Source organism: Acomys russatus, chromosome 23 (assembly GCF_903995435.1).
Source record: "Acomys russatus chromosome 23, mAcoRus1.1, whole genome shotgun sequence".
Classification (NCBI taxonomy): Eukaryota; Metazoa; Chordata; class Mammalia; order Rodentia; family Muridae; genus Acomys; species Acomys russatus.
In genome coordinates this window covers 41,057,308-41,201,486 of record NC_067159.1, presented here as the reverse complement: position 1 = coordinate 41,201,486, position 144,179 = coordinate 41,057,308, and positions in this window count along the sequence as shown.

Below are 144,179 nucleotides of genomic sequence, written 5' to 3'. Positions count from 1 at the left end.
AGGCTGGTCTAAAAAGAGAGTCTGGGCCAGCCAAGGCCACACAGAGAAACTCTGTCTAAAAAAAAAAAAAAAATGGTGATAAAAATGTTGTAAAAATAAATAAATAAATAAATGAGAACTGTGAAGTGTCCCAGTGGGTAAAGATGCTGGTTGTGCAAACTTGGCTACCCGAATTTAATCACAAAACCACATAAAGTTAGAGATAAAAGAATTTGTCTTCTCATCACCATACTTACAAGATGGCACCAACAATCACGCATATACCTCTCCCTCTGTCTCTCCCTCTGTCTCTCTGTCTCTGTCTCTCTCTGTCTCTGTCTCTGTCTCTGTCTCTCCCTCTCTCTCTCTCTGTCTCTCTCTCTCTCTCTCTCTCTCTCTCTCTCTCTCTCTCTCTCTCTCTCTCTCACACACACACACACACACACACACACACAGAGAGATACACACACACACAAGAAAAAGAGACAGAAGCTTACAGGTGCACACTGCGTGCGCGCGTACACACACACACACACACATACAGAGTTGATAGATAAAGATACAGATTCATTGATTCATAATAGATAAGTTGATTGATACTAGACATATAGATAACTGAAAATGGATAGGGATATCTTGGAACCAAAGTGTTGGCACTGGAAAATATCCAGAAGACAAAATCAGAGGTTTACTTTTTGTTTATGCTGAAAATAAACTGGAGCCAATTTTGAATCTAGGACAATCTATACAACTGAAGGATTATGATAATCCTTTCTCCATTCCAGTTTGAACTGGTGGAGAGTGGCATCTGCTCAAAGCCTTCTGCAGCTTGGTTCATGGTCATGACAAAGCCATTGTGGATATTAAAATCACATCATTTAGATATAATTTGATTTTAGTAGTGAGTAAAGCTGGTGGAATCTGCCTAATTTATATTTAAGCCAACTTTGAGCCTGCGTGATTTGGATTCCTTAAAGTCACTTTCCAGTGTAACTTCTGCAGCCATGGCCCTTTCAGTATCTCAAGAGCTTTCCCAGAATAAAGCACTATCTCTCCACGCTTAGAAAACATGTGCAATGCTTTTGTGACATATGGATCTGTCTACAGTAATTAATTCCTAGTTTGTCTGACCTAATTGTTCCATGTTGGCAACTCTTGTTATTTTATTAAAGGCAACTTTGTTAAATATGAGCAGAATATTACCAAAATGGTGATTTCCCCCTAAGGTACACAGTTTATCACTGCTTTTTTTTTTTTATCAAATATTAATTTCTCTGTGTACACTAAGTGTTTTCTAGAATGCGATTGTAAATGTTATTGTATAATCCCACTTAATTTATCTTCTTAATTATATTGATGGTTAGTTATGTTCCAAATTTATTGTGGAGCCAGATACTAAATTCAGTCTACTTCCTTATGCTACAATGTGCTTCGACTTGGTCCTGCTAGTAGCTAAGTAGAAATCGCGGTATTTTCTCTCTGTGTTAGGTAGGCCAGTGTTCTTGGCTCAGCCAAAATGAGGAGATTTTGAAATGCTTGAAATTAAAGCACTTTGGGTTGATAGTTGAATCTGAGGTCTTCCTGGGCTTTTATCCCACCAAGCTGCACCTCTAGTTAATCTAAACCCCAGAGTCCTGGCTCATGATAAATTTGGTTTGAGATACAGGCAACAATTAAGAAAATTACAAAACTTGGTAGTTGTCACACTGTCATAGCATAAGGTTTTCATGACAAATCTTTGAGAAGATGAATTTAATTTGTTAGTTTCTAGATTTGTAAGCCACTTTAAAAGCAATCTCCTAAATCATATGCACATACTTATAGAGCCTTAATCCTAACACTGTTTATTCTGTATATAAATCTACTGAGAATATGTAAATAACGAAATAAATATTTTATGGATTCATGCTTATGTTAGAATTGTAATGTATTATTTTTGTTTAGAATTTTGTACATGTATGTAATGTATTTTGATCAAATCTATTCCCTTTCCTTTATATCCAGTTCCTCCCTTATGTCACCCATACTACTTTCCCCTCAGAGTATTATGTGCTTTTTTTAAAAAAAACCCTTATGGTCTATGGTCTACTTAGTGCTACCTGCCTGTGCAGGGATGTAAGAACATCTATTGAAGCATGAAGAGTATCTAAAAGACCAAAACCCTAAAGGAAACTGACTCTCCTACCTCTAGGATCCATCAGCTGCCAATAGCTCATTGCCTAGAGATGAGACATCACTAGTTTCTCCACTCCCCACGCTGGGGTTTTGGCAGGCTTATCTAGGTCTTTATGTCGTTACAGCCACTGTGAGTTCCTGAAGGTTGCAGTCCTACAAAGTTTTACAAATATTCGTTTTACTCCAGATGTCTACTATCTTTGGCATCAACAGTCCTTCCATTTCAATTTACTCAATAATCCCCAAGCCTTGAGGGCATTGATGTGATGCAGATGTGATGCAGATGCTTTATTTATAAATGACATTTGCTTGCTCTCTTATGAACTGAATATTGGCCAGTTGCGGATCTACTGGGGAAAGAGAGACTTCTCTGAGAGTGAAGGGGATGGCACTAGTCTGTGGATATAAAGAAGAAAAATTAAGGATCGTCCAGTACTGTGACTTATTCAGAACTGTAATCGTGTTAGTCCAGTACTGTGACTATTCAGAACTGTAATCGTGTTAGGTTCTTCTCAGTGCCAATCACCTGGCTGGCCATCAGGGTTAGGTGCAGGTAATAGTTCCAAAAAGGATTGATTTCTCCTTTAACATTTATGCCACTATTGTGCCATTAGGCACAATTTGCCAGACTAGGCATTATTTTATTATTAATATTATTTTGTGCATACATGGTGTTTTATTAAATTAGACTAAGTTATATTTTGCTCCATATGCTGAAAAATGCAGGACTGGAAGGAAATATGTAGTGAAGGCACACAAAGGAAACAATATTTTCATTGGAAAGCTAAGTAAATCTTTGATCCAATAATAGATGCATCTCGTGCATGTAAAGGAAATGAAAATAGAATCTGAATTATTGTAAAATTTAAATTTAAAATGACTTAATTGGAGCAAAGTGTAAATTCAACCTACCTCACTAATTAAATGTCTTTGCAGATAATTCTTTTACTTATTATCATTACTATGGTGCTACATTGCCCAAACTCAGTGTTACTTTTATATGTGGACTATATGCAATAGTTCACTTGATTATAGCTAAAATTCTATAAAGAGGATAGTAAGATGTAAATAATGATATTCAATAAGTTATAACATTGATATCCATAAGAAACCATCATATATTGTTTTGCAATTTTAAACAAGATTTTTAAATACATTATAACCTGATTATTGTTTTCTCTTCCCAAACTCCTCCTAAATCCTTCCTACATTCCCATTTACCCAAATCCATACAATTTCTTTTCCTTCCTCATTAGAATACAAAAGGATATCAAAAAATAATAAAACAAGATAGAATAAAAACAAGTGAACCAGAATAGGACAAAAGAAACAAACAAATAGAAGAAAAGTTGTCAAAGAAAGGGGTAAAGACACAGACACACACACACATTTGCACACATAGAATTCCATAAAAACAGAAAACTAGAAATCATAACATATATGCAACGAATCTGTAAGAAAAACAAAAATACCTTGACAGAACATTATGAGAAAAAGAACCCCTAAAATACCATTGAGTTTATTTTGTGTTTACCATCCACTGCTGGGCATGAGACCTGCCCATAAGTGTTATCCAGTGAGACTCTGCTGGAAAAATCTAGCATTTCCTTTGCAAGAAGTTTTCAAACAGAGATGCTTTCTGGGTTAGGGATGCAAGTTTCTTTTCAATTCTCCTCTTAGAGCTTGGACTATATCAACCTTAGATCAGTTAAGACTCTGTGCATGTTGCCACAGTCTCTGTGGGTTCATACGGGCATAGGTTCTGCTGTGCTTAGAAGGCCTTGTTTCCTGGTTTCCTTCATCCCCTCTGGCTCTTATATTATTTTCTGTCTCATCTACTGAATTAGTACCCTGAGCATCCTCCTCCCTGATTCATGGGTGAATCAATGGACACATTACAGTTAGGACTGCATGTCCCAAAGTTTCACATTTTCTTCATGCTGTCCAGCTGTGGGTATCTGTATTTGTTCCCTCCTCTGGTAGAGGAGGAAGCTTCTCTGATGATGACTAGGAAAGGCACTGATTTATGAGTATAGCAGAATGTGGTTGAATCATTTTATTACTACATTCCTATAGTAGAACAGAAATATCAGGCTGGCCATAGGTCCCTAGGATATCTAGTCTTGGGTTCTTGGATACCTGAGCAGTGTTGGAGATAGGTTCCATCTCATGGAGTGGGGCTTAAATCCTGTCAATTATTGGTTGGTTACTACTACAAGCTTTGTGCCATTCCTGTGCTAGCACATTTTGCAGGCAGATCATCAATGTTGATGAAAGGTTGTAGTTGAGTGGGTGTTTACCTTTCTCCTTTAATAACATGTAGAGTGCAGAGTATCTTCCAGTGACATGAACATTAATCAGTAGGAATGAAGGTTCCTGGAAGGCATCAACTTTACTTCTCCACATACAATAAGCTGTGTAGGTGTTATTTTCATCAGTTGAGACCTACCATCAGTTTGTGGAGAGAAATCAATACCCTTGACAATAGCCTGAGCTATTTGTCCACATGGGTCCTCTTTGGTAACAATTACCAGAAGTGGAGGCTTCATTTGAAGAAATAGATATTCAGTTGGGATTCTGTCTCTTCATTATTTGGCACTTTCATTCAGAACACAATCATGTATGTACATACTTTAGGAAGCTTATACTGCATGAGATGTCCACCCTTGTGATTTATGAAGAATGTTTTTTTAAATAATTTTGAAAAGTAATTTCATTCCTTGCATGTAATGCTGTTTGCTCAAAGCACATTACATGCTCTTTCAAAGCACAAAATATGGCTATAGCTTACTAAAGTAAACTCTGTTGCTCAGTGCTGAAAAGGAACACCATTTAGTATAATTTCACTGTCCAAAGAAAGATGTTAACCAGTATTTTAATGTATTATTGATGAAAAATCAATAATGTAAATTTTTGAATGTTAGCAGTTACAGTTCAGACTACTGTAATTTCACATGCTCTTCTTTAGTATCTAATGGCCAGACTGCCTTTGTCATGAAAACCACAAGAGCCTGGGTGGACAACTATCCAGATGATGGACTGACTAGTCATCTCTGTCATTTTAATTGATATATATATTCATCTAGGTTGTAACTTATCCTTCTCATGTCTCTGAGCACAATGATGGCTAAGCTAATAGTAGCTAGAAAGTTGGACAATTAGATCCACTGTTGGTTCATTAGTCAATTCATTAGCTAGTTAAAACTACTAAGTACTAGGTTTCTTATCTTATTTAAAAAGGCAAACAGGCTTGCCTTGCTCACAGGCTTCATGTGAAAAGGTAAACATATTTCAGTGTAACTTTTTACTAATCTTTCATTTGGATTACTGCTCCCAATAACCAGCTGCCTGTGTCTCCTGGTGAATAACTTGGTAGAGAAACGAGTATAAAGTATATTTAAGGGCTGAGGATACAGAAGTTGAAGTTATAAGGATCTAAAATAGTTGAGGGCCTAAGAAAGTCTTTAAAAGCTGTTAAGTGTAAGTTATGAAAGTTGGAGAAACTTTAAGGTACATATATGCAAGTTGTAGAGCTATAAAAGTAATTTAAAATATATAAAAATGAGATCAATAGAGTTCTGATAATCTGGTGGAGCATTGACTGCTTATTAATCTGCACAAGCTCAAGATTTTAAATTCTCTTTGACTGTATTCTGAGTATATACTTAAGGGTGACTCTTGTTATGCTAAAAACAAGTCTGTCCAATCTATATATTCAGCCTTCTGGACTGAGAAAAGGAAGACAGAAGTTTAAATTAATCCCAAATGGTCAAGTTATTTGGAAGGGCTCATTAACCTTGCTGAAACACTATAAAGATGATGTTTTTGATAACTGGTATGGACTGTGGTCTTAGTTTAGATGAAGAAAATATAGAATTAAAGTAAGAGATGAAGTTGCTTGTTATGAAGAAAATGAAGTTCCAGCTAAGACTTCTTGGGAGCCAGGATTGTAAATGTACATTAAAAACGATAAATGAAAAAAATGTTCATACTTTTACTGGGTCTCATAGAGCCTACTCCTGCTGTCTTATAGACACAATTTTAACCTCTGTCCCTAGTCTATATTTGTCTAAGAAGATTATTACATGGCTAGCAGACTCCATCCAGGGATCACCTGTAGATTACAAGCTGATGAGATCTGGACCTACTGGAATCTGATATAAACCAGACCCACAGATATTTCTGCTCCCTTTCTCTTCAACTAGGTCTGCTAAACAGATGCTTCTGATAAGTGCTCCATTATCTAGCCTTTGGCTAACATTTCAGCCATTCTAGGCCCCAATAACAATGCTCTTATCATCAGCAGGAATAAGAGACTAACTTTGCCTGTTGTTCCACTTTCTAGGCTGGAATGCTAAGGACGATTTTCTAGCATGAGGGACAAATGAATACTTATTGGCATCTAAGAAAATAGGCCTTTAGTTCTGTTTCTTCCAGGTCATGTTTTGTGTTCTTTACATGATAGGTTTTATTTCATGTTTGTCCAACACCACATTAATACTGTCAAACTTATGGTTTTGAGGACACAAAAAGTCATAAAATCAAAGATGAGCTTTAGGTACATGAGCAGGGGGGAATGTGACTCCTGAGTAACCCCATTTCTGAAAAGGAAACTCCATTTTTAAGGTAAAGTGGCAGAAAGCCCAGAAGAATGGGTTTCAATCAACTCACGTCTGATAATGTTTCACCATCACCCTTAGCAATGGACAGCCAATCGGGGGCAGCCAGGACACCTGGCCTGATAAAGACAGGGTTGCTTAACTACAAGCACAGAGAGCCCCTAGCCCTGGAGCAGCACCCTAACCAATCCCAGATGTACTCACACTCTTGCCCCTGATCTGTGCCAATAGAAGTAAAGATTACTTAACCCACCTTGGAACTCCCATTTCTGGCCATTAAAAGAGGCCTGCACATTCCCCTGAGGTCATTGCAATTTTGTTTGAATGGTCAACCCTAGCATGCTGAAATCTTGGTGTTTTGGGGGGTCCTTGTGATGTGGGCATATCAGTAGACAACTATAGAAAACTTTGGCACTAATGAATTTTAACTTAGTTTAATAAGACTTGACTTCGTTTCCCTACAAATATAAGAGCCCATTCTGAGGTGCCTCTGCAGAACCCATACATTGTCAGATCATTATTAGACAGTGCATGAAACCCTGTATTTTGTTATATGTCATCAAGCAAGGGGCGTGAAAGCAGGATCTCTGTCTCTGTCTCTCTCCCTTCCGCCTCCTGCCCCTCCCCCCTCTCTCTCAAATAGTTTTCTTCTCTTATTTTCTTTTTTTTAAGAGAGTATATCACACTGTAACCCAAATTGGCTTCAAACTCAATTTGTTGGACTGGCTATTGTCAAGCTCATGTGATCCACTTACCTCACCTTCTGAAAACTGGGTGTACAGCCACAAAATACTACAGATACAACTGAATCTTATTTTAGAAAAGAAAATAGTGAGCCCAACAGTTGAGTCAATCAAACAAGTCAAAAATTTGATTTTTTTCCTGAAGCTATTTGTCCAGTATTTTATAAGCACAAGGTCTTTGTTGTATGACACATCTTATTTCTATAATTTCACCATTTTTGCCACTAAAAGCTACTTTTCTATCAAAAGCATAGTTAGAACCAGTTTTTATGATTTTTGGTATTAATATTGTCTTACACTCTGCTTGTATTTGAAGTCACTCCTTTGACTTTCATCTGTGATTTTATATTTTGCCTTCTCTTTTTCAGATCATTTTTCCAGTTCTTTTTTGTATTGGTTACTTTTGTGTTAAGGTGACAAAAAGCCTGATTGTTAGATTATAGCTACTTAATATCACACTTGGATATGCATTCAAAGAAGGAAGGATTTGTTTTAGTCTAAAGCTTCAAAAGATTCAATCCATTGTGTCTTGGCCTCTTATACTTGGACCTACCATCTTACCAGGTAGAGAATATGATAGAGAAAAACATATTACTTCACAGCCAACAAGAAAAGAGAGAGAGTAAAAGGAAACAGCTAGCAATCAGATATTCCCAAGAATGCAAACTTCCTCCCTTAATGGCCTACATCTAGCTAGAACTCAACTCCCTAAGTTTCCAAAGTCTGTTTAAAATTGTGTCACCAGCTGGGGACAAACATTAAAACTTGAGCTTTGGCCTATTCAGATCCAAACTATAACACTGGTTCTTCTTAGCTGTTTCTTTCACATGAGCCATATGTCAGTAGCCAATTTTTGCATTAGTTAGCCTAAATTCACTATAATGAATGCTGAAGGAACCAATATTCCAACACAGTGGTTTATTTTGGCCCACAGTTTTAGAGAGTAGTTTTTTGTTTTTCTTGTTTGGTTGGTTGGTTGTTGGTTGGTTTGGTTTGGTTGTCTGATTCGAATTGATCTATTATGTTGAGAATGTGGCAGAGAAAAACTGTTCATCTCCTCACTAGAAAAGAAAGGATGAAGATAAAGAGGCTTAGAGTCCCACTGTCTCCTTTGACAGGGTTTCACCAGTACCTATTACTTCCTATATAGACTTCAATGTAAAGTTCTAGCGTCTACATGAGCGCGGGGAGCATGTCCACCTTAGGAGGACACTAGAGGTCTCAACCACAGCACTTTAAATTCTTTAATGACTTCTGACATATAGTTATTTTCTTGGTTGCTGTTCTAGGGCTTACTCTATACATCTTTTCTTTTTCCTTTGAGTTTCTCAAGACAGTGTTTTTCTGTGTAGCCTTGGTTGTCCTGGACTCAGACCAGGCTGACCTTGAACTCATAGAGATCCACCTGGCTCTGCCTCCCCAAGTGCTGGAAGTATAGGCATGCAACATAGCTCCCAGCTAGTCTATACATTTATTACCACGACTACGACGACGACGACTACTACTACCACTATTACTACTTTAAGATTTTTTTCTTTCTTCCTTTATTTATTTCCTTTTTTCTTTTTTGTTAAATATTTTACATATACATTTATATTATTACACACATATATGGTAAACTACCTACAGCAAGAACCACGACACAATAAGGAATTATATCAATGTTACATTCTTAATGTTTTGACTATTTGTATTTGGCGGCCTTGAAGAAAACATCTTTCCTATCTTGGTGCATCTAAGAATTGAACGTAGATCAATATTGATCATATTATCAACTTAAAACATCTATCTAGGCCTAAAAACATCTTAATACCTAAACAACTAAGCGTAATTGTAAAAGTAAACTATCTGGTCTTCAACCCCACGCAAGACTTGAGAAAGAATACAATTAATTACCTGAGTAGACAGGAAGTGCAGATTAGCAGCTTCCCAAATGAGAAGATGACAGAGACAGTTTGCTGCCTGAATAGTCACCCAAAACTCTGTAATGTTGGAGCATCATTTTCATCCTTCTTGCCAAATATATCTGACAGATCTATTTGTGAGGCAGGAACTATTGAGGACTTGCTTATGCTGTCTTGGCAGAGTTTGGGTGTCGACTCTGCCTGCATCCAAGCTTGCCCTTTTTTAGGTAGAAATTTCTGTGATAGAAATTATGACACTTTTCCCAGTAGCTTGGTTGCCACATTTGAGGACATATCCATAAGAAAGTTCTTTGATGCTCATCATCCTCTCTGAGGTAGGCTGGGAATAGCCAGGAGTTAACCTGTCTCATTGTCAGTGGTTCTATAAAATAATAAAAACATTTTAAAATGCCATATTCTGTATGTCTCTGAGATTTTTGAAGACCTTATCTATTTTACCCCATCTTTCTATAGAATAATAGATATCTCTGACATCTAAGATGTATATTCTTGTGATAAAAATAGGCTAGTTGATATGACCGTGATTTGATGAACTAACAATTAACTTGTATAAATTACTTATCCTAAACAGCCTTCAATAGCACTTTCAAAGTATTGGAAGTAAACCTTATATTATAATTGAGTTATATGGGTACAATATTTATTTATATTTATAGTATTTATAGTATAATTTCTACTCTACATATATAATATATATAAAATGTATGTGGAGAATAGTCTTACATTTGAATTTATATCACTGTATCTAAAATTAAACTTATTTTGCATCTATATACAAAATTCTATACCAGTGAGTTAAAAATAACCTTGTGAGTAACAATTAAGACATTAAGTTGAGGGGTAGTTTCACTAATCTACTTTTTGTTCATTCTTTCCTATATATTTCTATATTTCCCCCTTCTTTCCTTTCAACCATGTCCAAACCTAAGAACTGAAAATAAAGGAAAAGAGTGACATCCCTGCGTCCAACCTGTTCTCGCTTTAAATAAGACCAATAATAACTTACAACCAACTTCCATTTTAAATAACTCTCTATAGGCCCAGAAAGCAACCAAAAACCTACATGAACCCCCTTAAAGGAAATGGGCCATCATTCTCTTAAGGTTTCCTCTGGCTGATTTGGGACTCCTAATATCTTTGTAGGGGCCCAAATAAAATTGAGGAAATGGTTAAATAAGCTAGGAATAGCATTTGTGGTCCAGTTTCTAAATATTGAGAAATTCCTGGCTGAATTAGAGTCCTGTGTGGGACAGTCTGAAATGCTGGACCAATTGCGAGTGGAAGTCTTCTTCAAAGGTGTCCTGGGAGCTGTCTTGTTCTGATGAGGCACAGCAACTGAAGCGTTTTGTGCTGGACTATGAGGGAATGCATGATGTCAGTCTCCAGCAAGCAGAGAGGAATGAATCCTGTCAGGTCTGATCCGACGTCAATGTCTGGCTCTTTTGTGCTGAAAACATAATTTCTCACAAGAATTATACTGCCCTAAAATTATAACTGTATAAGGTGTGCATGATTCACAGAACAGTTAAGGCTGGTTTTCTGCTCTTTGTATGAGCAGAGAAAAAAAAAAGATATCTGTAAATCTTCATTCATGCCATAAGAATGGCAACTATAATAATTCATAGGGATTCTATAGCCAACAAGCAGCATTGCCTATGTTTAGACATTCATGTCTCAGCTAGTCTCAGAGCTATTTCCATACAGTGGGATTAGCAATATAAGTTACCTGCTTGTTCTGTGGTTTAAATTCTTTACATTTGTATCCACCTCCCTCATCCCCTCCTTGTCCTCCCTAACTCCCTTATCCCCCTCCCTCCCTCCCCTATTCCTCACTGAAGGGATCCCTCCTCCCCTATTATCTGACCTCAACCTATTAAGTCTCATCTGTGCTAGATGTAACCTCTTCCTCTGTAGCCTGGCAAAGCTGCCCTGACAGGGGAAAGTGATCAAATTTCGGTGGCCAGAGTGCATGTGCAAAGTAGTCCCTACTCTCCATATTGTGGGACCAACAAGGAGACTGAGCTACTACTTCTGAGCAGAGGGTCTAGGTCCACATCATACATGAGCCTTGGTTGATGTGTGTATTTCTCTTTACATGCTGATCATAGGCTTTCAGTCCTCTCCTGGTCCCACCCATCCTCCCTCTTCCTCCATCCCTGTTCCCCTATTCCTCAGATAACAGGAACCCTGCACCCACCCACCAACCTACACCAGCACATCAAGTACCATCAGGAATGAGTTTATCTTCTGCCTCTGTGACCTAAGGCGGCAGCCCCAGTTTTTGATTACTCTATACATCTTAACTAACCAGAATCTACCTCAGATTTGTGCCTTCTTTGATACTACAAATTTTTCCTCTTTTGGTTTTTCTTTCTTTCTTATTTATTTATTTATTTATTTAATTTATTCTTGTTACATCTCAATGGTTATCCCATCCCTTGTATCCTCCCATTCCTTCCTCCCTCCCATTTTCCCCTTACTCCCCTCCCCTATGACTGTGACTGAGGGGGACCTCCTCCCCCTGTATATGCTCATAGGGTATCAAGTCTCTTCTTGGTAGCCTGCTGTCCTTCCTCTGAGTGCCACCAGGTCTCCCCCTCCAGGGGATGTGGTCAAATATGAGGAACCAAAGTATGTGTGAAAGTCAGACCCCACTCTCCACTCAACTGTGGAGAATGTCCTGTCCATTGGCTAGATCTGGGTAGGGGTTTGAAGTTTATGGCCTGTATTGTCCTTGGCTGGTGCCATAGCTTGAGCGGGACCCCTGGGCTCAAATCTGCTTGTCATAATCTTCTTGTAGGTTTCTAGGACCCTGTGGATCCTTTTACTTTGTTATTCATTGCAATTTTCTTTTTTTTCTTTTTCTTTTCTTTTTTTTTACAGTATTCTGATCATTTTGTTTGTTTTCTTACAAAGTTTGTCTGCTAGGAACATATTCCCTCTATCAGTTTTGTTTGTTTGTTTGGGGTGTGTGTGTGTGTCTGTGTCTGTGTCTGTGTGTGTATTTCCTTTCCTGTTTGTGAAGATGGGTTTCTTGCATATAAGATGGTAGGCTAATAATTACTTAACCTATTGAGCTTTGGAAATATGTTATTCTTCACCTTCTCAACTCCACTGCTTCTGATAAGCTGACTGGAAGAGTGTGGGGCGGTTCAGGCACGTCTTACAGAGCAGCTTTGCGCTTGTGGCTTTTATGAGACCCCGACGTCTTCACTGTCACACATCTTTCCACTTTCTACAGTACGCTTAGCTGTGCCTCCCTATCGCCTGCTCTACTGGATGCTTAAGTCAGTGTCTCTCTCAGCAACACTTGGAGTCTCCAGACAGGTTCTTCATATAAGTTCACGCTCATTTCTTGTGCCTATTCTCCTGGGATTTAAATTACATGCTTGGTGCATTAAACGCTGCCTTGTAACTATGTGAGGAGCTATCCATTTTCCTTCCTTCTGCACTATTTGAATTTTACAGTTTCCATCAATCCATGTTCAAATTCACCTATGACTCCTTCTACCAGGTTAAATCAGCTGTTGAGCCATCTAATGCATTTGTTATCTTAGGTATCAAATTTTTCAGATACAGAATTTCCAGTTGGTTCTTTTAACAATGTCTGTACTGCTTCATGAGGCTGCATTTTTCACACGTTCCTTATCCCATTACATATGGATTTCTGTAGCTCCTTAAACTTACCTTTACATGTGTGTTGGATTCAGTACTCGCAGGCAGTTTTTGTTGCAAGCTTTTATCTTCTGTGTATGCCAAACTATGCATGCCTCATGATTTCTTTTTTAAACTTGAGACATTTGCACAATATACCCTGAAGCAGTTCCCTTTTCTTCACGGGGATTGATTTTGTGGTTGTTTGCAATTATATGCATTCTCTGACTTAACTAGCCTGCTTTGGCAAACTGTTCTCTTCACAGTGTGAAGCCTTTGGTGTCTGTTTTCAGGATGAAGCTGTGGGCATGTGGACACTCACTGTAGGATGACAATGATTTTTCTTAACGGTTTTTAGTCCCTTCTGTTTTTCTTTCTGCTAAGTCTTTTGCTTCCTTAGTGTTACACCCTACCCCAGGAGACTCCTCTGATACTAGCTGGTTCCTCTAATCTTTTCTCCAGTATGTGGAAGCATAAATTGTTCATTGTGATTCAATAATGGATGACATTATCTGAGGCCCACTCTTTGAGGGCTTTCATGCTCCCAGTGAACTCTTTGTTTGTTTACCCTTTTTTGTTTTGTTTTATTTTTATTAGTTTGTTTATTTGTAATTTATTTACATGCCTATTGTAGCCCCCTCCATGGTCTGCTCCCTGTCCCACCCTCCCTCCCATTTCCACCCCTACCCCGCCCCCATCCTAATCTTCGAAAAAGAGGAGGTAGCATTCTTCCCTACCATCAGTCTCAGCCTATCAGTCTCACCAGGACTGCCTGCATCCTCTTCCTCTGTGGCCATATGTGGCTGTCTCATCAGAGGGGAGGTATCAGTGAGTGAACAACAGGGTCCATGTCAGAGGGAGCCCCTGCTCCCCATATTATGGGTCTCACATAGAGACTGTGCTGCCTGTTGACTACATATGAGCAAGGGTCTACGTCCTCATCATGCATGGGCCTTGGTTGGTACATCAGTCTCTGCAAGGCCCCCTGGGCCAAGATTTGTTTTCTCTGTCTCTGTTGTTATCCGTGTGGAGCTCCTATCCTCTCCAGGTCCTTCTGTCCCCTGCAACTCTTCTATGTGTCTCCCAGTGCTGTCCCTGATTTCTGTAGTAAATGGGATGGCCCAGGGTTTAATTGCTGTTCTCCCTAAGAGGTCTATTTACAGAAAGCTCCCTTCAGCTTGAACCTCCCACACTCTCAAATACTGACAGTTCTTCCTCCTCTTTGAACTCACCTTGATATTAAACTGTGAGTTTCTTACTGAGAGGTTCTGGACCCTGGGCAGGGAGAAGTTCTGCTCCTCTTGGTTGAGATTCCTAACAGCTTCTGCTCTGTCAGGACACTAGGGTAAGTACACACCAGGCAGCAGCGTATAGTCCAAGGGCAGAGACTTTATCTATGAAGAGGGTATAAAGGATCCTCTGCCTTGACCCGCCCCTCGTTAGGAAGCTAACCTCTTCAGCATTTTGAACAGATAAGGAACATTGACAGGCCTTGGCTATTGATCCACACAGCTCCTCCTGTAAGAGTTTCTTTGAACTCATTTAATTTTCCATTTTTGTTTATTTGCTTGTTTGTCTGTATGCATGTTTTTAAACATTATTTCAGATTTTAGTTCAGGATATTTTTGTACTCCCAATCTTTTTCTTTCTTTCTTTCTTTCTTTCTTTCTTTCTTTCTTTCTTTCTTTCTTTTAAAATAGATTTCCCCCTCATCTAATATAACCTGACTATGGTTCCCCTCCCTCTGCTATTTGCAGTTTTCCACACACATCTTCCCTCCCAACTGGATCCACATCCTTTTCTGTATATTATTAGAAAATAATGATATAAACAAAATATCATAAGATAAAACAAAAAATAACACATTCAATTAGGGCAATACAAGCAAATAGAAGGAAAAGAGCCTTAGGCACAAGAAACCTATAAAGACAGAGACCCACTGTTCACACACTCTGGAATCCCCTAAAAACATTGCACTAGATTTCCAATCTTCCTGCTTCAGCTTCTAGAGTAATGAGATTAGAGACCTGTGCTGCCGTGAGTATCTAGGTTGCTTTTTTATGTTCTATTTTCAGTTATGTCGATGAATGTTGAAGTGAAATATGATGTAGTCAAATACGTTTAAGTTGCCATATGAATCTGATTCCTGTTGTTATTGGAGCTGTTAGGGGCAGAGTTTGGGCCCTGGAAACACTCAGTAGACCAGGTGCAGATAACTGACCTTGAAAGGCAGAAATGTATTCAATGCAGCCATGTTGGAAAGGAGGACAAAAGTAGAGATTCAGTGACCACCAAACCCACATACTGGATACTAACATGAAGTTAAGGTTTAAATAGAGGGAAAGAGCAATGCATAAGTAACCTGTCCTGGTAAACTTGTGGTCATAATAATCATTGACCCACCAATTTCTCTATTCCTCTTTCTTCTGCAAGGTATATATTCATAACTATGTGAAATCTCTTTCTGGAAGCAAGATCCTCCCTTAGGAGACACCAAGCTCTAGCTTTTTTTTCTCTAATCAGCATAAGAGTATTAAAACATTCGAGTTTTTGAAGAACTATCCCTTCAATTATCTGCTAACCAAAAGAAAAAGTACTAATGCCAGAGTTTAAAATAGTTCCCTCCTGCCAGGAAGGTTATGCTGTCATCTTCCTTAAAGACTATCTCTCAGGTCTCTTAGGTGTGAGCAAAATTTTTTTTCAGTCATATCACTAGCATTTAACACAACCATGTCCAGAAACTCCATAGGTAAATAGGTAAAGCTCAAATCAAAGCTTCTATACTTAATAGTCAGTGAGTATCACTATATAATACTCTCTCCCTCTCTGTCTCTCTCTCCCTCTCTTGAATTTCTTCACCTGTAAATAAAGGAAAGATTTGATAAAATACAATCAGAGTTAATCTCAAACTAGTACTCAAATCATTACTCTTGGAGAATCATGTTACCTCATTTTCCTAATAGAAAATAAGGAAAAGATTATATCCACCAAGCCTTCAACTACCATTTAATATAAAAACTTACCTACATGTCAAGTAATTATTGTTATGCTAAAATTATTCAAAAAGAATGAATTTCTCTTTGGACTTAGGCTTTGACTTAAGATCTGTATAGTACTTTGAATTTCTGTTGAAGAGGCTTCACAGATTTGAAGCGTGGACAGAATTGTCTTTTCATAAGGACACTTGCATACTTTCAATGTCTCTTTTGCATCAGTTTAGAAAAATATATAAGACAGAAATAGGAGTTTTAAAATGCAAGTACTGAAGAATCTGGGTTCTGAAATCAAGACTGTTTAAGCTTAGAATGACTGATTGAAGGAACTGGAGCACTTGATGGGATGTGAGGCTTTGTAAAGGCAGCATTTTCCATATTGTGGATAAGTGCAATTCTATTACATTAGCATTTTACTCATTCTTATCACATGTATTTGAAATGTTCAAAACTTCACACACAGCTTAAATGAAAATGTGCTGAGCTATATTGTTTTACAATGAAATCCCTGGATATCCATTCAACTACCTCACCTGGGCCTGTGACCCACAGCTTCAGAAAAGATGCTTAAGAGTAAACACTGCCTGCTAAAGTGTCCTGGACCATTTCACAAACTCTATTTCATTCTATTGCTATGACTTTGGCCTGGGTTTCTATGCACCTGAGTTAGACCTTAGAAGGCTGGTATTTGGTGTGTTTATTCCACTCTGGAGCTATCTGTCAGTCCCTCTTGAATGGAACTGAAATAGCACATAGTCTGGTAGAATATCACAAATTTTCTGCAATTCTCTGTGGCTTTCTCTCATATTCTAAAAAACATCAAGTTTAATATTTAATAAATCCTGGCCATTCAAAGCATAATGATAGAAGAAGGAGAAACGTCTTATTTTATTCAGGCTGAATAACACAACTCTTATTGAACACATGTTGCTTTCTTTTTTCTGGAGTTAAAAAGTTAGCTGTCTCTGGAGTCGTTACTAAGGTGCTAGATCTAAACATGAAGAACATGCTCTGTGGCACACTATCCTCTGGGGCAACTCCACCTCCTTGCAACATTGTTTTAGGTTCAGTATTAACTCTACCTCCTCTTAATGTTCTCTTAATGTTCAGTATTATAACGTCTGAATCTTATGGATGTCCAGTATTTAGGCCAAAGTGGATCTCTATACTATGTTTTCAATAAGAAATTTAAAAACAAACCTCCTTAGAAGTGGTCCAGTAAAGTTTGCATATGTCTCATTCTTCAGTAGGCTGCAGGCTGGCAAGGTGAAGAATTAGTGTCTCCAAACTCTACAGTGAAAACATAAAAGAGGAAGACAGGTGAGGATGGATACACTGTTGAGAACCAGATGGTATTTCCACTCTCGATTTAAAAATGTGTGCCGCTTTCTTTGTCAGGTGCTATCTGTTAAAACCCATAAAAAGGAAGTTAAATAAGTATTAGCATGCCAGACTCCCAAATAAAATCGTGAAACTAAATCCTGGCTTTTTCTCACACTTTGTGAGAATTTTCCTCAGTCATTGCCATTGCACCAAGAATTAAAAATTTCATCTTAAAAACCGCTGACACAACAGCAAGAGAATTCTCTGAAGATAAAAGTGGAATTGAATTTAAGAATTTATATACACTCTTACTGAGAAAAGAAAAGCAGCATTCATTGAACCTGGTGGTTTTATTTTTCCTCTGGGGTTAAAATAAGTTTTCTCTCCGTCTTTGGAAAATGTCAGCAGACAACTCAAATGTGATCTGAACTAAGGAATGCAGGGGCTCTAATTTGCATCAAAGCCAAACCAACAGGACTTCTGTCATCTCCTCTTCAAAGCACTATCCTAGGGGACATGCTGTTTCATTGCAAACCAAGGGATCCATGCTCAAACATGTAGCTGCTAGCTCAAATTTTAACCTAAAATGTCTTATATTAGAAAAAAAAAAATAGGTGAGAAGAGAGTCCCACCAATTCCCCAGATCTCTCTGCGGAGTTCAGGCAGCGTTCATCAGCAACCCAGATACTGTATTAATAAGCAAAAGGAAGATGAACAATGTCCTAGTGAACCACAGTAAGACACACTACAAATAGAGTGATTATAACCATACACAGAGCTCGGGTTGTCACACTGACTGAGTGTCAATCAAGACAAAGAACCCAAGCTTCTCATCTCTGTAACTCACATTTTAGTCACTGTCTTTCCAGGTTACGTTCAGGATTCAGGCACTTGGCTTGGGGACTATAAAGAAAATTGCAAAGGAAATACAGAGAGTGTAGAGAGCAGCAGGATAGAATGGGGATTGCAAGCTCACATTAAAAATTATAATGAAAGGTGTTACCAAAGCAATTTTTGTAAGTCTTCCACACCATTCAAGTAGTTATTGCTGATGTGAGTTATAAAAGGCAAACAAACATTTTGGTGGATGCGTAAAAGTACACTGTTTTTTAGAATAATGAGGCAAATGTGCCCAAGTCTTCCAAGAATTGAAATACAAATATAAAATACAGAATGAATATCAATAAGTAGGGAATTCGCAAGGGGTGTGTGTGTGTGTCTGTGTGTGTGCGCACGCAACATGTTACTTTGAATGAAGTAGTAGAGGCTCTGAAAAGACCAAGCAACTCGGAAAATGAATTCCCTTGAACTTCAAGTAGGAGTCAGACAATTTATAAACTTTAAAGAGAGGTTGAAGCTATAAATAAAAGAGTTGTGGAAGGCTGATTGTCAATAGCTTTCCAAAGAACTCTATTGGTTGTTTTAAATAATTTTAACCCTTTCATTTTTTAATCTTTTTTCAATGGAAATTGCCTGAGTAATTTAACCAATTCCAGAAAGCAATCAAATATAAGATATTTTGGTGATATTTACTTGGCAATTTGTTTTTTATCTGATTTCAATATTGATTTAAGTGGTGTGTGTGTGTGTGTGTGTGTGTGTGTGTGTGTGTGTGTGTGTATTTCTGTCTTTAGATATCAGCTTGTTCATTTTCAAGGCAATCTTTCTAATGTAAATTAATATAAAATTTTACCCTTTATCATTAAAGTCATAAAAATATTTTCCATAAATAGAAAAATAACTTTAACATCTTGATTAACTCACTAAGAACTATCATATTAATCTCCTAATTACCTACTACTGCCTGAGTTCCTATATTTATAGAAATATATTGATTTTCTCTCCTCTTTAATCACCTTAATTGGTTTTATCTACGTCTTTCGCTGAGATGATAGTCTAAATTAAGAATAAATCTAACTATTATGTTAAATATGTTTTGAACGAAGATTCAGTTTTAAATTTGGTATTTAGTAGGGTTATATCAATTGATTACTCTTAATTTTCCAATAATAGCAGCCTCCTCTCTACTATAGATAAAATAAGATCAAAGTGTCAATCCCTCTGAATACCATAGTTTTTCTATTTGACATTCACTAAAATAATAAAAATAATGATTTCACAATCATAAAGACAGGCCAATATAAATGTAAACATTCTGAAAGAACTTGAGGGAATAGAACCAAAGAATTGTAGTATTGAATGGTTCCACCACTTGAGAGGGAGCAAATATTAAAGTCACAAGCCAAGACATGGAGCAGTGTTATCTAAGTAACTGAGTCAGCCACTTCTCTTTCATATGCCAGGAGCAAGCTGACTTCTGGCGAAATCACTGATATACTTCTAATTAACACACTGTTGATGGAAAGTGTTAATATGACTTATAAAGTGTCCTATTTTATTAATTGTAGTGTTACTGAAATCTAACACAATTGAATACTAACGATAAAGTATGGCTAAATATTTCAAAAAATGAGAAAATAATTTATGCCTTTGTATTAAGAAAAGTCAGTGGCAAGGCAGGTAGAGCTGTGTGAGATCAAGGCCAGCCTGGTCTCCAAAGCGAGTCGAGGACAACCAAAGCTATACATGGAAATTCTGTCTCGAAAAACAAAAACAAAACCAAAACAAACAAACAAACAAACAAAACTCTGTGGCAATTTAGCCATTCAAATTTTTTATTTATATATTCCCAATTTATTTTAAATACCTTTGTTCTCCTCTTTCACTTAAGATTAGACAAAAATTAGAACAAAAAGAAAACACACATTGCTAGACATGTTTTAGACAGTGTATAGATACAACAGCTCTTTTATTTTATTTTATTTTATTTTTTGGTTTGTTTGTTTTTTTTTCTTTTTTTTTATTAATTTATTCTTGTTACATCTCAATGTTTATCCCATCCCTTGTATCCTCCCATTCCTCCCCCCCCCACTCTCCCATTATTCCCCTCCCCTATGACTGTTCCTGAGGGGGATTACCTCCCCCTATATATTCTCACAGGGTATCAAGTCTCTTCTTGGCTACCTGCTGTCCTTCCTCTGAGTGCCACCAGGTCTCCCCCTCCAGGGGACATGGTCAAATGTGAGGCACCATAGTACCAGGAAACTGGGACAGAGGGGAAGGCATCCTATTGGGACTCTAAATGAGAGACGCATGGGAGAATAGCAAAATAAAAGGATACAGAGGGTCCTAGAAACCTACAAGTAGAACAATATGATAGGCAGATTTGGGCCCAGGGGTCCCGCTCAAACTAAGGCACCAGCCAAGGACAATACAGGAGGTAAACTTTAAACCCCTTCCCAGATCTAGCCAATGGTCAGAATATTCTCCACAGTTGAGAGGAGAGTGTGATATGACTTTCTCGATACAACAGCTCTTATCTAGCAACATTTTAAAACTGAACATGAGTGATATTTTAGTTGCTGAAATCTAGTTTCCTCCTATTTTGAGTTTATTCTGGAGTAAAATAAGAAATATTAGTATTATATTGGAATATATATATATATATATATATATATATATATATATATATATATATATCTTAAAGATGAATTGGTCCTTTTCTCTCATTTTCTTTTGCCTTTTCTGCTTCCATCTTTCATCTGCATAATAACTTTTAAACTAAAACGACGTTTTGTCAGGTCTCATTTTTCTCCAAAGGCTCACAGTTATCAGGAGATGCAAGTAAAAGGCTTGTCAGATGACATTAAAGATATACAAGACACAAATCGAAGGATTTAATTTTCTGCCTCCAGTATCATCTATGTACCAGTGTTGTTCTCCACCCCACAGCTGCCAACAGTGATTCCTCCCCAACTGTGGAAACATGCAACCTAGTTTCATACAAGTACACAACTACTGAACAACTGAAGTGTGTCTCTTTTTCTAGCTCACTTTATGAGGTCATCCCTAGATATCATTCCCAGCTGATAGTCTAAGTAATTAGGTCACGTTCTTATTTTGGAAGAAGGCACATTGTTAGTAGACAGAAGTGACACACACCTGTCCATAAATGGGTTCTCTATTTTCTTTCTCTTTCACAAATAAGGTAAACAAATATGGAGATTTATTAAGTTAAAATCAATGACTGAAGAAAGGAAGATATATTGGTGATATAAAATAGACTTCCCCCTCAAGAAAAAGAAAACTACATTTCTTTGGGAGCTAATTAGGGTTTCTATGTAATGGGGAAAGACTCAAGTCTTCTTGAAAATGTGCTTTTGAAAACAACTTCTTTCTAAGTAAGAATTATGCATACAAGTGAGGATGGACCTCTACATATATAAAATCATTTCACTGCATCATTTGAATTTCACTGTGGCCCTAAACTATAAGAAATGAAGTTATCTTCAAGTCTTGGTATAGGCACTGGAATAAATAACATTTCCAAGCTAAGAAAAATGATTAGAAAATACATCTGACCTTAACCCTTTGAAAAAGTGTGGGAGATGGTGTACAGCTTACTCTTAAAGCTGTAATTTTACTAACATGTTGACACCCTCAAGCATGCCTGTCGCAGCAATTTTAAAAATCTCCTTTGGTCTTAATATTTCTACTTTGGAGGATAAGTGAGAGTGAGCAGAGAAGACACTTCAGTTACTCAAGTTCTCTTTTCATCGTCAGAGCCTTTCTACTTTGTTGTTCAAAGGACTATGCATTTGGCAAGAGGTCATTTACAGATGGGGGGAAATACTTATTTTCTTTGAGATTTAATCATTTCTTTTGCACACTGATATGACTGGATTGGATTCTTCTTAATACCTATTATTGCTAAACTAGATGATTAAAAATATAAGAGAAACTCATACCACTTTCAGTATAGCTTGGAGGTACACTTGCAGATATTAACGCCACAGCTGTAAAAATAAGTAAGGCCTCTTCAACGCCTGTTGTAGCTCCCAAATAATGACATGGAGATCGTTTACACATGTTAAATAGTTTTAGGCACTATAGCTGGGCAGACACTCACCTAGCCAACCTATGCTGGTAGGGCCAGCTTCACAGCCATGTGACTGTCATTTGGTCAGTCTCACCCTGGCTGCGCCTGCTCCATCCTTATCCTTATGGCAACTCCTTCATGGGACCTCCTGTCCTCTCTCCTTTTACTCTCCTTCATCTCCCTGTCTCTTCCCACTTGGGACCCCTTAACTGGGATCAGAAGTCCTGCCTCAATTCTCTCCTGCCCAGCTATTGGCTGTTCAACCATTTACTAAACAATCAGAGATGATGGAGAGCAACTTAGACACAGCATGGATCAGGGGAGTCTTCAATGATAACAACAATGCCTACTCCTAGACTACCCAGATCTCTGGGCGCAGAAATCAGCATCTGAATACACAGTGCACAAAACCATCTCTCAACACAAAACTCACCCAAAGAGAGATTAAAAAGTCAAGGGAAGACTAAAAGTTGTTCTACTAAGAGAGTTCTGGAAATACGTAAAAAAGTTATGGCTGCCAACTTTTTTTTTTTTTTTTTTTTGTCTTACGTTCAAAGTTGCAGAACACAAGACATATTCAATAGATGTCAAAGCACACAGAAGGTTAGGTAACATGCATGTCTACTCACTCACCTCCAAGAGGAGGATTCTGTGATTCAGACAGAAGGAGAAGCAGACTAAAGGATGATACTCCTCATCAACCCGTTCATTATGAGTCAATGACTCATTTAAAAATGTTTACAGTGCTGAATACTGTTGTAGAAGGCAATATATTACATCCTAATGAACAAAAAATGGAATCCTTGTCATCTCATCTATGGTTTTAAGGACTATTTTATCTGCTCTTAAGGAAAAAAGGAAATTCAAAGAAAAAATGCTTTCATTGAAAATGCTGTTTTAATACTAAACAAAAAAACAGAAGAAAAAAATTCTCCTAAATAAAATTAAACATTTATCTGAAAATTAATGAGTAAAATAGGCTAAAACCTTACAAACAGGCTGTATTTATTTAGCAATGAAAAGGCGATTAAGAAAGAAAATATAATTTAATTAGCTGTATTGGTGAGAAAAGGAAAAAAGACACATAAATGTATTAATTAAAAATAAAATACAATTTTAAGAGTTAAGAAACATAAAAATTTTGAAACTGTAAGCTATCTACAAACTTTACTTTGGCAAACTGAGAAGTTTTTATAGGAAATATTCTGCCCACAATAGTATAATTCAAAGTTACACTAGAGATATTAGCCATTGCAGTTAAGAAAACCTATAAAGTAAAAAAAAAGTTTTATGTATATAGAAAACTGTTTCTAGATGAATATCCATAAGACTCTACCAGCTGTTGAAAGTAACATTATATTTTAATAACTGGAGGATGCATTAATATACCAAACTATTTTATATACTTATACAGTAGCAGTAAAAAAAAAACTGTAAATAATATACAAATTACATATTTATGAATATGTTAAAATGTGAGATATTGGCAAATAAATGTGTTAAAAAATATGTAATTATGTCCTGATGATAACAGAAGTTTAATGAGAGAAATTAATGACCTAAGTAAGGGGATATTGATACATTCAGAAATTAGATGAGTGAATAGTGTTCAAAAAATGATTTTAAATGGATTTATAGAACAAATACAATCTCAATTATTCTACATCCTCTCTAATAGAAATTTGTTCATTAATATGAAAAGCAAACAACCTAGAAGAGACAAGTTATCTATAAAAAAGTAAAGATAAGAGGTGACACTCAAAGAAAGAATAAGCAGGCTACTAAGATGAGACTTGATAGCCTATGACCATACAGTGGTGGAGGAGGTCCCCCTCAGTCATAGACCTAGGGGAGGGGAATAGGGTGAAAGCAGCGGGAGGGAGGGTAGAAAGGGAAGATACAAGAGATGGGATAACAATTGAGTTGTAATATGAATAAATTAATTAAATAAAAAAAGAGGTGCCCCCTTCTAAATTTCAATAAAATCCTTACACTGACAGCAACCAAATAGCATAACACTGGTGAAAATCTAGATAGAAGCATTCTTGAAACAGAATAAAAGCCAGCACACAAAATAAGAGCAGTCATTTTCAACTGGGATTTATAAAAAGCACCAAAGCAATTTAATAAGGAAAACAATATCTTTTAGTAAATTGTATTGAAATAACTGATATTATTACAGGAAGAGAAACACCAAGATTTTTCTCACAAGCAAAAAGTAAGATGGGTTCGTAACATAAACCTTACAGTATAAAAGAAATCTTGAAAATTTTGGTCTAGAATGCAAAAGACATAGTTTTTTTTTTTTCAAAGTGCAACTTCTTAAAATTTAAGACATTTTATTCTTCAAAAAGGTCAAGATAAGATCTTAAAAAAAAAAAAAAAAAAGCAAGTGATCTTCAGCTCCCCTGTGCTGTGGGTCCTTTTTCTTTGTTTATATAAATATTTATATTGTTACACATAATGACAATAAACTACCTACAGTAAGAAGAACCACAAAACAATCAGAAATTATATAAATGTTACATTCATAGTGTTTTGGCTATTATTATTTGAGAACCTTGATGAAAACATCTTTCCTATCTTGATGTGTCCAAAATTTTGACTGTAAATCACTATCTATCATATGTCATCATTATCAACTTAAAACATCAACCTAGACCTAAAAACATCTTAACCCCTAAACAACTTAGCTTAATTGTAAAGCTAAACTATCTGGTCTTCAACCCCAGCAGAGACTTGAGAAGGAATAAAATTAATTACCTATGTAAACATGAAGTGCACATTAGCAGGTTCCAAAGTGAGAAGATGACAGAGACAGTTTGCTGCCTGAGCAGTCACCCTTTAGAGCATCATCTGCAGCCTTCTGGCCCAATGGATCTGACAGACATATTTGTGAGGCAGGAACTATTGAGGACTTGCTTACGCTGTCTTGCCAGAGTTTAGCATCGACTCTGCCTTCATCCAAGCTTGCCCGTTTTTAGGCAGAATTCTGTTTGCGGCTGAAGCAAGGACATTTTGCCACTTTTAATGACCTGTGTTTGCTTCCTGCGACTTACATGGTAGAAGAGAAAAAACCAACTCCTTCAAATTGCCCATACATACATAAGGCATACATACAAATCATACACACATAAGTGCACATGTACACATGCATACATGCATGTAAAACAAATGGATAAAATATAATAAAGTTTCTAAAATACAATAGACAAACATGGCAGTGACTAATTATGAAATTATCTTTCTTCATAATTATGACAAAATATTATTATTAAGATAATAAGATATACATTATGAAGAATGCACAAACAAATCTTAACTCCCTAATAAGACAAATAAGCCAATTAAAACAGAAAGCGAGGTGTAAATGATAATGTTTAAAGGTTAAAAGAAATGAGTTTAGAGGAAGGATAGCAGGCTACCAAGAAGAGACTTGATACCCTATGAGCATATACAGGGGGAGGAAGTCCCCCTCAGTCACAGTCATAGGGGAGGGGAGTAAGGGGAAAATGGGAGGGAGGGAGGAATGGGAGGATACAAGGGATGGAATAACAATTGAGATGTAATATGAATAAATTAATAAAATATATTTTAAAAAAAGAAATGAGTTTGAAAGTTTTCACCATAAAAAAAAAAAATGATAAAATTTCAAAGAGACAAAACACTACATAGTATCAACATGTACTAAAAAGAAACATCTGAGCAGATACTTTCCCAAAGAAAATATTTGAAAAGCCAATGAGCTTAGGAAAAGATACCCAATATACTCGTACATGTGAATGTAAATAGAAAGTGAGATATTATTATTTAACAATTAGTTTTGGACTTGATACTAAGCAATTGATAATCATAAGTTAAATTTCAAAATGTAAAGAAACCATGCCAAAGGAAAGGAGTCTGTAGCATCCTAGGGATTTGAAGGTTGAATAAGCCTTTCACTTTGGTGTGTGAGCTTACTGACTTGGGCATCCTGTATATAATCTTACATGTTGTAGAGTGGCAGAACTAGGTAGTCATTTTTCCTGTTGAGAGCAACAATGTGACCACATCAGCAGTGGCCTCTATTGGTTTACGGCAGCAAGAACTAGTGAGGTGAAAAGCTACCTGATATAAGCTAAGTATGAACATAAATGGCAGAGGCAAAATCAGAGGTTGAAATCCATGTTTCCTGGTGGCAAATGTAATAAACATTAGCAGAAAATTGAAGCGGAGTGGTGCTGCCTCAGGCCTTTAATCCCAGCACTTGGGAGGCAGAGGCAGGTGGATCACTGTGAGTTCGAGGTCAGCCTGGTCTACAAAGTGAGTCCAGGATAGTCAAGGCTACACAAAGAGACCTTGTCTTGAAAAACAAAAATAAAATAAAATAAAAGACAAAGGAGAAGAAAATTGAGGCATTCTTTGTAAGTGGGAGTAGTAAGTAAACTTTTTTATAGTCTAGTAGAGAAATTTGTTAACATGTAATTTAGGTTAATATAAAATACATAAAGTAATTGTTAATTTGAGTTTGATTTCTTGTCTAAGTGTTAATGGAAATTTTATAATTAAAAGTCACTGTGAGTTTTAAACAACTAAAGATCAGAAGAATCACTCTATAAGAATGCCCAATCCACAAAACCAATCTAATAGATTTTACATGATCCAAGATTAAAATCCCAAAACCAGATTTATTTTTTCAGCTTCAGAAGTTGAAAGGAAAATGGTAAAAGTTATATATAGAGCTAAGGCAATAATAAGTTAATGTGGTTAGAGAGATCGCTCAATTGTTAAGAGAACTTAGCATTCTTACTCAGGACTAGGTCCTGTTACCAGGTGCCTCATAGTACCTGGTACTAGACAAATTATATGAGTTCTACTGGATCCAATGTCCTCTTCTGGCTTCTGTGGGCACTTGTGCACACATAGTGCCCATCAATTCATTCAGGTATATGCATAATACATAATAAATAAACCTTTTTTTAAAGTATGAGAAAAATAAAACTTTTAGACTACCAATATCAGGGCTTGAAGCAAAGTAAAATTAAGATATTAGAACATTAAGAGTTAAAGAATTCAGAACCAAATGGACAAACGTATTGTCATTTACATTTTTATAAAGTAATAGAGTGGTCGCAACAATGGGTCAGCTGATCATTTATTTATTCAGTTCTAAATATAAGCTTCCATTATACTGGGAAGGCTTCCCTCTAAGATTCTAACTGGATTATTAGATTTTTTATTTCCATCTTCATTTAAACGTGAGTATTCTTCTTACCTACATCTTATTGAATTCACCTCTCAAATCCCACATTGTCCTTAATTTGATTCAACTAAGTTTTATTTTTTTGTACTTCACTCAGGAATATTCTACTAACCTCATGTTCATTCAAATCCTTTTTAATGTCCTCTTTAATCTCCTTAAATTCTTTGATTGTGTAAATAATTGTTCTTTTAATTTTAGTGTCATGGGTTCCTCTAGCCAATTCTCAATGGAGAAGATTCCCAGAGGAGTATTGATTTGAGCTTTTGTTTAGGGAGGGGACATAGTTCTTTGACTTTCATACTGTGGTTTTACCACGTGACCTAGGCATGTGGACTTATTCACTGTGTCTGATATGTGATTCCATTGTGCCTGTATTGAATGAAAGAATTTTTGTTTTCTAGTATTATTGCCCTCAACCCAAAATACTTACTAGATAAATTACAATGTTCATTTTTTAATGAGAAAACTCAGTGATATATTACCACTGAATGGTACCAAGTTCTTTTAGCCTTTGCTTTTTTAACCTTAGCAATTTGTGTGTGACATTGGTAATGGGGAGATATGAACAAACATCTACAACCATGGATAGGAAACCAACAACATACTGCTAAGCTCCAGGTTGGTCCTTCAGTGGGTTTTATTTTATTTATTTAGAGGAATATGGATGAAGGATTACTTACAAGAACAGAAATTACTCATAGACAGCTGCATCACCAAAGCCCACTCCAGCAGATAGTTCACAAAAGCTGATAATCTAGGGAACACAACAAGTCTACTAGCATGTCAGCAGGTTGGAGTTAGGCACTATGGTACTTGAGTTTGAGCCTCTCTCAGGCAGTTCATATGATCTGTATCTTACAATCTATCTTTCAATTTTCTAGATAGCCCAACTTGTCAAAAGTCCTTTAAAAGTCCTTTACTGTTTATATATGTTTGGAGAAGGAAGGGACCCAGTAAAGCTGGTCAGTTTTATGGATTTCCCAAAACTACTTTGAATAATTTACTTCCTGGGTCTAAGAGCTTCCATACAGGATAGGATGCTTTACATCTTCCTAGAACATCTTGCTTTACCTCCTTCTGTACATACTGTGTCTTAGTGAGGCTTCCCATCTGTGTGGACAGTTTAATCTCAGAGGAAATTGCAATAGTATACAGTTTTTGCAATGCAAGCTACAGTCTGTAGCCATGGGATCTTGTTTCCCCAGGGACCAAGAATCTCATCACATATGCTACTATAATTGTTCTCACTAGAGTCCACCAGGCCATCCAGAAGTCCTGTATCTTCCAATTTAACCTATAGGAAGGCAATAGGAATCTGTGTCTTCCTGTGGAGCAACTCTTCCCACCTGTCTTTACCTATTGTGATTCAGTTGGGATCTGCATCTGACAATAGAAGGCAGGCAGAAAAACAACCACATAGTAGAGTCTCCAAGTACAGCCATGACCAGCTGAGTCTACTATTCTCCTTTATGGTAATGGTAAGACATTCAGCCCAAAGTGGACCTCACCTCTTTGACAAAGGGCCCTGCCACATGCAGCTGCAGCTCGAAGGGGCCTCTTATGATGAGCCAGTTCAGCCATGCCTTGGACTGTCCAATTCTCCTGAAGCTTGGCCACAAGCACAGGGCAGAGGCACAGCAGGAGAAGCATAGGTTGTTTGTCCAGAATAAAGCTGCTAGCTAAAAGGATATCTCAGAGGCACTGCCTGTTATTCAAAGCAAGGATCAATATTGTCACTTCCATTCTACAAATGTGGTAAATACTCAAAAATAATAATGATAATAAAATAAATCTTAGAAAAAAAATAGAGGTTGGCAATTTCTGCTTTGGAGGTTGAGTGTGATACAAGACTTCATGAATTTCCTTCAGCACCATACCAATCAACTTATACATCTGAGCTAAGGTGCTTCATGGTGAGTCTACAGTGCACAACAAATTGTAAAAATCTGTGGGTAAAAAGAAAAAAAATATTTTATAAGATGCACACAGTACTAGATGTAGTGCTCTTAAATGTGTACCTTAAATAATCTATGGCTATGTTAAAGATAATCTATTACTTGTCTCACTGGCCTGTTTGTTTTAATGTAAGCACTTATGGGCTCAGTTTTTCATTTAAAAATCATTTAGGCTTAGATCAGCGCTAAAAGAACAGCAGTAGTGGAAATGGTAAATAAACAGTTTCTCAAAGAGTGAGACAGTGTCGGCAGATCTAATTTTTTGTCCCTGGGAAGTATAAAAAGAATATATTATCATACAAAATAATATGTCTACCACAAATATGTGTTAAACTGAATGCCCCCCCTCTTAGTTTCCTCTGCAATTTCTGAGTTATATGCATCAAATAAAACACCTAACCCAGCGGCTAACAAAATGAAAGTGAAAGCCTGACGCTCATGCAGCGCGGCATCAGAACCCTGTTGTTTTATTCCTGCCTCTTCTCCTTCCAGCTGGGTGACCATGAACAACCATAAGCAATGACCCAAGCCTAGTTTTTCTTACACAGAGCCCCCAAATTAGAACACTCTTCCCAGAGCTGTTACAGTGATCCCCTAAGAAGATGCATGTAAAAAAGCTTTGGGGACTCAGTCACTGCTGTGAACTTGGACTAGCAGGAAGTTTTGAGTTAGCCTTCAGGAATTATTCCCTTATAATCCCTAGAAGAAATTATTTAAGTGCTTTTCAACTGGATTTATATAATCCCATGGGAATCGGAAAATCGTTCTTTTTAAAACAGGAGCTCGTTTTAAAGCAGTAAACTGTCTTAGTGTTGCATTGCTGTGAAGAGACACCATAATCAAAGCAACTCTTATAAAGGAAAACATTCAACTGGGGCTAGCTTATAGTTTCAGAGGCTTAGTCCTTTAATAACATGGCAGGGAGCATGGCAGCGGTGCTGGTGCCCTAGTTGAGAATTTTATGTCCTGATCTGCAGAGAGGCAAATAGAAAGAGACACTGGGCCTAAGGTGGACAATTTGAAACCTCAAAAGCCCACTCCCAGTGGCATACCTCCTCCAATAAGGTCACACTGATTCCTTCAAGGCCAGTATCTACTCCCAGTCTTTCCCAAACAGTCTACCAACTGATGACTAAGTGTTCAAATGTACGATCCTATGGGGCCGTTTACACTCAAATTACCACAAGTAGTTTTTTACTGAAATAGAACTTCATCGGGGTTCTTTACACAGTTTGTGGGTATTATTGTTTGGCAAAGCATTATCCTAAGAAGTAAATAGAATTCTGCTTTTATGAGGTCACATGAAGGCATTTTTTAAATAAAGAGCAGAAAGGCCACAAAGAAATGAATGCCCTATTTTTAAGTTTCCATTCTCCATTCTTTAAAGTCACAAGGAGGCACTATTTTGTAATAGGGAGAAGAACGTGATAAATACATGTGAACTTCATATTCTACAAACATAAAAACGTGGCTTCCCTTAGAACTGGGGTAAGGATAAGAAATCTGAATGCTGCCTCGCATTCCCCTCTCCTACCTTCCCTTCCTCCCTCCTGCCTCAACACAAAGAAGTACAAAAACAATGGGCACTTGTCAGGTCACTCTTTACTCTGGTGAGCCTTTTACACCATAGGTAAGATGATTCATGTGTCCACCCAAGTGACACACTGTGTCCTAGGCCTCGGGTCGGAGAATCATTTTCTAGCTACATAGATTTTATGTATGACCATTTTCCATGCAGAGATGGGCAGATTACTCTCAGACCCCTTCTAAGGCTCCTCATACACCCATATTAGTCAAACTCTGTCACTGTAAGAAAATATTGAAGAAAACAAGAAAGAGTGCAAAGGAGGAAGGGTTCTTCAACACTTCTGTTCACTCTAGGGCTGTGACTAAAAAAAAAAAAAATGCAGGAAAATCATGTAGAAAAATAGGCTGTGCTCTTCTCAGCTCAGGGTAGGAAGACATGGAACATAGTAATATGCAGCCCATAATAACTATCCCCTAGCTATGTTTCACCTCCTTAAGTTTCAAGAAAGAGTACTGCCTGCTAGGAAGTCAAGTCTTTAACAATGAGCTCGTGGGATCAAATTATCATATTATGATGGAAATTCCCTTAAAGCTCATGACCATCTATGCCATAGTGCAAACCATAGGCAGCCAAACTTAGAGAGGTCCTATAACCTAACTAGCTCTAAAATTGTTCAAAGGATCAAATTTGGAGATTGGACGCTAACTTGATTCTGAGGTCTTGTACATATTTAAAGGCAATTTACTGGAATACACTGCCATGACCCAATGGCACAGATTAAACATTTTTCACTCCATAAAGGAGGAGTTGGATATAGAAAGGAAAACTAAAACCAATGCAATAAAGAAACTCGGTAAGGAAAACATTAAATACAGCAATCAATGTTTAACATTCTTGGCCCATGGCTTTATGCTGTGACCTCCCAAAAGCTTAGGTAATTCCATCCCTGTGGCCTCTCTTTTTGGGCCATCCCTACTCACTGCCTACAGCTTACCACAGCAGATGTTTCACGCTCCCAGAATCTCTAACTTCCTGTAGTTTTCATCGCATCAATAACCTCTTGGTTACATCTTTAGGCATGGCTCTTCCATAGGATACCTACAGAGATCCTGATTCTGTCAACAAACGCCTGGTTCCCAGGCTTTCTTTTGAAATGTGACTGAAACCTTTCAGGGCACCACAACTCTAACCATCTACATATTCCTATAAAGCCAGCAGGATGAGGATAGCACCAAAGACAACCACTAGCTGAGGCAGCATTAGGGTCTTGGGTGAGCCATTGCAGTGGCCTCTAAGTGGCAAGATTGGTGAATGTAGTGACAGTTGTCCTGAGAAGACAGCATGACACTTTAACTATGAGAACAGGACATCCCTGAGGAACTCTCTTCTCCAAGGAAGGTCTTTAAAATGGCTATCCTTTCTTATCCTTGCGCCTGTGATGAAAATATAAAGACAAATCACAGAGAGCCCTTCAAGGCATCTTACTTACAGATCAGATCCAAAGTACTTGACTTCTTTTTAATGGTGATACTTTTTTCAGAAACAATTCCATTTGGCTTTAATTTTATACAGAGTTGCCTAAATAAAATATGCATTGTGCTGCCTTTGGACTCAAGTTTTCATTGTAATCCCTGCTAATATCAGCCATAAGAATCTATGGCACATTTAGTTACTAGGTTCCCTTGGAGTTTCCTCTTCCAAAATTGTCTGCCATCTTTAAACTGAAACACTCATAAAGAAAAATATAGACTAGTTCTTTGCCATACTTTGACATGAATGACTTCTGTTTCAAATCCCAGTACAGTCTTTGTCCCCCTCTGACACCTCACATGTACAAAGTTTTATAGGTTTTATCATATAAACATTCTGGGCTGCTGAGATCCCACAAGAATCATGCAATAAGCTGACACATAGTCTGTGGTTCCTCAAGCCCACATCTACAAATATTTTTTAATTCCTCCTTAAAACCAATTCCAATGGCTTCTAAATGACACTTCCTAAGATCAAGAGTCTGTTTTTAGTGAGCTTTCTGTAGCTGTGAGTAGAGTGCCTGAAGAGAGAAAAAATGTATAAGAAGAGATTATGTTACTCATGGGTTTGGAGGTTATTGAGCAATTTTCTTTCACTCTGTTGACTCCAAGCTCATGGTGAGGCAGATTATGATAGGGAGGATCATGTGACAAAATCCACTCTGATTCATTTCTGCCAGAGAGGAGGGAATCAGAGATGGTACCCGGTTAAGCCCAGTGGTGCATAAATTACAAACTAAAATGGAACAACAGATATTAAAGATAAAGGGGGATTGATTGGGAGGTGGGGCTTAAGAGGGTGTGAGGGTGTGAGTGTGAGAAAGCATATGACATAAAACATGAAACTGTCAAAAGTGTTTAAAGATGAGATAAATAAAAGCCTTATGTGGGGAATGGTAAAAGCCAATAAGAGAAGATAAAAGTCCGAAATGAATGGGTGTCAATGAAAAGGATCCAATGCCTCAGATCCACAGCAATTAGCAAAGCTTTCCTTGGATCTCTGTGTCTCGGTATGAACATTCATGGAGCACATAGAGAGCACCAACCATGGGACCTCTTGCTCCTGAATGGTCACAGCCTGAGACTAGTCTCCTATAGAGACTTCCTACTGACAGCAGGCGACCCTAGTCTTGTGCTATACATAATAACTGTACTGGGGCTCAGGGTTGTAGATGTCCTGGTGGTTGCTATGCCTTTAGAGTGAGCATGACTCATCCAGTTCTAGTTTTTCTGTATCTGTGTCTGTGCATCTGTCCTTTCTTCGTTCCTCAGTTGTTTCATTCAGGCTTCCAGAAACAAGCTATCCTAGACACACCATCCTTGTGTCTATACTTTCACTTACAATCACTCATGATAGGTTTTCTATGAGGGCAAAGTACTTATTCGAATTTTCTAGCTACGAACAGATTAGATTGGAATATTGAACATACACTATGAGGCAGAAACAAGTTGCTTATATTTGCATCAAGCACACCACACCCCTATCACACCATCGCCACAATAGCACAGGAAAATCTACAATTTTTTACAAAGGAAAAAAAATCATTATTATCAATGTCAATAGGGATGTTTTATTTATATTCATGGGTTTTTTCTTGTTTGGTGCTAGCTTACTGTTTAATTTTAATCTAAGTAGTATTTTTGTTTTAATCTCACTTGTATTTATCCACTAGTACTTACACTTCATCTACAATATTCGAAAGAAAGAAGAGAGTAACTTGGATTCATCTTTTATATACCAAGGATTTTATGTACACATACTTATATCTTGAATGAATTTCCATATTACATAGGAAACACATATTATAAAATCTAATTTTAAGGGGAACAAATGCATGTTTGTCATCTCTATTCATATTTTCTACATAGCCAGAAAATCAAAATACATTTGATGCCTGGTGTTACAAAAATAAAAATGAAAGATTTCTCATTAGTTTAATAATAGGAAAGATATTAAATTGAAGACTCAAAATCATGAGCTATTAAACACCAGGATACTTCCAGTGCTATCTATCATATAGACTCTAGTGAATATAAGAATGTTCCTCTTTCATTCTGCACAATGCCATAAATTTTCAAAACCCTCAAAATATAGACCTGACTTAGAGTGTTGTATGTATCCACAATATATTTAGGGTTGATAAGTTTTAGAAAAATGCTTATTTGATGAGAAAAATAATTTTATTCGAAGCTGTTTCTTCTCTTTAAAGTTTAACCTCTTCCCCTTTGGGTGTGCTAAATAACTAATTACTTGTGGAAAAAGCTGCTATCCCAGGACTTGTTAGCAATGCTGTTGCTACAGTGTATTTGCATTACGTAAATGATACCCATTTCCTGCGGTATTCATACCCACTGTTTTGGCCACCAGTCCATACCACCCAAGCGTTACACTTCCATAGAACTGAGTGTAGACATAGGCTGGAAAAAATCTGGGTGGCATTTACAGAAAGTTATTTTTGGTCACATTTCTAAAATTACCCAGAAACCAAAGCTATGCCAAATGAAGTAAGAAAAGATAAAAAAGGAAGGCACATCGTGAATTTAGTTCTTCTCAAATATCAACTAAATGACAGGTTTTTTTTTTTAAGATTAAAATCCAAACGATGAAACCAGTAGTTATTATGGGAAACACACCAAAGTCATCAATAAGTCCTCCAAATCTCTGATAAAAACAATCACCTACTCAACTTCTCTGGAATCTCTCTGGACAGGAATGAAGTGTCTGTGAAAAATAGCAAACTAGAATCACGATCTAAGCAATAAACAGACTTAATTTAGTTACTCAACAACAACAGAAAAAAAAAACACAACAACAACAAAAGAAAGAAAGTAAAATGATGAACAACTATGAGTGATACTCTGGAATATTTATGACTACACCAAACTATCACATTAACACCAAAGCTTGTCACCCTTTTGATGGACTGAGTTAGAACCAGTGACTTAAAAGCGAAATGTCGCATTTTATTATTAATGTCTTAACCAGCCAGTTACTCTCAATTTTTTTCTCCTTTTAATCTTCTTTGCTATCAGAATTCCTATTTTCACTATCAGATAATTAGAAAGTTATTAAGAATGTGCCCATAACATAAATTACATCTATTGTTTACAATACCTTCACAGAAAGACAGACTATCCCCAAGAGTAAGATTCACCTTGAATTATGCCACCTATCATCCAATTTTCTATTTGTTCTTGCTTTTTTTTTTTCTCTACCCTAGTCTCTAAATAGCCATAGATGTGGTTGGAATGACAAGTGCTTCCTTAGCTCCATGAGCCAAGGTGATCTCAAGAAGGAGTCAACAGACACCTGTCCATCACAGGCAGAGCAAACTAGCTGCAGGTGCAGAACTATGCAAATTGATCCAAAAATGTACTTCCTGTTAGCATATGATTATTTTCCCTCCAACATCTCACAGCCTTTCAAGGCTCTTAATTGTACAATGTAGAAAGAAATCACCTTTGTGCTTCCATATTTTAGGAACAAACAAATGAGAAAATATACAATCAGAAACCAGTACTTTGAATAATTCTTTTGGCGCTAAGTATTTTTCTCTAAATTCAATTTCTTTGGAATGTCTGTCTTGTACACAGTGATCTGTGAGACGGAATGCATGGATAGAAAGGGGTTTAGATCAATATTGCTTTAACAGGAAAAGTTCTGGAAGAGACAAAGGAACATAATTAAACATAACAAACATTTCCCAAGGACAAATTTCTCTAAACTGAACAAAATAAAGCTGCCTTTCCTTTGTGCTTTACCCAGCTGAGGACTGTGCAACTTCGGCTGCTGTAAGGGGTTTCAGAGGACATTTCTGGTGGTTATTTCTAAGAAATGAAAGATATGTAGCTTAGAGATAAGGGTTATTCTAAAAGGAAGATATTCAGAGGCCATTGTACGGACACTATAAACGCTAAAGGATGGCTGATTCAGGCCAATGGCCCTTACATAGTCTTTAAAGTTTTGTTTTCCAAGAGTTTCTACATCTGACATTTACTGAGATTTCTTTACACAGTTAAAATAAGGCCTATTGTAATAACAGACGAAATCAATGAAAATGAGAGTATAAGACAATACATTATTGTTCTGATAACTAAAGTGCATCATATTTCTTTCTATTTCAGTTACTTGGGATTGTAGTACACAGATATATCAACTCAATAATTTGTGTTTCTTAGTAAGAGTTCTTCAGAGGCCAACACAATGGGTTGTACATAAGAAGTATACTGAGGGCAGTGAGGATAAGAACACAGAGTGAAGAAATGAGAAAGGAAAAAATAAAAAGGAGTGAAGCAGGTGAAAGTTTTGTTAATGTGCAGTTTAATGTTGTGCTGGTTAAGATTCTATAGAAGATCATGTGTGTGTGTGAGTGTGTGTGTGTGTGTGTGTGTGTGTGTGTGTGTGTTATAAAGGAGATCTGTTGCGTTGTCTTATACAATATGGGCTGGACTACCCCATTCATGAAACTCTGTCTCAGAAGTCCCAATCAGTTGCCAAAGGCTGGATAAATGCTGGACAGACACTTGTCCCCAGTGCACACTGGAAAGCAGTGAGAACTGGTTTGTGATGTCACTAAAGAATTGCAGCTGCAGAAGCTGAGGTAAAAGAGTGGATAACTTACAGGCAGCATCACTTTCCCAGAGCTATTTATAACCAGAAGACACTGTCCACTCCCAATAAAGTTTGGCCCCAGATATAGGGAATCAGAAAGCCGTGGTGAAGATAGAATCTGTGCATAGTCGTTTTAGAACTGGTCTGAAGAAAAGAATTGGGTCTACATGGCTATTATTTTTCTAATTTCTGTAGAAAATATCCAACAAGACTCAATGTAAAAGATGAGGAGCTTATTCTGGCTTGCGATTTGATGGGATACAATTTGTACTGGAGAGAGAGCATGGCAGCAGGAGTCAGCTATGTTCACATTGCGTCTGCAGTCAGGAAGTACAGAGATGAATATTTCTACCCTGCTCAACTCCTCTTTTTATTCAGTTCAGCAGTTATGGTGGGTTTGTCTGCCTCAATCTAATCCAGAAAACCCCTTACATACACCCAGTGATGTGTCTCCTTTGCAATTCTAGATCCTATCAAATTGACAGTCAATAGTAACCAATACTGATACCTATAGGATCTTTCACAACATGTATAGAAAATGCTAAAGCAAAGAAGAATTGCCTCAAAGACACCCGATCAGCATGGATTCTTTTTTTTTTTTTTTTTTTTTTTTTAAAGAAAGAATGCATTGAACAGTGTACAATAAAGAGGATTTAAAGACTTAGATTTTCCCAGTGCCTCACCTGTGGCTTATGAAATAACTGACAATCTGATGAAGTCTATTCTCAAGGGCATTTTATTTTGAACAGATATACGACTTCACTCTGTTGAGAGGCATTCAAGTGCTAAGTATTAAAGTGTCTCTGCATTAAGAATTTAGGAGGTTTCTAAGCCATTTTATGTTGATAGATGGTATTTGTTCTTAAAGAGGCATTCAGATAAGATAAAGCAGCATTTCATAGCTCTACCAGGTATCAGGTATCTATGGCAGAAAAGATCTCCCAAATGTCTTGAACAAGAATCATCCCTTAAAGGGTGAAAGGAAATATGTTGATGTGATATGACAGGGCACTGGACCTGTCTACCATGTGCAGTCTTGGATGCTTGCAATAGGTAGTTGTTAGAGGTAGAACAGAACAGGTTGCTATAAGAAGGATGGGAAACTGGGAAACGCATAGTTCCACACTGAACTTTTGCTAGCTTCTGTGGACCCATCTCTTCTTTCTCTGAGAACCACAGCACTAGCCCTCAATGATCACATTTTGCTCACTGTGTTTGTTTCACCTTTCCTTTGGATTTTATTTCAGAGGTGTGTGGAAGAAAGAATCATCTGTCCTACCTATCTTCTTCATGACCAACATCCCTAGGGACTAAAGATCCTGAAATCCAGAAGTCAGCTAGTGCAACTACTAAAGAGCAAATCTCAAGCAGGGAGCCTCTCGCTGCCTTTTAGATTCTACTGAGGTACAGCAGTTCCTAAACCCAGCTATCTGAGCTGCACAGCTGGCTGATTGTGATAGGGCTAGTTTCCACAAAGAACAATTTCAAGTAATAATTTAAAACTTAATCCTTCTATAAATACAGTTACAACCTGGAATTATAAGCAATTTATATGCACATTATAAATAGTTAAAACAATAATAACTGTATTAGCAGTTATTCACTGAAATAGTTTTGGTTTGGGAATTTTAATTACTTTGTGATTAAGCTGCTAATATAATTTAGATTTTTATTTTAATGTCCCATAATGAAACTTGACAATAAGTATATAAAAGAATGGCCCACATGTATAGCTTTGATGTAAAAATATAATTCTTATTTCATAAGTGTTTTCTTTCTGTGAGTCAAAGATAATATACAGATCTGAAGAATCATCATCTTGCCTAATTAATTTATATACAGTATATATGGGCTGAATCTTCCTAATAAATTATCTGAGCACCCTTGCAACATCCCCATGCATTCTTACATATGTAGCCATATACATAATACATATGCACAATAGCAAAACAAAACTAAAGTATATGATGTTACTTACAATTCATATGGACATAAAAACCTTCAATTAGCTCATATCTTTGTAAATGAGTTGTAAGCTTCATTTCCACCTTCTCCACCCCACCCAATAATTATCATTTAAGTCTATCTGGATTAGTAGGCTTTGTGACATCTAAGACAGCATGTAGAACAATGACTGAAGAGATGAAAACTTTCAATCTTGGTAGGATCTCAGATACTCAGGTTTTTTGCCCTTTAATTTGAGAGGCCTGTGTGTAACGTAACACTAGTGGCAACTGATGCCCCGCTGACCTGCTATTTGGTGTTATGCCACAATTGGCTGGCGTGGTTCTCAAGATGTACGTGTCAGAGAAAAAAATTTGTCCCTGTCAGTATGGTACATTGGCTAGGCCCTGGCGTGTGATGCTCCTGAGTCCGTGGAACACCTGAGATCCATCTGCTAGACTGTGAAAGTCTGATTCAAGCTGTCTGCCATCTGACCCTCAGTTTCAGTTAGCATTGCCTCCTCCATGGCAAATTCCTTACCCAAGACATCCATACAGAATATTTATTAGATTCTTTAATACACTCGTACATCTTCAGACATTTTGTCTGCACCACAGAGAACTTATTAAACTAAGGCCCTCCATCTGCTCACTACAGCTATACCACAGATTTTATTACTTACATCATTTTTATGAGAAGTATCTATACTTTTCACAGAACCTATAAAAGTTTGAAAAGAAAAGCACCTTTGCCCTGAGCGTCTCCTAAATTCATACAAAGGTTTCGATATATTGCTGGTTGCCCTAGATTAAAGTATGGTAAATTAAAGGCAGATGTGCTTTTGTATCAACAAAAGGCATAGGAAGGTATTAGACTCTGTAATTCTGTAATTTAAAGAACATTCAGGGAGTATGTCCGGCTCATTGCTTCTCCACTCCAAGAGCAATACACAATAGCACTTCATAAGTATTGTTAAATGAATAATGACAGTAACTTATCATTTGCTGGACTTGCCCATGAAGGCTGCAAGGCTTTGATTCCCCCAGAGCTGGAGATCCCTGTGTAGCTGTGCTCTTTGAGCCTGAGAGTCATTCTCCATGGATTATTTGTCTGTTTCCTTAAGTTGCCGATGGATCAACAGCCTTAGTTTGAATATCTCCAGCCACAGAAACTGAACCCTGATGCCAGCAGCATACAAATTACTTATAGGTATTTGTACCTTCAGAGTTTGACATTGGCCATTTAGACAACTGATTCCTCCAACTCAGGCATGGATGCCTCACTAGAGATGGGGAAGCATGTATTCCCAGTTTCCACGTCTGAGCCGTCCGTCTAGAACCTTTGCTATGCCAGTATTGCTGGGAACCACATATTTCATCTCCATATGCAATTAGCCCTTTTAAGACTCGTGTTTGTTACATTCTGCTTCAATTTGGAGAAGGAATGGCTTCAGGCATTTCTGAGGCAAACCAGACTGGAAAAAAAAAAGAAACTGAGGACGTGTGAAAATCTAGGGGATGGACTAGTGGGATACTCAGAGGTCTTAGAGGAAGAACCTACAGCCCCTGATTAAAAAGATAAAAAGCATTGTGCTTTTCTGTTTATATTTATGAAAACATTTTTCTTTTAAAAGAAAGAATGAATTGGTCTCCAAATTCCGGAGTGTGTTTATATTCAGATAAAATTCAGTAGACTGATTTATCCTGGAGAAAAAAAAAAAAAAAGGCTTTGCTATTTTTATTACCATGTAAGTCTTAAAAGTTCATAGTTACTACAGCCTTTCAAAATTTCACTTATTCATTATAACTGAAGCTAGCAGTAACTGTTCTTAACTCACATTCCATTTGAGAGAATAGAAAAGAGTAATTCTCAGTAAAGATCTGACAAACTGTAATGTTTTAAGGAGTGCATCAAATGACTTCCCCAAGATAGTTAACAATGATCTGTTAAATATTTTGATAACCAAGAACAAAGACCTAAGAAGTCTAGCTCAGGAGAGAAAAATAGGTTGATTTTCTACATATGTCAAGTTCTCAGATATCAACAGCTAGAAGATATTCAAATTTGAATAGAAGTTAGAGTGCAAACAGTAAGAATTGACAATATCCTGTCTCTTCTCTAGAACCAAATGCTTTCTCCGCTGTGTCTGCTGTCCTTCAGGCTTTACTGTTTCCTCAAAGGCATTTCCCCTTCCCAATTGCTCACGGAACAGTATCGCACTAGCTGATGACGTTCTAATTATACTGTTTTTTTTTTTCTTTACGTTGTCTTCCAACTGCAGCACACTATTCTCAGTATAAGATTTTCTTTTGTTACCTATTGCTTCAAATTTCTTTGACAGAGGTCTTGATGGACCACACACAGAATAAGAGTGAACGATGCCACCCAAATCAAGACTACCTGTCATCCCATCTCTTGGCCTTGCTGAAATCAATGTGTCACCTGTGGTTGGAGCGATGCAGTCAAAATGTGTGTATGTGGGGTAGAACAAATGGAACAAAAGCTTTCTAGTCAGCTGTAAGGAATGAATTCAGTGGGGTACTAGGGAGAAAGAGAACTGGGCATAGATGCTGGAATTGTGGGAGAAAAAGGCACAGGCATGGGAAGATTAGATCGAAGGAACAGTTACACCAAATCAGAATTTTAACTAGGTGTGTCTCTCATTGCTATAATTTCATCTGAATTACTTCATTATTTTTCTCAAATTGGAATAAATAAATACACTGATACAAATAATTGAAACAAGATAATAGTAGACCTTTGCATTTGGACATATAAAACACAATAGAATTTTTCATATAGCATCAAATTTGCTTTTAAATTATATAATATTAAAATGAGTTTACATTCCATGTGCACAAGGATTAATAAGCCTTTGAGGAGTTACAGAACAACCCCATCTTCTAGGTAGTTAAAGGAGCTATTCTCAGACAAGTGCCCACCCAAGTTTATGCCTCTAAAATGCTTTAACCACTGGCAAGATACAAGAAGCATTCACCTTTATGATTTCATATTTTCTTTTCTGATTTTACTTCTCTTTTGTAATATCCTTAACTTTCCTGACCCTATGATACTTTTATTGAAGAAAAATTGTCCCTTGTTGCTCTGCACATCTAATGTGACCAGGACTCATTGATTGCTTTGTTGACAAATGACAAAAATGTTTGTTATCATTTCAGTCTGCGTGTGAAGCCCAGATGCATTATGTCACTGTTCAAAACTGCATATGAAATCAATAAACTTGAGGAGAATGGCTATAAAATCACAATTCTTTAAGTCAAGGGAAAGTAAATTGCTTGTGTTGCCCAGATAGTTTGGGATTTGTTGCCTGTTTCCATAAGAGAGATTTCCTTTCCAATAACTTCAGGCTCAGGAATTATGGTTAGTCACCACAAGCCTAAAGTCAGATGCATTAATCTTTATATATGTTCTTTTCCATTACTTCCTGCTTTATTTATGGAAATCATTTTCTTAGAGCAATGCCATAAGCTGTACAACTTGTTTTCATGAGAAATTGAAGTTTAAATAAAAGATTAAAATAAAACTACTGATGAAATACCATTTGAAAAGAACATTGAAGAAATTACTATTTATTGATCTTGATAAATGTTTCCCAAGTTTGTTGTTGTTGTTGTTGTTGCTGTTGTTTGTTCATGAGTTTGGAATCTGGGTGTCCTTATAAATTATAATGTAAGACTCCATGATAATTGTCTGAAATATAATATTTTGGACAATCACTTCTTTCGTTTCAAGTTCAGACTCATCTAAGGAGCTGGACCTTGTATCATTTGTTCATCTTAGAGTAAGTCTTAAGGAAAATACAATTCAGAGGCTGGGGCATGACCAGGGCTTGTTCAAAGGGTACATTAACCCAAAATGTTATGGAGAGAAACAAAAAAGTTTGATTAAAGCTGTCATTATAAAATGCTATGTATGCAAACAGGGATTTATTCTATTAAACTGTCAAACATAAAAGCTCTCAACTCAATAATTCTTTAATCAATGTCATTGTAGTGTCTCTCATATGTCTCAAACTACTATAAATATCTTCCTACTGAGATGTTCATTGCTCCAGTCACCTCCACATACAGATTATACAGATAGAATTTTAATTAAAATTCACTGAATGGCCCTCATGAGTGAAGAATCTGTTATGTATGGCCTAGAACTCTAATCATAAATATTTTTATCAAAAGGGAGATCAATGCTCCTGACACTCCATCTTATTTTTGAAATAAAACCTAATAATGAATGAAGTTAATTTTATTTTCAAATGGCTATTAAGCTTATAACAATTTATTTACTTATTTTTGAACACGAGGCCAATTAAAAAGTTATTAGTTGATAGAGTTCAAGAGATACTTAATTCCAGGCATACTAGCCTTTAAATAATAAGAAAGCAACAATAATCAAGATGATAGACTCAGCTTACGTCAGTAAATATAATAGCTTTATTTTATGGAGAGCTCACTAAATTCTGAACTCACTACTGGATCCTCTTTTTGTGTACTGTTGATAATACATCTATTGGCCAGTATTTTTACCTCCATTATGGAATTAAAGAATAAAAGAACAAAAAGCATAAAATCTTCATTACAGACACCACAATTTCAAAAATTATTTTTCAACATTGTGCTAGCTCCTTTTTTTTCTGTAGTTGAGAAAGTTAGGTACCATCAAGAATATTAAAGTCAGAAGTTAAACAACATCAATTGTGTAATGTTCTCTGAGCTAAAGAAAACTCTCAACATCATCTCAAACAAAAGAGAAACAAACAAACAAAGCAGCAATAGACTTGGCCCTGTGTTGCAGTTATTTTACCAGTATGGTCTAATGCCTATAATTGTTATTATGGCAGTATTTTCTAACCTTCTAGCAATTATTCAAGACACAGACACCTGTTATATTTTAAAACAGCCTTAGTTAACCTGGGGCAGAGCAGATATTAATCGCCTAAGCTACTTCCCATAGTGGGGCAGGTATCCTATACCATCTGCTTCTAGTAATTTCTATCAAGCTACTTACCATCCGTAATCCCAAATACTTGCTAATTATCATCATTTGGACCAAGTCTCCACCCACACCGGCCATGTTGCTTCTCCACCTAAACCATAAAAGCCCAGCTTCCTTCTTCCTCTCCTCTCCTCAGATTTATCTTCTTCCCAAGATTCTTTCTGTCTCCCTAAGCCCTGGAACCTTAGCCACGCCTACCCCTTTTGCCTTGCCCAAGTGTGATGACCTTTTGTTGGTCAAATAGGTTAGGCTCTTAGGCAAGGTAAGGCAGAGACCGCAAGCAGTAATTAGCATCAAAATACATCAGACCAACCTCCAACAGCCTCATGTTAGAAAAGAAATCCAGTCACACTGTAAAGAATCAAGTAAGGATAGTTGAAAGTTAAGCAACGGAAAAAAGTCACCAAATGCATGATAAACCTTCCAAGGCAGACAGATCCTGTTAAAACATTTTCTGATAAAAATCACAGTCTTTAATTAGCCAGTGGAATAGAAGAATAAGGTACCATCAGTACTTTCATTCATAGTTGAACAGAATTTGTAACTTAATAATAACTCATTTGAATAGAACCAAATTATAGAGTTAAAGCTGAATATGGGACACATACTCAAGTATCTTCCCCCTCCTCCCCATAGCTGCACCTAAAATAGATCCCCCAAGTTCCTGCTCCTCACTCTACAGTTATGAGTTTATATACCAGTCTTAATGTATTCTAGTCAAATGCAAAGAATTCCATCTAAAGGATTTAAATTGAAGAACAGTATATACGGCAGGTTACATGATAGTTATTTAAGGTTGTTATATATTCTTAATGTTCCTAAGGCACATTGATGATGAAAAGTGGTGTTTATAAATGGTAACCCAGGATGGAAATCCATTTAAAAATAATTAGGTATCAGACTTGTAAACACTTATGATTTAATGACTTCCAACTTGTCATGTTCTGTGCCCCCAGGAAGCAGCTTGCCAGATTGTTTCCTCTTTCCTGTTTTTAATATGGAAGTTACAGGAGCCAGAGGCTAGCTGTAGAAAATGTTTTAACAGCATCTGTTTACCTTGAAATGTTTTTCATGCGTTTGGTAGCTTTTTTCTTTTGCTTAATTTTTAACCTTACAGAAGCAAGAGATGTGCAAGTGGCATTTATGGAAGGATATATTTTCCTTCCATAGGAAAAATATTATTGAAGATACTTATGTGCCTGAAGATAAAGTCAGAGGGAATTAAAATATTTCTTGCTATGAATGTTATATTTAAAAGGAGGTAAATCAAATGTATATATTAATATTTTTTGTTGCAGAGAAATTATAAAAATAGAGAGAGGAAATGCTAAGTTTCAATAGCATTGTACTTATTACAGCATTCTGACAAGAATTTATCCCAAATACTTGACATTGAACATTTTTATAGAGATTTCCATTGTAGCTGTGGTGTAGAACAGAATATTTCTATGAATGTTCTTGCTATGAGAGAAAAATCGAATACACTGCAAACTTTGACTGGCAAGTTTATTATTATTTGCCCAGATGAGGAAATTATTGGAAAGTCTATAACATAATTATAATGTTACAGAAACAAAGCTTTGCAGCTGGGAGAGTTGGAATCTGATTACGTAACCAATGCCTATGCAGTGAAGACATGGTCCTAGTCAAGGGCAAGACTGTGAGGTGGGCTTACATGGAAGGAAGTTACGTCATGAGCTCATGCTGTTGTACTGGAAACGCATCCATCTTTTTGCTTTCTTATATTTAATTATTATGCTTAATATATTAGACAGTTAAGATACAAATGTGCTTTCCATAGACTCATTTTATGAGTTGTTCATTTTATCTCTAAGAATAAAATACTTTGGGGAAGGACAGGAAATTTCTCCACACAAATGAGAAAATATCCCAGATGTGCATCTGTTTCACAAACTAAATCGTGGAAATATGTGGGTCCAGATCTAATTACTTTCCTTGCATGTATATCTGTGTACCGCCTTCATGTCTAGTGCCTATGGGGGCAAGAAGAGGGCGTCAAATCCCCTTGCAAATGGAGTTGTAAACCATCCTGTGCATGTGGGGAATCAAACCTAAGTCCCCTAGAACAACAAACAGTGCATGGCCTTAACTGATGAGCCATCTATCTCTCCGATAACAAAAAAATGTTATGTTCATAGAACTAAAATAAGATGAATACTTTAAGATCTTCATTTCTATTGTATTTTACATCTTTGTACTTATGCCCTTAATATCACTGACACTGGCATTTAAATGGACTCCTTATGTATTTTCATTCATATTTCAAATATGCAATTTATTATTTATATATTTTTATTATTGTAGTATTTAAATTGAACTTATATAATTGAAAATTAAAACATAGACCTATTTTATACAATTTCTCCTTTATTGGATATTGATGCTTGTACTATGTTCATTATTCTAATATAAATAAACTAATTTTTCATCAGTAATAAATTTAGCATTTTAGAACCCAGTGTTCTGGGTTCTACATAAAAACATAACCTACATGACCTACATAAAAAACAGCAATTATTACCACTGTACAATTTTAGTCTTCTTTGAAGATGTTTGGTATTCTATATCATTTTAATAATATATCTTTATGTTCTATCCAAATTCTATCATTCTCTACTACTGGAATAAACACATATAAATGATATTTTACTTTGCTTATTCTTGAGAATTTCATGGGTGCATACAGTAAAATAAAATACATGTCATCCATTTTCCCTCCAAATCCCCCAAACCAGGCAAAATTCTGGCCTACAGGGAGATAACCTCCAGGTCTCTCTCACTAAGAAGCTTTTGGCATTTGAAAGATACATTTGGAGGTATACTTTTTTTCAATGATTGATGGATTGATTATGTAACAATGCTCATCCTGCCTGTACACCTGCCCTCCAGAAGAGGGCATCAGACCACATTATGGGTCACTGTGAGCCACAGTGTGGTTGCTGGGAATTGAACTCAGGACCTCTGGAAGAGGAGTCAGTATTCTGAGCCATCTCTCCAGATCTGAGATTTATACTTTTCAAAAGACGTGACTACTAATAGGAGTCCCATGAGTCATGAATGGCTACCTGCCTATCCCCACCATGTATATATGAGCAGAACTTTCATTATCCTGAAAATTGCTTCTAGAACTTCAGACTGGGACCAAATGTTCTTTACTGTCTAATATTTTCTTCTGTTTCTCATCTACAGGGAAGCCTATGGGTCTCATCTTGTTCCCTGGATTTTGAAATACCCTTTTAATGGCTTCCTAAAGTAAGTGCACTGGAAGGTAAATTTTTAGATGTAATCTGTATTTACCAATATTTTTCTTCATATTTGAATGCTAAATTAATTTAGATTCTAATCCAAATGTTTTTAATTTTTTACTATAAAATTACTCTATTGGTGCTGCTAACTATCTAATCACCGTTTCACATTTCATCTCTTTTAACACCCTCCAAAATCCTCCATTGCTCCCTCTTCTTCTTATGCCTCCATGATTCTGAAATTTTATAAAAATATTTTTATAGGAATCTATTTTCATGTGCTATCACAATATTAGATAAAACAACCAAATGTAAAATAAACATTAATGAAACCATGTTGTTATAAACAATAGTATGGTGGCGACTTTTCCTTTCTCAAATAATTCTGACAGTAACATGAGCGGTATTTATTAGCCTCAGTTTTTATCCTGATGCTCTACATTCTCTCCTCTGCTCATTTCCTCATCCATTTTTATTCTCCTATAGTTAATGTCCTAATAATTAAGATATCTCCCCTTCTTTATTGATAAACACTTAATTCTTTTCCTTCTACTTGTCATAATTTAATTTTTCATGGATATTTGTGGCCTATGCTTGTCACACTTCTTTGGTTATTCCAGAGTGTCATGAAGAACTAACTTTCTTATCTAAGTGCATCATTATTAGCTTTTTTCTTAGAACTTTATTTTTAAATAATTTTTAATGCACGGGAATTCTAGAAAAAGTAGAGCTTCCCTGTACCTACAGTAATTTTCCTTAATGCTGATATCTGGCATAAGAAAAGCTAAACTATTTAGACTAAAGAAAAATGTATAGAAACACAATGCGAACTTTCCAAAGTCACTCATATAGCACTGACTCGCCCTTGATGGCCTCTGTTCTAGCTTCACTTCATCTCGTCTCTTTAGTCTCCCACGGTCTGCAGCAATTCCTCAGTCTTGACTCGTTTCTCATGACCTGATTCGTGAAGAGCATTCATCATTTGTTTCCTAACACTATTACTCATCTTGGGTCCGTGTGATGTTTCTCCATGATTAAACTGAGGTTGTAGATCTTGGCCAAGACTAACAACATGAATTGCTTGTTCTAGTTTATAGTGCCATGAATTGCTGGCATTGGTATGTCTTATTTCTAAACCTAGTCATTTTGATCTTCTGGATAAAATGGCTTCTGCCTGTCTTATGAATGACCACACAATGAGCTTTTAGCTTTGCAGTTAAATAATATTTTAGAACCTTAAGACGGAAACTATCCTTTTCTTTCATGTGTTTGGCTATCCCTGACTTGAACTTTCATCAATATCAATTACTTGCAATAACTATGACCTTTGTGTCTAGTTATCCCTTCTAATCATCTTGTGCTTCTACATCTATTAATTGGAATTATTTTATGAAAACAAAATATATAGATATGTATTTATTTAATTATTTAAGCAAGTAAGTATAAACCCAGGGGCATTTATTTTTTTGTAATCCAATCACTATCACTTTTATTAATTATTCAAATTGTTCTATTTTTGGTCTTTAGGCAGGTTTTCAGCTTGTTTTAATAATCTTTAAGCAAATATCATCTATATAACCAAAGTATAGCAAGGTTTTCCAAGTTCCCCTTGTGTTTCTGGAGACCAGATACTGAAATCAGCCACTTTCCCAGGGTGCCCTGCTTAATATGCTAGGTAAACATGCAAAGAAACCAAATCAATGTCTTCACTTAAGTGTTTGCATTTTTCCAGAGTATCACATAGACACAATCATATACATGTTACTGTGTATATGAATATGTCCCTGTATATGTTTTATAACACTAATTTTTGTACATTATATTGATAGCTCCAATGTATTCTGGCATGACAGGGTTCATCTAAACTTTTAACTTCATTAATATATTTATCTAAAATCAGAAACTCTTCAATGTATACATTACTCATAGCATATTTCTTTTTCACCAGCTCTGATATGCAAGTAAACAGTTACAGGAATTTAATCTATACACTTGTGAGTAATAAACTTGCTCACTAGAGTACAGTATTGAGCAAATGTTTTGTTTATTGGTGGACTTCTTACTAGCCTTATAAAATCTGGCCAAAATTCTGTATCTCAAGCAAATTCCTATATTAGTTTCCCAGGGGATCCATGACAAGGAGCCAGAGACTGAGCAATAAAACAGTAGATTTTTTTCATGTATAACTTTCTTTAAATCATAATCTTCTGAAAATATCAACTCTTTACTCAGTTAAACAAAGAAAATATCTACCTAGTTAATGAAGTTACCTATAATGACTCATTAAGTTCATCTGAAGAAATATACTTTTAAATTTAAATCATATAATTACAGCTGTTCTTGCCTTTTATTAAATCAGATAAATTCCAAATAAAGAAAAACAATTAGAAATATAATTATACACCATTATTTACTCTATACCTTTCTTAGGTTTTGCTTTTATTTTTTTTCTTCAGAGATGAACATTTGGCAAAGGAGAACAAATTGGTGTATTCTTCCCTGGGAAGACCACTCTCTTCTACTCTCAGCATCTTCAGTTGTCCAAAGTTCCTTATGCGGGGTCGAGGCCTCCTGGGCTTTTCTCCATCTACTTTGACATACGACCAGTGCTATCACATTTGGGCAGTGTTGTTGGTGAGACACTGTGGGTGTAGCTTATGATAGTACTAGGAGACACAATCTCACAGGACGTCACCTGATCCTGCAGCTTTTTACCGTTGCTCACCCACGTATTTTGCAATGTACCCCAACTTTGGGTACAGAAGTGAATTTTAGATGTATCTATTGAAACTGGCCTCCAAAACTCAGTGTTTTGATTTGTTGTGGTTTTCTGTAGTTGTCTTGGGCTGTTTCAAAGAGAATTTTCCATGGTGATGGATGAGGATTATATGTATCTGTGAGTATTAGGACAATGGTCCCATCATTCTGAGGTGCCAGGACCTAGCCTGTAGGTTTCTGCAGGGCCATCTGCTCTCTGGTGGCTGTCCAGGAGAAGACTCCTTGCTTCTTCTAGTTTTGCTTCTTCTAGTTTCTACTGTCTGTCCCTGTGTATCTTCACATTGTCTTAGCCAACGTTTCCCATTTCTATGAGAACACCAGTCTGAACTGGGAAAACACATCTGGCTGCATTTAAAAATGAGTACAACTCTAAAGAGCTCATTCCCACCTTCATTAATATTGACATACATGGAAGATTAAAACTTCAACATGCATTTTGGGAAAACACACTTTAACCTCTTCAGTATGCTCATATGATTCAAGTTTAATGCAATTCGATTTATTCATTACATTTCTTGGAGTCGGGGGGGGGGGCATTACACAGATATCCTATTGAGTTTTAAAGTTTACAGTAAGAAGGTGTGTTGTGCTAATGGTGTGCATTGCTGCAGATTTTCATAAAAGCAGCATGTATGTCCATCAGTACAGTTAAAATAAATCCAATCATCCTTAAATTCCTTCCCCATGTCATGTAGCTTCCCACTCTTCCACCACAATTTTTTGAAATTTTGTTTTTCTTATATTCACCCCTGTTGCCAAACTGTCTTGGACTCTCCAGCTCTGAATAATGACACAGACTAATTAAGTTTATGAAAGCTTAGGTGATATAGCTGGGCTGACTCTCAATTAGCTCATACAAACTAATCCCAGCTGTTTCTGGCATACATCCAACCATGTAGCCCATTACCTATCTCGTCAGGAAGTCCCACTTTTCCCTCCTACCAAGCTACTTACTGACTGTCAGATCTTTATTAAGTGAATCAGAGGTGAGAAAAGCATATGTTTACAAAATACTGAGGCATGTGATAATCCATAAGAATAACTATACCAAAATCCAGCAAGTACTCAGCACTCTCGCAGTAGAGAAATCAATATTTGAATAATACAAGACAGCCTGTACATAATGGACAAAAATGTTACCCCATTATACCCCTTTAATCAAAGTTTTCTTTATCCTTTAGTTTTCTACTGTGTTAGCATTGCTCTTTGGTTTGAGAGGGCTTCCTAAATTGTGGTCAACATTAATTTCCAATCACATTTGTTGCAAAAGATAGATATGATCTATAGGAGGATAAGGTAAAATACTCAGAAAAGGTCTTCAAAAACCTCGAAGACATACAGAATATGGCATTTAAAGATGTTTTTAGTGTTTTTAAAGATCCACTGACAGTAAGACAGGCTAATTCCCGACAACACCCAGCCTATCTCAAAGAAGATGATGAGCATCAATGAACCTCCTCACGGAGATGGCTTCAAATGTGGCAAACAAGGCACTGGGGAAAATGTCCTCATTTCTGCCACAGGCAGAATTCTGCCTAAAAATGGGAAAGCTTGGATACAGGCAGAGTTGACGGCCAAACTCTGCCAAGACAGAGTAAGCAAGTCTTCAGTAGTTCCTGCCTCAAAATTATGTCTGTCAGATATATTGGGCCAGAAGGCTAAAGATGATGCTCCAATGTTATAGAGAGTTTTCAGTGACTGCTCAGGTAGCAAACTATCTCAGGCATTTTCTCATTTTGGAAGCTGCTAATCTGTACCTCCTGTCTACACAGGTAATTAATTTTATTCATTCTCAAGTCTCTGATGGGGTTGAAGACCAGATAGTTTAATTGTACAATTAAGCTTAGTTATTTAGGTGTCAAGATATTTTTTAGGCCTAGATAGATGTTTTAAGCTGATAATGATAAGATATGATAGATATTGATTTACATTCAGAATTTTAGATGCACCAAGATAGGAAATCTGTTTTCTTCAAGGCTGCCAACACAAATATGCAAAACACTAAGAATGTAGCATTTATATAATTCCTGATTGCTTCATAGTTTTTCTTGTTGTAGGTATATATGTATAATAATATAAATGTGTATGTAAAAATTATTTTATTTAAAAAAAATTCAAACAGCCAAAAATGGATAACACACATCTCTGTGTGTGATGCTGGCTGATGACTTTGTTCTTAGGCCATTCACTTGGGAGCATGGCTGATGTTAGCACTCTTCCTCCTGAGCTGATCTCTTTTCTTAGATTCATGCATAGGTATAGTTTTAAGTCTTGTTTGACCCTTTGAGTTTGTAGCAAAACAAAAAAAGGAAGAAAACAAGCAAATGATACCGTCTATCATTTTCTGGAGTTTAACAGATCAAGAAAGCAGTGCATGAGGTCAAGCCACCACGTTGAACTCAAAGTTGGTCTTTTTTTTTTTTTTTATAAACAAACATTGTCTTCTAAATTTTTTTTATTACAGGAAGCAAGTTTAATATTGGAAAGAGCTCAGACTTTAAAACTAACAGTATATATAAATCTGAGGTCTGACTTCCTGGGTCCAGCTTTAGTATAATTGACAGGGTGGAAGGCAATTTCAGAAGTTATTTTAAAACTTTAGGTAAGATTAATTGAGTACAACAATAGAGTTTATAAGAATGCATTCTAGGATAAGAAAAAAGTTTTTGAAATATCTGTGAGGTAACATTCAAAGAAGGAATGGTTGACTGGGACTTAAGAGTCCATTGTGATCATGGTATCTCCCCTGTGACAAGATATGATAGATATTGATTTATATTCAGAAGATAAGACTCACCAAGATAGAAAAGATGTTTTCTTGAAGGCTTCTAAACACAAATAGCCAAAACACCATGAATGTGACATACATATAATCCTGATTCTTTCATGGTTCTTCTTGCTGCTGGTAGTTTATTGTATATATGTACAATAATATAAATTTATATATAAAAACTATTTAATAAAAAAGGTTGTAAAAAAAGAGTCCATTGTGGCTCCATCCATACTGCTTTATGAAATGTAGAGGATGGAATTTAAATATTTCTTAGTCAAGGCGGAGTGAAGTGTCTTTAGGAATGTGTGTGGTTTTTGCTGAAGGTACATCCATTCTGAAGTGATACTGGAAATTGTGTCAGCCCAAGTAAGAATGGTGAGAAGAAAGGGGAAGAAAGTATCCAGAGGGCCACCATCATTTGGGGTTTCCTCTTCTCTGTATGGCCAGTGTGCTTATGGGAAAGCATGATGTCAAGAGGAATTGCATTCTTCATAAGAATACTAAGATGATACCAATCTTACCTTTGTAAAATTCAGGGAGTAATGCTCCATTTTTCTCCACTCAGAAGGAAGAAAAACAAACATTTCCATCCACTTTCAGAAAACCAAAGTTGCTGGTCATCTGCCTTCTTAATGCCAACGTCTTAGGAGCTTAATTTCTTTTCTAGAGATGGACATAAAATGAAAATTTTCAAGATAAAAAAAATCCCAACACATCATTATCACATGTACGGCAGAGTTCATTAATAATTTTACTGCCTTTCCTTTGTGCTTTGTTTCTTAAATTTTATTGCAGAATGGGAATTTTCTCAGAATTGTCTTGAAACCACACATGTCTTCTCACTGTTTCTGGGAGAAAATCGATAAAGGCTCTGGCAGCAGTATGATTTTAATTAAGAAAAGGGCTGTAGAGTGAAGGTCTAGAGTTCCATAATTTGTCTCCTTGAAATCAAAGATAATTGGTTAACATTTACACATTTACATTTCCTCTTAACCAATATTTATAATATCCTGTGTTTTCACTTTAAAAGTGAAAAGGTTCTCATTTGTCTACATTGCTTATAAGGAAACCATTGGACATCAGCAAATACATTAACTTCAGATTACAGTAATAAATAATAAGGCGACAGACTGCAGCTGCTTTTAGCCAACATTCTTATAAGGCTTTATAAGCTTTGCTGCTGATCCTTGCATACATTTGTGAGTCCATTGCTCACCTTGTAAGAGACGTGTTAACTCTTTCAAGTCCCCAGGGCACCATTTAGTAAATGGCTTCTTTAGTGCTCTAAATGTACCTTAGTTCCCTGAAAGAGATACATTAATCTTCAGAACATCCCTAGAGAAAACAGATCAGAAAAATAGAATTTTCTTGGTCTTTTCAGATCCAAACATTATAAACCGTATGCTACTGAACAACAACACACACACACACACACACACACACACACACACACACACACACAAATCACTAGTTTCTACTCCTCGATGTTTCTGAATATTTTCATATTTGAAGTATGTGTAAGAAACGCATATGAACAGAACTGATTTCCATTCAACTGAGTCACCAGCACTGTGCCAAGTGACTCCTACAGAAGCAGCTCCTCTTAATCACTTAAGGAAAATGCAGCTGCCGCTACAATAGGAAAACCCAGGGGCAACCACCGGTTTTGTGGACACGATCTCAGTTTACTGATTGTTGGACAAGAGAAGAATCTGATGGCAAGAAGAAATAAGTTTTCTGCTTCTTAAACTCAGTTCAACAGACACTCAAAAAATTCACATTAATATGATATAAGAAACCGAGAGGCTGATACATTAAAAGCTGAAAGGAAACACTCCAGTTTTTTTCCTATTCCTCAAATGTTTTGTTGCTGCAAATAGAGGCTTAGTACACCATTTTTACTTCTCAATTTTGAGTACAGAGAAATATATGAAATGTCCAGGCCATTTCTTATTAATATGTCCATTTCCCAATGTCATTACAGGCTATATTGAAGAAATATAACTCTCCCAAATGCTGCAATTATAGTTAAAAGGAGGAGAGAGATCTTTAAATAAAATTTCAGAACATGAAAAAAATACAAATGAAATATATTTCAAGTCTTTACAAAACTCAAAAGTTTTCTGAAGAGGTTCATCGATGTCTACAACTTTAATTTTTATGACAAACCTAGATTTAGCCCTTGCTTCACACGTTCCCTAATTACCATTCCCAAGAGAAGGAAGATGGGAGGAACTGGCCATGCTGGGCCCTCAAAGTCCAGCCTTGACTGAGAACAGTTCTTGAGGATAAGGTGGAGAACTGGCCTCTGGAAGTTCAAGGACCAAAGCTGATAGCATAGAAATTCCATAACTGCGGTGGATATTCTGGTTCTTGCAGGTGAAGAGGCAGCAATGTGGCCCCAGCTAACCTGTCCATTTTAAAGAAAAGTTTTTTGGTTTTTTTTGGTTTTTTTGGCTTCTGAGTTTAGATCAGCTCCATCACCTAGAGACTGGGGAGTAGGTAAAATTAGTAAGGCAGATGCACACTTGTGACAGAAAGTTGGGTTCTTATTGGTTTGATTTTTGTTGTTGTTGCTACCGTAAGATACTTTTTGAAATACAATCAGGATTTTGGGATACAAATCCCCAATCATAAAGGTAAGAAAATCCTTGTTATCAAATCCGGGAGGAAAGCTTTCACACAGTAGGCACACAAATTCTTTCTTTTCTTACTAACACAATTCTCTTGCTTCCCTAAAGTGATTTGTGTTTTTTTCTGAGTGAAGTTATAAGTTCACAAAATGAGTCTAAAGAGTATTATATCATTCCATGAAATCCAAACTTACATCATTGATGTATACCATGAGAGGCAGCAACTAACAGTACCTCCCCAAACATAAATTCAGGCACGAGGTAGCTATTCTACAGGCACTGCTGACTTCCACGAAAGTTCAATGTAGGGTGGCTATTCTTATCTCATTGAAGAAAATGGAGGTATGAGAAGGCTAGGTTTTAGTGTCTCCTTAAGCTGTGATCATTCAGTTCTGTATCTATAATATTGCTTTTGTAATTTTGTGATATTTAGGAATATTCCACTGCATATACTGTCTGTTAAAGATATCTAGAGAAAATGAAAAATAGGATATGCTTTTGGTTTTGCATTAGGTAATTATTACTATGAACAGCTGGATCACGTAAATCTGGGAGATGAAAAGTCCACAATTTTCTATTTTAAGATGCATGACTTAGGAACACCAGTGGTGTATTCAATCCAAAGCTGACATGAACACCTGGGGAGCTGACAATACAAATCCTAGTTCAAGCTTAGGATACAAAGATATCCTAGCTTTTTTATTGTATGTCAAGAGAAAGGAAGACAATTCCTCTTTCTTCCATTGTTTGTTCTACTGAGACTCTCAACACTTTGAACTTTGCTCACTTGCACTAACTGTGGTATCAACAGACCACCTGCACTGAGATGATAATCTAACTTCAGCCATATATACCTTCACAGGCACATTCAAATATGGTTTTTAATCTGGGCACTCTGGAACCTCTCAAGCCCCTGCACAAAATTATTCATCACAGCCTGTAAAGGAGTTTAATGACTCATGGGCTTGAAATGACCAGAGGCAAGGTGGGCTTGCTGGAGACCTGATTGAATGTTCCATATTCTTCTGTGCCTTTCTCTGCTGCTGCTTCCAGTCTCAGCTGGATGCCCATAGATCCCAACTTCATGTTTGGGCAATCACAGCCTGAAGAGGAAAAATCAAGACCTTTCAAGCAGAAAAGTAAATGTTCTGTACTTCATTCTGAACGGTCCTGTTGGCTGTAGCCTTGGCTGTCCAGGAGTATTGCTGTCTGCTGTGTTTCCCACTGGCAGGCTGCAGGGCAGGAAACCGACTTGTACATGTTTGCTTCCGAGGCAAGGTTTCTGGTCTTACCAGGGAAAGTGGAAAATGAGTTTTCTGCTGAGTGTTACAGTTAGCTTTTTCAAAATGAGATTACTGGTCCCAGAAAGCATGGAAACTTGGGCATTCCAAAGCCAGTGATGGTACTTCACTGTTACAGCCCTTCAGATAAGCTGTTGTATTAATGGTAGGGTTGCAAGCAAAAGCCCAAAACCAACCAGAAGGCAGGCATGGTGAGATGCAGTTCCCTGTGGAGCAGGTCAGGCAAGCAAGCACTGGGCTCAGGGTGGTTGGCCTGGCTTCAGACAGTGCTTAACCATGACATGCCCGTGAGTAATGCAAGCTTGCAGCAACTGGGCTGGAGTCTGCCTGATTGGCAGCCAACCTTAGGGCATTCAGTGGGTGATTCTTCAGGCAGCCTTTCCTTCCCTAGAATAAATGAGCCTCGGCCAGTCATACTGGAGGAGAGGAGTGAGAGAGCAAGCCTTTATATCATGATTCAGGGACATTATAAACATAGGGCAGTGGGAGAGTTTCTAGAGTAAATGTGTGTGATTCACTGGGGCTAGGGTGCCAGGGATACTTGATTTGCATGTAACAAGACAGCCCTAGAATGAGAGGGGAAAGCAGTATTTAATTATCCTATGGGTGGTTATCTCCAGGAATTCCCACCTGCTTGCTGAATTCATTTATCAGGAAAGGGTGGGGCTTGTAATCTCCCTAAGGGTTATGTGACTCTCCTTAGATCATCTTTACAGGTTCTGGGGCAGATTAAACAGAGGAGAGGGAATCCCACTGAGAAAGGTAGTCTGTCACTCCATACCGAGCTCATAGGCTATCCGGAAATGCCTTACAGAAGGGTCCCACATGAACCAACGTAGTCTATGTGGTCAAGCATCCATGGTGTGGAACATATAATGATGGCACAGCTGGAAATGCCTCCACAAGTCTCTACCTATGGCTCTAGAATGTCAACTGATCAAAAGTAACACCTAAATAGCAAGAGGGTAGCGATTAAGAATATTTTGGAAATGTGGATTTAGAAAAAAAAGTTCTAAAATATTTTTCTTTCGAACTACAATTTCTTTGAAATTTAATTTTGTTTTCAACTTGCTAATTCTATTCAGGTGATATATTAAATGCTTATGCACTGTAAGCAAATAATTAATTGAATAAATAAGCCATCATAATTATAAACATTAAGTAAGTATAGTTTGTTTTATAAAATTTGAGGAAAGGAGACATTTTCAGATAGTGAAATAAAAACTGTAAAGTCTGACGTAATAATGATTTAATAAGTCATCATAATGTCAAACATTAAATAATAATGGTTTAAGTTTTGTAAAATATGAGGAAAGGAGACATTATAAGAATAAAAATAGTAAAGTTTAAGGCAATAATGATTTAGGAAATGTTTTACTACTACACAGTTGGAAAAGCAGTACTCAGATGACATGATATGCTCAAGATATGCATCATTCTCACAATGAGCTCTGTTATCATAGTTTTGGTCTTGCACAGGGACATCGCTTGAATATAACCATCATGCTGATGCTGCACTAGGAAGGGGATGCCCACAGCAGTGAGCACTGATAAACAGTCTCATAATATCTAAAAGCATAAGGAGAAGGGAAAAAAGGCTTACATTATGTATCATTTCCTCATTCACAAAATATAGATGGCATGGCCAGAACAGTGCAGAGAAATGAAGAGGTCCTCTCCAATGAGCACCAAATGGAACACATCATAATGAAATGCTGAGCAAAACAAGACATTGGCTGAAATACACTAACAGAACAGAAAACCAGCTCCTTGATGACTCATCTCTTCTCTTTCTCCTATAAAACCTACTGGACCTTAATATAGTTCTAGGCACATAGGCAGAGCTCAATAAATATTTGAGAGCCTCATAAAGACTGTCATGATGAGCACCAGTGAGGGTGTTAAAAATAGCCTCTGGTCCCAAGTTTCCTCAGTCACTGTGCTGTTTATCCTTAATCAGGCGTGCACTGCATCTGACATATTCAATGTTTCCATTCTCATCATCTCTCATCACGGGCTCCTTAAAGGATCTGTAATAGTCTCTCCATCAGCATCCCCCTATTACTTCATAAATAAAATGAAAGCTGCATAGAGAGAGTGTGCCCATGTCCTTCCTACCATTTTATCCATAACTCAGGAAGTGTCCGCTTTCCTCCTTCTAGGATGGGCTCCCCCATTCTGATTTTGTGCTTACATTGGACTATTTTCTTTTCTTTTCAGGCTGTTTTGCCTTTATAATGCCACAGATCTTAATTATCAAAATTGTAAAATTAAATTCTCATAGTAGGTCTCAGTTTTCTTACTTCCCTCTCATCTGTGTGAATTATAGTTGGATTTTTATCTCTACCTTTTTAATAAGCATTACACAGCATTACATCCCCTGGAGGGCGAGACCTGGTGGCACTCAGAGGAAGGACAGCAAGTAGCCAAGAAGAGACTTGATACCCTATGAGAATATATAGGGGGACGTAATCCCCCTCAGGAACAGTCATAGGGGAGGGGAATAATGGGAAAATGGGGGGGGGGAGGAATGGGAGGATACAAGGGATGGGATAAACATTGAGATGTAACAAGAATAAATTAATAAAAAAAAAAGAATTTAAAAAATTCTTAACTTTCATTGATTTGATCTATTTTCGAGTTTTTTTTTTTGAAATATCTAATGATTTGTTTCTATTATCAACCGACAAATTATTTTTATGATGCCTCTTTTTTTATTTAAATAATTTATTCAGATTACATCTCAATTGTTATCCCCTCACTTGTATCTTCCTGTTCTCCCCCTCGCTCTTTCATCCTATTCTCTCCCCTAGGTCTGTGACAGAAGGGGCCCTCATCTCCTACTGTAAGATCACAGCTTGTCAGGTCTCTTCCTGGTAGCCTGCTTCCTCTTCCTCTGAGTGTCACCTGGTCTCCTCTTACACTTTTAATTTTGTCCTCCTTATTTCATGTGTTCACAGGGACCATGAGGTTTCTAGTGCTTTGTTGCCTTGGTAGTGTGGCATTACTCAGACCACACGAATGTCTGTGCTAGTCAACTCTAAGTTCTCTTAAGAAAAGTAAAAGTTTATTTTGATTCATGCCTTGGGACGTTTCCCTTCACACTTTCTTGGACTTTTGTGATTCGGGAACTGTGGTAAAGTAGCATATATCGGAAGAAACATGAATGAGGAAAACTGTACATCTCATGCTTATAGAGTAAAAGAGATAAGAGTGCACACACGCGCGCGTGCGCACACACACACACACACACACACACACAATTGTACAGCCATTTTCATGCTAAGATTCAGAATTATCAAACACTTCTTACTAGTAGACCCTGTTTCCCAAAGTTTCTATTACCCGTCATTTCATCATGCTGATGACCAAACCTTACCACATAGGTCTTGGGGAGACACTTAAGACATGACATACAGTGAGTACAAGTGATGGTCAGACATGCATCTACCCACTGTAGGACTCTTCAACTTGTTTTGATGACAATTTCTTGATATATCTCTTAGCAAAACTATTTTCTTCAAATTCTTGAAATACAGGCTCTTTTCCTTCACGACTTCCTTCCACTCTGCAGAGTCACCTGTCTGTGTCGTATTCATGTGCTTAGGTTGCCATTCGTATTCTTTTTATTGAAAATAGATGTTTTAATAAACATATTCTTATTATGATTTCCCTTCCTCAGATCTTTCAGACTTCCTTACCCACCCAAAGCAACATCCTTTCTCTCATTAGGATACAAACAGGCATCTAAAAAGATAATAATAACAAAATGAAATAAGACTTTCTTAAAGAAAAAAGAACAAAATAAAAATGTTAAACAAATATGGGTGCAGAGACACATATATTAATGCCTATATAACCCCATAAAAACACAAAACTGGAAACTGTAATATACATGCAAAGACCTATTTTTTAAACAAACCCTGACAAAGTATTATAAGACAAAGCAATTCCAAAAGTGCCATTGTGTTGGTTTTGTGGTGACTGTCTACTGTTTTGTTAGGGCCTAGCCTTGAGAGTGGTTGTATATCAAGTGAGATTCCTTTGGTTAAAAGACACCTCTGATTGCTAAGCACTCTCGTCCACATTTTCCTAGACACTACTATCCTCCACCCTGCACCTGCTTCTAATTCAAGCCTTCTTTTTAACCCTTTAACTGGACTTCTTTGTGGGGGGTGGGGTAGAAACAAGAAGTGCTCAACCTTCTGATCCCGCCAGTGCATTGTTGTTTTGTTGTACACCAAAACTATATCTAATCTTTAAATGCTTCTATTTCTGTCTACTGCATAGAGTAGTGGCATCCATAGATCAATGACTTCCATGTGGATCTCCCTGTACCCTAATGAGAAAAACAAAAGTCTATGGCTATCAGGACAGAACATGACACATTTGTCCCTTGTACTCAGCCAAATGCTATGCTAAGCAAGTCTATAAAATGCTAGTAAGTGGTAACTCTTTATCAAATAGGTGTTCAAAACATGTATACCAGCAATGCATTCTTATTTGTACATCACACCCTTCAAGCTTTTATTGCAAATATATGTTGCAAAAAAAATAGTGGCTTTAAATTGCAATCTGTTGTGTACTTTTTGTCAAACTGTTCTGAATAAGTATGGGAAATGCCTTGAGTAGTGAATGCCAAAGATGACTGAAATCCCTCTGTGCCATAAATTTAAACTGTGTTCTCAGTGATGAAGAAGATTTTGAATTATGCAAAAGATATAATTGGACATTTTATCCTGAAAGAAAGGGAGAATAAATATTACAAAACTCTCAATAACCAATTTCTGCCTTTTTTTTAAAGCTAAAAACAAATTTCACCATCTTATATTAAAGTAGAAAAGAAATATAAAATGACAGGAGACAGTCATTGTGTTTTCTTTTCAATTCAAGCATTTCTTCTGGAACGTAAACATGCAGTCTAATAGGTCATGTATAGTTTCTTTGGTTATTAACTTCAGTCCAGAAACTCAGTTTTTATTATTTCTGTTATTGAGTATAATTACCATTTCTTTAAATAATTAAGAATTTTTCAGTGAGTCAGGAGAAGAATTAGGTCAAAATTTGAAAAGCTCAAAGAATCTGACCTCTGCTAACACTGACAAAATCTACCAGAGTCTTTTGTAGAGGGACATTTCCAAACAATTGGACAGATGAGCAGAAACTGATCTTTATAAGAGAGCTAATTTTAAGATCCCTGAGATCATTAACTACTCCAGCAAATATTTCCTGAACAAGGCAGAGAGCAAACATTTCCAAATTCATGGTAACTGTTTACAACTTTTAAAGGGACAAAAATCATATTTTTGTGAGGTTACTCTTTTTCTTTGGGAACCACAACTCTCTGTGATGAACATTAAATAGAGTAGGAGCTTGGAGGTCAATAAATTAACAAAGGGTAGTAGGACAGGAGTTCTGGGAATGAAGTGGCTCCATAGCAGTCAGCAATGATAGAACAAAGGGCAGAAACTTCGACTTCACAATTTCACTGAGAAACAGAATGATGCCAAGTAAACCAAAATTATTTCGTGTGAGAATCAGAAATAGTATTTAAATTCATCCATTTCCAGAAACACTGCCAATCAAAGGTGAGAAGAATGACATGTTTGTTCCATTGCCAGATGGTTCCGATGTCGATTTTGCTAGTGTATGCGTTGTTTGGCTTCCATGTCTACATCCCAAATTTGAAGGTGACTGAAAATCTCTGCACCTGTCAAATCTCCTAGTTAACATTCAACAGTTGGTGGTCTTGGCAGTGATATGATTCAGAGATAAAAATTTTATTATTTATATCATTTGTATGGATGTTTTGAGAGAAGTCACTTAATGTGTTTTTCTCCTGGAAAGCGGACAAACATGACCAGAGATTGGTATGGACTTAACTTCATGGTTTTAATTTTGGCCTTTGTTATACTGTAAGGCCTCTGATTGATATTCAAGACTCACTAAGCTTTAAAAATACGTCATGAGCACACCATCTGAAAGTGCTCAAAAGCATGTGTCATCTGCCATATTTTAATTACCATAATTATAGCCACAAATGCAGAATGAGTAAGTTGGAGAATAGTTAGATGATATATTTTGTTCAGAACAAATTTTCAGAGGTATTCTATTTCAAAAGGCCAAACAAAACCATAATTGTGTATCATGTACCCACTGAAATCAAGGACCATTATTAACATGTAGCAATCTGTTGTTTAATTATAAAAGGAATTTAAGGTCGATTAAAAGTTAATTGCATTTTATGGCCCTTTAAATTTTGAAATTGTTCATTTAAAATACATGATATTCATATAAGCCAATAACATCTCATGTTGTTTATATTTTATCAGAACTAATAATATCAATATAGCATGAACAGCTACCTCACCTAAACGTATATACTATGTGCCAGGCATAGTGATGTGAGCCACGATAAAATATGAAGAAACATATAAATGGTGTAATTTACAATAGAATCATCACAACATAATGTGTGTACAACATAAGAAAACAGTAAAAAAAAATTAGAAAACAGTGATTCCTTATCATAGCTGTTTCTGCAATGTTAAATCTAATCTCACACTAAAGAAGTAATCTATAACTCCATTTTGAATAATTTTTATCTAAAAGTAAAAAAAAAAAAAATTTGCTAGCTGAAAGTGAAACTGTTCCTCAATTGTGACTCTTCAATCCCAAGTTTGTCTAATATTTAATTTCTGCCAGAAAAGTGCTACTTACCAAGTCCACCAAAACCACCTCATTAGTTTTGATAGATACTATTTTTTGCTATAATTCAATTTTAGACAAACTTAGAATCATTTATTTACTTCTGTATGTGTTTGCAGCCAATTAATTTTGTGAGACTCATCCTGAAATTACAGAGCTCAAGGTTAACTGGTCAACGAAGCCCATGCTGAGTCTCGTAATTGCTCTCTGAGTATTTAAACACACACACAGTATACTTTGTCCTCCCTTCAGGCTGAAGTTATTATGGTCAGATTCAAGGAGACTTTTTTTCCTGTCAGCGAGTTAAAGTACGTTCCACGCTGCCTCATGAGGGGCTATTTCTACGCCTTCCCCCAGCAGCCATTTTTCTGGGTAGTAAAAGAACAAAGTCCGTATGTAACATAGGTCTTTCTAGAGTCTTGCTTTCATCATTAGAAATGCTAGTCTACTCCCAGCCCATATAAAATACATAGCATGCAGTTCTGGTCTTCGTCAATAACACAAAATAGTTGCACCCCAAGTACTTGTTAGAGAGCCCTGCTACAAATTTACTGCAGCTTGGAAACCATCCTAACTTTAGTTAGAGAATAATATCTGTGGAAGATTTCCTGAAGTATAATTCAACCCACATAAAAGAATACTAACACCCTTCCCATGGAAAAAGCCTGATGTACAGAAAACTACACATATAGACCACAAAATGTCCCCACAGAAACACTTCAAATAAACTGTACTTTCACCTTGGTGCTGTGTTGATGGCCTGCGCTGAAGGATTCTAACAAACAGAGACATAAAATTCATTGATGTCACGATTAGGACAGTTCCTGGAGGATGCTCCACACTGTGTTGTGCTGTCTTTTTTTTATGAGGACTCAAAAGAGAAATCTTTTCTCTGGTCTCAGTGCCAGAAATAATTGTGGTCCAACTAAGCAACAGGTGAGTTTCATTTTATGGACACTAGGCAGCCTGTTACTTCAACGGCTGTCTCCTTGATTCACAAGTGGAAAGCCAAGTGCCAAGTGTGTGGCCTGCCTCAAGAAATATCAGGTGACTTCATGGTGCTCTACGACTCATTTCCTTCTTTCTTCTTTGACTTCTCTCTATGCCACCTTCCTCCCACACCTACTTAATTTTCATATCATATCTCTTTTCTCATAATGTGTTAAAAAATGAAACTTGATAATGTGACATAACAACCAACACATATTTCCTCTTTTCCCCGAACAGCCTCCCCCCAACACACACACCTCAGGGATATGCCAGCATGGACCCCAAAAGACCATCACCATACATAGAACAGAAAAGCAAGCAAAAACAATGCCGCTCTTAGTTGTAAAATAGTTCATTTGTCAGCAATTCAAAATACAAGGAAATGGAAATAAAAAGCTCTGAAAACATCAGAGAGGTGATAGTCTAACTCTAGTTCTAGAAGCACATAAGCAAACCTCAGAGCTAAGAGAGGAGCGCCAAGAGGGTTGGAGAGATGAAGTGTGGAGAGGAAGGGAGTGAAAAGTATGAGCCTTGCACACAGTGTGGGTACCTGATCTCCTCCTCTCCTGCTGGAGAGGACTTGAGGGGGTCATTGTAAAGTCATAAGCATATCAGGGAGGAGCAAGTATTTTCCCTCCTCAGAAAGGACAGTCAAATCCAGGAAGACATGTCTTAGGATGGAGAACAAATACTACGTGATGAAGCTGAGGTTATCAAATCAGAACAGGCAGGACAATGGAGAGCTGTAAGGCATCAGCACAGAGAAGTGAACAAGGGCGGACTATGTGCTTAGAGGAGGAGGTGTGTCTTCTACAGTGGAGCCTACTGGCCTCTGCAAGACCTCCTAGACTCTAAAGACGAAGTAAGCAGAGAGACAAAAAGAGTCAGAAAATGCCAATGTGACTGGGTTAAGTTGAAAATAGTTGAGAAGTTCCTGACTATAGGAGTCTATACCTTAGTGGAAAGAGCTTCTAAAGTGTTCTATTGCGGAAGTTCTGATTTGTGAAAGTGACAAGATATTTGTTACATAAGAAATTCTACTCACTTACAGGTTTACACACAAATCTGTACTACAGATTCCATGTTGAAAATATTCTAAATTTTTACTTCTAGGTGTATTCCCACATGTCACGCTTTTATTGTTGGCATGGCATTGGACTCTGTTGCTTTCTTCTTACAGGTTTTAGTATTTTTTCCTATGATTTTTCTGTGGTAACATTAAGTATACAACATTCCAATTTGAATGTATGCTCTCTACTGGCTATTCTCTCTTCCTATTTTTTTTTTTTTTTTTTAATTTCCTGAGATGGAGATTTTACTCTTTGTCTGGATAAAAACATGAGGCATGAATTTTTATGCCTGTGTCTCTCTTAAATTCATATCGTAAAAATTAAAGTGTTAGTGGTTATGTCTAGCCATATGTCTCAAGTTATCTTCAAACACAATGTATTAAAACTGAAAGTTTCTTTTTTTAATTTTATTTTATTAATTTATTCATCTTACATCTCAATGGTTATCCCCTCCCTTGCATCCTCCCATTCCTCCCTCCCATTTTTCCCTTACTCCCCTCCCCTATGACTGTGACTGAGGGGGATCTGTATATGCTCATAGGGTATCAAGTCTCTTCTTGGTAGCCTGTTGTCCTTCCTCTGAGTGCCACCAGGTCTCCCCATTCAGGGGACATGGTCAAATATGAGGCACCAGAGTACGTGTGAAAGTCAGATCCCACTATCCACTCAACTAAAAAAAAAAAAAAAAAAAACTGAAAGTTTCAGTACAATAGGATTTATTTATATTTCAGTACAATAGGATTTCTGATCAGTGTGAAGCCCTCACCATACTCCCAAGCTCCCTACTCCCACACACATACATACACAAACATACATATATACACACACATACATACATACATACCATGATTTTTCATACCTTCCATATAAATCAAGTCAAAGACTTTGTTAGCGTTGCTTCATTCCGCATACACTGTCACTTCTATGGCACAGACCAGCATTTGGTTTCTCCATTTCTGTGATCGAATATAGACTGTGCTACAAAGCCGAGTTAGGCTCCCTCTGTGCATCTTCATAAGATTTTTCAAAACTTACCATCCCCTACTTAAAAATGGAAGTTGAAAGTAGCCACCTTACAGTTTTGAAATGAGGAAACATGAAATTATTTATCTGAAGCTGACATAATCTCAGCCTTGCTCAGGAAACCTAAGAATTTCATTATCTATATTATTTGTCTGTTCTCTTCCTCTATGTTACGCTGCTAATGAAAATCACACAGTTATATAAATTCAAGGAGACAGAGAATAGCCAGACAGCAATCAGGTCTGTTTTCTGTTTTGTTTTGTTTTAATGATGGACATTTAACTCGGGGTCATATGAGCATGAGATGGGAAGCATCTTAAATATCCAGCTCTAATTCATTCGTCTCATGAGTCTTTTTCCTAAAAGAGTCATTCCTTAATTATTTAACATGCTCTCATTACAGTTGATTCCAGGTGTTTCTTGTTTGTTTGGTTGGTTGGTTTTTGTTTTTTTGTTCAGACTATACAATCAAGGCTGTCAAGTCTAATGTATCTAATTTTTTTCTTTCATATCAAGAAGTTGTTCTGTCTGTTTTTGCTATACCCTGTCTTCCAGTGCTAGAAGCAGATGGCTTGCCCTTTATCAGTGTGATCCAGTTGAGAAATCTGTCCCCTCCATAATCTCTCCATCTCTTTCCACTAGTCAAAACGCCATGACTCCTTAAACTTTTGCCCTCGTCTTTTAACATGCACTGGATCGTATTGTTCCTAAAATTCTAACCCCATTTGGCCTTCTAGACCAATGTTTATGTGCTCCTTTGTAAGTTGTTTCATTTTGATATTCTTAGTACTCTGATGTCACCCCATGCTCAATTCTCTACCACATCTCTCACCATTCTCATTCAACCTACCAGACCGTTTTCAAAAGAATTAGGCACTCATCAGACACCAAATCGAAACTCTGCTGAGCTCCCCTGTGCTAGTCTAAAGAGAAATCTTACAGATTTTCATTTTTAAAACTATCTTTTGTATAAAAAGTTCCCAATTATGTCCTTACTTTCAATCTTGGACTCTATCCTGAGTCCAAGGCTACACAAGCGTTTCACTCAACTGCTAATTCTCTCCACCTTACTTCTGTAGGCTCATCAACATCAATAGGTCCAAAGGAGGACAAAGCCCTTCTCTCAAATCTTCTTTCTCTTGCTCTAAAATTTACTTAGGAATGATGCCATTGCAACACTGCAATCATCAAGGTACTTTCTCATCCCTAAATAAAAACACTCCCTGAATTCTAAATAACCAGGTTACTAAATGTTTCCACTCATATTATGGTCTCCATTTCTAATGTGAGTGGTATTATTCAGAGCTTCAACATTGCTCACATTTCTTAGGAAATAAATTATAAATAGCGAGTATGAGAGAGGGTGAGCTAGCCTTGGAGTAAAGAGCAGAGTAACAGTACTGTGCCAAATACTAGCTCCAACAGCTCATTCCCTCAGCATCCATTTTCTCTCCAGCAGAAAGACTGCACACCAGTTTTCCTTGGCCAACTTTTGCCATTCCACAAGATGTGATAAATATTTCACCTTTGAATGGACTCTTCTCAAAGACACCAACTAAAGCAAATCTACTTTCTTTGAGTTCCCTTGATAGTCATCACTGGCTCTGTTCTGTCTGTTATACTTCATCCTTTTCTTCTGCAGTTTGTCTTTCCTTGGTGCCAAGTAGCTCATTTATAATTATGTAATTAGTAAGATGCTAGTACAACATTGGAGTCAGTATAATATATTAGATTGTCCTTCTGTTTTCTAAGGATTTAACTATCAATGGTACATTTTCTCAAAAGTCCACAAAATATATGGGGCCTATGAAAATTTTAAGAAAAAAGCTAAAAACTATTAAGTATCTTAACTATGTGTGGGACTAGTTACTTCACGTGTTAATGTTCTTGTCACAATATTAAGTAACCTAAAGAATTTGAAAGCATAGATGATGTAACTGTGAACATATTTCTTATGTGTTAAATACACTGGAGACAGATTTTCACGCACCTGGTATCCATTACAAGTGGATGTTCTCAAAGACACTAGAAAGAATCATGAGCTCAGAGACTAAGTCAGCAAAAGATGTTATTATTGAGTGCAAATGTGAAATGCAGCACATAAGCACAGGGGTTAAGGCTGCACTTCTGTGTTTATTAAGATTGTGTTATTGCTTTAGTTAGCACTTCAATTTCTAAGTTACATAAGCCTCAGATGGTTGTACAGTCAATTCTGTTTCTTCAAATCCTGCCTTTATAATGTTTAGTTCTGTGACTCAAAGCATTTTTCAAGAATACAGACAGATGTTTATGTATGAATATATGTATACATATATATTAATATGACACTATACAGAAAAACTTGAATTAAAATGATGTTTTTTCTATCTAGTGAGTCTTTGACTTTCCAAAGAGAAAGACAGTATGTGCTAACATGTGTAGTTGTGTTCTCTAACTCACTAATGTTTGATAGATTAACTGAACGAAGCCAGAGGAGATACTGAATAAACACTAGTTCTTCTTTCAAATTTGTATCTTCTGCTTCAGTTTCTCCTTCCTTCAATTTCATGGAAAATAAGATCACTAGATTAGAATTCAAGGCTATTCCTGTTGTGGCGTCAGTCACTCAAAAGTACCTTCACCATACAGTCATGCTAGATTGCTGTGCCTCTGCCACATGAGGTTTCACCTCTCTCCTTTTGTTCACAATCTTTGCTCTGATTTTCCCTAGAATAGTTTCTCCTTCCACTTTTAAATTTTTATTTGTTTGTTTGTTTGTTTACTTATTCACTTTAATGTAGACCCCCTCCCTCCTCTCCGGCAGGTTCTAATCTCCCCCTTGTCCTTTATCCACCATCTCCTATTTCTGTGAAAGGAGCATCCCTCCCACCCACCACCCACTCAGCTCATTAAGCCACATTACATCTAAGCATGTTATTCTTCCCCTGTGGCCTGGTAGGGCAGCCCCACCAGAGGGGAGGATCAAAAAGCAGCAACTGAGACCGTGTCAGAGACAGCCCTTGCTCCCCTTGCTAGGGGACCCACATGAACCCCATGCAACCCATCTGCTACATACGTGTCGGGGGCCTTGGTCCAGTCTATGCATGGTCCTTGGTTGGTACTTCAGTCTCTGCAAGCCCCTCTGGGCCTTGGTTCCTTGGCTCTAGTGCAGAGAAGGGAACCCTAATCCACCCACAAAACCTTCTACCCAAAGTTTACAGTGCCTACAAGATATACAGGGATAAAGAAAGAGAAGAAATTGAAGGATGGTCCAACCAATGCCTGACCCACCCTGAAACCCACTCCATTGGGAGAGAGCCAATCCCTGACACTATTAATGATTTTCTGCTATGCTCCCAGATAGGAGTCTAGCACAGCTGTCCTCTGAGAGGCTACACCCAGCAGTGGATCCAATCAGTCATGGAGACTCACAGCCAAACATAGGGTGAAACATTGTTGAAAGGTTGGGGGTTGGATAGAATGCCCTGGAGGTGACAGGAGTTCTCTTTCCACTTTAATCACCAAGTCTCCAGCCTTTTGTAATACCGTCTCATTTCATGCTTTTTTCACTCCCCCTTCCTCGAAGAGGTTGATGTAATAAGACGTAATGTGTCCTTGCCATTAACAAGTTAAATTCATATAATGTTTTCAACCTTATTAAACACAATCCCACTCTAATTAAATGATATGAAAGAAGCCTGTGACCTAATGTACTATAGCCCTACAGTTCAAATTAGAACCTAATGTTTAATACATTCTGGGTGGTGACAAGGAGATGCAGCTAAGCTCACAGGGTAATTTGTATTAGATTAAAGTGAAAGCACAATCAAGCAGAGCAAGGTAGGTGTTTATTGCTAAACTTTCCATCTGAACCAAATTTTTTTCTTCCTAGGAAATTTAAAGGAAGGGATAAAAATGAAAGAAAATAAGTAAAGAATTACATTAGTTAAGTAATGAATAGGGATGAGTGAAGACATAAATCTGAGTTAATCAAATATAATTACTAAGAAAAATGCTTATACTTCTGCACTAGGCAACCCTATGAAGCATTATTATGAGAAAAAATATTATTAATGTTTTTCTCCTTTTATATTCTGGCCAAAGCATGAGGTAATCTAATGTTTGAACTACTGATCTTCAGTAAAATTCATGAGTATCCTGAATCCTTAGGACTCTTCTGCCTTGCCTGGCTGCCTGTGTACTGTCACCTATTCTAGTCATGTGGCTCACCTTCCCAGAGGAAAAGCTGATGGTAATCAACACAAATGTGCTGAAATGTTGTAAATAGATATGCTTTGGCACACATGTCTACTGAGTAGACTGGTTGAACCCCATATGAGGAATGCTTTGAGTAGTTTGCACAGAAAAATCACCCATACTTAATGGTACAATTAGATAAGTTATGGCCATATGACTGCATTGTTCAGCTTACCATTGGACACCTCTTATTCATAACCCTGCCCGTATTGTTTGAGAGGTCCTCCAATCCCTAGTTTTCCCTAAAATGTAGATATATAGAGGTTGTTATATTCACAAAGATATGAAACACTCAACTTCTTAGTTATGTTGCATGATAAAAGATGCATTAAGCCTTTTTACAAGGTGATTATTGTTGAGTCACTGTGATGGTAGCTCATCTTGCTTTAAATGAATGTCTTAGCAAGATTTCTTTATTGTACAACAGATATTTTTCATGAATATCAGGAATTGGAATGCTTTAAATCATTTTATAAATCTGGAATGAATCAAGTCATCTGCTCAGATACAACTTCTGGAGTTGAGCTGGTGTGAAGGATGACCCTTGTTTTTAAAGTATTGAGAGTAACACGAATAATATTAATCTAATATTCAAAAAATTACATATCACTCTGTAGTGTTTTAAATAAGGCCTATATTGATTAAACTTTCCATCTAATAATATTGTTAAACTATTCTTATGTAATTGCTATATTTTATACTGAAGTTTTTGATAACTATTTTTATAACCTTCTTCTTGAGCTATTTGTATGATTTTCCTGCAGAATTCCTTCCTAAGGACAATTAAGATACTTTCTTAAATCACTGAAATCCTAACTCCAAGTTTAGAAAAGGTAAAGTTATTATTCATCACAATAAGTCTTTCACATGAATTAATAGTAGTGATTGCTTTGTTTTGTTATAGGCTTGTCTTAGAATTTTGCCAACATAATACTACAAAGATCCTTACCCTGGGTTTAGCTTTTCTATGCAATGCTTTACACACAAAAGTTTGTTTAACCCTCTGAAACACTGTGAGCATAATATTATATTCCTTGCTTTTTAAAGAAAAACAGACTTTAAAGCTTATCAAAACCTACAATTCTGTGGATACCTGATGTTAAGGTGGAAATCTGGCATGGCTGGATAGCCCCTAGGCTCAGTGCAAAAATGAAGGACTCTGTTTCTCTCTCTCTTTCTCTCTCTCTCTCTCTCTCTCTCTCTCTCTCTCTCTCTCTCTCTCTCTCTCTCTCTCTCTCTCCCTGATCTGGGGAGCCTGAATCCCCACATCTTCTAACCCTAACTTTAACCCTAACCTAACCCTATCCTAACACTAACACTAACCTTAACCCTAACCTTAACCCTAACCCTAACACTAACCCTAACCCTAACCCTAACACTAACCATAACCCTAACCCTAACATAGTCTTTAGGGAAAATATGGGCTCAACTCCCTTTCTCCAGGTAGAACTTGTTCAGCAAGCACCTGGGGACACCTGGAAATACCCTACCCTATGCTAATGAGACCTCATTTTTAAGAAAATGACCTTTAACTGAAACTGGAGTTCTTCCTCCACTCACAGGATAATTAAATACTGTGCCCCCCTTCTTACATAGGACTATGTTATTGCTTATAAGCTAAGTCTCCCTGGCATCTCTAGCCCCAGTGAATCAAACACATCCTCACCCCCATCCTGCACCCTCCCCACTGACCAAGGCTTACAGTGTTGCTTCCTTTATCTCTCCACTCCTCCGCCATGACCTCCTAAGAGTCCTCATTTGTTGAGAAGAAGGACAGGCTCCCCCTTCTCCCCAAAGAATTCAGAACTGGACCCCTGGGGTTTGACTGGCCTCAGGCAGCCACCTGCTGCTGGACCCTGGAGGCTTCTGTCATTCACCATCTGTGTATCAGCAGAAATCACTGCTGCCATCTTTTCCACAGCGCTCCCACCTCAGAGCTCTTCTGTGGAAGCAATTGGCTGGCTGTTTTCAAAGCGGACATTTTGTTGGTCTGAACAAAATCGGGCTAGTGTCTCTGCCTCTCTTCCTTGCCAACCTCTGTTACCAGCTGTTTACAAAGCGGCCACCAATCTGCCCAAGTTAGGCCTGGCCTTGTTGCTGCCCAGCTAGAGTTTCAAAGCCCTGAGCTCCAGTTTAGTGCTCAACAGGGCCCAAGTTTCTGGGAAAGAACAAAGCCCAGGCTACCAGTGAATTCAGAACAACACAATTAAGTATGAACAGAATTAGAATGCCGCTGCTAAATAGCGCTAAAACTCTGTTTCTCATAAATTACATGCCTCATATGTACATTGTACTATAGAAACCTTTTGGTACTCTCTATAAATTTCATATGGTGCTTAACTTTTCCAGGGCCCATTTCATATATTTCTCTTGAAGCCATGAGCAACTCGTTTTCATGTGGAGACAACCTAATAGAATTTAAGATACTAAGAAAAGCCCATCAATTCCAAATCTCAGTCAGATTACTTACTAACACAAATCTCTCTGACCCACAGCCGTGATGTCCTCAGTCAATAATATGAAGCATCTAAGGCTTTGGTCCTTTGTGCTTGTCAGAGACTATTGAAATAAAGGGAGACTTCATTGCTGGAAAGGCTGAGTCAGTGTCAAGCTGGTCATTTTTCAGCTGACAGGCTGATTAGTTACAACAGGGCAGCTAGAAAGTCAGCGCCCAGGGCGGTGTTCAAAGTAGTCGCCTCTGTGATAGAAACTGGCTGAGGTTATTAAAGCCAGTGAGAGAAGTGGCTTTTGTGGGGAGGAATGTGGTAGAACACTGAGAAACAACAGGCATGTTGAGACTTTCTGGGCTTTCAGTGATGGGAAGACCACCCCTGCGAGCCACTTCCAATTGTAAGTGCACAGAGAAAAGCGCCCACCTTAGACATTTGCATCTATTTCATCTTCCCATTTGGGAAGTAATGTGATTTAGCACTGGTGTCTGCGGGATAAAAAGAGTCTTATTAATGTGTGGCAGTTGGCGTTGTAGCACAGACAACCCACATAAGTGATGGAAGACCCTTACATAATTGGATCTGAAATTGAATAAAATGATGAAAAATTTAGCATAGCCTTTGTCTTTAGACACTACAGTGAGGACAACCCAGAGGTCAGAATACTTGGGAAGGATGAGGGGCATTTCAGAGTCTCTGCTGGTAAAAAAAATTTGTTTAACACAGTCCCATGATTAAAAGGAATGTGTACCCTGCTGTGGCACCAAGGCACAAGAGAGGGAATAATAAATTGGTGCCATTGACAAGGTGTCATTTGTTATCTGTTTTAAAATGTCAGGTCATGTCATTATGGTGAAATATTTTCTCTCTTGATATATGTCTTACAAAGAAGGTTCAATGTTTGGAACTATTCTATTTCAATAAAAGAAAACAGCTTTGAATCTGGAAAGCACTGTCACCAGCAGGAAAATAAGGTCATCTTTGACTTTTATTTAGCCTTTTCCCAAAAACCCTCCATTAGCAATATATTTCATTCACCTACTTGGTCCAAATTCTTTATTTCATTCTCTTTCTGAGGAGTGTAATTATCCTCTTCTCTCTTAGCTAAAGGCAGGAGATACAGACAATTTCAGATATTGCAAGTAATTGCACATTCTTTCATGCTGAGATTCTGTGCTTGTTAGACTCTTCACAGCCACACTCCTCAGAAAGTTTCAGAATACAAACAGAAAAACAAATATATCCTAGGGTGTTTCAATTAGAAATAAGAAAAGGTAATTTAAAGAACAGGTTGATAAAGATATTAAACTTACACATTTGAGTACTGTGACTGTTTGACCAATATGTAATTTAAAATAGAAGAATATGTAGATGAATAAAAACATAGGATATTAGAATTCTTAGCAAGTTGCCTTCCAGCTTTATTGTCCTTCATTTTTACTGATACTCACTGTTGGGTTCTTAGAATACCCTTGCTTTGCATACAGTAGATGAAGGATGAAGCCAAGTTTTCATTGAGGCTGAAGAATAAAATTTGTTCTTAATGAAAGTAGATCAATTACTGATTGAAGATTAAATAAAAAATATTTTAGATATAACTTTGTTTGATGCAAAAATGTAGGTCTTTAATTATAAGACCAAATAAAGTCAAAAACAGCAAAAGATAGTTCAGATCTGTGACTGTGGAATATGTGGACATTGTTATGTGCATGATAAAGCCATTGGACCTAATGAGAATTAAGTTTTCCATGGAATGTTGCACATAAAGTTTGCTTAGTGCATCTTTGGTTACTTTTTTAACATATTTATTGATAACACTCATTGGCTTTGTTATTTTGTTTTTGTTGTTGTTGTTTTTCTTGTTCTTTTTATCTTCCTGTAAGCAGATTTTCATGTTATAGTCAGTTTCACATCATGGATGTGAGTTTTGTTAATCGTGTCTTCAATAAATATTTGTGGAACATTTTTTCCTCATCATTAATTTCTAGGCAATGCAATATAACAATTATTTACATTTTACATTTGTGTTATATTAGGCATATTACCTGAAGATATTTTAAAGATTCAAGATAATGTCTGCAGATTGTATAAATATATTATGCCATGAATAGGTATGAACATCTGCAGACTGCGCTATCTAGGAGGTCCCTGGATGTAATCTTTCATGGAAATATGCTGATAAATGTATATTCTCTGAAGTCTGAGAGTATCAGAGCATCTGTCTCTGGCCTTATGAGTAACTATTATACAAAGGGTAAAATCTAAAGATAGACATTAAAAAAAAGTGTGGATCAAGTGACAACTTCTCATTGCTTTAGTGCTCTCATTTGTTAAAAATAGTTTTTAGCAGGCCAGCATAGTGATGCATGCCTGTAATCCCAGTACTCAGGGAGACAGAGACAGGCAGCTCTCTATGAGTTTGAGGCCAGTCTATTCTACAAAGCAAGTCCAAAACAGCCAAGGCTGCACAGAAAAACCCTGTCTAAAAAAACTAAACTCAAGGAAAAAAAAGTTATTCGCCAGAGATGGGAGGTGGGTCAATAGGGAAGAACACTTGATGTGTAAGCATGAGGATTAGAATTTACATCTCCAGTTTCCATTTTAAGAACCAGGCAAGGTTGTACATGCCTGTAATCCCAGCATTGGGATAGGTGGGAGACAGCAGGATCTCAAGATATTGCTAATCAGCCACCCTACCTGAAATACTTCTGGTTCAATGGAAAGTCCTGTCTCAAAGTACTAAGACCAAGACCAAAAATATAGACACATGGCATTTCTCCTCTGGCCTCCACAAATGCATGAACTCTCAGATTGACATGCATGTACCATATATACCCCAACATATAACTCATAGTAAATGGAAAATAAAACATCATTGGTCTGTTTTTAATGGTACTTTAGTAAATAAGTGAATAAATAGAAAAATGTTTTAAAAATTAAACCTCTCAAAAAGAAATCACCTGCATAGATGAGCTCTGTAAATTTAAGGCCCACAGCAGCCATATCAACCACTTTCTGGTAAGATAAGATATAAGTGTTGTGTCTCCATGGAGCTATCCAGCTACCACTGGTCCTTGCCACAGCCAAGTCCATGTTACCAAGACAGCATTTCCATAATAACTTGAACTTTCAAACGTGTTAATGTGAAAATTTCAACTTTTAATATGGAAAAATGATTCAAATTTGATGATTAAGTCAAATCATCTTTGAAACCAAACCTAACATGACTAATGATAAACTAATTCATGTAAATTGTTCATTTTTTAAGTTACTGAGTTACATTTTTAAAAATATTTGGAGAAAATGAATTACACATATGTCTCTGCATGCCTGCTATCATTATACTAGGGAAGACATAGAGCAGAATATTACCAGTGGACAAGGAATCCAGATGAGTTGATAAAATGAATGGTCATGTTCAAAATTACAAAGAGACAGACACATATTGTTCATGTAAGAAACATCATCTGCAATAAGCTCAGTCTTAGGTGAAGGGGAAATTTTATGTTGAAATAGAAGAGGCTTTGTGGCCAGATGTCTGCTCTTAAAGACCCCAATGCAACAAGCAAAATCTTGGCCATACTAGTCCTTGCATATAAGTTCTCAGAGATGATAATATTTCAATGAGTTTCCTAAGGTAATAGCAACTGGCTCCTTTTAATACAGTTAAAAACACTTGGCCTCTATTACCATTTCCTTTAAAGTGTTTATATAGCTAACTAATTGAGATAAGAGATTCAACTGCTGTATGCATGCTTAATTCTTGAAGCCTACTGGTACCTTTCATCCAAAGTATACACATGTATAGTTTTGTTTTGTTTTGTTTCAAGACAGAATTTATCCTGGGCTGACTTTGTAGACCAGGCTTGCCTCAGACTCAAAGAGATCTGCCTACCTTTGCCTCCCAGGGTGCTGGGATTACAGGCATATGCCACCACGCCCAGCTCCATATGACATACCCATGTTTTTAAAAGAAAAACTTTGGTATTTGATGCAGTAACACACACCACTAAACAAATGCAAACTTTAAGAGAATTGGCATTTAAAATAGAAGTTGAAATGGTCATTTGGGTTTTAATGTGCCTCTAGTGTAATTTAATAAAAAATGAAACCAATCTTTAAATCTAGTAAAATCAGGTGAACAATTGTAAACTATAGAAAAGATTTAACGTTTGTGGAAATGCTAACAGGTATTTTAGCAGTGTGCCATTAAAAGACTTTATTTGAATTTGGTTTGGGCTGCTCTAATACTTTTGATTCCAATGAATCAAAAGTTATATTTTCCTTTGGGGGAACTACAGAATATTTAGTTAAAGAAAAATATCCTCAGGCTCAATAAAGTAAGTCTTTCACTAGGCTTCATCCATGAGATTTATAGAATTTTATGAAATTGTCTCACAAGGGCAAAATGATTTTAAATACTAGTCAATGAAAAAGTCCAGAAAATGTGCTTTCTAAAAATGTCAAAGACACAGACCTCATTATATGGGTTCTGTTATATGGTGAGAAAAGTGAGATAAAGTTAAAGGAAACATACCATTCAAAGATTTATTTGCATAACCTGCTTTTAACACAATATCTGGTTCTATTATTGAATTGTGTTCTTGCCTTGATTGTCACATGGATGTGTATCTGCCAATAGAAGCTTCTTTCTTTTTATTGTGACAGAGCTGAAAGGCATCATTTTATCTTTCCTCACTCTACCCACTTTCTAATCGCTGTTTTCTTTCTTCTGCCTGATCTTCCATTTTACATTCCTCTCTACTCCATTTACTCCAAAAATTCTCCTGGATCATCTTATATTTTCAATAACCATGTATTTCATAGTCACTAAGTTATTTCATTTTCAATGTTCCCCCCCTCCCCCAGGAAACCCAGTAATCTCTAAACGTACAGAGCCTTTTGTTGTGAAGCCTTTCGGCACTAGTGTGGGATATCGATGACTACTGCACTATTGGTATACTAGACTGTGACAATCTCAACATAAACATTGCTGTGTTCCCATTCCCACCCTCAGGAAATAGCACAACAGCATAGATGCACCACCCAACAATCGTTTCCCTCATTTAAAAAAAAACACATTGAGATAATGAGACACCTTTAATTGTCTCTGACTTCATTTAATGGATTACACAAATATGATGTCCTTTTCACCACATAAATTCTCCATATATCCAACCCGTAGGACCTGCTCCTTGTACTATGCCTTCCGTATATCTGAAATCATCTCATGCAGTGACTTTTTTGGGCTTGCTAAGATAGATCGTCACCTTTAACTGCTTAATGTTGTGCAATTGGACAAAGACAGGATAGGAAGGACAAACTCATCTAAATTGTCCAAATTTCCTCCCTTGTTTGGCATCAAATCATTCTCATAGCTGAACTGACTTTGTTCTCCTACTTCGGTCTTTAAAAACTTGGCTTCTGCCCATCTCGTTCCTGGGGCTGTCTTAGCAATGACCTCCTGGCCCAATCTCTATGGAACTGTCATTGTCACACTCTTGACAGGGGCTGCTTTACAGATTGGAGACTGCTTCAGTAACAACCCCTCTGGGAAACCTACTATAACTCTGCTGACTAGGTTAAATTTCCTTGCCATATGCTCTCAACGCACTGCGGCGCTCATTCCAAAATGTGCCCATGCCAACTATAGCTATATCATTATACATGTTATTTATATTTGCCTATCTTCCTTTCTAAGCTGTTGTCTCCATGAAAGCAACTATGCTGTCCACCTTGTCTTCAACTCAATCTTGAGCCAATAGGCAACTGTTTGGCACTCAGCACATACTCAGGGGTAAACAGAGGCTGAGCAGTTGTCACGAGAGCTGGATGGAGCTCATGAACTGAGAGGTGCCTGCCTCTCTCTCCTCTAGGTGTTCAGTGAGCATTATTGAGAGTCCTCTACTCTTGCTATTTTGGAATAGAATACAGATCACTGGACTCACAGATTTTTAGTACCAGCATCTTTTAATGCATTTAACTCTAACATTGCCTTTCCCTCAGCAGCATGTGATGCCCTGTGCCTTTCCTCACACCCAGTTCCACAATGAACATCACAGCCTTTGGTGTCCTTATTCTGTCATAATAATCCAAGTCCCATCTAGTTCTATTGCAAATCATAACACTCCCTTTCTGTAACTGAAGAGATGTCAGCTACCCAAAACACTCTACTTCTAAGGTTGTACTTGGTGTTCACTCATCTCAAGTCCCACAGTGGGACATAACAGGAGATTCTATTTGAAACAAAATAGATTAACAGTTGAAAATTTCCCCTTAAATATGACAATTTCTTCAGATAAACAGCTTCACAGATAAAGCATGCCATACATGTACACACACACACACCACAAGTATTTATGTATGTATGTATATATGTATGTATGTATTCCAGCTAGACAAGACTGATCTATTATGCCCACTAGATAAGTAAACTTTTGAAAGTCAGCTTTACAAAGACAAATATTTAAGTGTGATAGGCTTTGAAAACCACAAAAGTAAACATGAAGAAACAAACAAACAAACAAACAAAAAACCATGCTGAACGAGCAATTGATGTTTTTGCAGTTAAGACTGGCATAGACTAAAAGTTGAACTTGACCCTTTGGATAACGAAACAGAAGGTGGCATGTCTTCTTAGACATTTAGACTTTTGCATCAAATCTGCATCCTCTACTGTCTCTGATAGGAATAGAGTCATATGAGATACAAAGCCACTCAAAATTTCAGGTGTATTTTGTTTCCTTAACATATGGATTTCATAAAATGTCTTTATTTTTGTAGGCCTACGCTTAACAAAATGGTAGTCTTACAGGATATAAAGCATTATTCTGAACACTTTTTGGCAAACATTACAATCTTCTTTTGACAAAAAAAAAGATTAAAAATTCTTCACGTTTAAAATGGGATTGCATTTGGAGCTCCTTTGAAACAATGCTTTCTAAGACACATTTGACATTTAAAATGGCTTAAACAAAAGCTAATAGTAATCACATATATTTCATCAACATTTCAAAAAGATTTGCCACATCATCTCCCCTTCTGAACACCCAACAGTTCATTATTGGTCTCCTTGGAGGTTGGTTGGTATTTGCATTCTAATGCATCCAAAGGTTTCTGCACACAGATGTATTTCTAGACTAAAGTATCTTTTCAAAAATGTATTATTATCTCATTGAGGCCTGCTTCAACTTTGTATACATCAAAAGGTTGAGACAAAAGTTAGGTGTCTGATGAAAATAAAAGAGATTCCTTTAACCATGGTTACAATAATGTCACCAATAACAAAATGTGTATTTCCCAAAGAACTCACTGCTTAAAGGGATGTTGTGAAGAATTTGTTTAAGCCAGGTGGTAGTGGTGCATGCTTTTAATGCCTACACTCAGGGAGACAGTGTCAGGAAGATCACTGTGAGTTAAAGGCCAGCCTGGTCTACAGAGAGAGTTCCAGAACAACCAGGGCTACACAGAAAAACAAACAAACAAAAGATAATTTATTTATTTTTTAAAAATAACTCATCAGGAAAGGCAGCTTTAGAAATGGTCTATGTTAGTGTGTATTTTAATTTATTTATTTTATTTAATTTATGAACATTAAATTAATTTGCGTGCTAAACATGGGAACATGGAGATTGTGGCAGCCATGGAAAAACAATGATGTCATTGCTAGTCACCTTCAGTGAAATGTAGCAAAGAGTGTTTAAACAGTAGTACATCCTGTAACTTTGGGCACCCATATAAAATAAGGTCAAGAATTAAAAGAACATAAAATATATCGATTTAAAGATAAACAATTTTGTTTGTTTATTTATTTATTTTTGGTTTTTTAGAGACAGGGTTTCTCTGTGTAGCTTTGGCTGACCTGGACTCGCTTTGTAGGCCAGGCTGGCCTTGAACTCACAGCAATCCACCTGTCTCTGCTTCCCAAGTGCTGGGATTAAAGGCGTGCACCACCACAGCCTGGCCAATGTAAAAATTTAAATATTAGTTTTTTCCTTCCAATGATGCTAAAAAGATTGCTTTGTTAGGATTTGCCTTGTCAAAAGGATAATACTCCCAAACTCTATCTAGGATAAGTTTCTAATAATACATTAAAACTGAGTAAATTTTCTTATTTAGTGGTTCAGTCCCCTTGGATCTATCTCTTTATCTACATACACTAAGTAAGGAGTGTTTATAAATTCAATAATATTAAATTATATTTTATGGAATATAATTGAATCTAAAATTTCTGACATGATTGCTTCTATTATTAGGATCATAAATTTTTTCAGGATTATGCTTAAAATCCAAATTTATAAAAACATTGTTTGCCTTTCAGAAAATATTTAGAGACTGTAAAATTCTTCTTTGCTTGTTCTGAAGTATGAGTGGGATTTGATTACTATCTATATGCTTGGTCACATTTCATGTGGAAGTCCAACTCACTATTGTTCTTCTTAACCTACTAATTTAGTTTATTGTTTTCCTCATTGAGAAATTTAATGCTGTCCTAAATTTGTCCTCCAGCATATCTGTAAGTTATAGCAACCACAACTGGAGGCCATAGTTTGACATTTCTCGACTGTGTGTAACTCAAAACAATTTTTAAATTTGAAACTATCACTTTACTTGTTCATGTAAATTGAAATAGTAAAAGGACATCACAATCATTGGTCATTAATATCTCTCAGTATCAATGGACTCAACTCTCCAATAAAAAGAAACCAGCTAACAGAATGGATGGGTAAACAGGACTCAACACTCTACTGCATATAAGAAATACACCCCAACAACAGAGATATATATTACCTCAGAGTAAGGACTGGAAAAAGTTTTTCCAAGCAAACAGACCTAAGAAGCAAGCTGTAGTAGCCATCTTAATATCTAATAAAATAGGCTTTCAACCAAAATTTCTCAAAAGAGATGGGGAAGAACAGCTAATTCTCTTCAAAGGAAAAATCCACAAAGAGGATTAAAGTGGTTAAAGAGAGGGAACAAGGTAGGAGAGGAGGGCAAAGAGAAATGAGGTGAAGACCAGACCAGGAGAGAGTGGGGGTTGAGGTACAGAGGACCTAGAGAGAGAAGAGAAACCATGGGCAGGGGCATTTCTGTGACAAGTCAGAGACCTAAGACAAGGTAGGCTTCTACGAGGACATAGGGGTGAGTGTAGATGAGACTCCTAGTAACAGGAGTAATGGAGACTGACTAGACAGGACTCCTAGTGGAGGGAGGAGAATATCAACATACCCACAAAAACTATGACCCAAATTTTGCCCTGTCTACAAGATGTACAGGGATAAAGATAGAGCAGAGATTGAGGAAACGTTCAACCAATGCCTGGCCCAACCTGAGACCCACCCCATGGGAAAGAGTTAACCTCTGACACTATTAAAATTATTCTCCTAGGATAGCTGTCCTCTGAGAGGCTCCATGCAGCAGTGGAGCAAAACAGATACTGAGAGTCACTGCCAAACATTGGGCAAGGCATAGGGAATCTTGTGGAAAAGTGGGGGGATGGATAGAAATACATGGAGGTGACAAGAACTCCACAAGAAGACCAAAAGAGCCAAAAAGCCAGAGCCTAGAGGGACTTTCAAAGACTTAATTACCAATGCAGGATCATGCATAGGCTGGACCTAGGATCTTAGGCCCCTAGGCCAATGGGCAGCCCAGGCTTCATTTACGTTCTCTAGTAAGGGGTATGGGCACTGTCTCTGACATGGTCTCTGTTGCCTGTTTCATAAATTTGGTTTGGAGGCTCTCTGGGGGTTTTTGTTTGTTTGTTTGTTTGTTTTCTTTTTTGGTTTGGTTTGCTTGGGTTTGTTTTTTTGAGACAGCCTGTCCTTGTCCTAGAATCAGTGAGTAGACCAGGCTGGACTTGAACTCACAGAGATCTGCCTGCCTCTCCATCCCTGAGTATGCTACTGTGCCTGGCTTATTGCCTGCTTTTTGATCACTTCCCCCAAGCAGGACTGCTTTGCCAGGCCACAGGGAAAGAAAATGTTCTCAGTCAGTCATGATTCACTCTGATAAGCAGATGTAGTTGGGTAGGAGGGGGCTCCCCTTTTCTGAGGAATAGAGGAGTGAGTGAGGAGGGGAGATGAGAGAGGGAGGGTGGGACTAGAAGTAGAGTAGAGAAGAGGATACAATAGGGATGTAAAGTGAATAAATAAGTATATTAATTTAAAAAGCATCCAAACTCTATTACAAAATCACATTAAACTTTGTGATATTTTTCAAAGTTATGTAAAAATATGTTAGACTTAGAAGATACACTGCTTTGATTAAAACATCAATTCTCCCCCTGGATGAGGAGGCCTGGTGGCACTCAGAGGAAGGATAGCAGGCTACCAAGAAGAGACTTGATACCCTATGAGCATATACAGGGGGAGGAAGTCCCCCTCAGTCACAGTCATAGGGGAGGGGAGTAAGGGGAGAATGGAAGAGAGGGAGTAACAGAGGATAAAAGAGATGGGATAACAATTTAGATGTAATATGAATAAATTAATAAAATATATTAAAAAACATTAATTCTCTCAGAAAAAGAATATAGCTATTATTTTGGAAATTATTAATGCTAACTTTTTATTATTATAATTGTCATCATTATCATATAATCTTAACCCTATAACAGAGGGGAGAACTAATAAATGAGCAATTGATGTTTTTGCAGTTAAGACTGGCATAGACAGCCGGGCGTGGTGGCGCATGCCTTTAATCCCAGCACTTGGGAGGCAGAGGCAGGTGGATCACTGTGAGTTCGAGGCCAGCCTGGTCTACAAAGTGAGTCCAGGACAGCCAAGGCTACACAGAGAAACCTTGTCTCAAAAAAAAAAAAAAAAAAAGACTGGCATAGACTAAAAGTTGAACTTGACCCTTTGAATAACAAAACAGAAGGTGGCATGTCTTCCTAGTCATTTAGACTTTTGCATCAAATCTGCATCCTCTACTGTCTCTGATAGGAATAGAGTCATATGAGATACAAAGCCACTCAAAATTTCAGGTGTATTTTGTTTCCTTAACATATGGAAAAGTGAAAATTCATAAATAAATTGTCTTTTAATAAATATTTCTCACCTATGTTCATTCCTTCAAAATAGCTTGACTCTATAAAGGATAGATCTAGCAAGATAGGAAATAAGTTCACTTACTTTCATTAGATTATACAACATTGAAAAGTAATGATTGGGCTACTTGTCATTAAGTCAATACCATATAGTTTTAAACAAGAGTAGTGTCTTCTTATAGAATTGAGTTAACTGGACATATTAACTATATTACATTGAATGCAATAAAATCTCCAGGAAAAAAATGCATGCAGAAGGTATAAAGACTCTAGGTAGTAGATAATTATGAGAATAATGAAAGGGAGAAGATCTTTATTTAAATTACTATTGATTAATATTGATGGTTCCATAAATGTATTTTAAAATCCAGCATAGGGGATTGAGATCAATCCACAGAGAAGTGGGGTCAAGCCTACTTGCTCTGGTTCAAGGGGACTAAGAAAGATGCACAAACACTGATAGAATTAGAGAAAATTTACCTGTTTAAATATAATTGTAAAAATAACTTCTATGTTGTTCTTGGAAACACTTGTCATACAATGTATTCTGGTCATTTTCCCCTCCCACATCTCCTCTCAGATCCTCCCCACTCATCCAACACCGTGCCTTCTTTCTTACTTTCTTTTAAAACAGACAAGTAAATAAAACAAGCAAACGAACGTTTGAGAAAAGCATGAGAAACACACTCAGACACAGACATTCATACATAAAGATACAGAAATGCATGCACTCACACACACACATCAAACATAAGATCAAGAAATCAGAAGCCATGATATACATGTAAGGTTTTAAAAAAAAGTTCAAACAATGTGAAACAAATCCTCTCTCTCTACCTCTCTCTCTCTCTCTCTTCCTCTCTCTCTCTCTCTCTCTCTCTCTCTCTCTCTCTCTCTCTCTGTGTGTGTGTGTGTGTGTGTGTGTGTGTGTGTGTGTGTGTGTGAATATACAGAATGAAAGTCAGTTTGGCTGTCTTTGTCTTTGAGAATTTCATACTTTAGCTCTGTATTTACATAATTTCTACGACTCCTCATTTGAACTCTATCCATGTGCTCCTGTAGGGAAATGTAAATTCAGAACCTGGCTGTTCTGGCAAGACATCACATCCAAAGACTGTCTAGGTCTATGAGATCTGGCCGGAATACAAACATGCCATTAATCCAGGAGACAGAGGCAAACAGATCTTAGTTCAAGGCAAGCCTGGTATAGAACAAGTATCAGGTAAAGAAAAGCAGAGGTCCAGGCATGATGGTATACGCCTTAATCCCAAACAATGTAGGTAAATTTAGTTTGCTGAAGGAAGTGCCCAAGTTTGAAAGTGATGTCTAATTGAGTGGCAGAAAGTTGAAGAATTAGAGAAAATTTGACAGAATATGCCCAACTCCCAGGAGAAGAGAGAGAAAGGGAAGCCATTTAAGAGGCAGTTTTACAGAGAAAGGCAGTTTTACCAGGACAGTAATAGAGAGATGAGTTACAGAGAGAGGGGGGGGGGGGGAAGAGAGAACACTCAGGTAAAGACAGAACACGCCAGAAAATGAGAAGTTAGAAGATCAGAGTAGATGGCTGAGTTAGTTTGAGGCCAAGCCGAACAATTCTGGCCTAGAGAGAAGCCAGATTAAAAAGACACCTGGGAGAAGAGTTTAAACTAGAACAGCTGAGGCGAACTAGGCAGGCAAGAGCTCAGACAAGTAAGGGTGGGCTTATTAAGCAGTAAGTTTCCCATGCTGAAGACATTCTAGATCTAGGTTAGATTGTAGGGGGCTAGAAGCTTCCAAGACTAGGTCTAAGTTAGCAAAAAGAGGTGGTAACCCTCCTAGACAGCTGAGCCAAGAGAATAAAAGTTACCTTTGTACCCTTCCCTCTCAGATTCATAGTCCCTTCCTCTTTAATTACTATTGTTTTAAACACACACACACACACACAGAGGGAGAAAGTTGATCCTTTCCCTTTCAGCAGCCATTGTTTGCTTGCATTCTGATTGGTTTTCCCAAGCATCCCTAGTGTTATTCATTTCCCCTTCCTTCCTCTCTCACTGTATAACCGGTCTGCTACCTTCCCAATTAAAGTCTCTGTAATTTTATAATTCCTCACTTTGCTGGGCAGTGGTCACAAATTCCAGAACTCCAGAGAGGAGGAAAAAGCAAGTAGATCTCTGTGAGTTCAAGGCCAGCTTCATCTACAGAGAGTTCCAAGTCAATCAGGGCCACACAAGGAAACCCTGTCTCAAAACAAAACAAAACCACCACCACCACCACCACCGCCGCCGCCGCCGCCACCACCACCACCACCACCACCACCACCACAACAACAACAAGTTGCCTATAATTCCCCACTGGATAGAACCAAGTTTGACTTTCCTCCTCTCCAAGGCTCCTTGTACCCCTGTCTCCAGGGTTCCCTTTATACTTTCCTGGATTCCTCCATTACTTCAGACTATATAAGAAAAATGTGATCTTTGTCTTTCTGGGTCTAGGTTACTTCAGTGGCGCACCTTTAATCCCAGCCCTCAGGAGGCAGAGGTAGGCAGATCTCTGAGTTGGAGGTCAGCCTGGTCTACAGAGTGAGTTCCAAGACAGGCAGAGCTACACAGAGAAACCATGTCTCAAAAAACATAAAACAAAAACACCCCCCCCCCAAACAAGACAACAACAAAAATAAAAGACTTTATTTTTCTCTCCTTGTCTCTACTCTTGTGCTCTAAGACCCAAGCAGGACTACAGAATCAGCAACAACATGGCTACAATACTATGCAAATGAGTTACTTTCTAGGGGAAGAGGCGTATGGGAAGGACTTTCTCCGCTGCGTTGTTGTTTCGCAGCCAGGGTGTGGTGATTCATATGTTGGACCCTAGAGTCCACTCGGGTGGGGGGGTCGTCGTGAGAGGCCACCCGAGAACCACAGTGTTGATGCAAAGGCATAAGGTTTATTGCTGACGTGTGTCAGGGGGCCTCGGCACTCACTCGGGAGCGAGGGAGGCACACCCCCAGAGTCACTGTTACAAACCTTTTAAAGGCTAAAACCGCAAAGGTTAGGAGAAGCTACCCGCCCTATGCCAGGATTGGCTCTGGTGATCGCTAAGGGTGCTTGTCTAAATGTTATTGGCTATTGCAGAGAGGGGTGTTGGGGAGTTTTCAGAGAATCTCCAGATGGTAATTGTTTACCTTAGTTGAAATTGTTCATCTCGGTTGGCCACCTTGATCTCAGAAACTAAAGCTGAGCTGGCCTTCAATTCTTCTTAGGTCATTTTCCTAAGCATGCCTGGGTCACGTTCCCAGGCTGGCTGAGAGAGGGGGCCTTACACATAAGGAATAAAAATGTCTTTTTACTTCCTCATAAGCTTCACAGCTCTCAGCTCCCGATACGCATTTTAAGAAAATACAGCAAAATGGGATAAATTGAAAGCCAGATTTTGACTCAAGAAGAAGGAAAGAGAGGTCAGAAGCCTGATAAATGCTTACGAAACTATGAAGGTGACCAAAATAAATAAATAAGCAGGGCTCATAGTGGCTCCCAGAGCATGCCAGGGCGATCATGGAGCCCACATGGGTCCACTGCACATACGTTATGATTGTTCAGCTTGGCGGTTTTGTGGGACTCCAGCAGTGGAAGTGGCAGTGTCTCTGACTCTGTTTCCTGTTCTTGGGACCCTTTCCCTCCTACTGGGCAGCCTTGTATGAGGGTTTGTCTCTGGTGCTATAGAACCCTGGTATGCCTTGTTTGGTGGATATCCCCGGGAGGCCTGGTCTTCCTTAAAGAGAAACAGAGGTGCAATAGATACTGGGAAACGAAAGGTAGGGGTGGGGAACCCAAAGGAGTGTAGGGAGGGGAAACTGTGGTCAGGATGTGTGTATTAAACAAGACTAAAAGGAAAAAAGGAAGGAAACCAACAACAGCCAGACATTGCATAGAGGGTAAAACTCAGGCTAACCCCTTTGCTTATAAAGTCACCTAGGTGGGCATATTTGGTTCTGTCTCATCAGGATACACAGTATTATAAAATTCTGATAAGAGAAAATATCACCCACATTGCAGACATAGTGGACAGTTTAGAATAGTGCTCAAATCTCTTTTACACAATTTACACTCTGGTGGTTGGAATATATATCTAACCCCACTGGATGAATTATTTACCAAGCAAAAACATTGCTTGCTTACAAAACAAAAATAACAGTGGAATCCAGAGCCTATAATGTGACCAAAAAATAAAAGTGAAAGTTTGAAACTGATTTAAAATTACTTGGTATATTAAAGAACTGGAAAAAGAACCCACCTAAATTTAAATAGAAAACAAAAATGCCAAAATTGAGGTATCATGGACTTTTTAAATAAATGACTAAAGGAACTACGATGGAAAAGCTTCAGTGAGCAAAGATAAATACTCTTGGATTAAATGTGAACATAGAAAATGTCAGAAAAATAAGTACAAAAATAAGATAAAACACCTTCATGTATTTTCATAGGTGAACACATAAACAGTATAAATAAGTAAAACTCAATGATGAGTTTAACAGCAAATACACTTAACAAATGAAAGTGTCATTATATTGATGAAATTAAGATTCAAAACATAGTATTATGATAAAGAGTAGGGTGAAAAAAATCTTCAACAAAGCACTATATACCTGTGTAACAAGTCCAACACATGCCATCATAAATCCAAATTAAAGGGAAAAAAGATGAGAGTTCATATATAAATTTTTTAAAATAAATAATGTCTGATTAAGTCTGGGGTAGTGTGGGAAGATTTGGAAGTGACCATGCTCTAAACACATTGTTTTCATGTACGAAATCATCAAAGGATATATTGAAAATTTTAAATAACACCTGAAACAAGTTTGACAGAAGATCAACTTACTAATACAAGAAACGGCACCTTGACTGGCCTGCCAGTCCCATCTGTCATCTTTAATGTTAACTATCAATTTGCTAGGACCTTGAGTCATCTAAATAAGAAGCCTCCAGGCACACCTGGAAGTGATGACTTAGCCTCGGACCATCACTATTTATACAGTTAATTGAAGTAGGAAGGCCTGCACTTAATGTGGGCAGTACCATTCCCTGAGCTGTATAAAAAGAGAAATGTTAGCCAAACAAAGGCGTAACATGGCTGTCTGTTACTTTAATTGTGGATGCAACAAGACTAGCTACTTTAAGCCCCTTTGCTCTGATTTCCACAGCACGACTGACTTTTCTTTGAACTGTGAGCCAAAATAATCTTTCCTCCTTTAATTGAATTAATTGTCAGGGTATTTTTTTTTTTTCACAGCAACAGATGTAAATAAGATGGCTGAAGAAGTTACATAAATGGCAGATAAGCAAATAAGCATGTTCATCTTAAATGAATGTTTAAATGAAAAATGAAAGCAATATGAAGATACAACTATAGACCTATGACAATGGCCAAAATCTAGAACCATGAAAAAGTCAAATGCTGCTGAGAAAAATGTAACAGCAGAAATGTCTACAAGACAGTTTCGGTGTTTGCACATCATATATGCTCTCATTGTGAAATTAAATAACCATACTTCTGGGCATTTATACTAATGATTTGAAAACTTTTCATACTTATACAAAAATATAAACATAAATGTGTGGATCAGCATTATACATAATTGAAAAAAAATTGGAAATTACTAGTTAAACCTTCTGCTGAAATTATTTTTATAAAACTGAGTTTGTTTCTCTTAGCTTATTTCTTAACCCAGCTATCACACAAATAATTGAGACTCTTTTATAACACAAAGCTTCACAACACAATCTGAGCAGTTTAAGTCTGTTCGTAACCCTCTATGCTACTTTGTCTTACTCCCAGCAAATATCCCAGCCATACTTGCACTTTGTAGCTTTCCTCGGCTCCAGCTCCTTCCTCCTGATCTTCTTTCCACCTCCAGGCTGCCTCCTTTTACTTCTCCTCCTGACTCCACCCCCTTGGCTGGAAGGAAGTCCAGCCCTATTGTCTCCCCTGCTCATTGATTGGTTGTAAGCTGCTTTATTGACATAACAGAAGGATAATTGGGGAGCAGAGTTCACGCAACATTTAGACAGAAAATCAGAATTTAAACTACACAGTAACCGTATGCCTACAACCTTCAATGGATGAATGGATGGTAAAGTGGTGCATTGGTACAAACGGATATTATAATAGCACAAATTAAGTTTTATCAAGCCATAAGAAGAAGAAATTTGGGGATCTCAAGCATATGTTGATATACGGAAAAGTAGGAGACCACACCCTTTATTCTTCAAAGCATGGCATTCAAGAAAAAAACCCGCCGTCAATAAAAGATAATGAATGATCACTGGCAATCCAGAGGAAGAACAAATACAAAAACTAGAGGGGCACTGGTAAGTTTTTAAAGACTTACTATCTTTTTAAATTACATGTACATTTTTTTTCTTTGTGTGACTATGTACATATGGGAGCAGATGCCCACAGAATACAGGAGAGAACACAGGGTCCACTGTGGCTAGAGTCACAGAAGTTGTGGTTGCCTGCATAGTGGGGGCTGGGATCCTAACTCTGGACCATGTGGAAGAAGTGTTCTTAAGAATATGCTCCTAACTATGGACCCATATCTCTGGGCCCATATTCACTCATAGGAAAGACAGTATTCTATATGCTTGTGTGTGTGTGTGTGTGTGTGTGTGTGTGTGTGTGTGTGTATGTTTGCCAAAATCACAGGCTTATGGCAAGTGAAACCTTACACAAATTATAAGCTTTCTTTAACAGTGATTATAAATCTAAGCTCATCATTTAAGTCAATATGCCACAAGAGCTATGATGCAAATAATGGGAAAATAAGAAGGAAGAATAATGACAGCATTCGTGGATCCTGTGAAATAGGGCGGCCTTCCCAGAATGAGCAGCATCTGCTCAAAAATCTCTTGGTCTTTCTCTATTACTGAGCCTCTGTCTTTTTCTCTCCCCCTCTCTCTGAATCTGCACACACACACACACACACACCACTGTCTTCACTTACCAAATTAATTAGAAGCGGAAAAAAATGCCTTTTTCAATGCTATTTAATATTGACAATTTGAAAAGAGAGATAATTTTCATAATAACAAACATTTGCAGCCAACATTTGAATAGTAAAAATAAAGGCTTTAAAATATATATATATATCTGCTTCACGATCAAATAGCAGAAATACCTTTGGTTTCAGAGAACCTAATGATAATGTTCAGGCTGGTGAAAACTGTGAAATTTAAATGGTTGCTTTTGTTTGTTTGTTTGTTTGTTTTACCAACTCTTGATTTTGAAAAAAATAAAAACAACAAACAAACAAAAAAAAACAGTCTTACCATGGAATAATAGACAGTCAAGGGACTCTGGCATGGCTAATAACTCCTTTGACTTGGCCAGGGATCTCCCAATAGGAAAATTCTTTCCCATCCAGTAGCTATAACACCAAGTGCCAGGGATACATTGTTTCATTATTCCCTTTGAAAGGCTTTGAGACATTTAAAGGGCTGTCTATGCTTTGCCTGTACTGTTTTCAAGTTATGTTCTTCGCTGCAGAGTCACTGTTAGGCGCATATTCCCTCTTGGTCATTAGATTTATCTTACAGTGAAGCAAAGCTAAATTTTCCAGCCACTTAAAACAGGCTGTTGGTGTATGGGAAATGATTAGGAAAGGGCTACAGTCATGTAGGGGTACCAGTCTGAAAGCAGATCACACCCTGTGGCACTGGTTATCAGTCAGCACAGTTTTATCTCCTAAGGGACACTCAGTTGTCTAAGTTGATGGAATGATTACTCCTAGAATTTTCCAAAGAGAAACCAGGCATGCTAAACACCCATAGATCACAGGACAGGTTCTTAGAGTAAAAGGTTATCCTGCCTATTCTGTTAGTGTTAAGATTCCAAGACCCTGTTGTGTGCATTCACTTATCTCCATAAGCATTAGGTGAATCTTTCCAATTTGTATATTTTATAATAAATAACTTAGTTAATCATAGCTTAGTGGTGAACTCTTCAGAGGTTATCTGTGCAAATATAGAGTTGTCCAGAGTACATGCCAAGTGATGCAAATATTAGAAAGTACTTATTGTCTTAATTCTCAGTAAGCTTAGAAGGAACCTTTAGCACTCTGGATAAACATTCCTAGGCAAGGGTCTTTCTGAATTCAAATTTAAATTAGATATTCTTGTCATCCGGCATACATATATATAAAATGCTAAATGGAACGATGAGATAGACGTCTACTTGTGTAGAATTGTTCTTGCCTGTTATAAGTTAAAGCCCCGAATTCAAGTCTCTTCACCATCAAAAAGCTGAAAGTTATTCATCATTCAAATACATGCAGCTGTTGCATACTAAAAAAGTCACTTCAAATGCTATTATAACTATGTGGTTTTTCTTACACATTCCTGGATAAACTGTGTATGATACCCCACTTACCTCTAAATAACCATTTCCCAAAAACAGTTGTCTGCATTTGAATTGCATAGAAAGATAAAACTACATAGTTGAAAGTTCTAAAAGTGGACACTAGCGTCAATTGCCACTCACAGCATGAAGAGCCCTATTTTCAATGACTTTGTCTGCTGTCCTCAAGACTCGAGATAAAAAGACTTTAAAGCCAATTACATAAGGTGACCTCACTTTGCTCCTTATGAGCTCTGTTGACTATCCTGTGTTTTATAGTCATTTCAGTGCAGCTCAACTTGCCTTTTACTTAACATAATAATTTAACATGTGCCTATGTTAAAACTGATATTTAACAAACTTACTCTAAGAGTGGTGTGGGTATTTATTGTAACATACCAATTTCTTAATCTGTAATTAAGTGTATAATGAGATTACAAATGTATGTTATCCGTAACCAATATGGAAATGTCAATAGTGCACTAAAGCTTTTTTTGCTCCAGACACAAACAAGGAATCAATACCAGAGTCTATTGAAGCTTAGAAAAATTGAGACTTGAATAATTGTCTAGTTAATTTAATAAATGTTGACAGCTGACTGAGATAAATCAAGTTGTAAAGAAATCTTTTACCTCATTAGCATTTTTGGCCTGAATTATCCAGATAATTATTGCAATTTTCCACATCACTTTACTCATATTGACAGTGTCTTTCTTTCATTTTTTCATGTAAATGTATTTCTTCTGTTCTGCTCCAGCTCAGCAAGGTGTGAGTTCTTTATGATGCAAATCTAGCATTTTGCTGTGTTGTTGCTACTTTTCAGAATGCCGTCCTTTCTGTTTGTATGACCTTTCACTTGCTTTAGATAATTTCACTATGACAGTTTTCAGGGCTCCATTTACACACGATATAATACTGAGCAGGAAATACCTCTTGAAGATTCTTTCTATTTTTCTCCATTTTGTGTGTGTAGTTTATTTGAATTTCCAAAGGCATGTCTTTAATGTTTCCTTTTCACGTAGTATATTTCCCTTCCTATGGGAAATTAGTACTGTTACTCACTTGGTTTGTAGTTAACTAAAACTGCAGCTATGTTGTTCTCAAGGCATTTTGAGTTTGTTCTCCATGTCATGTAAGCTAATGTGATTCATTTTATCAGTGTCTCATCAAAAGTTTATGCAAGACTTGAGAACACACAGAAATCAGACTCTATGGTGTGTTGCACCATCATTTCTTTTTTTTCTGAGAACCAGTGGGAGCAAGTGTAAGGGAGAAGGTATGAGAGGAACAAAAGGCAAAGCTTTATCACTGTATACCATCATTCACCCAGCCGTTATTCAGCAATGTATAACAAGGCACCATGTCACATACACATTGTAATTTTGTTACACAAGGGACAAATCTGAATTGAGAAACTGTAGAATTGTGAATTCTATTTGCAGGGCACCCGTGATTTCATGAGTGTATCAGTTCTTTCTGTTGCTGTGAGAAAACACTATGACTCAGAGCAACTTATGCACTGAGTTGTCATTTTCCGGAGTGAGAGTTCATAGGGGGTGAGGAAGGCATGGCAACAAATGGCAAGCACATGACACAAACAGAAAGCTGGGAAACCACATTTTTAGGCACAAACACGAAGCAGAAAGAATGAACTGGAACTGGCCCAAGACTATGACATCTCAAATCCTGTCCCCAGCGACAGACTTCCACCAGCAAGCCTCTGTCTCTTATAACCACCAGCTGGGAGCCAAGTGTTCAAATACATAACTGTATCAGATACATGATCACTGATACCACCATATTCAATAAGACCAATTTTCTATATTAGCCCTATCTTGATGATTAGTATGTTGTTTCTATTTTCAGTGGTCAAGTGCACACACAAGACTTAAACATTTTTATTCCCACTTGTCTGAATTTTCTTCCATCTTTGTTATTGTTTTTCTTTCCTTCTCATTTTTCTTTTTCTTTTATTTTTTAAAAATTTATTTATTCATCACTGCACATTCTTATTGCAGCTCCTCTTTCTTCCCAGTCCTGCCAGCATATCCCTCCCCCCCATTTTCCTCTCTTCTTTCTCTCAGAAAAGGCGGGGGGGGGGTCTCCCATAGGCACCAATCTGCCCTGACACATTAGAATGCTACAGAACTAGGTGCATCCTCTCCCCCTGAAGCCAGACAAGGAAGCCCACTTAGGGAAACAGAATCCAAAGGGGAGCACCAGAGTCACAAAGGGCCCCTGTTCCAGCTGTTGGGGACCCACATGAAGACCAAGCTGTACATCTGCTTCATAGGTGTAGGGGGCTTAGGACCAGTCCATGCATGCTCCTTGGTTGGTGGTTTGTTCTCTCTGAGCCTCCATGGGCCTAGATTAGTTAACTGTCTAGGTCTTCTTGTGGAGTCCTCGACCCCTCCATCTCACTCACTCATTCCCTCAACTCTTACAGAGGACTTCCTGAACTCTGTCTAATGTTTTGCTGTGGGTCTCTGCATCTGTTTCCATCAGCTGCTGGAGAGGTGAAGCCTCTCAGAAGAGTTGAACACAAAATTTGTCCTGCATACAAGATGTGCAGTGACAAAGATGGAGCGAAGATTGAGGGGGCCCCATAGAGCCAATCCCTGACACTGTTCCTGTTACTCTGCTATGCTTACAGACAGGAGTCTTTCTTCTTTTCCTTTTCTTTTTCCTGTTTTTTTAAGCATGGTCTCTTGTACTCCAGGCTATCCTTTCTCTATGGGCAAATGATATTCCTGACTTCTACCTCTCAGATGCTGTACTACAGGCACAGGCCGCCTCATGTAGGATCAAAGCCAGGGCTTACTGCACGCTATGCAAACACTCAACGAGCTGAGCTATGCCCCAGGTCCAACATGGTTTTTTGTTTGTTTGTTTGTTTGTTTGTTTGTTTTGCATTCACTTTAAAAACAACTCCGGAAGTTAACTAACATTCTGTAACACATATTTCTCAGTCTCAACAGCTTTCAAACATCTCTCATGAGTATAATGTTGGGAGGAAAACACAGTGTTCTGCTAATACTATGTATTTGGCTTGCAAATATAACTGAGGTATTCTCTCAGTATACTAAGTACAGGTTCCTGTATGATTGCCTCATTTATCAGTATTATTTCTAGCTATCAGTGGTAGAAAATGAAAACCTAGGACACATCAGGGTCTTTTTATCTGTCCACTGATCTTGTTCACACAACAGTCTCAGGCCTCAAAAGTAGAAGAAGTGGATGATAATTTAGTCAAAAATAACTGTTAAACCTAAAAATATCCAGGCAATCTGATGTTCCATGGAAAGACCAAACCTATATATAACTCTATACCTATATAACAGGTATAGAGAAAGAAGGGAAAAAATGTCAAAGCACAGAAACTATTTCTTAACAAAATCATAGAAGAACATTTCCCAAATCTAAACAAAGAGATGCCTATCAAGGTATAAGAAGCATACAGAACACCAAATAGAGAGGACCAGGAGAGAAATTCCCCCACAATACATAATAAAATACTAATTATATAGAACAATGAATGGATAATAAAAGCTGCAAAGAAAAGGGCTACATCACATATAAGGCCAAGCCCATTAGAATAACAGGTGACTTTTCAGTGGAGAGAGCAGAAGAGCCAGGACAGATGCTCTACAAACTCTCAGAGACCGCCCAGGCCATAGGCTTCTATACCCAGCAAAACCATCAGTCATAATCAAAGGACAAGGAAAGATGGTGCATGTTTGCTTCTGCTCTACTCTTTGAAAACCTGGATCTGTGTTTCTTGGATGCAGCAGAAAGATGAATCCTGTTTTCTAATCAAATATGCTAGACTGTGTCTTTTAGCTGGGAATTAACAGGATTAAGACTGAGAGTTATTATTGAGCATTGTTTATTTTTTGTCATATTTTGTAATGGTGGCATTGTCTTAGACTTTTGTCGTTAACTCTTCTATGCTCATTTATTCAGTGTTTTCTTTTGTCTCTAATTATCCTTCTTTTCAAATTGCTTTCCTTGTAGTACCTCCTGAAGGGCTGGATTGGTGGATAACAATATGTGTCACACACACCCCCCCAAACTAGTGTGTGGTCAAGCAGACGACTTTACTTCATGGAACAAGAACCAAAGAGACTGAGAGGCAAGTGTGCACAGTCCCTTACAAAGATCTTCAATTTTAGTTCCATGGGACTTAAACCGAGCCTCTTCTGGCCTCTACATGCACCAGGCATGAATGTGGTACTCAGACATGCATAGAAAAAAATGTGCCCATAAAATACAGTAACCAAATATAGCATCTTTGAAATGATCTTTACAATATGACTACACATCTCAAAGAAGTGACTAATTCTTAACGGCACAACCCTCTAGACCAAGCACGTACTATTGTGCGGGTGCGGGACCCCTATTCAAACCCATAGTGGTGGAATTGGTTGTTACTGTTTGTCTCCCTGATATTGTTTTATATTATTCTTTGTTTGTCTATCTGTTTGCTTAACTGATATCATTACCCTCTTGAGTCAGTTCTACTGTTTGTCTGCATACATCCTTAGTCTCAGTTTTTAAACTTCTACCGTAATTCTGAGTGTTTTACCCTGGTTTTCCTTTCATGTACAATTTGTGCTTTTCTGATGCGTATGTTTCCCACCCTCACACTTGTGAAATTTTACTTTCAGTAAGGTCTCCCCTGTGTCTATTAGTAACTATTTTATTACTATGTATTTTCTCTTCCTTTTGGTCACCCTTGAGAATTCATCAATTTTATTCACTAAAAAAAAAAAAAAAATAAGACTTGGATTCTGTAATTGTCTAATTTATTGGATTAAAAATCATACCAGGAAGTAATGAAGCCCTTATTTGAGTATGACTGTGAGAGCTTTTCTTATCAAGGGCTAACTGAGGAGGGACGGCCTGACTGGAAGAGGGTAACATCACCCCTTGGGCTGCATTCCTGGACTGAGGAAAAGGAAAAAATTCACTGAGCATCTGTGTTCGCTGCTCTCTGCCTCTCAGGCAGCTCACATGTAGAGTTCCAGGCAAGGCTGCAGCTGCCTTTAGCTCAGCCATATTTTCTTCTCCTGGGCTGACAGTATCCTGCAAAAGAAATTCTTCCAGTTCATGGAGCTTTTGTTGTATAAATTTATGCTGTAAGACCCACTCCTCTTCTTCTTGTTCTTCTTGTTCTTGTTTTTCTTGTTCTTCTTGTTCTTCTTGTTCTTGTTCTTCTTCTTCTTCTTGTTCTTGTTCTTCTTCTTGTTCTTCTTCTTCTTCTTCTTCTTCTTCTTCTTCTTCTTCTTCTTCTTCTTCTTCTTCTTCTTCTTCAAGACCCCCCTCACACACACACACATTGTGCTTGTGGATCTAACCATGCTATAGCACATGGTAGTAGTTGATTTGTGTTTATCTTACATTTACAATATTCATGAATGTTTTGCCTTTTCTGGTGTTTTCATGGCCACAAATATTCCTTTTCCGAACATTCTGGAATTTTCCTTTTGGTAAACACAGGCACGTATTTATTCTGCAGATACATGTTTGGTAAGTGAGTCTCAGGATTCTTAAGGATAACTCCAAAATGTATGTAGAAATAACAGTTTTGATTTTACTCCCATATCCTAAAGAGATGGCGGTACTAACAGATCACCCTTAGGCTGAAGTTTGATCACACCTGGTAGTGATGAAGCAGAGCAATGAACCATAGCCTCTTAGAGGCTCTTAAATGAAGTAGCCTGCCCAGTGTGGAGAATTCTTGTTGCAAAGTTGAATGTAGCTTGGACCTGGAGAGGAAGGAATGAGGAAAACCTCACAATGTTTATCACTTGAACACATATACTGAGAGTGGGTGCATGGAAGTTGGCAATTGCTAAGTAAAAATTAAAATAATTCACCATGTGTTGCCGGTCCCCAGAAGCCTCTGAAACTGCTTAAAGGAGTCCTAAATTACAGCCCACTAGGAAATAAAGCTGCAATCATAGGTACATGCATTTGTTCTAATTTAGCAGATCTCAAACAGCTTTCCAAAGCCATCGCATCAATTTGCAATCTTCCAAGCTGTTTGCTAGAATTACATAGTCTATAAATAGACTTATATGCACATAGTGTCCTGTTTTGTTGACAGAGTGAAACAGGTGAACTGGAGAAAGGAGTGTGGCAATCTCTTGGACCTGTGCAAGGGACAGGCCACATTTAGAATGGCTCCATCTTACAGTTTCCCTTACCAGCTGGCCATGAATTGTAAACCTGGCTGTTATTAGTGAAAACAAGACACATTTTAGGGGGGTAGAAGTCATAATAAAACATCATCATGACATTGAAGCTAAACTTTATACAGAGTGCAAGAGCATCGTGTATCAATATGACCAATTAAATGATTATATTAAGGAATTGTTCATTAAACACACATGAAAAAATAAATAAGCCAAAACTAATGGTAATTTAGCATATACTTATATTATGCATATATATATATATATATGTATATATATAACATCTAAAACAAGAAGCTGCATAACAAAATATAAGAATTCCTACAACTCAATAAAGCCTATTTCCTTTTTTTACACATACATTTGTAATATTACACATATATACAATAAACTACCTACAGACATGATGTTGAAAGTGTGTAATGAAAATGCTTTTTTTCCCCCTGGACTATAAAGGCTCAAAGATGCTCCCTTTCTCAGGTCAGTTAGATCCATCTCCTTGTTTCTCTGTATGTAATAACCATCCCCCTCGTTCGGCTGTGTTCATGAACCAAAGCTCTCTGTTCAACTGGATATAAGGAACACATTAACCTCTTAGGTTGCTGTGGTTTGTTCATCAGAAATCCCAATCCTCCTATCCCAGATTTTCTGTGTCCATATTTATGTCTGTGTGTTTGTCTTTTCTTGGCGGTCTACCTTCTCTAATCAGCTCATATTCCTGGAAGAAGTTCAAGGACATGACAAGTATAGATACTATTAAAAGACAAGTACCTTGTAAAGTGTGCTGCAACAAAATTAAGAAAAAGTGTCTACCAAGTTTTAAGGGAATTGGCCATTAAAGATCACGGATCACTTTAAATAAAATATACATTATGTCACTAGAATGTGGTCCCTAAAAGAAGGTGCCAAATACTACAATAAAGAAAAAGAGTTCATTTCAAATAAATATACTCTCACTAGTTATCTCTGCTGTTGACATGCACCTAATTTAGTCAGCATCATTCTATGTGGATCTCTTAGTGTTTATCTTTAAAACAGGTCCAAGAATATTTGAAAGAATATGAACATGGTTATACCATATACAGTTGTATACTATATACGACTGTTGATGTTTTCAGAAGTATGTGAAATATTTGAAGAAATGGCCCAAAGCACATTAGTGATCCATATATAAAAAAGAAAAATTAATAAGGGTGTTATACAGGCAACAAAAATTTAAAAACCAAGCAGCATTATGTTAATGTTTGTTATGCCTGTAATAAAATCATGAAAACAGTTCATTCAATATTCAGCATGCATTTCAAATTTATTCTATTGATTGGATGAGCCACGGTGATATGCCTGAGGTTGTGTAGGCTTACCTCCAACTCACAAGCTCAATTTAGGTCCCATTTGTGTATCTCATAGTCTAGAATGAGTGAAATACCCAGGGAGTATTCTGAAACAATAATAAAACTACTAAGGAAGTTCAGGGCATTTTTGTTTATATTGCCCTGCTTTAACCTCAGCTAGGGATATTATTTGATACATAGAATGGCACAATCTGTAACCGCAGGAAATTATTACACTCAGGAGTAGCCTCGAACTGTAGGATCCGAATATCTGTCAATAGCTTCTCCAACCTCTCTACCCTTGGGAGGTGTATTTTCTCCATGATTCCTTAAAGGATACAAAAGCAGATTGAATCCTGTCGCTTATAATAATGGTTCAATAATAAATCACAGCTTCTATTCTTTCTCTTTAGTTTGTAATAGTGTTCCTCATCTAACCTGGAACATAACTTATTATGAAATTCTCCTCTCAAGGGAGCCCCGACCAAAGCATGTCTTCCTCAAACCTACCAAGCCTCTCATTAACTATTTTCATTACATATGATTGTGTTTCAAATATATTATTTTTGTACAATAAAAGACATTTAATATAATTGGATATTTATTAAAGTACAAGGTGGTACTTTCTGTACCACCTTGATGTTCTTTCAGTGACTCACTTTTATGTTTGCTAATTCTCTCTTCTAATGTGTTCCCTGATGTGTTGATGTCATACTGTGCCATTAAGTAAGTTAATTGTGTAAATACTCACATTTTACATGTTATGATGGCTAATCTTGGTTGTTGCATCTGAAATCAACTAAAATCCAAGTATCTAGGTACTCCTTTGGGGTTTTCTTGATCTGACTACTTGAAGCAGGATGACCCAGCCTAAACCTGGGCAGCACTTTCTGGTGGAGACCTAGACATAACGACATGAATGAAAGAAAGCTTAGCTTTGTGCCTATTTCCCTCACTCTCAATGGCATATATAACTGTAGGGAAACACTGCTATTAAAGTCGAAGTCTGGCATTACTTGGAAGCCCTGAGCTGGGTGCAAAATGATGGACTCCCTTTGTCATCCAGGCTTCCTCTTCTCTCCTTGTTTGGGGTCCAGGACCCCAAACCCTCTACCCTCTACCTGAGGAATGTCACAAAAACTTAGGGAAATTACAAGTTTAACTCCATTCTCCCAGTTCAGCAAGCACCTAAAATTTCAGGAATACCACCCTATGCCGATGAAGTGCCTCAATACTCTACCTCTCAGCCAATGACCTTTGGCCACCCTGGATAGTCCCATCCCTTCCAAAAGCCCTATGTTCCCCCTCATCCCTAAAATTTAGTTGATCTGTCTCCTTGAAGCTGATCTCAGAAGTTCATTTCTTTCCTGCTTACTGACCTATGATTTCCTACCGCCCCCACACTTTGTCCTCAGAGACCCATGGCCATGATCAAAAAGAGAAGCCCCAAAAGCCTCTTGCTCCATCATTCCTTCACCAACTTTAAGACCAATTTCACCTGGATTACAACACAGACAGACTTCAGTACCAGATTCAGACTGATGGACCTACAGCCTCTCCAATGTGAGGACTACCCAGACTATCCCTTAAGACTATCTAATTTATATAGTTGTATCAGTTCTATTTCTTTAGCCTAATCTAACTAATGTAGACATACTTTACTTTTTCTTTTAAAGTATATTTGGTTTTTATTCTTGAAATATGCTCAAATACTATTTTTATTCTCATTAAGAGCTCAAGGAAGATGATGAGCATCAAAGCACCTCTTTATGTAGATGGTTTCCAATGTGGCAAACGAGCCACTGGGCAACATGTCCTCGTTTCTACCACAGACAGAGTTCTGCCTAACAATGGGCAAACTTGGATGCAGGCAGAGTCAAAAGCCAACTCTGCCAAGACAGGGTAAGCAAGTCCTCGATAGTTCCTGCCTCATAAATATGTCTGTCAGATATATTGGACCAGAAGACTAAAAATGATGCTCCAATGTAATAGAGAGTTTTGGGTGACTATGTAGGCAACAAATTGTCTCTGTCATGTCATTTTGCAAGCTGCTAACCTGCACTTCCTGTCTTGTCCGGTAATCAAGTTTATTCCTTCTCAAGTCTCTGATAGGATTGAAGACCAGATATTTTAATTTTACAATTAAGCTTAGTCGTTTAGGGGTTAAGATGTTTTTACGTCTAGATAGGTATTTTAAGTTGATAAGAATGAGATATGATAGATATTGATTTAATTTCAGAATTTTGGATGCACCAAGATAAGAAAAGATGTTCTCTTCAAGGTTGCCAAATGCAAATAGCCAAAACTCTGTGAACATAACATTTATATAATTCCCGATTGTTTTGTGATTCTTCTTGCTGTAAGTACTTTATTGTATATGTGTATAATAATATAAACATATATGTAAAAAAGAAAAGAAATTAAAAAGAAAAAAGAGTTCAATAATGACAAATTAGTACTCTTAACTCCTGTTTCTATTAGCTATTTTTTTCTCTTCAGGCTATTATATATATATAGAAGTTTCCCTCTGTATAATTTTGGCATTTTTATTTTTAATTGTAATGAGCTTCTTGTTTTCCTTGGTATTACACAGCTCTTTTGACATTGTCTATGGACATCTAGCTACAGTTTTTATTTAAGGTAACTATTATTGTCACTAACCCAAAGAATCAGGAACAAATAAAAATTCTCAGGCAAATATATAATTTCTTTACTATGTATTTACCATATATTTACCTGCCTAATTATTGTCTTGTTCTTGACCACTAAGGTTGTTGGTTTCTAGTAATTACAACAATGTAGACACATATGAAGAAGCAAAGCACTTGAGTAAAGTAAGATTTTCAAATATATATTTTCTAGGCTTCAATTTTGAATAAATTTTTATGTTTTGATTACTTTTTAAGTTCCTTAACCATCCATGAGCTTTGTGCTTTTTTATGTATTCCTTCTTATTCAAGTGGAACATATTGACACTTTTCTATGGTTATTCACTAAGAATTATTATAAGTATAAAGAAATAGGTTATGTGATCAAATATGTCTCATATATGTTGTATCTGAATATGCATATATGTGTCAATTTAAACATTTTTAAGGCATATCTCATATCTTATTTTATATGGTTTGGATCTACAATGTGAAAATTACATGTTTCCATTCTTCACTAGTGAAGGAATTTTTAACTGCAACTTCTAATTTATGTACAAAAAAATTGTCTATGACAAACCACTATTGAACTGGCTGAAAATAAACACTTTCATTATTTCTGTTAAATTGATTTACTTCACTGTTTTTGATCTTTTTTTCCATTTAATCTTCTTGTCTATCCACTTATTAATATATTCACTCTAGAAAGAGCACTTCAAGGATGATGACTAGATATACTGATTACAAATTTAAAAGAGTGAGAAAGCATGAATAGGCCCTGTCTTCAGTGATGTAGGATTCTTTAAGGATATGGGACATATGAACACAACCACAATTAGGAGAGCAGTTACATAGCGAGGGACCTGGAAGTGGAGTTAAGCTAAGTCCTAGGTGGCTACAGGGCATGGAGGAAGAAAGATGTCTGTCTCTCATCGTTATTGACAGAACCAGATAGGAGAGATCAGAGCTACCTCCATTCCAGCTATTAAATGGGTTGCCAGAGATTTGGACATGAAGTGCTGGCCAAGCAAATGTGAGGCTCTGAATTAAGTACCACAAGAACAAAACACAGCCATTAAATATATAGGAACAGAAGTGTTGCTAGTAGATTTCAATAGTATATTAAACATGAAGTACATACTCCATGTCATTAGGTAGGAAGTATTCTTGAGAAGGAGAATAGTGTTGAATGTTGAATCTGGAGCAAAACCACACAGTGGAGGCCCAGTTCCACCATAAGCTTACTCTGTGACTTTAAGACAAGGGTCTTTTGGATTTCCCATGTTCTTTTTCATTCTAAAGGTGTTTCATAGACTTGTAGGAAGAATTACTGATTAAATTGTGCCAGATTCTTAGAACAGTGCTGGTATATACTAAGTGCTTGAATTCAGTTGTTTTTATTATGGGCTTTTTCATTATCTAGTATTACTATTGTTATTGTTATTATTTACAGAAAAAACATGTGAACAAATAAATCATACATAGTTTTACTAGGAAACTCATTTTTTTTTAAAAAAGAAGTAGAATACTTGCCTAAAAATAAGTAGTATATCTTTTCCCAAGTCATCCTATATGAATATTAAATATAATTTATATTCCAAACAAAATTGGATGATTTTGCAATTTTCAATGGCAATCCTTAAAGGAGAGATCAATGGCAATTTCCTATGTTTGTTGTAGAAGTAAGCCACATTTTTCTGTGTTTATACTTTGCTTCTTTATTTCTGAGATTAAAATAAGAATGGTAAATTCAACAAAACCAAAACATTTTATTAGAATAAAAATTAGAATAAAAGAAAATTAGAAAAAGAATAAAAATTAGGTTGTATTTATATCCATGGATAGTACGTTAAGATAAAGTATAGTTCAGTGGTAAAGAATTAACCTGGTGTGCATAAGGTCTTGAATTTCATACCCCAAACTACACCAATATACCCACTCCCTACACAAGACACGTGTGTAAGTGCATGTTAATACTAATGCATATAGGTATGATTTTATATGACTTGATATTTCAGTAATATTTGAAACTAAATGGAAATCTGCAACAAGTGAGCTCTGAATGTTAAGAGCAAATGTAATTAGGAATCATATCTTCCCAATGTGGATTTTCATCCAGGAAGTCATAGTACAACCAATGTTTTTAACACAAAAACACACCACAATGTATAAACCATAATAAATATTAATGCATGCTAAAATATGTAATCACTTGACATAGTTTTATCATTTTTCTAGGATTTTATCTGCAAGACAACCTTCCCTTGTTCCTTATTTACACTTAATGAAGAATTTATTTTGCTTACACACATACACAAACATACACAAAAAGCTTATTTAATATTTTTTACATTTTAATTAAATTATTAGTGTCATTTGAGAATTATAACAAGAACATCCTAAAAATAAGTTGTTACTAAAACACAAGTTAGAAGTCTCATAGCTTCAGATTTATTCATCTCATCCCTTTGGTATATCCCATCAGTAACAAATTCAGTCCAAAATAACTAGTTGGTTTTTTTTTATTCTTTTTCTTCTGTGTGTTCGAAGTTGTCATTCATCTTCCCTACTTCCTTCACGCCTTCTTCTGCTAGCTTGCAACTAGCCCCTTGCAAAACTAATTACAGACTCTCTCATCTTAAATGGGAGAGACTTACCAAACAATTTGAACCCTACACAACAGAGACCAACAAGTAGGAGTGGGCTTTGTCCAGTCTTTAGTTGATGATATACTAAACTTTGACTTTACGTCTCTTGCTTCCAGAATGTTTGTATTTATTGTTTTATACCAGTTTGCTACTCCATTTTCCTCCACCAGTAGCTAGTCTAATGTATTTACTACATATCCATTGGAATATGTGCAGACTTATGAATTGCATATTGTTCTAAACGTATGGTTACATTTTTATTCAATATTGCCACTTAATGAATATATTCACTGGTGGATATATAAATTCCACTATTGATTCTAGGTTCTGCATGCTATATAGACATGTACATAGGCAATGAAAAATATATTGTGAACATACACATGTATTATATTCATGTTTATTATATACTATGTACTTGGTATAATAGTCAAGCCTATAATAGTTTATGTGCACATTTTTCTGTTATTTCTTTTAGTTTTATTTAAACTTTAAATGTAAACTGAAACAGAATTAATGATTTACTCTTTTTTATTTTAGATTGGCAATCATGAACATGATTTACTTCTTTATACTATTTATTAATATTTTCTAAAGTTTTTATTTATCTAATTGTGCTTATTTATATATGTGGTTTTGAAAAAACTAAATTATTTTCTCTAATTAGCAATGATATGAATTCAACTCATAGCATTCTACTAGGAGCCATGTAAGACACTGTAAATAAAAGTAAATTTTATTGTTTAAATATTTTATTCTAGAAGTACTTAAATAGAGATATATTGAAATGTATGGAAGGTAGAGTTTGGTGGGGCTGGAAAGAATGGAAATAATGGACTCAGAATCTCTAAATAAAATTAAACCCCCTGCATTAGGAGAAATAGCCAAAAATTGAAAGTTATTAAACAGACTCACTTTGTAATTCTAATGTAAGATTTGATTTTTCATTGAGGGTTAATATCTACCTTTAACATAAGCTTTAATGAGAATTGGTCAGGTTGTCTTGTAGTTAAAATGATCCTCCCAAATCAATGACAGCACACAATTTTGTCTGGTTTCTGTAGTCAGGATTTTGCATGGTCAGTCTCTCCCTCTCCCCCTGCCTGCCTCTCTCTCTTTCTTGCTCCCTTGGTAAGCCTATGTCAGACATTGGCTCAGCATTCCGGGCTGCTTTGACTTGAGAGCATTTTTCTCATGGGTAAATGCTGTAATGACTGACACTAAAGGAGGTTTCTGGAGGTCCAAGGCTTGGTAATTAATTCCTATCTGGGAAGGAAGTGCACTACAGCTACTCTTGGTGCATTGCCCAAAGCGGTTCCGTTGATTAGGTCTATTTCAAGAGGAGCCAGGAAGCATAATCTTCTCATGAGCCCATAAATTATGAGATGGCATTTGTGCTACTATTTGACTTTTAGCCAGTTTCCAAAAAAAAAAAAAATTCTATTTGACATGCCAAAGCCTTCTAGTTTACCACTGTGGTGTCAACTGGTCCCTGTGTGTGTATCTTCCTTGAGCGTACTGTCAGTTCCTTATAATGAGGAGCTTCCTGTCTTTCTTCATTGCCTAACTGCATACCAGTGATGCTGGTGGTTCACTCCTCGCCTTCCAATAGTCACTAAGGTGTGCCATTATTCTTTCAATTAGTATTCAATATGAACATCAGAAACTGTTTCAAATTCCAAGTTTGCAAGATAAGATTCTTCATTTTTTTTGTGTGTTGTCTCTTGTAAGAAAAATGGCCTTTTAAGTGAATGACACATCATTATAGTGTCTTAATATGATTTACGTAATACTTAAACTAAGTCTCACAGATTCAAAAATGAGCACTTTATAACTTGGTTTTGTAAATTTTTCTAAGACACCTGATTTTTCAGTTCTATAACAAAAATGAACAAGGAAATACTTTTAAATGAGACCATACATCTCTCAAAAGCTTTAATGTTTCTTAATAAAAGAATGTGAGGTGTTTTCTTTATTCTTTTTGCATTACATGTGCCCTACTGTAAAAATTTCAACTTCTATCTATAGTCAAAGCACATAGTGCACAAACAGGTAAAGTGACATAAAAGGCAATTCTAGTTAGTCACATGTAACACTCACCATCCCCAGGCCTGTTGAGCAGCATTAATAGTCCAATATATGAATTACAAATCTGTGTGCTTATTCTATATTACTTAGCTATCAAAATATACATATGAATTCTGTGTGTCCAGTACAGTGTTACTCATTGGGCACAAGTCATAGAAATTACCACCACCACGAATGTGATGGTGTCTGTCAGATGTACTAACTTGAGCTTCAGAAAAAGGTGACTCTGTAACTCTGATTCTCCACTTGAATTTGTGTAATCAACCTTGAAAGGAAGGGGAACCCTGGCTTTGTCATGGTAGATCTGGGGTATTTTGTGCTTGAAAAAGATGCTATGTCAGTTCCCTATGTAGGTGCCTATAAATCGTATTTGTTATTAAGAATAATACAAGTAAATATAGGTACTTCAGACTTTTCCATAAGAAGAACATACTACTGTTTAACACACACACACACACACACACACACACATACACACACATATCTCAAGATATAAAGACCTGTAGATTATCAATCTATGAAGAGTTCAGATGCTCCATGGTTTATGTTTTACCACTTTATGAAGAGTCATACAATAAGGCTCAATTATATTTACCTTTATATGACAACACAACAGAAACCATACAGAACTGGATGAAAGAACATAATTTTCTCCCCATTATCATGTACCTATTTTATTATGGTAGAAGAACAGCAATAAACTAATCTGGGGGAAAATTAGCTTTCTAAAAACATCCCTTCTGTATGAAATGCTCTGACCTATATCCATTCTACGTAATTGAAATAAACATCCCTAGCTTACAAGAGCAATAAAATATAAAGAACTGATCTCAACTTTAATGTTCCTAAGCATGCCTTCAGGAGTTGGTGAAAAATGAAAATTACCAGCGTTACCCCCAGAGAGCCTTCCGTGGGACAGGTGTGAGATCCTCAAGTCAATTTTCTTATAAGAACTCTAAATTGCTTGGAAGGAACTCTGGAGCTTAAATTAGAAAAATACTAGTATCACAAATAGAACAGACACTGAAAGTAAGTCAATTTGGGATTTGGATTCTGCCTTTACCCAAACACTATGTACAGGAGATACACACTGCTGGGCAACAACTATATATTACCAACTTAAAACTGCACTCCCATGGATGTACAGAGTCTGTGGATGAGGAATTGAGGGATGCATTATGAGGATTCTATGATATGGTTTGTACAAGGCTGGAGATCCAGGCTCACAACTAGAGCCTCAACTAGGAAAGCATCTTTTTTTTTTTTTTTTTTTTTTATAACTATAAAACTTTTAATGCTTTAAGGAAGAAAGAGCTTATTTTGGCATATGGTGCCAGAAGACAAGAGGAAAAGCATGGCTACAGGGAGCAGGGCAGAATGCTGGCTGCTCACATTTCATACACACACAGGAACCAGAGAATAAGAACAGCAACTGGGATGAGGCTATTCGCCACAAAGCCTGACTCCAGTGATATAATTCTGCCAGCAAGGCTCTACCTCCCAAGGCCTTCCCAACCTTCCCAAACAGCATCACCAACTGGAGATTAGATGTTCAAACACACAACGATCAGGGGGACATCTCGCACTTAAGTCACTACATTTATAACTTCCCCCCAAGCAGCGCCAACAATTGGGGACAAAGTGTTCAATATATGAGCCTATAGGGAACATTTCTCATTTAAAATACCACAGCTCTGGTGACAGGCACTGTTTTGGTGCCAGGGTCATATTCCACCCCCACCCCCCACCCCCACCATGTCTCTTACCTTATGTTCTCAGGATTTTAAAAACAAACGTCTCTTTTGCACATCCTCTTGCCACAATGCCATCTGCTATGTGATGATGTGGCCCTCACAAGAGGCGGAACAGATGGGGCTACCTGATCTTACACTTCTCTTTTTATCATTTATAATAAACTACATACAGTAAGAACAGTTTAGCTCATTTGTATTTGACAACCTTGAAAAAAGGTACTATCTATCTGATCTAGGTGAGTCTAAAGTTTTGTACCTAAATCATTCTTTATCGTATCTTGTATTTATCAACTTAATAAAATCTTTCTAGACCTTACAACATTTTCTTAAATCCTAAATGACCCAAGCCTGACTTTGAAACTATAACTATTTAGTCTTCAACCCAATTAGGGACTTGACAAGAAATACAACTTTTACTCAGATAGGAGGTACAAGCAACCAGTTTCCAAAACTAAGACATGACAGAGACAGTTTACTGCCTGGTCAGTCATTCATTCTCTCTATGTAACACTGGAGCACCACCTTCATCCTTTTTGTTTGTTTGTTTGTTTTTTGTTTTATAGACTCTTTTAATTTATTTTTACTTTTTAAATATATTTTTATTAATTTATTTATATTACATCTCGATTGTTTTCCCATCCCTTGTATCCTCCCATTCCTCCCTCCCTCTCATTTTCCCCTTACTCCCCTCCCCTATGACTGTGACTGAGGGGGACCTGTATATGCTCATAGGGTATCAAGTCTCTTCTTGGTAACCTGCTATCCTTCCTCTGAGTGCCACCAGGTCTCCCCATCCAGGGGAGGTGGTCAAATATGGGGCATCAGAGTTTGTGTTAAAGTCAGACCCCACTCTCCACTCAACTGTGGAGACTGTCCTGTCCATTGACTAGATCTGGGTAGGGGTTCAAAGATTACTGCATGTATTGTCCTTAGCTGGTGCCACAGTTTGAACAGGACCCCTGGGCCTTTTGACTTGAGACATGTCAGCTCCTGGCAACACCTCCAGTCTACCTCAATGAACATGATAAGGATCATTAAAAAGAAAACAGCCTCTGGGCAAAAATGCCCCAGCTGTTTACAGGCAGTATGCTGTCCAAAATGGGCAAGACTTGGATGCAGGCTGAGTTGACTGCCAAACTCTGCCATGACAGGGTAAGTAAATCCTTCATATTTCCTGATTCAGAATTATGTCTGCCAGATATACTGGGCCAGAAAGAATCTTTTCAAGCTTTCCAAATTGACTGACAGAATATGCTCCCCTTAGGTGGCAGGTCTGAGCATTTTGCTGACAACTGAGCAAACACTACTCTTGTCTTCCCATAGTTCCTAGAGCCATGCACAAACCCTGATAACTAGGCTTCTTTATGAGGGTACACAACTCACTAATCCAGGGAGTACGCTCCATGGCAGAAACCCACTGCCAAAACATGACTCCAAAATGTCTTACTAAATGTACCATAATCCTTTACTTGGAAAAATGCCAGAGATTCTCTTTATTCCGAGTGAGAGATGCACAGTGTGTGGAGTCTTGGCAGTGGTTACGGGAAGTGGCTATATAATTTTTCTCACCTTAGGCAAATTGTTTAGCAGCACTGATTATCAATTTAGTATACAATAATAGAATGATATTGCTTAAACATGGAATATATATGAGGATACTGCCACGTCATTGCTATTGTATAAATACCATATATACTAAAAAGAGCCTCAATAGAATAGGAAATGGCATTCGTTCATGAGACTACAATAACTTATCTCCAAAATCACTCCCAAATGTACCTTAATGTCTAATCCTTATATTCATGCATTTACTAACTACAATGGATCTCTACAACCAAACACTGTCTGTTTCATGACTGCCACACAATATGTTTGCTTAATAAATGGCTATTTATTTCATGTATTTATTTATTAATTATATATTTATTTATATGTAGACTTTATAAACCAAATTTTGGTCTCTCAGCCTTGTCTTATTGAAGAGTAATTTGAAATGATGCCTATGGATGCAGTGAAAGTAGAACAAAGAATCCCAATAGACTACAAAGGAGGTATTTCAACAGGGGAGAGTATACAAGGGATTCTGTGCTTAGGGACAGTAGTCCCCTTTCAGTTTCCAGCGCAAAATGCCTGTTTTGACAGCTGCCATGATAGACAGTCTACAAGGAATTAACTAGCCATGACCACTACCCATCTTGCTGATACTAAGATTTTCACATTTTTCCCAGTTTGTTATTTTCATCAGCACTTTTGTAATATATTACAAAAAAGTAAAGATTCAAAGAAATTATTTAAGGTCTTAAACACATAAATTTAAGGTCTAAAAACAACAACAACAAATTAAGTAGGAGAAAGTGAAGAAAAAGATTATTCCAAAATCCCCTTCTACGCTGTATGCATAATATTTTTTTATTCTACCTATTTCTTTTTCTGTTGCAGAATTTATTCAGACAGGCCTGGGTATGTAGAGATATAAGAATTAGAATTTTAAATGTAGTAAATACTATAGACTAAAAAAACCCTACTCTTCTTATCCTACCAATACATACAAGTCACAGCACAATAAATCAGCAGGAAATATCAGCAAGAGAAAACACAGTAAGAGATTTAATTTTTAGGCAGATAAATCATAAGCTCTAAAAAAATTAATTTTTCTTTATGGGCCACCATTTCTTTGGTAAATCTCTTGTGTCCCTGATTCCTCTGCACTTACTGTGCAGGCCCTTCTGATCTGTTCCTTGACAAACTCATTAAATTTATAAACTGTTGCTCTATTCAGTAAGATCGAATTCATCATGTTTAATAACATATTTAATAACAACCGAAAATCGAATGTGGTAAGACTGATAGGTAGAAAGAAAGAGATGACTACTCTGAACAAAACAAAGCTGAAGAATTGAGTCATAGAGCATTGCATCAAAATGAAACACGCATGGTCACTAGCTGAAATTCTCAGGCATTAATGCTTATGTGAGAGCTTTATGAAGAGTGGGCTTTGGGGGAGCTGGCAGAGGAAGAACTGTCCCTGGCGTCTCCTGCTCTTTTAATCCTTATGAAGAGTCAAGATGATTCCATAATAGTTTGAAATTTTTGAGTTTAAGGAAAAGTGAAAACAAAAATGTGTAACTTTTCTCCAAACCATGCATACTCCTCTTTTCCTTCTTAGCAATCAGAAGTACTCATGTCTTTCTTAATGTTCTTACAAAGTCTTCTGAATCTTCCAAACACCTGCCCAAGGGTGGGTAGTACAGATAAAGACACCAATTATACTGTCCTGCACAATAGGGGTACTTATTTATTTTAAAGATTTTTTCTTTTATATTAATTCTTTTTTACATATGCATTTATATTATTACACATATATAAAATAAACTACATACAGCAAGAAGAACCACGAAACAATCAGAAATTATATAATTGTTACATTCATAGTATTTTGGCTATTTGTACTTGGCAACCTTGAAGAAAACATCTTTTCTATCTTAGTGAGTCTAAAATTCTGAATGTAAATCAATATCTATCATACGTCATTTTTATCAACTTAAAACATCTACCTAGACTTAAAAACATCTTATTGCCTAAACAACTGAATTTAATTGTAAAATTAAACTATCTGGTCTTCAACCCCATCAGAGACATGAGAAGGAATAAAAATTAATTACCTGAGTAAACAGGAACTGTAGGTTAGCAGCTTCCAAAGTGAAAAAAATGACAGAGACAGTTTGCTGCCTGATCAGTCATCCAAAACTCTCTATAACATTGGAGCATCATCTTCAGCCTTCTGGCCCAATATATCTGACAGACATTTGTGAGGCAGGAACTATTGAGGACTTGCTTACTCTGTTGGGGTAGAGTTTGGCCATCAACTCTGCTTGAATCCAAGCTTGCCCGTATTTAGGCAGATTTTTGTCTGTGGCGGAAACGAGGACATTTTTCCCAGTGGCTTGTTTGCCACATGAATCCATCTCCATGAGGAGGTTCTTTCGTATTCATCATCTACTATGAAGTAGGCTGGTGTTGCCAGGAGTTAGCCTGTCTTATCTAAAGGTCAAAGAATCTTTAAAAGCGTAAAAACATCTTTAAATATTTGGTAGGTCTCTGAGATTTTTGAAGACCTTATCTAATTATTTTACCTTATCTAGCTATAGAATCATATCTATCTGTTAAACCTAGGATGTATATTCTTGTAATATAAATAGACTAGTGATTGACATGACCATGATTTGATCAACTAACTTACATAGCTTACATCTCCTAAATAGGCTCAGAGATGTCTCTCTTTTTCTTTATCTTTCTTTCTTAGGTTTAGAGACGGGGGTTGAAAAGAAAGAAGGGGGAATTGAGAAATATATAAGGGTAATAGGACAAAAAGTAGATTAGTGAATCTACTCCTCAACTTAAGGCCTTAATTGTTAATCACAAGTTATTTTTAATTCATTGGTATAGAATTCTGAATATTAATGAAAATAAGTTTAATTTTGACACATTGATATAGAATTCAAATTTAAAATTTTTTCTTCACATACATTAAACACACACACACACACACAAGCTGCTAACATATATGTGTGTGTGTGTGTGTGTGTGTGTGTGTATACACTCTACTATGAGGTATTGTACCCATACAACTCAAGTAGAATATAAGATTTACCTCCAATACTTTGAAAATAGAGGTACTTATAACCAGGATTGATTTACAGTCAACATGAAGCTTTCAGGGATTTATTCAGATGTAAGAGTCAACAATTACATTAACACTACTGCCTGATTTCTTATTTCCCCTAGTTACACATACAGTTTTACAATTTGTATGTGTAAAATATGTAGCTTTGTATACTGTATCATTTTCTATAGCTAAACTTTGATGTAGCTCTTTGAAAGTTCTCATTTATAAAAAGGTATATTCTTTCTAACTATTCTCTCAGTATATGTTCTAATGTGTGAGGTATGAATCTTCTGCAAAGTTCAGTAAATTGTTCTTCCTGGGCACAGTTCTCCTTCTAATGAGAATGAACCACAGTATATTCAGGATAGAACACAGAGGAAGAAACTTTTAGAAAGCAGGACCTATCATTTATCAGTTTCACCCACAAATTAAACCATGGAGACCTTGGTGACATTGGAGGCCTGCACTGCTACATCATTACATTTAAGTTAAAAGAGTCACTTCTCAAGGGACCTTGTGAGACTTTTGAAGGTTCCTGGTCCTTAAGCCCTCAACATTTTTAATTCAGGGATGGATAAGGTCGTGATTATTTCAGTAATAATTTCAAAGTCTATTGTAATTACACAGCTAGCCAATGCTGTAGTCACATGTTCCACTTATTTGGCTTCAAGAGCAGAGGGGCACTTGATATATGGATTCTAGGATAAGGCAAGTTGGTTTGGGCTATATTGGTTAGGTCCTTAATTTGGTATGTCACACACAGTGGGATTGGCTTTTTATGCTTAGTTTTTTCAGGAAATACTATACAGAAAAATTCATTTGTACAAGGATTTACAGAATGATGGTACCTGTTGGCAGATGTTAAATGCTCTGCATCTTGTTGTCTGTGGCTTTGCAGTGCTGTGGGCTCAGGTGCAATTGACAGTAGAGTTCATCCTCTAGGGAGCCTTGAAAAGCAAGCGGTCCATCTCCTGATGCTCTTCTAAGAGCCTTAAGTGAGAAGGTCATGTGCAAGGTGATGACTCTAAATGTATAAATCCATAGTACATAACCTGTGGGAGCAAGTTAAACAGGAACACGGTATCACAAATTGAGGATTTAATATTGCGATCTGATATTCTGTGCACTGACTAGAACTGTATTTCCTGTGCACAGAAAACCTCCTAAAATAATACTGAGCCTTTTTGTATTACCTTACAAGCATTTTTTTTTTTGTTGTTTAAAAAAAATTGGCAATGCCATATATAGTGTATTTAATCATATTCACTTCCCACCACACCCTGATAGCCTTCTCTCACTCCTGCTGCCCCTGATTACTTCCCAACTAGTCTCCTGTGTGCTCTTTTTCCAGGTCCTATGCCTGCAGCCCCAATTGAGATATGTTCATGTTTGAAACAGCCATGTCAGAGCCCGATGGCAGCATTTCAAAGCCGCCTTCCTCATCATCCAGTCTTACATCCTTTCTGACCTTCTTCTATGATGTTCCCTGAGCCTTGAAGAAATATCCATGTCACATTTATGACTGAGCTCTCAACATTCACCTACTACCAGAACTTTCACCAGTTGTGAGACTATTTTAGATACTCTAGCAAGCTTAAAAATAAAAGCTATAAAGAAGGTAGACATATTATTAGCTTTGAGTACTGCAGCATTTCCCAGGACCCTTTTCTCAAACAGTAGCCTATGTTAGCAAGATTTCCTTTCACTGTGACAAAATATTCTTACAAAAGAAATGTGAGGAAGAAAGAGTTTGTTTAGGTCACAGTTCCAAGGTAAAAATCCATCATGGCAGTCACATAGGAAGTCACAATAGCAAGAGCTTTAGAAAACTTGTCAGCATATACTCACAGTCAAGAACAGACAAGGATGTATTAATGCATGTATCCTACTTCACACTTCATTCTCTCCTTTTCATTCAATCCAAGGTCCATCCATGAAATGATGCCACACACACTTGTGGTGGGTTTTCCCAATCAGCTCAATTAAGAAAATCCCTCACAGGCGTGTTTCCCAAACAAATCAAGTCTAGACAACGGCTCATTCATATTTCCTTTCTAGGTCCTTCACTGTGTTAAGTCCACAATCAAAACTAACCACCACATAGCCTATCAGATATTCTTATTCTTTACTATTTCCAAAAAATATTTCAAACATAGTATTTTCATTTATTGTTTTGGAATTTCTCATTACATACCCATCACACGCACTTTCCAGTCCTCCAAAGTCTGTCTCCTTTGTGATATCCCCCCAACAAAGAAAAGGAGGAAGAAGGGAAGAAAGAGAAAGAAATGAAGGAAGTAAGGAAGGAATGAAGGAAGCAGGAGGAAAAAGAAGAGGAAGAAGAAGAGGAGGAAGAGGAGGAAAAAGAAAGCCAAGTATAATTTGTGTTGCCCATATACTTAGTGGGGTATGGTCAAGCTCCTGGTTGCAAGGCCCTTAAAGAAAATTGAGTCCTTCCCCACCTGCACCCCGTCAGAAGCCATCAATTGTGGAAAGCTACATTTCAGCTTCCTTATCACATTTTAAAAGATTTATTTATTTGTTTGTTTGTTTGTTTGTTTGTTTATTATGTATACAGTGCCCTTCCTACATATATACCTTCAGGCCAGAAGAGGGCCTCAGATAACATTGCAGATTGTTGTGAGTCACCATATGGTCACTGGAAATTGAACTCAGGACCTCTTGAAGAGTAGTCAGTGTTCTTAACCACTGAGCCATCTTTTCAGTCCCATTTTTAAGAGTTCTCTTTGAAGCCTTTCCTTCTAGTCTGTTACTTTCAGGGTAGGGAGGGTAGTGGTGGTAGAGACTGTCACATAGGCCTTCTATGTTCCTCTTTCTCAACTGTGAGTCTGCATAGGTACCACTGTAAACGTAGATCCTTGCCCTTTACAGTACGAGGGAGGACATACCATAGAGTTACAAATGGTTTCTATCAACTGTACAAAGAATTGGCCTAAAAACGCATTTTTATTAAAACACAAAATATTTATCTGCTAACAGGAATTTCAAAGACCCAATAGGCTTGATATTATCTTTAAGAGTTTTAAACACCATAGTTTATATAAAACATTTTAAATAATAATTGCTTTTCATAGATTAGTTCCATGTGCAACACAATTTTAATAGAGAAAGTTTTTTTAGGCATGTACCTTATAAATGCTGCCTAACTTGTTCCTGCAGAAAAAAAAAAATTGGGGATGAGAAAATAAAGAAGGCAAGAAAGTTGGGACCAAGTAGTCTTATACAAACTGATGGTTTATGCCAAGGAAGTTTATTAAGAAGTACAGCATCTTATACATAGATTATGGGAAATGGCGGGGGCAGAGGATGTGACAGAGTCATCAGAAAGCAATCATACAGTGGGCCCAAGGCAGCAGGAAACTAATCAAGTAATATTGCACACTAGCAACAGAGGGTATCACATATGCATCTCACAGACGGAGTGCTTAGCTGCCTTGGGGCTGATAACTACTGCCCTTTAGGTGGGGAAAAATTGAGTTCCCAGGATCCTAAAGGACACCTCACCCAAAGTCCTTTGTACAGCAGCTCTTAGAAATGAAAACAGATTTGCAGGACATGAAGTTTAGGGTGTTGGCGGCCAGAACCAGAGTTGAAGACCCATGTTTGGAGTGTTACTCCTTGATACATGGAAACCTGCAAGACTGTGCTCTTGCAGTGAAAATCTTACATGCATTTTTATAAAGAAGCAGAGGAAACTCTAGTAAACATTTCTAGCAAAACCTTTATTTCTTGTGTGTGGTCTCAAAACATTATGCTTATACTTATGAGCATTGGGTTTCTTATGGTGATGTAACAAAGTACAACAGGTTGTGGCTTAAACAATAGACATAGATTCCCTCAGTCCTAGAGCCCTGAAGGCAGGACGGGTTCAGCTGAGGAACACCCTTCTTGTCGATGGCTGGCTCTCTTCTGGGTCTTGGGTCACCTGGTTTAATCCCTGTGCCCTTGTGTCCCAGTTTCTTACTTTCAAGGACACCAGTCACAATAGGTTACCATGCACCTACAAGACATTTTTGCCCTTACCTTATTCATATCGCAGGGCTAACCTTCAGATCCCATGTTAAGGTTTCAGGTGTTAGGAGTTTCTTATCCCTCTTCAGGTTCTTTCTAAGGGCTGACCTTCTGGATTTTCTTTTCAGTATGATATCTGTCATTTCTTGTCTATAATAACACAGGTGATTAACACATCTAAATAGATTACCCTGTTGACAGACTACTGTCTCAAGTGTCTTTGTGTAATTTTTAAAAATATAATCACTTACATAGTATAAAAGGTTAATAATTTTTACATTTCTAATCATAATTTGTGGCTATCAGTTATTTTTATTTTTCATGGAAATACATAAATATAGGGGATAATTAAATAAATGCTTTTCAAGTGTTTAAATATAGTTAAATTCAAGTGTTAAATATAGTTCTAGCTCAAGAAACTCCACAGTAAGCAAATTAGACTCAAACATCTGTGCATTTCCCTATAAATGGTATCATTGGATATGTTTTAATAAAAATTCATTCAGAAGAGTATGCCAGGGGCAGAATTTCAAATAAATGAGACATGCAATATGGTAATATTACCAGTCAGGGAGAGTATTATAATTCTATTTTTCAGACCATTATTAATAACACATTTGAGAAAATGACAATGATGAAAATCATGGTACAAAATACAGTCGTATCCAGGCATATCCTCATCAGAGGTACAGGGATGATTTATGAAGTGCTGCTTATGAAATACAGACTGGTGTGGCTTAAGCAAGTGACATAGAGAGCCCTTAAGGAAGTACATACGTAAATACTGAATGGTTGCAATTTAAGTTCTACGAAGAGTGATATAGAGAGTATTGTGAAGTGTTACCATGAGGTGTTTACTGGCCTGGAAGCAACAAGGGTATATTTGTTTATCACAGAAGGTTTTTTTTCCATGAAGGATGTTAAGTAAGGAAAGGAGACGTTAAGGGAGGGCAAAAAGGAAGATCACTTTAGTGATGGGACTTTATGTCAAAAGGCCGAGATAGACTATTCCTCAAGACTGAAAGATGAAAAGAATAGATCCTGGGAAGGTTGGGGCAAATGAGGAAACAATAGGAATAAGAGGTGTTTATAAAGCATGGTAAAGCCTTTGGTCTCTAGCCCATGAACAATGGAAATCCAATTTCATGAAGAATAGAAGCTAGGTTCTAAGTGGAAGGTTGACACTTTGGATTAGACTTTCAAAGGCACTGTTTCACTTGTGCATTAAGAGGAGATTAGCACTTAGGAACTTATGTGTGCTTAGAGGAAGGATCACATGCCAACACAGGAAAAAGGCAGTCATCCACAACACAAGCATATTGACCTGGGAAAAACCAAATTGGCTGCACTTTGATCTTAAACTCCTAACCCCCAGAACTCTGGGAGATCCCTAGTTTCAAAGGTCAGAATGGATACAGGAGTGTGAGGTAACTGCTGGCATTCAGTGAGTGCCCAGTTGGGATGCAGCAGCGAGGTGAAACCCAGAACTTAGTTCAGGTTACCCTTTTTATACAGCTCACTTCCCTGCCCAAGGGATGGTGCTGATCACATGTAGGCTGAGTCTTCCCACTTCATGTAACCCAGTCTATAAATTCTCTCAGGCATGGAGAGAGTTATGGTCTCCTTGATGATTCCAGAATTTGTCACACTGAAATTAATCATGCCAGAAACAAGATTTTCAAAATATTGCACACTGCCTTAGAAGATGTAAGAAGATGTAATATTAATATCATATTTATATGCCTTTTTACATTTCAAGTCTATTTAGTGGTTGTTTCTGAAGTCTTTTTAACGATAGAAAAATAAATACTCAAGCTTAGTAAAAGGTAGGTGTTTGAGAAATAGGAAAGGAACAATAGGAGTCAGCCAAGTCAGGATAGGACATTCATCATTATTTCAAGTAGTTCTTAAATATTCATGTTTGTATTCAGTTCTTCAGCATAAAATGTTTTGTAGCCTTTAGTTTAAATTATTTTTCCTACAGTAAACTTTGAGGAAAGTCCTTGATCTTGAAAAATGCACCAATTTTCCTTCCTGGGACTGTTCTACTTCCATTTAAGAAGAAAAAAAAATACTAATCTTAGGATAACCATCTAGTAAAATCTATTCAAAAGACAGACCCTAGCATTTCAGAGTTGAGAAGGATAGTCATAGAATTATCATGAGAATCCCAGATTTACATTGCTGAACACGAGCACAATTAAAACTCAGAAACCCTTGAAAACATATTATAAAAATCTGTTTGTCACCCCTTAACAGCAAGAATGACACACATGAGTTTGCTTAATTTACACAATCAAAAATCTTGGGGAAGTTAAAATGCAATAAAACTCATTTGGCTTTCAAATATAAACAAATGAAAGCTATGACAGTCTATTTCAAAATGGAGTTATTGCAAAGAATCAATTGTGATATTAATAGTAACAGTGCTTTATCATTGGCAACAGAAAACTCCCTGCTGCTGTGCCAAGGCAAATGAAAGTAACAGTATCATCCAAATAAGGGCACATCCTTGGGATTATCAGGGAACCCTGATAAGTTTTAACACAGTATTTTTATTTCAACCATTCCACAAAAGTTCAGTTATCACAAATTGTGAGACACATGAAAGTCTTGTATATAAATTCAAGATAAAAAAAATAAAATAAAACTTTGCAAACTATTTGGAAAGAAAGTAGTGTGTGACAGCAAGCTTTAAAATCCATATCTTGACTTCAAAGAACAATTCACATTTGTGGTTGCTTGAGTCACAATTGTTTTATATACAATATGCATTTGCATAAAATAAATGGCATTTTCGGGGCTGTGGATTCACTGGCTTTAGAAAGTAGAAAAGCTCGTTCTGGGCAATTGCTAGTGCTACATAGACAGTTAGTAGTTGATGCTAGACATGAAAACCCTTGCCAAATTCTCTTTCTTTTCTTGCCAATGTATTCTTCAAATCCTATTTTTTGCTCCTGACATCTTCACAGGCTCTTCTGCCAACTAGAACAAAGTAGAATAAAATTGAAGTTTACTAACTCTAAAATGTATGTTCTTAAAAACTGAGGTAAAAGTCACATTACAGCTACAGAATACATTTCCTTAATTATATCCTATAACAAAGAGCTAAATAGAAACTGTGCCAATACTGTGTAAGAAAAAAATGCAAAGCAATGACTACATATAAAAAAGACAAAATAAAGAGCTAGTTTTTACATTTAAATGAAATCCATATATTTCATTGTTATGAAAAACCTAAACTATGTATGTGTGTGTGTGTCTGTGTGTGTATACATCTCCATGTTTTCTGAGAGTTATGTGCCCTGTGTTATATCCAAAAACAAGAGAAGGCATTAAGTAGAGACCTCTAGAAAGCCCAGCTGCTATATCTACTCATGGCATTACTACAGCTTTTTCTATTTTCTGTATTTTGCTACAAAATGGCTGCTCTGCTTTCCTACTAGGAGTTATATGTGTCTTAAATCCACAGAGCAAATAATCAACACACATAGCTCAAAGAATCAGGAATTATAATATTTTCTGAAGATACTTCTTACATTCAAGTTTAATAGTCCTGAAGGCAGTGTGGGTAAGTGCCCGAGTCTTGGCCCAGGCCTCTCTGCATTCAAACTTCTGCACTGTCTTTCAATAACTCTAAGACCTTGAGAGAATCAACCTGGTACTGTGTTCCAAAATTAACTTTTCCTTCTTTAGTTGCCTTTGTCAAGAACTTTGTCACAGCAATTAGTCAAGTAATTAATGTACCACCTCAGAATTATCAGGGGAGGAGTGAGAGTAACCTGTTACCATGCTTGAACCAGTCTCTTGTTTTTCTTTTGTCAAAGTCATTTCATGTTACAGTTCTCCTTTTCTTCCTTTGGGTGGTTTCTGGGGGACCCAGCACTTCCATCATCCAGGAAGACCACATCAGTTCACAGGAAGTACTGGAGCTCTTCTACTCATACACGAGGATGAAACAACACTAATGTCAGCTAACTCAACTGGAGACAAGGTGACAAGACTGGTATATGCTCCTGGTAAGAGTGGAAGCTATCATTGGGGCTAGCCTAAAATCAAGATGGCTGATAAAGAGGCTGGCTACTTCTGAGCAGATTTGGAAGGCTCATGAACAGGTTCCAGCACACTATGATGTTTAATTCATAACATTAAATATTTTTGGCTAATTGTACCTCTGCAGATGTGCATCAGTAGATGCTCTTCTCTGTCTTTTTTTTTTTTTTTTTTTTTTTGACAAAATGAAACCTATTCTTCTTATTTATGAACCACCATATTACTATTTACGTATTTGAAGTTGACATGAGGTATATTTGCCTTAATGAAAATGTTATGCTCTAAAATCATATGTAAATAATTTGTAAAATTATACTAAATTTGTTTTATTTTACCTCGATTGGGCTGCTTATTAGAATTTCTGTTATTGATGCTCCTTGGTGTTTTGAAATCCTAACTAAGAGTCATATTTATCACAACCAGGCAGAGAGACAGAGACCCACACATGAGTAAACTTAAGCCCTTCCTACTGCTCAGCTAATCAAGGAAGCAGGAAGAAAGTGAAGACTCCAGTGCAGAATAATTAGAACAGACAGCCTCCCCTACAACCATAACAGAATTGGGCCTAGGAATGAATACTAAACTACTCCAAGCTAAACTACAAAGATGCACAGATTGCACAATCTTAGAATGTAATTCAGCCTGACAGGAAGTCCCTCAAAATAGGTATTTAAGGATACTTAAATGCAAGGGGTATTTATATATTTGTAGACATCGGAAGGTAGAGACTGACGAAAAAGATGCTGGAATTTGAGCACTGCACAGAGGCTATTACCACTATACCTAAAACAGCAAGGGGAGAGAGAGCTCATTCCTTGCATCTAGATAGGACAGCTGTGTAGAGATTTTGATGGGAGCTGTAGACAAGACTTGACGAGAAGATTCAGACAACTGACATTTAGGAAGAAGCACTCAGAAGACCTCATTCCTTTTTATCTCCCAGTCTCTTTTAATTAGCTTCCCAGATCGGGGAGAAAAATAAATAAGCCTCAAAATATAACCAAGTGAAATGAAGTATGATGCATAAACCTAAAATAAAGGGGAGATTGTGGAGGTGTACATCAATAATATAAACCACCCCACAGGTCATGGAAATTGTTATGAGATGATTCTGAAACAACAGAGCCAAGACAAAGTTGGTATAAGGATAAGTTAAACAGAGGGTCCTAAAAGGGTGTCCATGGCTTAGTACCTAATAACATTTCAATTTTTACTCAGAAGCTTGCCAATGTAGTCCCAGAATGAAATGGAAAATAGAATGTTAAATAACATGTGACTGTTGTGGGCTTACATTTGGCAAATATCAGAGGACAAGGATAAGCTCAGGAAAACATTAGGAGAGCAACCAGGAATGTCCTCAAACAGAAGGACTTGTCAGATCAGACGTGTGACTTCATCTCACTCTAAGCAGTGGAACACAGAAGGGAGAAGCAGTTAGAACTCAAAAGCCCACTGGAAACGCGGGCTCTCAGAAAGCAGCAAGTAAAAGGCCTGGCCACTCAGCTCCGTTGTTCCAGGCTCTGAATGATATTATGGCTGTGCATGCAAGAATAGTTCCTTTCAATTAGTTTAAAAAAAATAATCTCTCCTGGAAAATAGATTGAACATTTAGATTTCCTAGCTGAAACAGATAGGATCCTGGTAACTGCAATTCAGTCAAGAGAGAGATTCATAGTGTTTTAGTCAACAACGTGTGGGCAGATGAGGTCTCTTAGAGCCAATGGAGAAGTTGCCAGCTTCTCTTCATTTGGGCATTCGAAACAGAGAACCAGGTGTCAGGATGACATGCTGAAGAGCTCCATTCCGGTGAACGTGGTGAGGTGTTCTAGACACAAAGCAAGAAGCAAAGGCAACAATTCCTACTAGGTCACCTAGCTTGTGCTTGTTAGCATCTAACATCTTAAATAGTGTAAGTTACTCATTAACCTTTGTAACTGAAGATGCTGTGTGATATGTAACTATGGTAACACAAACTGAAACCATATAAACAACCGATATACAAAAAGAGAGGCAGAAATGACAGTGGCCAAGGTATGGAGCTTGATGTAAACCTTCACACTTAGCTTAGCTTTTCTGAATGTGATGGTTAGTTAGAACCAAAGAGGATGGTTGCCGTCCCAAATAATTCCCCACTTCTATTCTGTTATATGCCCACAAGTAAATTTCTACCACTGTTATCAATCCATCTAATCCATCTAATCGTAAATAATTTTCAGAGATATTATTTTGATATGTTGAGAAAATAGTGAGAATCTAAGAGTCCACAAGGATCCTAAGGAAGAAGTAAATTGAGTTCAGAAAAGACTCTGTGGTAGAATAATAAATATTTTTCTTACTGTTCCATATTTAAGCTACAGATCCTGGAAAATCTGTTATACTCCAAGTAGCAAGAGTGCCCTTCAACTTATAAGAACTCAGGGCCTGCCTGAATTTGTGATGATGAATTGATTTATGACAAGACCCTAGATAGTTTTAAACTGGAACCTAGAAGAGTCTGCAATCTGAATATAAAGTTGGAAATTTCAACTCATGATCTCAACTTCCAGGGTTGGCAAGTAAATGCTGAACTCATCCATTCACTAGTAGCTATTGAATTAGCCAATCATAATTCTAAACTGAAATCCATTATAATTTAGATGATGAAGCTTCTTGGTGGAGTGGACCCTAGGTTGAAGGATACACTTATGTACTAAGAGAGTGCAACCCTTAAAGTGGCATGAAATGATGCCTTTATCCCAAATTGTATCTTGTTTATCTTCTATTTGGTTTTTCTTGAACCCTTTGCTCTGTAAAAAAAAGCTAATCATAATATAGTACATTCCTGAGTTCTTTGAGAACTCCGGTGACTTACCAACTCTGAGAAAAATATTATAGTGATCTCTGATTTTAGTAATACAAGAAGCGCTGGTAACATGTGTGCACTATTTAGCCTGGCATGTAAAATGGGGATGGTTATGGTGGAACAAGACCCATGGCTTCTGGATCACTTGTACTCATGCCATGCTAGTTAGTGTCAGAATTAAATTACTAAACACCGCTGTTGGTATTGGAAAGGTATTGGGGAAACACAGACATATAAGTGTTCTCTCAGTTAATGTACTTGGAACAGGAGCTCTGAGTGGGAACAAAACACTCTTCAGGACATTTAACACATTTATAATGAGGAAAATGTAAATACCATACACGAATTAGAATGCAAAAAAAGCCTCCTTTTTCGGGGACTCAGGAATTTCTGTAAAGATAGATCAAATTTCCATTCACAAAAGAGGCTGGAATAAAAGTATCCAAAGTAGCAACCATGAGATGAGCATGGTGGTTTATACCTTTAATTCCATCACCTAAAATGAAAGGCAGGTGGAGCTCTGTGAGTTAGAGGCCAGCATGCATGCACTAATAATTAATTCAGGTCATCCAAAGTTACATGGTGAATCCCTATCTAAAAGGAAGGAGGAGAGGTGGAGGAGGAGAAGAAGGAGGTGGTGGAGGAGGAGGAAGAGGAGAAGGTGGAGGAGGAGGAAGAGGAGGAGGAGAAGAATTTGGAGTAGGAGGAGATGAGGCAATTAATGCCTTTGCTTATTATGTTTTTTTTTTCAATAATTTTCCAGATATTCTTTTCTAAAAGTCCTTAGGTCTCTTTATTCTTGTGATTATTGCATTGATTTTAGCTAGTTCTTTTTTTCTTCCATCTAGATTTACCTGGAAGGTAAATTTCTAATTATTTAGACCTTTATTTACTTTTTAAATCAAGTGACAGGATACAACACACAACTACAGCTTCTTCTTGGGACTTTTGATTTTTTTTTTCTTACTTGATATCTCCAAACCCCTATATTAAACCTCTTTAGTTGCATCTGCGTCCAGAAATTTCTACGGGCATGTCTGTTATTTGAACAAAAATAAGCAACTGGTCTGAGCAGCAATAGTTACAGGAAGTTAATCCAAGAATGCCCCAGGCTACCCAAGTTACCAAAATGTCAATGTCAAATGCAGAATACCACCAAGAAATTTAACTTACACTGTTGGTTTGGAAGCCAAATTTGTCTGTTGATAGTCATTAAAGCACTACTTCTAACTGCACAAGACAAGGAATTACAGAAAGCAAAAGGTAAACTTACAGGTGAGTTCTCTGGTATTTTACAGAACTTTAAAAATAATTTAAAATGTGAAAACTACAGTCTGGCCCACTCAATTCCAATCCATGAGATCCTTTCTGATGAAGAAACATTCACTGTGAGTATGCAAGCTGAAAATATGGTACAAAGAATGCAGTAAGGATTCAGAAGTCATAGTCTTTTGTAATCTGGTGGAGGTGATATCCTATCATCATTGTTTTATTCTGTCAACAAGAATCAAGTTACTCAGCAGAGACAGTCTCCTAAGGCAAACATACTATAAGATGGGATCTATCTCAGGTTATTTTTTTACTCTTCTACCGTAGCAAACCTGTTGGCAGACTTTATAGTTCACTACCAATGTCAAATTTTTGAAGTTGGCTACTTTGTTTTCTACTGGCATCAATTATTAATGTAGCTCAGAATCACCAAACCTTTCTATTAGTCAGTCAGACATTCTTTAGCCCTGGGAAATGTTGATCTCAGAGGATTGAGACATGTCCTGGGACCATTAAAGACTAAATTTGAATAATCCCAGGACATGTCTCATTCTTTTGAGATGACTGTATTGCAGGTAATGTGAGAATTGCTTGAAAAGTGTTGGATGTGTCCTGTTGTGCCCACCATTCTTCCTCATGGGTCCATTCCTCCCAGTCCACCATCACCTTCTAACAAATGCAATATTCTTGTATTTATTACATGCAAAATTTTGTGAAACAAATGCAAAAAAAAAAAAACTTCTGATACTACTCTGTCAATCTAAAGATAAAATTAATACCAACCAACTACCTAAATATAACTGGAATAGATGCTGTTTAAATTAGAGCCACTCACTTATGCAAAGGACCATATATTACCAAATCCATTGTCTTCTAAACATAAAAATAAAATACATTTTCAAATTTTTATCATACTCATTTGAAGTAAAAGAAAAAGTTAGTGTGAAATTGTTTTTATAGAATAACATTTTGAAATTTCTCTTTGTAAAAGGCAAATGCACAAGACGAGCACAGATAAAAATCTCCAGCAATGCAATTTATAAAGCTTTTTGTGCTTATCTTCAGGAAATAGCTCTCATGCCATTAGTAGGTACTAATTGTCTGGTATCATTAAGATACAATGGTAAGACAAAAGAAATTAACCCGAATTTCTATCTATAAAACAGAATATTTTTATTACCAGGTACATCCTGGTAATAGAGTTCATTCAGTTCTCTAAATATGCCAGGATATTTAGTTGCATTTGCAAGATTGCAATGTGAGCTAATGAGGATGCATTATCATCGGATTCATGTTTATATGCTCGGCCAATCATTTGTATTTCAGCTTCTTTGTGTCCTATTTTCTAGGATATTTGCTACTCTGCCTAACTCTTCAGTTTCATCAGAAAGAAACTATGTCATAAATAAACTTGTTATACAAGAAAGAGAATTGTTTATTCTTCCCTTCAAACCATCCAACTCCCCTCTGTGAGAGACAGCAGACTTGAGCCAAATGAAGGTTGAGAGACATCATGAATTCATCAGAATAATCACACATTAAAGTTGGATGTTACAAACCAGAACTATATTAGCATTCTGGATACGAAACCTTCTTAATTAAATTTAATTTTATTTCCCCCTACATAATAGTAATTGCACAGTAACCGCATTGCCTTTCTGTGCTAGGGAAAATAAACCCTTGTTCTAAGCAAGTCAACAATTTAAACTTTCAAAGTCAAATGTATCACTCAGATGAGACATATTTTTATCCCCAAGCAAAGAAATAGAGGGTCAATATTTTATTACCATAGTTCAAGATGCTCCTGTTGGCCACTGTAAAATAGTGAACTACGTGCTGTACGTTAGCCTCAGACTTTCCTTCCATTTTTTCATTTAAAACTGCATTCAAACTACAGTCAAGTAAAAGCAGGTAAACTCACAACACAAATTTGATGACTGGGAAGCAGAGACTCATATTTTAAAATTTAGTCAAGGGCTTTGCATTTTGTTAAGGTCTAGTGGATGTGACATATTAAAGAAGTGTAAAGACAACGTCAATAGACACTTTACTACAGCATACAGACACCCAGCATTGATGCTTGAGAGGCAGTAGGGTACAGGTCTTCATACTGGAGGTGTAAAATCCATTATTGAAACAAAGAAAATGTAACTAGATATCTGAAAATGGTTAAGATTGTGTTAGAAGAAATAATTTAAGCATAGGAATCCCATGAGCTCTGGCAAAGGTGAATTCTTCATTTGACTGAAGATTTCATGAAAGGAAATACTAAAAATGTTTAAAACTAGGTAATTGGCATGAACTCAAAAAGTGACAAGAAAGAATTAACATTTTAGTTGTAAGTATAGTATATAAAATGGAGGTTATTAAGCTAATATTTTCTTTTAGTATTTTATATGTTAACCTCTTCTCAGTGCTATTCTGATCAATCACACTTACCATAATCATTTCCAAAAGAGAGTCACAATATGCTTTCAATTGTCTCTGGTCTAAATAAAAAAAATCAAAATAGGAATGCACATGAAATACAACATACATCAGAAATCACAATTTTGCTCTACTTGGGCAAGAGTGAAACAATATGTGTGTAGTAAAATCTTGGGCTATTGACTGTAGTTGAGAAAGATGATTGTGGTATGACATTGCAGGACCTGTGTGCTTAGGGTAACTAGAGGGCGACAGCTCTTGCATTTAGCTTGAGGAACTATTTCCTTCCCATGAAATAACTGCTATTGTTCTTATTTTCTTAAGAAAAACATAATTGAAAATTATATTATTGCTCTGAAGCCAACAGAGCACAAATACACATCAGCATTTGTTTCACTGCCTTTGGGTTATTTGTAGATACAAAGAACATAAAAACATTTAAGTCATACAGAGTATGTCCTTTCTCTGACAGGCCATGTTATAGAGGCTGTTCCCAATGGGCAGGGGATACTTATAGTTTCATACATAAAAATGGTTATATTAGTAATTCGGTCATTAATATCTCCCTAGGACTTCATTGACTTATTCATGGTACACTTTAGTTTGAGTGCTAAAAAGTTATAAACACACTCACCAAAATTTCAGCTTCCTTCCTTTTTATGAAAGCTGTTTCAGTGAGTCATAACTTGGCATAATGAGACTTACTCTGAGGGGGAAAAAAAACAGAATGTGACAAATACAGAGAATGAGAAATTTGTCTATACAGGTATTACCATTGAGAGATTAATATGTCAAATTTCTCCAGCTCATTTAGTTAATTTCTTATTGTCAGTTTTTATTTTATCATACATTTTTGATTGGCCATATTTCTTGAGTTAATAAACTCTTTAAGAAAGTATTTTGTATTTTCTTTTCAAATACACTTCTAAATAAAGTCTTATGATTCCTTTAGAAATGAACAAAATATCACTAATTCTACTACAAAATTCTTCGATATGTGTTTACAAGGAATTTTCTTTTCATTATTATTTAATAGAAATAGAATAGTGTTTAAGTTTTGTTTTCTAATGTATGATTCCACTGTAGAATGTAGATTTATTTTTCCAATTACAGCATTGCTAACATTTTGAGTAGGAAATAATTTTGCTATCCTCACTCTTGTTAAAATAAAAAGTATGAATAATTTACAAGCATTTCCAAATTGTCAAATATCCTAGGTTTGAGAATGAGAGTGTGCAAGTTATTTAATTGTCAATAGTTATGTGATAAAGGAGGCACTTGTGCCACAATATCTATGAATCAGAAATTTGAAAACAGCATTGACCACTTCTGCTTAAGGACTTCATGAAAGACTCAGTTAAGTTGTTGAGAAGCTACAGGGTCTTGCTTGAAGGTTCATCTGGACTAGGATCCACCTCTGGGTTCATGTAGCAATTGGTAACATCACGTTCTGAGGAACTGCTCTTGTGTACACTGGGGCCAGATGTTCTTGATGGCTATTGGCTGAAGGGCAGCCACTGCTATTTCAGCCTCTCTGACACAGAAACATTCTTCATGGCATTCTGTAAGTTGAGACTGTAATATTGAGACTACACCAGCACGATGGGAATCACAATCTTTCGTGATGTGGTTGAAGTGATACCCATTCATTGATGTTAAATTCTATCAATATAAATCAATCTGTTCAATAAAAGTGGACACCTAAGGCCATGAATAGTGATAAGATATACCTGGGCTGTTCAAAGTCTCTTTCCATAACAATTATTTTGGCAAAACATTATAGCTCACTGACTATGTCAACATTACCGAATCATCCGCTTTTTTGAAACCATCACAGCTACCTTGCTCAGTTGCTCAATACAAACAAAAACCCCAGTAACATATATTGTATACAATTAAGATGAAATTTTGAAAAAAGAAATAGCAATTAAATGAGGTTTTAATCAGACAGGTTAAATCTAAATGGTCACAGTAGACATGGTCCTACAAGGTGATGGAAAATGCTCCTGTTGAAACATGCTTGTAATGTGTAAATAAGATAAAATTAAGGATGCAGTTGGACAAAAGACAAACCAGACACATGCAGGAATTAACAATGTAATGCTTCCAACTTAACAACTCTAGTCACTTCATTTAAAAAAAAAAAAAAAAAAGCTAATTAGGGCAGGGTGGCTAGACATTAAATTTTCAGTTGTTTCAGAGAAGTCTCTTCCATTGCATTTCCCAGGGTCAAGCCTCTTATAACATCAAAGCCAGTATGTTATACTTCATAACACAGCACAGACACAAGCATACAGCACACCACTTCTTCCCTATCTATTCCGAGTCCATCCTAGCCTAATTCAATCTTCTTCCTGATTACACTATTATATGCCATTTCATTTGAAAAGGGAAGCCCAAGATCTACCAAATCATTAAATTGATTTCATGTCCCACTAATTAGTATTGATTGTTTGTAAAGCACTCACCCACTCCAAGATGCTCATGTTCTCCTCATAAGTAATTGTGTCCATGGGATCTAGTCAGCATTTGGAGGCCTCCTTAGAAACCGTCTCCCTTCCATGTTGTTTTCCTGGGTGTCTAAGCATGCTAGCCTGAAAAGCCCTTGTGAGAAAATAGGGTTTCCCTCTGCTGAATTACATTCATTCATTAGTACCAATCATTAGTACAAAAGTTTAGCATTTATTAATGACAAAGCACCCCTGTATGCTGATGATAGAGTGCATGTCTCATCCTTCACTCTCCCTTTGACCTCTGAGAATGAAATAGAATTTTGCCCATGTAATTTATTTTTCTCTTAATGATCACTATAAAGTATGTTTCTTGGTATGAAATTCAGAAGCTCCTCTAACGTACCCTTGTTCATTTTCTACAAATTCCAAAGCTGAAACAGTCAACATTGAGTTTTTTATATCAGAAGTTCAGTAAATAAAAATAATTTATATCCTTAAGTTAGTCCAAAAGTTAATAAAACAGAGAAAGAAAGAAAATACAAGAGTCTATCAAGTCAAACAGATTGGCATCATTGTATCATAATTAAGAGTTTCTTTGTTCAAAACATGGCTAAGAGCTGGGCACTGTGACACATGCCTTTAGTCTCAGCACTCCAGAGGCAGAGACAGGCAGATCTCTATGAGTTCTAGGTCAGCCTCGTCTATAAAGCAAATCCTATTAAAGTGTAATACGATAGAAATATCTTCAATATGTAGATGATTACAAGTTAGCAGACCCAAGCAGCTCCATTGGTTTGGCCAGTGAATTTTGAACCGGCCTACCAACTGCCCAGGGATTTCAGGTGACTCCAGCATCTGTGAACAGGCCCAAGTTCATGAAAGTTAGACATGGACTTGGAGGTCAGTTGGTGCTAAGTGGCCCATTAGAGTATGTCCTGGAGAACTTGGCCTCATTAGCACTTTGAATGCTGACCCAATGATCTGTGAAAAAGAAAAAGTGAAACAGTTCAGGATTATTAGGACCTTTGGATCAACTACAAGGTTAGAACTATTTCTTAATGTTAAAGAGTTTTATATAATCATTTAAATACTGCAGCAAAAGTACATGCCTCTGCATTTCTGGAAAGCTGATAGGGAAAATAAAAATGGCTAGGGCATACATTACATAGATTAAAAGCCTTTGAAGCACAGTTCAAGATTTAAATCTATGGCCGGGAAATTCGATTCACACAGAATTTCTAACTACTTTGTTCTTAATACAAGTCTTAGCTACAAGGGGTATAAAGTGGCTAAAAACTCAGTTTCCTGAGTACTTTGCAACCACTACACCTCATGTATGTTATGAATTAAGACTTATGAAAATTGGGAAACAACTTTAAAGGAGACAGGGGTACAATCATCATTTCCCTATTTTCTAGCTTTGACTCTCATTCGCTCTTATTTTCATTCCTGTTTTGGTATGCGTAAAGCATAAGATACATGATATATGTATGACCACTATGACCATATAGTGGGGGAGGAGGTCCCCCTCAGTCATAGACATAGGGGTGAGGAATAGGGTGAAAGCGGGAAGGAGGGAGGAACGGGACAATACAAGTGATAGGATAACAATCGAGTTGTAATCTGAATAAATTAATTAAATTAAAAAGAAAGCACAAGATACATGATGTCATTAGAATTAGTAGTTAGAATGCTAACAATGTCAGTTTTTATGGCCTCTTCCATTTCTAAGAAATCTGCTCTATGTGCGACAAAGCAATGTGTGGAACCCTGCTATTGAGGGCGGAGTCTGAATTTGGTTCATAAAATGAGGGGCTCTCTTTCTCCTCAAGGTTCCCTCTTCCCCTGACCTGGGGAACCCCAAGCCCCCTAAGGAGTGTCACATATCCCTCAGGGAAAATTACAAGCCTGATCCTTTCCTAATAAGAAACCTGTTCTGCAAGCACCTGAGGATTTCTGGGATATCCACCCTATGCTAATAAGATGTCTTGGTGTCTTGACTTTCAAACCAATGACCTTGAAACTGTAACTGGAGAGTCTCCCCCTCCCATAGCATAAGTAAACATTGCTTTTCCCTCTTATGATAGGACTTTTTTATTGCATGTAGATTAAGTATCCCTGACATCCCTAGCCCCAGCGAATCTACACATTCACCTTCGAAACCCCTCCCACTGCCTAAGGTTTATAATGTGTCTGATTCATGAAAATAAAGGCTTGCTCTCTCACTCTGCTCTCTGCTCCTCCACCATTATGATCTGAGCCTCATCATTTATTATGGGAAAGAATCACTGCTGGACGCCCAGGGCAGCATCAGAAGGCTGGTCCATCTCTGTGAGATTGATGCTGACTGCTGGCAAAGCACCTACAGGGCTTCATCTCCCCAGACCGCCATGCTTAGCATGGCAGCTTAACACAGGACTGGAGCACTTTTGGTATCATCCCAGGCTTTGGGGGATCCCAAGTTTCTACTGCTGTTGAATATATAAGCAATCTCATTTTATTTTTTTAAATATTTATTTATTATTGTATATACAGTGCTCTGTCTGCATGTACACCTGAAGGCCAGAAGAGGGCACCAGATCACATTATAGATGGTTGTGAGCCACCATGTGGTTTCTGGGAATTGAACTCAGGACCTCTGGAAGAGCAGTCAGTGTTCTTAACCACTGAGCCATCTCACCAGCCGCAGAAATCTCATTTTAAAAGAGCTACCCATGACACTCAGTGGAAACTCATTTCCACCTCACCTGGTGAGAGCAGGAACCTCACCTAGCTAAAGACCCTCACCCTGAGTTCTCTGATCTGCTCCTGAGACAGAAATGGGAATTTTGATCCCAATGTTCCTCCATTACCATCTGGAAGAAAATAACACCTGGACCGGCCTGCCAGATATAGAGCCAAGGCTACCTCCAGATGCAGAATGCCAGCAATGTTAACCTACATAATATTTATAGCTGTATTTCGTCCTGGTATTCTGTATTTATAAAGATGATGTTGAGTAGACGCTAAAGAGATCTTGTGGCAGGTCTTATGGTGAGTTCCAAAGAAGAGAGATGTCTCAAAAGCAAATCTGGCTACAAGTTAGGGAGAGTGGTGTGGGGCATGGTTTTTATATAACATATAAGATACATTTATTTTTTCAAATAATACATGTAGCAATAATAAAAAACATAAATATATCTTTTAGAAGTTATGTTAATAGCAAGGAACTTGGAGGAATTTCAAAAATATTATAGAAATATCTGGCACACCCTCATGCAGTTTTCCCAATGGTTATATTTTACTTGTAAGTAGCAGAAACTCAAAGTCAGAAAATGTAACATTAGCAAAATGTAGAAATGTAATGTAATGCTATTTTACTACATCTCAGCAGCTACATCAAAACCAAATGCTTTATGGCCACAAAAATACTTACTTTCCTTTAACATCCCATCCTATTTTAGTTCATAATAAAACAATTGCAGAGAGAAGTACATAAATAAATGTTTTTTCAACCATAAAACAAAATTTAGAAACTTCTGAGATGGAATATTTATTGTATTTTTCTATATTTTTATTTTCTTTGGATTTTTCTTCATGTCCATTTTGTTTCAAACTCCTTTAAACTCACATGTTTTCCCTTACATTTGGATTTCCTGATAATTTTTCCTGAAGGATATTTCCCACAGGTAGAAGTCTGGCTGACTTGATTCTTTTCCTCTTGTGGAAAGATACTCTTACTCCTTTGATTCTTTAAGATTGCTTTCTCATGAAATTCCTTTCTCCACACTACAAAATCAGTACATATGCCAACCCTCATCAGAGAGGTTTCCTTCTACAGTAGATTGCAGTTAATACAAAGTCCAACAACTGGTCAATCTGCAAAGAACACTACTGTTGATTACTCAGTCTTAAATGGTTATCTGTATCATTCCCCTGCCTCCAAGCTTTACTGACCATCACGGAAAATGACTGGAAAGAGTTTAAGAGCCAGTGGTAATTGGGGTCTGTAGTGAAATAAAGTAGCATTTGCTGAAAATGACAACATTACTGAAAAAATTAATCCAGAGCAGCTGACCTGCTTGCGCGTGACCTGCCAACGAGAATTCCACCACGTATGGTAAGGAATCTCTCTCCTCCAAGATGAGGGGGAAAAGGGCAAAATGACTACAGGAAAGAGAAAAATAAATTTTAGTCCAAGATGTGGCCTCTGAGAGACTGTCCACGGTCCTGCAGGTGGTCCTACACGGTCACACACAGGCAGTGGAATCAATGGGTTTTTTTAAAGAATAATCACATGCAGTCAAGAGGAAATAGTTGTTTGGAGAGACAAAAGGAAATAAAAGATAAGAAATTGTAGTGTGGGGGAAACAAACAAATAGTGGGAGAATCAGGTGTGAACATGTCACTTCCTACACCAGTATGAGTCCCAGGGATTCTGCTCCCAAGCATGCCAGCACGGGTAGCATTTGTACGTTACTGAGAAAGCCAAAGTTCTTATCCCTGTTTTAAGCCAGATACCTTGGGGATGCAGCCAGGAAATATGTGTGTTATGCCACCTTCTTAGTATGTTTGAGGCATATGATATTGAGGACCATGACTTCCTTGTAGGTGAAACATACACATTAATAAACATTTTGCTGGTTTGAGGGGCTGGAGTGGTGAAGGCCACTGGCTACGTGACCACAGGGCCTGCGTTCAATCCCCAAAAACCACTAGGTGACTCAAATCCTCTCTAACTCCAGCCCCTGGGATCTAGTGCCATTATCTGGCCTCTGCCAAGCACAGATGTAGTACATAGGTATATATGCAGGGAAAGCATCCATACGTGTAAATAAAATATTAATAATAAAAAGTCGTTAAATAGGTGATTTTACAGTTTTCTAATCCATGGTGTTTCCAAATAAGTCAAGAGAGAGAAAGAAAGAGCCCAACAGTATACACAGAATGGATGGACGTGCACTTAATTGGGATTTGTGTTTGATTTTTTTAAATTAATTTATTCTTGTTACATCTCAATGTTTATCCCATTCCTTGTATCCTCCCATTCTTCCCTCCCTCCCATTTCCCATTATTCTCCTCCCTATGACTGTTCCTGAGGGGATTACCTCCCCCTGTATATGCTCATAGGGTATCAAGTCTCTTCTTGGCAACCTGCTGTCCTTCCTCTGAGTGCCACCAGGTCTCTCCCTTCCAGGATATGGTCAAATGTGAGGCACCAGGTACGTGAGAAATCATATCACACTCTCCACTCAACTGTGGAGAATGTTCTGCCCATTGGCTAGATCTGGGTAGGGGTTTAAATTTTACCCCCTGTATTGTCCTTGGCTTGTGCCTTAGTTTGAGCAGGACCCCTGGGCTCAAATCTGCCTATAATGTTCTACTTGTAGGTTTCTAGGAACCTCTGGATCTTTCTACTTTGCTATTCTCCCATGCTTCTCTCAACTAGAGTCCCAATAGGATGTCCTCCCCTCTGTCCCAGTTTTCTGGTAAGTGAAGGTTTTTGTGGGACATGCCCCTTGGGCTAGTGTGCAGATATAAGTGAGTAAATACCATCTGATTCTTTCTGCTTCTGGGTTAAGTCACTCATTATGATCATTTCTAGCTCACATCCATTTATCTACAAATTTTGGGAATTCCTTGTTTTTAATAGCTGAGTAGTATTCCATAGTGTATATGTACCACAGTTTGCCATTGGAAGTCATTGTTTTGTTTAAAGCTCTTGTACTAGGTCCTAGAAGACCATATCAAAATGGTGTCTCAAGCTAAGTGTCACATGATCAAACTGAAGGTTTAAAAAGTAGAGCCAAAAGAGGTTTCCTCCCCACTCCCCTGTCATTTTTTGTATGAAAAGGAGGTCACATTAACCAAACCAAACCAAAACAAAAACAGCCAATCATCCTTAATCAGAGTGATAAGGAATTAACTCATGCTTTAAACATAACAAGAAAAGCCAATTAATTTGCTTTTTACTATTGTTATTACTCTGTTTTCTTGTTCCCACCTTACAAAAATCAATCAGTCTCTGATGCCCAGCGGAGCACAAATTTCATTTATTGAGTGAGTTATTGACCAATATTAGAATCACAAACAAAAGACAGTGATATCTTTAAACTAAATGAGATCTCATTTTGTCTTTTTGTAGTTTGATATGGAGGAGCTGGCTATTGCCTGACCTTCTCATTAGAGACTATGAGTGTGGTGGATAACTTTATCAAACCAATATTAAATCAATAATCTCATATCACAGTTATACTCTATAAAAAGCAATATTTTAAAAAGCAGCTTTTCTTTTAAAATCAGTACTTCTTTAAAAGATTGTTTTTCACTGATGTCCATTCTAAATGACCACTGTTAAAAAGTTTTATGTACTGGTAAGAATTGGAACTACTACTATGTAGAAAGTAGAATTTAACTGATATTAATCACATGTTTAAATTTGGATCTGATATAAAATTAAATAGATCATGCATACAAATTGCATGTATACATATAACAGTAATTTTATATTTATATGGTTTGAAACATTACTTTATTTAAAAAATCTTTAATTTCCTATAAAATATGTAGTTTCACAAAAATAGAAAATTTAAAAATTTTAATTTAAAAATACACTTCTATACCTAGAATACTTACATGGTAATGTAGGGCTGGGAGTTTGATTCTTAAAAGCTACAATTAATTAATTTATATTTGATGATAAATAATAAAGAGGTAACTCATAATTCTACAATCTAGAAACATAGTTTAATAATGCATCTGGCTTCAGCATGCATAATCGTTCTTCAAATGCTCTATTAAATTGAGTCTAGGTCTACAAATGTATGCTCACTGTTGAGGTGAAATACCTTTCATTTCCAGTCAGCACAAAGAGTATTAATAGCTTCTGATTCCAATTTTGTCTGGGTTCCACAGCTCCTGGAAGACTCCCATAATCTTGCCCCATTCTGTGTGCAAAGAGATTAGCACGCACAATGTAGCCTAGAACTCCTAGGTTCAAAAAATCCTTCTGCTTCAACCCTCCTAGTAGGTGGGGGCATGTACATGTCACTCTGGAAATGGAATTCTTTTAGGGCAGAGTATAATGTGGGAAGGATGCTGGAGCTATTTAAATACAAGGCTAAAATTGGAAGAGCACAAGTCCATTCTCGTTATTTCTGGTCGGCAAGGGCAAGAGGCAACACCTGTGATCCAGACGAATGAACTACTCCACCCAGTAAACATACAAAGCCCAATTCAAATGACTTTGTGTTAAATGCTGCTTTCAATGACTTCTGTCACGTCAGTAGTTATGCATCATTCTCCATACATTATCTATGGAGAATCCTCCAATGAGGGGATTGCCAGGCTCTGCAAGTTGAGGAAAATGAAAAGGTAGTGTTCAATGGGAATAGGGATTCTTGGTTTTCTAAGTTTAAGCTAATATGGTTATTAATTGTGGTTGTTGTTGCCTTGATGATGTAAACAAAGTACTGAAGAGTAGCACGCATGGAGAGTAAACTTTGTTGTGCACTTTACCACTACCTTGAAAAATTACTTTTAAATTTCACTTATTGTGATATTACTAGACCAAACAAAGCGTAACTTTCTCTATCAGAAAATTAATGGTGAGGCATTTTACATCACTTTCTTTGAAATTATACTATTTGAAGGTTCATTCATTTTCTGAATTTATAGGCATGCATCTTTTGCCAAATTTCTAAAAATTTTTGAACAGATTATCTGAGTATACTTTCAGCCACACTCATTTTTCCAAAGGCAGAAACATCAGTTCCTTGCTTGCAGTCTGACAGAGATTCAAGGTCATTTCCATGTTGTGTTTCAGTCCTTCCCTTTCTTCTTTATGCTAGATAATTAAATTTCTAAAAATTATTTGTTCATTTTGTGCATGGGGGGTTATATAATTGAATTTTGTAATTATATGAATGTGTGTGTATATGTGAGTATGTGAATCTCTTATGTGTCTGCATGTGTCTGTGTGTGGTTCCATAGATGTCTGTGTGTGCTGTGGCTAAGTATGTGTATGCCAGTATTTTGTGTGTGTGTTCTTGTGATTGGGCATGTGTGTGTATGTGTCTGTATTGTATGTATGTGTGTGTTCATTTGTCTATTTTTCTGGGTGCATGTGTCTGTATGTGTATATGGTCTGTGTTTGTGGCTTTCAGTGTGTTTGTGTGTGTATGTGCATATTTCTTTGTATGTTTCTGTGTGTGGTACGTACAAATATGTCTGTAGGTGCGTGTCTCATGGAGGCCAGAGGAAGACAAGAAGTATTCTGTTTATATCATTTTTTTGCTTTATTTCTTTTGAGAAATAAGTAGAAACTAGGGAGGCTGGCACTAGGGTGGCTGGTCATCAAACCTGAACAATCATTAATTCTCCTCACTTCTCTCCCAACCGGAATGGTCTTTTCAAGAATAAATGTCCACATCTGTATTTTAATATAGAGCCAAAAGCTATAAACAGAACAGGATGGAAAACACTCAGGCACTGAGCCATCGCTGTGCTCATTACACTGGATGTACCTTTATTATTTTATCTTTGAGTTTACAGATACTTACATTCTGTTAAATGAATTTATTGATGACTTTTATTTGGTTTTGGTTATTGTAAACTTTAATCTATACTTCCTCTACTTTGATGCTTCTGTGTTCTGGCTTCTTCAGTTCCCAGTCATGGACAAAGTAGACAAAAGGAATACCCTTTACCATCCCTTGGTTCTGAAGGGCCATAATTGTTTTGATGTCCTCTCTATCTTATATCTGGTTTAAATGCATTCATTAAGACTTTCTAGCTGTGTTTACTGGGATTAATAAAGAGAAGTGGGTTTATTATGCACGTGTTCAGAGTCAAAAGTCTCTACCCTGCCTGATCTTGAAAGAATAATGTTGTTCTAATACTTTTAAATTCTTTGCTGTAAAACAGTATTTTATGACCATACTTTCATACCTTTGTTTATCTGTGATGCAGATGTAGGATGGGATTTAAGCATCTCTGAGCTACGTCAGCATTTAAGACTTCCACACCTATTCAAGACTAATGGCCTCACTTGTATCAGCAGCTGCAAAGTAGTAGTATACAGTCATATAAATAAGTCGAGTAAAAGTATTGGATGAGTTAAGTTATTAAGTTATTAGTGCTCAGGTGCTTCTGATAGCCTTTGTCACCTTCATCACTGTTAGCCATCGGTGTGATGAAATAGTATCTGTGTGTTTTGTGATGAACTAATGAAATTGAATGATTTGAAATTTTTGTTTGTGTTTTGCTTAAATAGTTTCTGTGATGTTGTTGTGTGATGGTGATGTGACAAATAGTTTGATGTGTTGTGTGTTTTGTTTTGTTTGTGCTGTGAGACATGAAATAGTATCTGGGCTTTCCGTTGTCGTATTTTTCGTTTATAAACTTTTTTTTGATGAAAAATCGTCTGTTTTGTGATGAAGACATGTGAAAATTGAATGTCTCTCGTTGATGAATTGAAATGTTGTGTTGATGAAATTAGTTGTTGTTGTTGTGTGTTTGTGTGTTTTGTGTGTTGTTTGAATGGAACATAGTGTTGTGCTGTGTTGTTCTGTTTCGTGCTGAACCTAGTTGAATTTTGTGATGAAATATATATGAACCTTGTTGATGATGTTGTTGTGTTGATGAAAATAGTATTTTTGTTTTTGTGATAAATAGTAATGTGATGGTTTTGTTGTGTGATTGAATGATTTGTGTGATGAAATAGTATTGTGATGACATAGTAATTTGAATGAACAAATAGTAATGAAATGTGCACAATAGTTGAAATGAACTGTGATGAATGCAAAAATTTGAATATGTGATGAACTCTTTGTGATGAAAGAAATAGTTTAAAAAGATGCTGAAAATAGTATGAAATTGTTGTTGTGATGAAAAAATGAAATGACTGAAATGAATGAAAATAGTTAATCGTAGTTATCTGGGCGTAAAGTTTAAAGTGCTTTTATAAGTGCGTCTTTTGCTTTTTTTGTTTGCTGAAAATAAATCTGATGAAAATATAAATAGTAATGAAAAGTAAAAATGTGATGAAAAATAGTCATTGAATGAATAGTAAATAATGAAATAGTTGATGAATTTTAATGATGATGTTTGAAATATTTGAATGATTGTGATGTGATGAAATCAATAGTAAAAATGAACAAACTGTTGCTGTGTGATGAACATGAAATGAATGCCACAAATGTTGAAAAATCGTAATAGTATTGAAAATAGTACATATAGTTCTCTGGGCGTATGTAATAATGTAAAGTTAATCAAGTAGTTTACGTGCTTTAAATAAAGTTTTATCGTAACGTTTTATAATTTAAAGTTTGTCTCTCTTATTTTTTTTATTTAACGTAGTTTAAATGTGCTCGTTCACCTCTGGGCAGTATGATGTCGTTATCATTTTTAGTGATGCAGTTTTAGTATGTGCTGTGTTCGGTCTGTTATTATGTTGATGATGATTAGTATTGTAGTTTAGCGTAAGTAGTTTCTTGATGGTTGCTTACATAGTGTTAGTCAGTTAGTTCGTGTAGTTAGTTACAGTAGTTTTACCTGTGTGAGTTATGGTTTCGTATGTTTATCAGCCCCCACAATCAGGTAGTTACCATCTGCCAGCAAAGCTTTTACTCAGCTTGCTGTAGATTGAACAATCTGAAAAATAACATGAACATAAACCTAAAGACTCTCAGCTTGGCGAATCAGTCTATGGAACAACGAGATGACTCATCGCAGCATGTTCTAACATGTTGTGTCTGTGATGAATATACTAAAGCTATGAAGTGTGTGATGTTGAATTGTTGCTGATAGCATATCTCCCCCCCACCCAAAAGGTCAGTGTGATAACTAAAGCAAACTATGAAAATAACGGATGATTCTTCTGTGCATTTGAAATTACTGAATCTGCGTCTTCGTGATGCATATGTCTGTGTTTGAATGAACTGATGAAAATAGTTGAGTGATGCACGTATCATGGTATGATGATATGATTGAAACGATTTTTTGAATCAGGGTGTTGTATTTTGTGCATGAAAAATCTGAAATTGATTCTGTGTTGTTGTGAGATGTTTATTGGCTGTGCGATTCTTGCATTGTGTATGGACACTGTTGGAGATTTCAAATTAGGAGATTGGAAAATTAGTTATTTTTTAATGCTGATGACCTACTTTTGATGTCCTTAGTATTCTGATGATGAATTGAATGAAAAATTGAAAAAATTAGTTATCACTTGTTTGTGAGAAATCTTTATGTGGAGCTGTTAATGTGTTAAGGAGTTGGCATAACTGCTTATAGTGTATTTTTAATCAATTCTTCGTGCTAACATTGTTTCTACTTGCCATTCGTCCATTTAGTCCTTTTGGCATTTATGTTGTGAGATTATTGCATCTTGTGAGTGGGCCTCAAATCCCCTTAACTTGTTGGCTAAGAGTGCTAGTCGTCGCTCCGACCAGCTCTTTTTGCGCAATATTACTTGATTAGTTTTCTCTTGCTGCCTGTTGTTGGTGGGGCCCACGCCCCACTCCACCACCCCCCACTCCCACTGTTTGTTTAGTTGAATATTCTAATGATTTTGTGATCTATTTATTTTTTTTCAATTTCCCTCTCAATAGTATCACACAAGTGATGCTCGCAAAGATGCCTTTCGAAAATTCTAGACTGAAAAGTAAATGCCTATGATTCGTTTGCCTTTCCTGATTTTCCTTCCGTGTGATGCCTCTTTTTTCTGATTATGCTTATTGTGCATAGAGAAATTTTGGTTGTTGCTAGTATATGTTATAGAATGAGAACACATGAAATTGACCTTCTCCGTTTTTTGTAATATATAAATGAATATGCTTTTCTAAACATCTCTTATAGTTCAAACTCTTGATGTCCTCATTGATGCCTCTGCCCTGCCCCCGCACCAATATTCCCTTGCCCGACCACAAATAAATCTATTCACCTCTTTATCACTCCTACATGCCAGGTTGACATAAAGCTTCCTGTTCTAAAGCAGATTGCTGTAGTTCTAATAGTGATAGTAGCATTTTTCCCTTGGCCTTTGTTATTATACGCTTTGTTAAGAAAAATAACACTAAATTTCACAAGGTTTGTCTAACATAAGACTCCTTGGCTAATGTCTACACAAAACGTTCGTCTATGCTCCATCGGTTTTTTATGATCTTATCTCTCTTTACTCATGCTTGTATCCCTTTTATTTTTCTCGGGGATGTCCCCAAGTCTTTCTGTTTTTTTTTGTTTTCCTCGCGGCAGAGGAGTTACAAGTTAGGGCAAGTTACTAGGGGGACATGCACGAGTTAGTTCTTCAGATTTAAGACAGGGACATTATAAACGATATATGTTTCAATACAAAAGTAACTAGGGCGTCTATGTATAATATTTAATGTTATTTTACAAAAATTATACATGTTTCTTCTTTGTTTTTGTTACTTCACACATCTTAATGACATACCATGGATGATGAATTTAATATAGGACTATGAGGATGGGGCGGCACAGTGGACAGGTCATGGATGGGGGGACGAGATCTAGATGCCGTATGTAAGAATGGACCACTAAGATAAGCAGAGCTCGCCTTTATGGATCACCATCCACAGCAGTTTTTTTAATATTAAGACATTGTACAATTTACAATTGATGATGAGACAAAGGACAATATTTATGAGAGGTAGTGTGTCATTAAATACTAGTCCCGGACGCCATCTAATTGTTAAATATTTTATATATACATTTATATTATTACACATTTATACAATAAACTACCTACAACAAGAAGAACCATAAAACATCAGGAATTATATAAGTGTTACATTCTTAGTGTTTTGGCTATTTGTATTTGGCAGCCTTGAAAAAAACATCTTTCCTATCTTGGTTTCTAAAATTCTAAATGTAAATCAGTATCTATCATATCTTGTCATTATCAACTTAAAACATCTATTTAGAGTAAAAACAACCCCTAAAAAGAAAAACTA